The following is a 105,082-nucleotide window of genomic DNA, read 5'->3' on the forward strand; positions in this document are numbered from 1 at the left end:
TGTGCATTACTTTGCACTTGGCCACATTGAACCGCATAGTAGAAGGCTGCAGGAAAAGAGGGAGACCCAACATGAAATAGATTCAATCAAGGATGCGACAGGTCTCAGCTTGCAACATCTGAGCAAGACTGTTAATGATAGGATGTTTTGGAGGCCATTAATTTATAGGGTTGCCATAAGGTGGAAGAACATGCATGTGCATACATGTGCATACGCACACATACATATGCAGGACCACTGGTGGAATTGTAGTTGTAATTCTATTTTACATCAACGTGTCTGGGCTTTCTGTAATCCCACATAGGCTGCAGTCATACTACAGTCACCGCAGAGAGGGTGGCTGGGCAGCTTTGTTTTGTTTGTTTTTTAAAAAGTCTGATTTATGCATGCGCATAACCACTTACTCACTGTTGGACGAATATGCAGTTAAAATATGCAGCAGGGAAAAAATGGCAGCCAGGAAGTGGAAGTCAGACCTCCTAAAGGGTTCAAGTGCGCTATGGAGATCAGACATCAGAAGTGTGCAGAGAGACTGGCTTAAGCAAAAAACTGGACTATCTGGTGTTGGGAAAGTCAGGAGTGAGGCTGGATGGCTGATGAGAGGGGAATGGAGGACAGATGTGGATGTCTGGATGAGCACTTTAAATCCATTGGGGAAAAGCAACATCAGAGCAAAGTGTTTGTCTGACCACACCCATAGTGTTTGAGATAAATTTCAGGTGATAACAAGTTTTTGCATGTTTGTGTGACACAGCATAATGAATAGTTTAATATCTGAAAATAGGCACAACTGTTTTGCCCTGACACCAGCATTTCAGCGTGTTAAGCTGACCTTCCTAAATTATTCCAAAATGGCAACGCAAGTTTAGTGTCCATTTACTTAGTACAGTAATATTTTTAATCAGCAGTCACTAAAAAGAGAACAGGTTTTCTAAGCCAAAAGAGGACCTGCTCCCTTCTCCATCTCTTGACGGATTGTTTTTAGTAGCACATAACAATTAACAAATTAAGTGATAGTTATCATTCCTCAATGTTGTTAAACAACAAATTGAAGCTCAGTCCAGACAGAGGTGCTGCTGGTCAATGACAAGCCTGCTCAAGGATTGAGGAATCAACTTTTCCTGGAGGAAGTTTGCACTCCCCTGAAGGAACAGGTTTGTAGCTTGGTGCTGCGCTGGATCCTGGCCTTGGCTGAAGGCTCAGTACTCCTCCATGGCATGTAGCATCATTATCAGCTTCAGTTGGTACACCAGCTACAGACCTTCCTCAAAAAGCATGACCTGGCCATGGTGATGTATGCTATAATAACATTCAAGTTATATTACTGTTATGGACTCTATGTGAGACTGCCTTTGGACTCTGTCTAGAAATTTCCGTTGGCCCAAAATGCTGCAATCAGACTACCATCAGGGTCTGGATACAGGGATCTTATCATACCCAAGTGTTGTATTACCTGTCATGGCTGCCCATTTGATTCTGGTCACAGTTCAAAGTGTTGGTTCTTACATTTTATTGTGGTATTTTTTTCTTTTATTCACTTCCCTTAACATATGTAAATTCAGCAATTTAGAATAACAGAATCATAGAGTTGGAAGGGACCTCAAGGGTCATCTAGTCCAACCCCCTGCACAATGCAGGAAACTCACAAACACCTCCCCTAAATTCACAGGATCTTCATTGCTGTCAGATGGCCATCTAGCCTCTGTTTAAATATGTCGAAGGAAGGAGAGCCCACCACCTCCCAAGGAAGCCTGTTTCACTGAGGAATCACTCTAACGGTCAGGAAGTTCTTCCTAATGTTGACCCAGAAACTCTTTTGATTTAATTTCGATCCATTGGTTCTGGTCCTACCCTCTGGGGCCACAGAAAACAATTCCACACCATCCTCTACATGACAGCCCTTCAAGTACTTGAAGATGGTGATCATATCACCTCTCAGCTGCCTGCTCTCCAGGCTAAACATGCCCAGCTCCTTCAACCTTTCTTCATAGGACTTGGTCTCCAGACCCCTCACCATCTTCTTGCCCTCCTCTGGACCAGTTCCAGCTTGTCTATATCCTTCTTAAAATGTGGTGCCCAAAACTGAACACAATACTCTAGGTGAGGTCTTACCAGAGCAGAGTAAAGTGATACCATCACTTCACGTGATCTGGACACTATACTTCTGTTGATATAGCCCAAAATTGCATTTGCCTTTTTAGCCACCACATCACACTGCTGACTCATGTTCAGCATATGATCCACTAAGACCCCTAGATTTTTTTTTGCACATACTGCTAAGACAAGTCTCCCCCAACCTATAACCATGCATTGGATTTTTCCTACCTAAATGCAGCACTTTACATTTATCCCTGTTAAAATTCATTTTATTGGTTTTAGCCCAGTTTTCCAGCCTGTCAAGGTCATCCTGGATCCTGTTTCTGTCTTCTACTGTATTTGCAACCCCTCCCAATTTAGTATCATCGGCACATTTAATAAACATTACATTGCATGTCCATGATTACTGACTTCTACAAACTCTTTCTTCATTCTCTTGTACAACCTTCAATATACTCTAGATTAGGCATTTCCAAGTTCTCCATTTATTTTTATTTTTTTGCATTTATATCCCGCCCTCCCCGCCGAAGCAGGCTTATGATGCAACTTCCTGTCCATAGAACATCAACAGATCTGCTCTGCTTAATTTTACAAAGGATGGTTGTTACCCCAGATATTTGAAGCCAAGGAATCACCTCACTCTGTGTACATTTTTACCTGGGATTTTTGCGCTTCTTCTGCCACTTTCTTATTTAAAAAAGCTGCAGCTGAGTTGCTTTTAATTTTGCTTGTGATGTTTTATTATTTTGATGTTTTATTGTTATTTGATTGTGAGTGCTGTGGAGCCATGTTGAAGGGAGGGATTCCCAAATAAAAAAGAAAGAACAGGATATGGCTCAAAATGTACCTTACTAAGTAATTCAGGGAGTATGGGTTCACATCCCAATAGCCAAGCTGGATTGTCTCTTACCCAATCCTGACATTTTCCCACCTGTTCTGAGAATCTAGTGCCTGGGTGAATTGGCTGTTACATTGTGGAGGCTGGTATTATGGAGTAAAATTCCTGTTCCCATGACTTTGCACTGTGGTCTAATGGTAGTGATGCTACAGTGGACTCTTCAGACTCAAACTCAAGCAAGATGTGCTTTAGCTGAATGTGATAGAAACCATCTATATTCTAAATTTCAGGTGGTGACATTTCTTTGACCCCTTACTTGTATCAGTTGTATTAGTGGGCGTACGTATTTCAACTCTGACAACCTAAGTGCTTACAGTCTTTATACAGGCTAATTTTAATGAGAAATATCCCACAATTCAAAGGAGTTTGGGGTGGTAACAGGTAGTAATTTTAGTGACTGAGTTCTCCCAGGCAAACGTTTAAGGATAGAAGAACCTCCCTTATAAATACAGCTGAGATAAAAGTATAAAACCTCCCTTGCTTGTTCCATACTATTCATCCATCTGATCACATGCATTGTAAACACTCCCCTTCATCAACAAAAAAACATACACTGAAAAACAATAAGGATGTTTATCCAAAAGATTTACATTTCCAAGCAAAGCCAAAGCAGCTGACACGTGGGGAAAAATGTATTAATGACTGCCATTCTCACCAGACCCACCAAACTAAAATTATGTCTAAATATTAGCATGAACAGCCTAATCTCTCAGGATTCTAAGTTATTATGACAGCTTGTTATTGCTTATAAGGAAGTCACTGTGTTCATGATGCATGTGGACCTGACCTCAGAAATTACATACTAAATGCATTCTCTGGTATTAAGGGCACCATATGATATAATAAATGCTATTCAAATGTATTGTTTGCATGTTCTATGAACTTGGAGGTCAATGGAGCATGTAGGTCATGAAGTAACTATCAAAACATAACCTTTAGACCACAGCAATCTAAACAAGCGTCATTTGGATAGCAAGCCTGACAGTGCTAAACATGGATTTATTTGGCAATGAAAACATTTGTGAGCATATCTGAATTCAGGCAATGTGTTTAGTAGATTTTTCTAGTAAGCTGCATACAAAAAAAATGCATGTAGTCATTACATTTTCAGAGACTGCCTTTTAAATCATGCTGATAAACTGCTCAGAAATTTTAACTAGCTTATAGTTCCATATGTAAAGCTCTATAGGAAACCTGCATATACAACAGGAGGTTCAGGGCACGGAGCTCAATCACTGAAGTAAATGACAACCATGTATACATTCTTCAAAGACAAGGAATTGATCAGTATACGGTCTTAACATGACTCATGCTTCCCAGCAATCCCCACAAAAGAATGGTGTAAGGGAGAAACTTCCTGATTAGAGGAAACCAGCCATAAATGCCAAATGGACATTCTGGCCTCTGCTTACATCCTCCAGACAGGTGGTACAGATTCATTTCTTAACTTCTGTTTCGGGAAAACACACTGCTCACTTCTCTACAAGGGAAAGAAGGATGAGCAAGACATTCACAAATAATTCTTCCGAAATACTATCTTGAACACTATGTGAAAACTGCTCACAGCAACTTTTTTTTAGAAATACAGAGCATCAGCAGGATATGTTGTTAATTTGCAAGTTAGTTTTGCACAGAGTTAAGTTATACAAGTTTAATTATGTTTACAAAAATGCAAGGTGATCTATCAAAAAAGATGTATTCTTTGAATAAGCAGTACAGGTAGCAAAATGGTACACTGTGGGTTGCGCTGGCAAATATCATGTCAAAATATTTTGTAAAAGCTGTACAGCAACAGTATAAAAGCTTTATTTTTTCAGCTTCAGAAAAGAAATTTGGGTTAGTAATCAAACAAGCAAGTTATCATGATTGAGGGAGGCGGGAACAGAAGAAATTCGGGAGGACAGAAAAGATTCCGCAGGAGTTAGGCCTCAGAATTCTGTAAATGTTAGGCTGTTTGTCCAGCCACTTCCAAGTCTCTGGCAACCAACATCGCAGTCACTGGGTGCATTTTGGCTTGATGCTGCTGAAAAGCACTGACAGCTTGATCACGTGATTGGTTGAATTTATAGAGGTCCCTGCAACAAATTTCATAATGCAAAATTGATTAAAGTCTGTTAAAATGTTTTCTGTTTAGTGCTAAAAATTACATTGCCAAATTGTAATTTTTAGGACTGTGTGCATTCTGTGTGAAGGACCCGTAACTGGACTCAATTGCACCTGTGAAAGATATTCATATCTGAAGACAGCATAATATATTGTGTCCAATTGTTTCAAGATTTTGAAACATAAGAGGGAACACATAAGAGGGAACACATATAATAGCAAAATTAACAAAGAGAAAATATAGTGAGGTTAGTGGTCAGGTGGAATAAAAAAAAATCTAATTGGAAGCCCTTGTGACCCTAACCCTAGCAACACCATCAACCTGCTGACCACACAGTTCTAACCTAAAGGGAAAGGAAATGGTTATATAGCACCAGTTAAACACCCTCCCCTCCAAACTTAGAATGTCACACTTTACTTTAGATACTTTGGTATGTGGAAAAGGGGGTTATAATATCCTCATGAAAGAGAACTTCCATAGCTGCATCACAGCTACATAGAGCTAGCTAGAAAGACAATGACAGGAAAATATTGTAATCAAGCATATGGCATATTTGCAGATGATCTAGCTCAAAACCTGGCCACTGTGGTAGCTGCATTGCTATCATTCTGTCACCTTCAAGATGGGAAACTTCTATCTGTTTGTGACATATGGTTTGAAGTACCCACTCATTCCACTATGACAAAGCAAGTCTTACATGGTAAGTTTTGTCTATACATAAAAGCTTTGGCCCTGATGAATTTTTTTTGAGGACGGTAATTTGATTATTTTGCAAAACCCTGACAGGAAAGAGACACTGTGCCCATATTTATTGTGCTCATATTAAGAATCAAGCAGAGGGCATCCAGTAGTGAGCCATATTTTCCCACATTTTAGAACAGTCACTCATTTGGAAACTATATGCCTTCCTTACTTGAACAAGGGGCGAGTAAACTTCATTCTGCCTTGTTCTGTAGCCATCTTCAGAGCTAGAGGAATGGCATCTTCCCATTTGGCTTGGATGCAGAGGCGCAACCACCTGAAAAATAAGGTTAAAAAATTCAATAGTATAACTTCCAATGCTTGTTTCACTTATATAAACATTTCAGAATTATACACTGGATCTAAGGACTTCCTTCTGTTAAGTGAAGAGAAAGATTCCTCACTTGGCATAATGAGTTTCTGGATCCAACTCCCACATTTTTAGATTTTACTAACCTGAATCTAATTTCAGAGTTGTTCACTGCATTGAAGTTGTAAACTTCCTGCATTCGTCTTACATGGCTCACTGGAAGAGGGTTCTAAAAAAGAAAAGGGGATCCAGGGGATGGAGAAAGAAGAATCAAGAGAGTGACCAACTCTAAATGACTATGCTAGCTTTAGACATTTCACACGTAAAAGCTAAAAGTCACTATCACACCCACTCTACTGGGATTACTCGCTTTTGAAATGAGAGAGATGGAGGTTAGAAACAGCAAAACTACACTGGATCTTGACAAAATGCTGTGTCATGGAAACGGGCAGGAATAGCTGGTACTGACTAAAAAAAAACAACAGAAAATGCTTCTGCAGATTAAAAGAAGGGCTGGCTTGGTCTCTTGGTTAAACATACCTAATACGGACTCCAGAAACCCAGAATAAAACAGCCTGGCAGAAGGACAAATAACAAAAGAGTAACAGGATAATATAACATCTAATAGATTAGAAATTGTATAATTAATAGAAATCAATTTAATATGTCAGGGCCCAGGTGCAAGAAGCATCTGAGAATGGCACAAATGTCTAGCTAAATACAGAAATCTCCCCTATAATTTTTCACAGACTAGCCACAGTTCACCTACTCTCACATACGCTCAGCTGCCTGTCATTCAATCTCAATGGAGAACAACCCCCACCCCCCAGTCACTGGCTGAGCTGCCTGTCACTCACCCTCACTGGAGAGCAACCCCCACCCTCCAGCCACAGAATACACAAGGATTGAGCCACTGCTTTGCAGAGAAGAGAAAGAGGGAAGGAGGAGGGAAAGATCCAGAGAAAGCCCCCCTTCAATTGATTGAGGGCTCCTCCCTCTCCTCCTCTGGAAGACAAACAGCCAGAGACAGGGGAAAATGGCATCCCATGGCAGCAGACAAGATAGAGGGGGGCGAGATGGAAAGCAAGAGAGACAGAGAGAGTGCGTTGGTCTGAAAGCTATCACTACAGGCCTTTGAGGGTGAACTCAATGGGGCCAGTCCTAACTAGGGCTGCCAGTTCCAAGTTGGTGGGAAATTCCTGGAGATTTTGTGGTAGAGTTTGAGGAGGGCAGAGTTCGGGGTGGGGAGAGGCCTCAGCTGAATATAATGTCTTAGAATCCACCCTCCAAAGTAGTTATTTTCTCCAGGGGGAGAGAAGTCTGTTGTCTGGAATTCAGTTGTGATATCAGGAGAACTTCAGGTTCCACCTGGAGGTTGGCTACCCTAGGCCTAGCTGCTTGCTACTATACAGCAGCAGCCCCCCTATGACAGCCATTGTGATATAGAAGTTAGTGTTTCAGTGCAGGGTCTGACAGACCCAGGCTCTTGCTGCGGAAGCTGACCGGATGACAGCATAACCTACCTCTTAGGGTTGTAGATGGCGAAGATCATTTCCCCTGGAGAAAATGGCTGTTTTGAAGGTTGGACTGTGTCACTATACCCTGCTGAAGTTGCTTCCCTCCTGCTTTGGTCCACACTGTGATTTCAGACCAGTCACAGACCTTCAGCCTAACCTACCTCACAGAGTTGTTGTGCAGATCAAAAGATAAGAGAATTATGTAAATTGCTTTGGTCCGCACTGTGAAGAAAGATCGTACTTTTCCTTGGTAGAGACTGAAGGTAGGGAGGAGGAGATGGGAAACTGAAGTCAGATCAATTCCCCTATAGAAAATGGCTGCCTTGGGTGGGTGGGAAAACAGCAAGGGGGGGGCACCTGCCCAGAGCCTCTTTCTAGAGCCCGTTGTATTTTCCTCCACAATGGGCCTTATTCCTAGTGAAGATATAATTTAAAGATGGGATGTGTTGGTTGGGGTCCAAAAGATGCATAAAAACTATTTTTTTATATTCTCTATTATGATAAAACATATAGCTTTTATATAACAAATCGTTTTTATATATTTAAGGGATTTCAGAATTGAAATTTAATTTCAATTAAAGACGATATCTGAATACAAATAACCTTCTATGGTGCATGAAGGTAGCCAAGAATCCAAGCCCTGGCACGTAGGACAGCTAGCTATTGTTGGAAGTCAATTCTGAAAGCCTAGATATGGGAAACTGAGTTGAAGGATCTTCTTTGAAGAGTCTCCTTGCCTGTAACCTGCTCACCTTAGTAAGCAAAAAAATGACAAGCTCAAATAATTGCTCTCCTTCAATGATCTCTGTAAAAATCAATGGATTATATTGTATTATTTTAAGTTAGGCTGTGGTAAAAGTGTAAATATTTATTTTTTAATAAAAAGAGTAAAAGGAGGCTTGATTCTTTAGTAATATTTTTACTTTCACACTATACCTAAAACAAAACAAAAAACATCACTTGGGTGTACCTTTTTCCAGGAGATTAATAAACTGACCTAGGAAAGCTAGCTAGATATCCAGGGCTTCTTAAGTGCATGCCTATATCTGAATCAGTTATGGCAATATGAATATTACTATTGGAAATTTTCTTTTGCGTTTATAAGAAACATGTATCATACAAAATATACAATAACCACCTCCAACAGTAACTGCTTTCAACAATGTCCCAACAATATCAGTTTCTTCATGAAATGAATTCCACAATCCACAAAGGGATATTAGAAAATTTTCACAAACACCCTCCATGGTGTTAAGTGCATGCCTATATCTGAATCAGGGGAAGGCAATGGCAAACCACCCCGTAAAAGTCTGCTGTGAAAACATTGTGAAAGCAACGTTACCCCAGAGTCGGAAACAACTGGTGCTTGCACAGGGGACTACCTTTACCTTTATATCTGAATCAGGCCTCAACAGTCACCCAGAACAGCTAAAACTAGATTTTGTTAAACTGCATAAGCTATCAATGCAAGCGCGTAGGCCTGGATGACATAACTTCTTAAAATTATTTCTGAAGGCAGCAAGATGTCACACTATTTTCAGGACTAGGGAGAAACTTTAAGAACACTGCTACGATTGGAAATACATGGCCATCATCTAAACTTCATTCTACAAACAGAAGCAAAGGGAGGAAAAATGATGGCGGCCAGTATAGCTCTTCTGTTATAATTTAGAGTGATACAAGGCTTGCCAATCCCCAGGTCCCAGCGAGAGTTCTTCCACTTTCCCAGGCTCCTTCCCGCCCCCAGTCAGCTGGCCGGTGGGAGGGGGAAGCCCCTCCCCCAGAGGACCATGTGCCTTTCCACCTCCGGAGGCTTCAGTCTGCGATTGAAAGGCTTCCTCTTGGGATAGTGTGTCTGTGTTACTTGGAAGAAGTTGGCAGCAACTCGTGAGTAGAGAGGCCACTCCCTCGCTTTAGAGTCGCCAGAAACGGCGGGGGGGGGAGGGAAACGTCTGCTGAGCACTTCATTATTCCCTATGTGGAGATCATAAGGTATATGGGGAATTGATCTGGAGGTTTTGGGGGTTCTGGGGGAGCTGTTTGAGGTAGAGGCACCGAATTTTCAGTATAGTATCTAGTGCCTCTCCCCAAACTACCCCACAAGTTTCAAAATGATTGGACCAGGGGGTCCAATTCTATGAGCCCCAAAAGAAGGTGCCCCTATCCTTTATTATTTCCCATGGAAGGAAGACATTTAAAAAGGTGTGCTGTCCCTTTAAATGTGATGGCCAGAACTCCTTTAGAGTTCAATTATGCTTGTCACACCCTTGTTCCTGGCTCCACCCCCAAAGTCCCCAGATATTTCTTGAATTGGACTTGGCAACCCTATGATACAGTTATGCACACAATAAAAACAAAGAGATGCCAGGTAATTTACATTTTAATTGCTGGGCCAGCTGCTCTAATGTGTGGCAAGAAGTTGCATGAGTAATTTGAAAAATTACAGATACATGATTCCCACCCCCCACACTTACCTCCAGTAACAGCAGTGCAAGAAATTCAATAAACTGGTGGGAGGACATTTGTTTTATATCAGCTGAGCTGAAGGAGCTGAGGTCACTTTCATTGGCCTAGAACACACAACAGAGAAATAATCTGAAACACTGGTCTAAAAAATTCCAGACAGGATGCATAATATAGGTCTTGTTTCCAAACACTAGCAATTTCATACAAATTCAACGCACTAGAAAACTGCATTTAGAAATTAAGTTACAAAAACAGTAGGCGTGATCCATGGTGCCGTATGATCGAGATCCATGGTGCCATATGATCGAGTTTCCAGTTCTCTTCTGCAGCAGGAGGTGCATGTCCATGGGCATTGTGCAATACAGGGGGCAGTCCCCTTGCTCTAGAAAGACTTTGAACTAACAACAACAACTGCCGCCACCACCTATTATTATTATTCCACGCTCCCCAGAATGAGATCAGGGCAGATTACCGTCAGATTAAAACATCAGATAAATACAGTTAATTAAAATCACATTAAAACACCATAATTAAAATGTACATCTCTATGGTTTTTATCTGGTGCCACTGGGCCAGATAGATTTGTGCAGGTTTGGGCCTTAAATGGTGGTAGATTCAGCTACAGCAGGGGAGGCTGGATGGTTTTAGTGGATGCCTGTTGATGCCTGGAAGAACAGCTTTGTTTTCAGGTTCCTGTACCATTCTTTAAGTTAGTACCAAGATCAGAAATCTAGGCAGTGCTGATGCACCTGAGTAGGAATTCAGTTTGTTTTCCTACCCTTTATGCTCCTGATTCTTGGGTGCAGAACACAGAAGCTCCTGCTTAGTCAGAGCTGTGTGTTGATGAGCAAAGAATGCATCATTTTCATCACTCTATAAAAATAAGTACAAATCACCTTACTGTTTTGTTCTGTCGTTTCTACAAATATCAAGTAATAAAAGAGTGAAATACTTGGAAAATAATTATGGAACTCAAGGTGACTTACAATGTAAACAAAACAATAACATAGAAGTACATAAGAAAAAAAAATTAAAATAATTTAAGATAGCTGGTAAACAGAAAAAGTAAACAAATCAAATGCTGACCTAAACAAAACTGTCTTCAACTGTCTTCTAAAGATCAAATGGAGGGGGCCAGACACACCTCCCTGGGGAAGGTTGTTTCATAATTGTGGGGCTGCCATCAAAAAGGCCCTCACTCTGGTGCCCACCAGATGAACTTTTTTCATTAGAGGGACAATCAGGAGAGCTCCTCCCTGTGATCTTAATTACTGGGCAGGAACATATGAAAGAAGGTATCCTTTAGATACCTCAGTCCAAGCCATTGACATGAATAGGTTTACATTCTTGAGGTGAAATGTTATGCCTGGCTGAATTCATTGAGTAATAACTCACCTGTATCCATCGTTGGCTCAAGGCTACACAAGCATTTGATAGAGTCATATCGTACCTGATGAAGACAGAGAAATTTAGAAGTGTTTTCCTTGTAATGGTAGACATTTATACACAGAGCATACATCCTATTTCACACCACACCTATATTCTTAACAGAATATATGTAACTAGTCTTTCAGATTATTTGCTGATTTCTTACAGTGAAATTATTGTCTGCTGTGATTATTTCATTGCATGACAGAAAACTGATACAGAATTTTTAAAACCTTGTAACAAAAACATATGGAGCATGCAATACTAGAGTTCTGTGACTAGAATGCCAGATGTATGTCTGGCCCTGAAAAACCAGCCATGAAGAAGATATTGGATTTATATCCCGCCCTCCACTCCGAAGAGTCTCAGAGCGGCTCACAATCTCCTTTACCTTCCTCCCCCACAACAAACACCCTGTGAGGTGGGTGGGGCTGGAGAGGGCTCTCACAGCAGCTGCCCTTTCAAGGACAACCTCTGCCAGAGCTATGGCTGACCCAAGGCCATTCCAGCAGGTGCAAGTGGAGGAGTGGGGAATCAAACCCGGTTCTCCCAGATAAGAGTCCACACACTTAACCACTACACCAAACTGAAGAGGAGACATGGTAGATCAGAGCTGCAGCAAAAGGAAGAGAGGGCATGTAATTCCTCTCCTCCCCCACATACTGTTTCCCAATCAAGAATGGCCTCCCAAGCTGCATTAATCTGTTGTAGGAAGACAACAACAAACTGTAGTATCGCATTTGCAGCATTCCATTTGTTTGATTCTTAGAAACTAAAGTGTTTTGAGATTGTCTTGGAAATATGAAAAAACTGAAGGAAAAATATCCCAAGGGAAGATCACACACTTACTTTGGTTTTACTGGTGGCATGCCAGGGGTGTTCAGCCATGCATCCCAGTCCACTGTATCAAGAATGGCAACCTAGCAAAAATAAATATTGAAAGGAGATCATTCACACAGAACTTCAGGCCTATTGGAACATCATTGGTTCCAGCTCTGTTTGCATTATGGCCTGATTAGTTGTCTCCCACCTGAAATGGAGTAATTTTATTGTTTTGTTTATTTACTTCTAATTTTATTGCTTATTGTTATTGTTTAAGTCTGTTGTAATCCGCCCTGAGACAGCTTGCAGGATAGGGCAGACTAGAAATTAACATAAATAAATAAATCCCAAGGTTCTCTCCCACAGCATTACCAATTGAAAGAAATGTATAAAAAGGCCAGGAAACCTCCCACCATCCTGGAATAGCTTCTGTGAGTCCATATATACAGTAGTATGCTAGAAGGGCCACTGGTCTATCACTCACAGGCAGTGTTTCCTCTAAGCTGAGTTAGCTCACAGATTTTTAGCCTCCAGCTCACACATTCTTGTAAGGATGACCTGATTTATGCAGTAGCTCACAACTTTAATGCCAGTAGCTCACAAAGTAGAATTTTTGCTCACAAGACTCTGCAGCTTAGAGGGAACACTGCTCACAGAGCACTTCAACTTATTTTTCCCCCTTTAACAGTGTTTTATTTTCAACCAATTATAGCCACAGAATCTGAAGCTGCAAGAGTAGCACTCAACCTTGTCTGTGAAATAGGAGTACAGGAAATTCTTCCAGTCATCAGTCATTATACTCTTGTATGCAAACTGCTGGATGTAAGCCCTCAAGAAGCCAATGAAGATATCTAGGAGCAAATAAAGTGTTTCAGCTAACAGCACTAGAGTGCCGCCATGGGAAAAAGAAAAAAGAAAAGCACTTTTTAAAAGTTTGTTAATACCTGGTCCTCCAAGGAGTTGCTCAAGATGAAGCAGTAAAGCAGAACCTTTCTCATATGGAACAGAAGAATATGCAACATCAGGGTCTACTTCTTTCAGGTTTGGGATCAGATTAGTCAAAGGATTTGTTCCTCCAAGTGTATTTATCTAGAACATACACAGTTATGAAGACTGAATCATAAGGAAATAATCATTTTACAATGCTATATGCATGACATAAAGGACAAACCAAGCTTAATTCACCAACAGAGGTAAGTATATGTCATTACCCACCCCTCACCAACCACAACATTAGCTAGCTATTTCTTAACTACAATTTTCTTCATTTATCCATTTCACTTTTGCTCCTCTGTGACAGATGTTATTTTCCTCCTGAAATCTGCATTCAAATACAAAAAAAGATGGATTGTATTACAACATCCCCACTTTTTTTAGAAGTCAATATGAAGTCTCTATAACATTAAGTTATAGTTCAGTCAGAAAATAACTAGTTTCAGGTCTTCCTGAGTGTGCAGCAGACCACCACAAGACCACAAAACAAAAAGAGAAAAATACGCAACCAAAAAGATAGGATAAACAAAAAAGGGCTGGGGGCACAAATGAACAGAAAAAAGTAGTATGGTATAATACATCAATGAACAAATTCAGTTACATACACAAAACATATCACCAGTAATTTAATATGTAAACAAGTCAAAAACAGGGAAAAGTTTTGCTACTATTTTTTCTGCTCAGCATGAGGTACAGTCACCAAAAAGAGACACAGAGCATACACTTCTATAACTGACAGCCTGCTTAACTAACTCTAGCCGCTAATTCTCAACTCGGAGTTTTTAAAAAAAATGTTAGTAAGTGCCTGGAAGATGGCAAGTTTGCTCAAGAGTGTTTTTCCTCTTGAACAATCTTAGAGAACTTGGGCTGAATCCCCACTAAATTTTCAATCAGTGGAATGCAACTTTCCTACCCCTTGGACTGACCTCTGCAAAATACTGCTCCTTTTTGGACAGGGAACCCTGAAGAACAACTCAAGGGGGATCTGCAGCAGGAAGGGAGAATTGAAGGAAATTGCCCAGTTAATGTGGATCCAAGCTCTAAAAAGGGATATTGCGCTACACACCGCACATATACAGACATACACAGAGAGCTTTCTCATCTGTGTCTTAAGACCTCACCACTAAGAGAGTCTCAGAACAAGTTTTGCCCAAAAACAGCAGAAGTCATTATAAGCCTTTCTAGAACTGATGAAATGGTTTTACAATCTATGCTAAATTAGAAGTGTCAAATACAAAGCTATCCTGCAAAGATAATTCAAAGACTGAGTTGTTGAACACAAAACATTTTGAAAATATACAATGCAGGGGTGGCCAAACTGCAGCTTGGGAGCTGCATGTGGCTCTTTCACACATATTGTTTGGCTCTCGAAGCCTCCATTGTGCTGCCCACTGGCTTGGAGAATGCATTTAAAGTTAGTTGCTTTCTTTCCATCTCCCCCTCCCTTATCTATTTGCCTTCCTTTCTTCCAGTTCTCAAACATCTGATGTTTATTCTATGTGACTCTTACATGAAGCAAGCTTGACCACCCCTGATATAATACTTGTCTACTATATGTACCTGTTAATCATCAGAGATCTTCTCTTATATAGGTTGACTCAAAATGTTCTTTTTTCTGTTTGTATTATTTTTCTTCTTATATTATAACGTAAGAAATAAATAGTGGCTTATCTTCAAATTATTAGCTATGTACTACTACTTAAGAATTATATCTTGCTATATAAACTGAAGACAGTTTACAACCAGAACACATTTAACAGTGGTTATTTTAATGACTTGAAGTAACACCTGTTGCCAGGGCTTCAGCTTAATAGGGTGGTGGGGCTAGAGCCTTAGTTCTCCCTTTTCTTTATTAATACACATACCCTGTAAACATTTTAGGCAAAGTCAAATTACTCTTTGGATAAATAGAAGCACTTACAGTATTTTGTAATTCCCTCCAGCCTCCCAGAGACTGGAACTGCCTGAACTGTTCACCAAACAGCTGACCGCCAATCCGGCGCTCCAGATAAACAGTGTGTCCTTCATTTAGCCTGAAAAAGCAAGTAAATTGATCTGATAACTTGCCTTAGAGTCTCTGAAAGCAAGATTCCCCCCCCCCTTTCTTTAAAACATTTGGATTTCACCTACCAAAAATGCTCCCAGGTTTTGTTCGTTACCAAATTCCCTGTCCAGCTGTGAGAAATTTCATGAGCAATAACCTGAAAAGCACAAAAACATCAGGAGGTTATTTTGATCTCCCTTCATTCACAGCCACACATGGCAGTGGGAAGAAGGATGCCCACTGAGCAGCAGAAACCTCCCCAACTGCTTCAGCATTTGTGATGAGACATTCTGCAGTCCACAATTGCTCAATTCCAACACAAGAGGTAGGAACTTTTGTTAACTAAATTATTCCTTTAATATATATACCACTTTAGAAAACTGATCATTTGCCCCATTTAAGACTCTCTACAATTCCTTAAAGTATTTTAACCTTATTTGTCTAAGCTGCTTGCCAGCAGAATGTCTAAAATGAAATGTGTAAAAATATCTAGTTTTGTATTACTATACACCCTCTATTGTCTACAAAGTAATTTGCATATTATGTTATCTGATTAGAGCACAACTCAAACATTTTAAGCATAGGATTCTTTAAACACTAAGCACCTATGAAAAAGATAACCTCTCCTTTGCACAGCTGGTGCAGCATCAAGGGAGAAGAAACAGCATACCTGCTGCCAATTGAAATTTCCTTGACTGTGGTCAAATGGACAGTTTTTCTAACCACAATGGAGGAGAAGTGATTATTTCAAATAAGTTGCTTTATTTTAGCAAGATCTAATTACAAGTAAAGCAGGTTTAGTAAGAGCATCTTAAATAAAGAGCCAAACATTCAATTGGCAAATCACCAGCTAAGAATGCACAGCATTCCCTTTCTGAAGTTCTGAAAATTGCAGAGAACACCAATGGCCAGAGATCCTTGTAATGACAGGCACAGAAGACCAACTATGCCTGTCCTGAGGCCTTCTACAATACACAGAAAACTCAGGAGAGGGGCAAGGACATCTATATACTAATAGCCAGATCAACCAAATCTTTGGATACTTAAATCCAGTGACTGGAGCTGTGAACAGACCATATTTCTACAAACCTGAAAGGGCACCAGGTTTGCAGAAAAATGTGAACTCTAACAAAACAAAACAAAGGAAGATTTTTTAAAAACCCAAAATGATAAAAGGACTGCCTGTAGCTTTAAGCAAGAGATTCTCCTAGTGACTTTTGCTAGGCAACCATAGTATTCCAAACTAGTTTTCTGTAACAAGGCAGGGGACAGGGCTTGGCCCTTTCCAGGTCTACTGTGGCCTTTGAGGGAGGACTCATCAGGGTCATGCCTGACTAGGATTGCAAGCTCCAGACTGGAAAACTCATGAAGGTTTCATGGTGGAGTCTGAGGAGGGCAGGATTTGGGGAAGAGACTGCAACTGGATGTAATGCCTCAGAGTCCAATCTCCAAAGCAGCCATTTTCACCAGATCTCATCTGGAGTTTAGTTGTAATTCTAGGGGATCTCCAGGTCTCACGTGGAGTTTGGCACCCCTAAGCCTGGAAGCAACCTCTGGGTTGCTTGATACTATCCAATTTCCATGACTCAACTAGGCCTGACTACTGGCTACTGTTCAGAAGAAGGCTGGATTTTATCTCTCACTTTTACATACCTTAAGAAGTCTCAAAGCAGCTTACAATCACCCTCCCTTCTGCTCCCCACAACAGTCACCTTGTGAAGTAGGTGGGGCTGAGAGAGTTCTGAAAGAACTGTGCCTGGCCCAAGGTCATCCAGCTGGCTGCATGTGGAGGAGTCGGGAATCAAACCCAGTTCTCCCAATCAGAGTCCACCACTCTTAACCATTACACCATGCTGACTCTCAACAGCAGCCACTCTATGAAAGCCAATGTGGCATAGTGGTTAGAGCTTCTGAGTAGAGTGAGTGTGATCCAGGTTCAAATCTCCATCTTGCTGAGGAAGTTCACTGGGTGATTTTGTACCAGTCACATACTCTCAACCTGTCTTACATTACAAGGTTGTTGTGTGAATAAAAAGGAGTAGAAGAGAATAATATAAAGTGCTTTGGTCACCACTGTTGAGAAAGGTAGATATAAATGAAGTAAATGAATAATAAATATAGCTGAAGATGGGAGGTAGAAAAAAGGTAAGTTGGTGAATGGCTGAGAAGGAGACAATGAGGCAAGGAAAGGGGAGAGGATATGGGGGTAGCCAGGAGGAAGGAAAGAGGAAGTAGTGTGAGAAGGAGGATACTGGGAAAAGTGAGGGGCTATCCCACAAGTCCTTGAGGGTTCCCTCACATGCAAATGTGCAAAAATTGGACCAGTTTGTATAGAGGCTCCCCCCCAGGGGGGGGGAGCTTTTGAGGGTTTTTTTTTAAGTTTTCCAATATACAATACTGCATACTTCTATAAGCAAAAAACCCCTCCTGAAATCAGAGTTTCCAAACTTCAGTTAAAGCTTGACTTTTGTCAAGTACCAGTATAAAATATCAAACTTAAAACATCACCACCATGTGGGAAAGCTTATGACAGAGGGGCATATAAAGGTAGTTGGCTGCGGAGTGGGGAGGAGATAAGGTTGCCAACTCCAGGTTAAGAAATCCCTAGAGATCTGGTGGGAGGTGAAGCTCAGGGGGGACCTCAGAAGTGTATAATGGCATAGATTCCACCCTCTGGTGGCCATTTCCTCTATGGGAACTAGGGTTGCCAGCCTCCAGGTGGGGGCTGGAGATCACCAAGAATAACAAGTTCTTCAGATGACAGAGATAAGTTCCCCTGAAGAAAATGGCTGCTTTGGCAGGTGGAATCTGTGGCACTGTACCCTGCCGAGGCTGCTTCTGTCTCCAAACTTTGCATCCCAAAGCAAATCTCTAGGAATTCTCCAACCTGGAACTAGTAAGTCTGGGGAGGGCTGATCTCTGTAGATGGGGAGATCGCCAGGGCCCACCTGGAGGTTGGCAACCCCAAAAGAAGGGAAGGGAAGCTGCTATGGAGGCTTTCAGGGTAGGAAAAATTAAATGCCTCCATGCAAATCTTTGTGGGTTTCCACATGTTTTTCCTATAGTTCAATGCATATTTTAGAGAAGGAAATACGAGGCGAAGTCCTTCTCACCAGAGTCCTTTTCCCCCAACATCTGGTGCAAGATTACTTCTTCTTAGGAAAAGGGGAACCAGTAGAGCCTGGCTCAAAAAAGAAAAATCATGTATCTCTTTCCAAAGTCCTTGTGAGATTTAGGCTCATGGTAGCCAAACATAGCTGTTTATTAAGTCAAGCTTTAACCGAAGTTTGGAAACCCTGATTTCAAAAGTGCATTTTTTGCAGCTTTGGAAGCAATTCCTACAGACAATTTTGGAGTTAACTGCCCACAGACTTCCAGCGACCTTTGGTACAGCTGGCTTTAAAAATCAGATGAAGTAATATTTTTAAAAGACAGGAGGCACCCATAAAAGTTCTCTCTTCTGCCCAAACAGATTATTATTTTACAGTGATTTGCACTACTTGCAGATCTCTTAAATTCAAGAGGAAAACATAAAAGACTATCTACTGCAAGCCTTTTATAATTGAAGCCTGCTGTAAGTCTTGCCTTATGATTCAACTAGTTTTGCACACCCCCTAACTTTTCAGGCACTTGAATTTTGACTTCACACAGTATATACAGCATCTTCAGTTTCGCCAAATGAATATACCTTACACTTACACTTGATAGTGATCTGTCACCAGCCTACAAAAGATAAACAAGTTAGGAGTTATTAAAATGTTAATATCCCAACTTTCCCACTGTCAGCTGTGTCTCAAACTATTTACAAAAACCAGTGACAACACTATACACACATTTTGACTTGACCATGATGTCAGAACATTGATTCAGTACAGAACATTGATTCAGTTTAATTACCATAAAAGCCTCCTTAGACTAAAAAGCTTTACAGTTCCTATAGCACTGTGTCAAAAAGGGTGCCTATCTGATATCTTCTGGGAGGCTCTTTCCTTGTCAGGTGCTGCAGATGTGAAAGACTGCACTCAGGTTGTGACAAATAACGGTCCTCAGGGAAGAGACAATCAGAAGAAAAATCTTTTAAGATCTGGCACAGAAATTATACCAGGAGAAATGGCCCTTCAGGTATGTAATCTCAGTCCAGAAAGCACTTCATAGGTTACTTCCTAAATCCAAGCCAATGTCATGCACCATACAACAGAGAAGACCAATTACACAACTTTTTTAAAAATTTGGACAAAGGTAAGGTCAGCTTTAAGATCTTCACCAAACACAAGGCACTATATAAGCTCTAAGACTTAACTGGTTCAAGTAATAGCTAAAGAAAACTATGCTATGTAATCTACAAACATAACATTTACCAGTAATGTAGGAGTCACAAATGTAAGGCAGGGATTCTCCATACCGCCATATGGAAATGATGGTGGTAAAACTAGCAAGTCATAGTGACCCCACACATAGGGTCCTGCAAGGTCTTCTGCTATTTTCAACATAGCTTCAGTCTGAAATAATAATAATAAAAAAAACTGATTTCTAATGTTCAAGCTTGATATTACTATTCCAGGTATCAGAAACAAACAAAATCTAATTGCCAGGCATATAAATAGAATATCAGAACACCAATTATTCTTTTGTCTTATTCAGATCTTACAACCACCAGAAGGAGGGGGGAATGACAGCTGTAAACTGAATATTCTACAAAACAGAAGGACTCAGTGGCAGGTAGAGTATGGGTTCAATCCCCAGCGTCTCCAGTTAAAGGGATCAGGTAACAGATAAGGTGAAAGATCTCTGCATGAAACCAGAGATAGCTGCTGCCAGTTAAAGTGGATCCTACAGACTGTGACAGACCAATGATTTGACTCATTATAAGGCTGATTGGTATATTCATCCATAAAATCAACAAGTTTTCACCAACCTCTGCAAATTCATATGCCGATTTTTCTACCAACTCCTTTTCAGCCCATACCAAGGTTCTTGGGCCAATCTCTCTGAAGAATAAAGTTTAGTTAGGAAAACCAAGAATGCCATCTTTGATTTGGTAACTTTTTATCTCATGGACTGTTATGTCAAATAAAGTTATACATTTAAAAACACTACTATGCCACCTATCCACCCAATTCAGTGTCTGCAAGGTGGTGGCTATTTAAACACTTCAAACACTAAAAACATGTATACAATAATTGTGGAACATGAATCTCTTAATATTTTAATAGCTGGCATACAGGGTGGATGCAAAACCGCTACCAGGCCAGTCACAGCTGCTATGGTCAGGTGGTGGCATCATATTGTGATAGGGAACAAACCACACAAAGATACCAGCCTTCCCTTCTTGCAAGCAAGTTCTATCTACTAGTCTTAAATTGTGATTAGTCATTATGTGTGTACCAACAATATCTCTCAGAATCAAGAGTAGTACTCATAACGATTAATAATAATAAGTTTTTATTTATACCCCGCCCTCCCCGCCGAAGCAGGCTCAGGGCGGCTTACAAGGCATGATATAAAATATCATGGTATAACAATAAAACAAAATAATACAATCAATAAGCAGAACAATATAAATTATACAATATATAAGTTAACATTAAAATCATTAATCTAAAAACAGTATAAAGGTCAGTATATACAAGATGGCTTGATGATAATTCCAGGTTTATCTTAAAAGGCTAGTTGGAAGAGGGGGGTTTTGCAAGCCCTACGGAACTGGTTAAGCCCTGGTTTTGCAAGCCCTACGGAACTATTAACAGTGTCAATTTAAATACTTTCTGCAGCTCAACAACTGGACTACTGCTGCAAAAGCACCTTGTCCAAAATAAACTCAACAAGATGTACAAACTGTGTACAGCTTGCCCTTCTCCCAGTAGCTTGGCAACAATGTCTGGACAACAGCGAAGAAAAGAGAAGTGAAAGAGCCTATTGTCATCTTCTAAAAACTTGCTGACCAAACAGCTGGCATTCTGTATTTTGGGTAGTCAGAAGTTCAGTATAATAGGAGAAAAGCCATCTGTCTATCATGGGTTAATATATTATTAGGATTAGTCTATCAGCCAGTGCTGCACAGCAGATGAAGTGTTTGGTATGGCTGCAAGGCATCTTGGTTCAAATTCCTTCTCAGCCCTGAATCTCACTGGACAACTGTTTCCCAATTCATATAAGAAAGACACATGTTGCAACCCACTCTTGAGCCCATGGGAGAGAATAACAATCATATGAAATAATCCCTCTCCAGGATCTCAAAACCAAATATTTTCTAGATGCTACAAACTGTTAATTTATGAAGATACATCTAGTCACACTCACCTGCTTTCCAAAGCACCAACAACTAAAGCAATCAAATAACTAGGTATTGGAACCTAACCAAAAGAAGAGAAACAAACTTAATAAAAACAGAGTTGTATGTCATATTTCATACACTCAAATCAATTTGCTGACAGTCATTCAAGGACATCAGAAGTCTGTATTTTCTGAATTCTGTGGCAGACCTTAGTGTACGAAATGTGTGAACAATCATACCGGCTGACTAAAACGATATATCTTCCTAGTGCTATCTTCTGGATCAGGCTTTTCTCCATCTCTTTTAGCACTCATAAGAGCCACCAGCTCATTTGGAACGGATACCTAAACCAAAAACAATATATTACCACTACTGGAGTAAAAGTTGAAGTATTTAGCACCTCACATGAGATTATACCTTAGAATACCAATTCTACAGACACTTCACAGAAATCTTCCTCCTACCATTTTGTATTACTAGTAACTATAAGCTTAGGCAAAGCAGTTAGCTATACTACTTCAATACTTGTAGATCAGCAACATTACTTGATGCAAGGTTCCCCATCTCTCCCCTGATTCTCACCTTTTCTCTGGGCAGATATAATATAGGCCAATACTAAAAGGAATTTGTGAACAGAACTGCTAATAGGTGGCGTTCCACCCCCCCCCTCCCCAACTGACCTCTTGCAAGTGCTTTTTCTTTGAAATATTATGCCCCCTTTTTCTAATAATCTCAAGAATTCTGGAAACTAGCTATGCAAATGAGCTTAAGCAGAGAAACCATACTGTACATTAGCAACTTAAAATTAGTAAAACCAGAGCTTTCTCTAAGGCATGCCCTTCCCAAGGACATGAGGGTGGTTCCTATTTAAGTTATCTTAAGAACAGATGTAAGGCCTTGAGCAGAAATGTTACCATGCGGTATCCTATTACAGGGGGTAGTTTATTGAAACTGGCACTATCTATTGTAATTTGTTTTTAAATTGTCTGTTGCATTCTGATCAAATTTTAGTAAGGGGTCTTGAGTCACTGTTACTGGTAAGAAAAGCAGGATATAAACATTTCAATAAATAATCTTTTTAGTGTCATCATACATTATAATATATGGGTCAGGATTAATGTTTCCCATATTAAACACCAAGGATAGCATAACTGAAATATCTTTCAGGAGCAAATGCTCAAGACAAAATAGCTGAATTAACAGAAAAATGCTGTTATTTCATTAATACCACACATTTCCTAGTGAAACGTGGGGGTTTTGGCACAACACCTCATATTATGTATTATACAGGCCTCAGATTCAGATAGAGCTCACAGGAGCACAGCTCCTGAACCTTTCTGAGGGCTCCCCCTCTTCTTTCCCACCTACCTTATTCACTGAATAGTAGGTGCAGCTGCATAACAATCTCTGGATTAGGAGAACAGGCAGTCAGACAGCCACCAGGAGCTTTGCCACACCCCCAGCAGCCCTCATTAACCCCTGGAGAAGCCTGCACCACCTTTTCTCCACTTCTTATGTGATTTTGGGTGGCAGGTGCCTTGCTTGCCTTTTGACCCACACATAAATCTCTAGTCAGCCCAAACAGGCCTCGCTCACCCAGGACTCTCCTTTCTTGCACTGGGTTGCTTTTGGCTGGGGGGTTATGCTAATGAGTTATGCTAATAAGCTCCACTACCTATTTTTTTACAAAATGACCCCTGAATATATGAAGTATTATTAGGCAGTTATTTATCTGTATGAGGTCTAGAGCTATTGGTCTCTGCTGATGTGTGAATATGACCAGTTTAGAACCATAATTTGTATCCCCCAATCCTCTTCTTTTTTTTCTTCAACAACAATTTTTATTTTAATCAAACAATAAAAAATGAATTAACAATATATCTAAAGTAGGTACTTTCTCATACCAAAGTGTTAATAAATTAACTATATGACCATCATACTACATTAAATAAAAATTAACTTGTCCTGCTGCTTACACAAAATATTAAATTAAAATAAATGCTAATATAAATAGTATTTTTCTATTATATCAGAAATCTCACCTGGAGGCATTAGATATTCTAAAATAGGAAACCATATAGTTTCAAAAGTATTAACTTGAAGAGGATTCTGTATTGATTTTATATTGGATGTTATTTTGCTCATTAAATAAAGATTCCATAGTTTTTTATGCCATAGGTTTGATGATTGCTGTTGGCTTTTCCAAAGGAGAGCAATACTTGATTTTGCTGCATATAATAATTATTGTTTCATGAGTAAACTTAGATACTACATAATGAGGCCATATATTCAAAAACAATGTTTCTGGCTCCAATTCCAATAAAAATCCAGTAATTTTTTATTTTTTGGAGGATTATTTTCCAAAATTGTTTTATTGCTGGGCAATCCATCCAGCAATGTATATATGTGCCAATCTCTCCGCATTTCCTCCAACACTGTGATGAAAGCTTTTTTGTTATATAAGATAATTGCTGGGGAGTGGTGTACCAAAAAGTTATAACTTTTAGCATCTGCTGCTTAAATTCTAGTATGGGAATAGCTGTAGCATAACTATTCCAGATTTTATCCCAAATCCCAAATGTAAGATTAGAACTGCATATTGTTTGCCATCTTTGTTGATATTGCCATCTTTTAGTTTCTGTATTAAATAAAATGGCTTGATATATTTTGGAGAGTATTCCCTTAGAAACACCTGTTTCTGACAGTAAAATCTTTTCAAACAATGTTAATGGTTGTTTTACTATTTCTATTAGTTTAATAGACTCTTGGAGATGTTTAAGTTGGTAATATTCTAACCAATTAATTTGAAAAGATAACTTTGTTTCTAATGATGTTTTGTCTATAAATTTTCTGTTCTTACTTAGGGCATTAAGGGTGTCAACGCCATAAAGATGCCATTTTTGATACTGTTTATGAAATTTTGCAGTTAACTACCACATTTGTCCAATAAAAGAAGTGAATCTTGATGGGCTGGGAAGTAATTTGTATCTCATATTATCTCAGACATCAAGGATAGATTTTGAAAAAATATCCTTATTTGAATTGGTCTTTCAGAGGCTTTTTGCCATATCACGTCACGGATATGAAATGGCGTTGACAAAACTGAATAAATATATGACCAATCAGGAAGGTTGTCTCTTCTTAACATTATCACTATTTTATTCAATTGGGGAGCTTTATAATAATTAAACAAAGATGGGTATTGCATATCCCCTTTTGTAATTTTTCGACATAGTATATTAAATCATATTCTATGTCTTTTATTGGCCCACAAAAAATTATTTAAAATAGTTTGCCTAGATTGAAAATACTTTCTGGGAACTGACAGAAGTAGCGTTCTAAATAAAAATATAAATTTTGGTAATATGAATGATTTTATTAAATGGCATCTTTATATCAAGAAAATAAGGATTTGTCCCATTTCTGTAACTGGGGTTTTAACTCCTTCTGCCAAGTTAAACAATTTAAGTTAAACAAATTATTAGTATCTACTGAAATCCTAATTCATAAATAGGATATTTGGTTTAGAGACCATTGGTAATTTGAAAAACTTTTTATTTCTGCTTGTTGGTTTTGAGATAAATTTACTGGCATTATTTTTTATTTTGATTGGTTTACCACCAAGCCTGAAAGTTCTCTAAATTCTTGTAGGACCGAATGAAGTGATTGTAACGATTTTTTTTTTGGGGGGGGGGGGGAAGTAGCATCATATCATCTGCAAATAAGGTAAGTATGTATTCTGTTTTACCTACTAATATGCCTTTGATTAAATTTGAATTTGTGAAGCTAACGGTTTGATAAGACATTGCAAATAATAAGGGAGATAATGGGCACCCCTGTCTAGTACCTCTCTCTAATATTAGATTATTGGAAAGTTGAGTATTAATTTTTATTGCCGCAGATGGAGAATCATAAATAGCATTCACTGCTGTCATAAAGTTTTTCCCAAATTCCATTTTTGTTAAGAGTGTTTTAAGATAATCAATTTCTAGCAAGTCAAATGCTTTAGCTATGTCAAGTGATATTAAAACTGTTGATAATTTTTTTTGTTTGGATATATTAATAAGATTAAATACCTTATGCGTGTTATCCATAAGATCTCGTCCTTTGATAAACCCAACTTGATCAGGAAGCATATAATTCTGAATACTCTTACTTAATCTTCTTGCTAATGTTGTTGTAAAGATTTTAAATCCATAACAAAATAGGTCGATAAGATGATGGGAGTGTTATGTCTTTTTCCAGTTTTGGAATTACCATAACTACTGCTCGTTTCCAAGATGGTGGTGGGGTGCCTTCTAATAAAATATAGTTGCATACTTTCAATAATAAATCAATTAACTCAACAGCAAAAGATTTATAAAAACCTGCTGAGAACCCATCAGGTCCTGGAGTTTTATTGAGTTTAAGTGCATGGATTGTTTCTAGGAGTTCTTGTTTAGTGAATAATTTATCCATTTGATCTCTGTGATCTTGTGAAATAACTAGTGGTATATGCTTCTGAAAATATTTGTCAATAGCAATTTGAGATGGTTTAATAGAAGTATATAGTTCTTTATAATAATCATGAAAAACTTGACAAATATGTCCAGTTTTAGTTAATATTTTGCCAGATTTGTTTTTGATCATATTTATATGTCTATTTGAACGAAATTGTTTTGCTCTTTTTGCCAAATTCTTTAATAACTTTGGGGAGTTACGCCAATGTTTTTGTTTAAGGGTTAATAAATCTTATTGAATATTTTCACTATCTAATAACTCTAGTTCCCTTCTTTTAGCAAGTAATTACTTATAAATAGTTTTATTGCAGGTCTGCTTATGTTTTGATTCTAATAATTGAATACTTTCAAGTAAATCATTCCTTAACTTCTTTTTCTGTTTATTTATATAGGCGGAGTATGATATTATGTGGCCCCATAGGACCGGTTTTAAAGCATTCCAGATAAATATTGGAGAACTATCTTCTTGTGTATTTTCCTTAAAATAGTTTTGATATGTTCAATTAATTGTTCCTGAAATAACTGATTTGATAATAAATTCATATTAAATGACCACTGTTGTCTTACTTTTATTTTGTCTTCTAAATTTAAGCTTGTTTCAACCCATGCATAGTCACTCCATAACTTGTATCCTATTTGTGAGGACACCATTTCTTGTCCTAAGCCTACAGAAATAAGAACATAATCTATATGTGTGTGCACCAAATGACACATAGAAAAAAAGTAAAATCCTTCTCATTGGGATGAAGAAGCCTCCATGAGTCTATTAAGTTATATTTTTCAAACAGAGAGTTCAATTTGGTGTTATTATGTTTCGGCCTCCATTTTCCTCACAAATATGTTCTATCAAGGCTATAATTCGTAATTAAATTGAGGTTACCACCCCCCCCCCCCAGTCCTCTTCTAATGCAACCTCATACCCCACTGCCTGTCTGAAATCTCTGCATGTATTTCTACGGAGCTGGAGCCCTAGAGAAGTGGACTAGGAAGTTCAAACCCAAGGACTGACACTCGACAACATATTACTGTACAGGTTTCTGATAGTATTTCAAAAAGAACACAAACTTGGGTAAAACTGCTGACTATAGAAATATAGGTTTTTCCAAGCTACACCACATCAGAACTTCCATATTCTGCTGGACTGATGAAACTGCACACTTTGCAACTTTTTAGTTCCATTTCATCCTCCTTTTTATAGTATGTACCATGCTACATTTCAGTGTCAGAATGGGACTGGTCTGTTTTTCACACGGTACTGTAATTAGGATACTAATCTGGGGAGGATGACACCCTGCCTTGTAGAAGACATTATGGTTGATAGTCTCCCGGCCTCTTTCAGTATCCTTGTAGGATCCTTACTTCTATCAAGGCTATAATTAGTAATTAAATTGAGGTTTCCACCCCCCAGCCCTCTTCTAATGCAACCTCATACCCCACTGCCTGTCTGAAATCTCTGCATGTATTTCTACGGAGCTGGAGCCCTAGAGAAGTGGACTAGGAAGTTCAAACCCAAGGACTGACACTCGGCAACATATTACTGTAAAGGTTTCTGATAGTAAGTATTTAAAAAAAGAACACAAATTTGGGTAAAATTGCTGACTCTAGAAATACAGGTTTTTCCAAGCTACACCACATCAGAACTTCCATATTCTGGACTGATGAAACTGCACACTTTGCAACTCTTCAGTTCCACTTCATCCTCCTTTTTATAGTATGCACCACGCTACATTTCAGTGTCAGAATGGGACTCGTCTGTTTCTCACACGGTACTGTAATTAGGATACTAATCTGGGGAGGGTGGCACCCTGCCTTGTAGAAGACGTTATGGTTGATAATCTCCCAGCCTCTTTCAGTATCCTTGTAGGATCCTTACTGATATCTTTTTAAAATTGGTAAGGCCCAAGCAAGTGTGTAGAGATCACTGGAAGTACTACCATATTGAGATGGTTACATACTTACTGCACGTTGCAACACAAGCTGAATTATTTTCAATGGAACATACACTTTTCCCCCATCGTACATTTTGAACAGTTTCATAGCTCAAAGGACTTTTCCATTATGGGACCTGGGGTGCTTATTTTAGGCACAGAGAATCAAGTTTTTGTGTACTGGAAAACCAAGCATCTAGTCTACATAGTAATTCTCTTGTCAGGACAGCCCTGATAAAACTGGCCAGATTCATTATAAGTGACTGCCATCTTCTATCATACTGTCCTATTTAATCAAGCTACTTCAGACAGATATGGGGAATAAATCTGAGCCATTTTCAAAGTCCAGAACATTTTTCCTCCAGTTTCACAAGTGTGTTTAGCTAAGGGTAGAGATCTCCAGGCACACATGCTGAAGTCATTTGCTTGACTCAAAGAGCCAGGTTTCCACTCAAAGGGCAAGGCAAACTCCTGAGGGTCTAGCAATGTTAGTGGTGCTCAGCTTGCTCTCTGCAAGTCTGACCAAGTGCAGCCCTTGTCTCTTTTCCCCATCCCTTTTCATTTGTCAGCACACTACCATCTCCTTGGGCAGAGGCAGTTTTTTAAAAAGCACTAGTTAAAAAGATTGCCCACCCCTGCATTAAAGCATAGGAAGCCATCTAAAATACATTAAATTTCCCAAGTATAGCTACCAAACTTTTAGGTCAAACTACTGTGGTCTCTAAAAAGATCCCTTTTCTTTGCAAAATCAGAAATAAGACTGGTTCGAGCTATCACCATGCATCCTTAACCTTAGTGTAATATAGCAATACCCTGTGGATCTAGGAGAAGCAATGTCTACACACACACACTGAAACTATTTGGGGGGTTTTAAAGAGAAAGGCATCTTTCAGATACAAAAGGATAGGTGAACTGGAATTGTTTAGCAGATTACATTTGCAGTCAAGTTCAAAGACTGTAAAAGTGAAAAGCATCATTTGGTACCTTCTGGCAACATCAGGAGAAGACCTTGGCCTCTATGTCCTTTTTGGTGGCCAGTGTATGAAACAGATTGTTGGATTAGATGGACCACTGGGTTGACGAAATGGCCATCTCTTACCAGCTAAGTTCAACTAAATATGTTCCAACTGTGAGCGAGCACAAATACGCATGCTTGAACGTGCACTAGCAATATTTGCAAAGCTTTGAAAGAACCCACATATTGAGTTCTGTACATGAAAGATCCAACTGTACCAGGTTTTTGATTGTATCTACCTCTGCATAGTATGTTAATTTCACTGAAGGAGTATCTTGGCAGGGAAGAACAGCTCTACAGTGATGAGCCTGAGGGGGGAAATGCACAAAATCAGAGTTCGCTAAACTTAGAGAAAAATTTTGCAATAAACCACAAGAAGCAGTTCCTAGTACTGAAATAGATTAACCATCACCAGATGTAAAAAACTGCAGCTGTAACAGTTCAGAGATGCTTACAGGCCTAAGTATTTGTCCAATATAATCAGGTTCTCTCCTCTTCAGTAAGCTCTGCTGCCCAACTTGCAAGTTTAGAAGGCAATTTGAAATTCAGTAAGGTGAGAGGCTGTTCCACTACCATGCAAAACTAACAGGTCCTTCCTAAGGTAGCCTACAATCTCATTTTGTACACTCATTTTCTCCTGCATATGAAGAACAGGTTTTCATACTCTGCTTCTGTCTACCCTCTCAAAGTGGCTTACAATCACCTTCCCTTCCTCCCCCCACCCCCGACAACAGTCACCTTGTAAAGCAGATGGGGATATGAGAGTTCTGAGAGAAGTGACTGGCCCAAAGTCACCCACAGGCTTCATATGGGGGAGTGGGGAATCAAACCCAATTTGCCAGATTAGAGCAGCAAAGCACAAAACAGTGCTTTACATTTAAAAAAAAAACCCCATAGAAAATGCACCTTCCAGGGATCATTTTGACCAAGAGTGTCAAACATGCGGCTCGGGGGCCAAATCAGGCCCCCAGAGGGCTCCTATCAGGCCCCTGAGCAACTGGCTGCCATCTGCTTTCTTCTCCCTCTCTTGCTTCCTTCTGCATCACAGCTTGCTTTGCAAGGCTTGCTCAAATGCACAGCAGCTACAGAGCAAAACCTCTATTTTCTCCATTGGCTGAGGTTTCTTCCTTGGGGAGGAAGGGGATGAGGCAGAGCTTGTTTTTCCAGGCTCTTTCAATCACACAGCAGAGCTATTGAGCCAAGCCTCTCTTCCTTCTATTGGCTGTGGCTCCTCTACCTCCTTGTCCCCTAGGAAAGGAAGGAAAGAGCCAGAAATTTCTTTGCCCAGTTCCCTGGATCCTATGGAAGAAATACCAAGAAAGTACCTTTAAAACCAGCAAGTGCTAACATTTTAAGCATGTTTAAAGTTTTTTTAAAAAAAATTGTGTTTGTCTGTGTCCTTTATAAAGTTTGTCTCTCTGCTAACTAATCTTAAATAGGTACACACATGGCCCAGCCTAACAAGGTCTCATTTATGTCAGATCTGACCTTGAGTTTGACACCCCTGATTTAGACTGATGACAACCAGCAGCAGGGGAAGTACAACTCCAATTAATTTAGGAGATTCCTAGAGAACCCCTCCAAAAACCTTTCTGAGACAATGATCCTACCCTTCCACTGTTTGAAGCCTTTTGCTAGCCTAAGAAGCTTTCCTCCAACACAAGACATAGTTAAGTTGGAGGAAGACTCCAAACTCAGGATCCACTCCATTATTATATACCCTGAAAATCTTGTTGGTCTCTAAGGTGCTACTGGATCCAAATCTAGCTCTTCTCCTACAAACCAATGTGGCTATATCTCCATTACTATTGGAAGTCTCCTGAATGGTCTCTATTGGACAGACTATTTTAAACATTTAAAGTAACAGTAACACTAAATAAAGACAGATATTGTTAAAAAAATGCAAAAAGCACAACAAGGTGTGCAATAGAGGTGTGCAAAATAAATTGGTATTTTTCAGGTTCAGATATACTGAATCCCCAAATATTGGTATGTTCTAATCTTCCTGAATTCCAATACTGGTATGGTATTCAGATTCAGGATTTTTGGGAAATCCTGCATTTTTCCTGGCTCCAATATATCCTACAGGGACTTTTATAGTCAATGGTCCTCATAGGGTATAATGGGAAACTGATTTGGGGATATCCAGGGCTCTGGGGGGCTGTTTTTTGAAGTAGAGGCACCAAATTTGCTGCACAGCTGCTGGTCCCTCTCCTCAAAAAAACTCCCAAGTTTCAAAAAGATTGGACCAGGGGGTCCAATTCTGTGGGCCTCAAATTAGGTGCCCATCCTCCATTCGTTTCAGCGGAGTGAGGAAAGCATTTAAAGGGCTCACTTAAATGCCTTTTCCAAGAGGTAAGTGAACTTCAAAGGTGTTTAAAGGGCTCACATCACCTTTAAACACGTTCTCCAAGTGGTGAGTCCACCTGGAAAGCATTCAAAGGGACTGTGCTCTTCAAATGTCCTTCAACTATCTGGTGGTCCTGAAAAATGCTAAATATTTTCAGGATTTGGAGGGGCTTAGCCATTTCGGAATGCTGGAAAAATACCAAAATCTGTATCTGGCAGAAAGACTAGCCAAAAAATACAGATAAGGTATTTTCCAGCTATTTTTTCTGCTCAGATATAGCTAAATGCACACCTCTAGTAAATAAGATTAACTCTCATTTATTAAATGTTTAGTCTTATAGCAAAAAATGAATCTTGATCTGCAAGATCAGTAAGAGAGCTATCAAACACGTCTCCAACCCCATATGCAAGCCACATACAGATCTGGCACTGGTTTGTGGTTGAACTGAGCAGTTTCCCTCGGCCAGCAAGAGTGCCTTGGGTAAAAGGAAATGCTCTCCTTTAGAGTTTTCTCCCCATAAGGCCATAAGAAAAGGCAATGGCAGACTATACACTTCCCATAGCTACTTCCCTAGCCTTGGATTTAACTGTGACACACTCTCTGTAGTATCAAAATTACTAGCGATTATTAATAATCTTGATATAGTTTCAGTCCTATTAGCACATAATTTAGGTGACACATTACTTTACCTTTGGTAACAGAATTACAGAATCTATCACACCTAACACTCCAAGATGATAAAAAGGTTAGATGTATAATGTCATCTTTTATTTGTAATGTGGTTCACCTTAAGATATAAAAACCAAATAACCTCCTCTTCTCAAGCACCATGTCAACAACTCTTTCAAAACAGGAACAATGTATGTGATTTCAAGAAAGGACATGCCAAATTCAAGACTGAATTCCTCAGTTACCATTAACTGAGGCCTTTTAGGTCACAGCACCAGCTAACCCAACTGTGCAATATTACCATGTGTGACAAATAGCAGCAATATGCATGCTAAGGACCACTGAGTGACAGCTGATAGAACTCACTCATTGAAGGACTGCTTTGAACTGTTCAAGGAGAGTGGCAGTTAGGCAGTTGGAAAAATCAGTTATGGAGCTGAAGGGCTGAAGACTGACTGAAGAAGAGAGCAGAGGTCTTTTGGAGATGCTCTCAAGAGTGGTACAAAAGTCACAAGGCAGAGTCTAATGCAGAACACAAGTAGTGGGGTTTTAAATCTTAGAGACTCAAGTGAGACACTGCTCTTAAAAATGATCAACAGTCTCTGTATTTATCAATCAAATGAGCACATCTTGAGGGGGAAAACAGTCCCTTTATGAAGCGTAGTGTCCAACAGAGGGACAAGACTGAAAGGCTAGCAGATCAGGCTTTGGAAAAGGGATTTTGAGGCAATAATACAAGGTCTTAAAAAAGAGCCAAACACCCAGGTTACTAGTCTGAATGGGCAGATAGTAATGACCATGCTAAGAGAAGAAGGTCTAGTGCAGAGACCGTGATCTTTTACCCATTGGGACAAAGCACAGGGCACTCAAGTTTGTGTGAAATTGTGAAGTGAAAATGTTAACTAGAAATATAGTCCAGTCATCGAAAGCTAAACTGGAAAGATACTTGAAACTTTTAGGGCAAGAGAAGGAATTTTCAGTGAAGCATTGTATCATGCATGTGTGCATGTGTTGTGTGCAGTTTTAAATGTCTGTTTCCATCTGCTGAAGTCCAAACCCCTGCAGTACCTATTTACCCCCTTCCCTGCCAGTTTTAATAAAACAACTTTTGTTTAATCCTTCCCTTTGCCTACTGTGCCATTTTCTGAGAAGTGAATTTTAAAAACATAGTGATAGGGTGATCAATTTTAGTGGAGTGCTGATTATATCAGTCACTCCCATCTCATAATTGGTGGCAGTGGTTGGGATTCAAAATCCCCCCTTTGTCATACCATGCAACACATTCTAAGAGAAAAGGAGATTTTCAATCTGACAGGTTTTAGGATTTCTTCATGCCACACTGTACAATTCTGATACACATGCTTAAGACAGAGCCTGTTGCCAAATCTTGGCTCAAGAGACTGCAGGAAAAATTGTTTGGCCTAATGGAAGCAGAGGAGCATAATGATAAATTAACAACTCGCAGAACATGCAGTTCATAATAGAAAAGGACAACACAACCTGCTCACCTGACACTGGCTAAAGAGAAATGGATGTATTCTTCCAGATGTTTGCTCTGGAGCAAGCCACTGGAGTGCTGAGGACTTTGGAGAAGTTTCAAATGAGATATCTATGACCACATCTTGCCCCCTGCAAAAAATTGAATACTCCATTTTAATTGATGCTTTATTTTGGCACATGGATGTGTTTGAGAACAGGACTATGACAGGAAATATTTCCGCTTCAGTGAGTTAAAAACCATTGGTAAACAAAATCTTCATTTTTAAAAAAGGCAATCTTATAAATCAACAAAACACAAACAAAATTTTATCTACAATACCATAAACAGACAATATTATATAGATTTCATAATTTAAAGTGACACATTCAATAGCACTATTTTATACACCTCAACATTTCCATTTAATATATAATCCTCAAATAGAGGATGTATCAGATATTAAGCTAATAAGAATAGATTGACTTTATTTAGAGAATGTCGCTTTAAAGGCAAAAATAATAAGTGAATAATAAGGATTGTGCATGGCTCCCAGTTACCATAAATGATGCAGAGTTTAGAGAAGAAAATGAATAATAAGGATCATGTGCAGCACCCAGAAACTACACCTCATCTTAGTCAAAAGGCCGACCACGTGCAGCCCCCAGATACTACACTTGATCTTAGCCAAAAGGCTGAGAAGTGATACACATCAACATTTCCTCTTCAGCATTCTTCCAGTTTGAATGAGTATCAATATATAAGAAATATATAAGATCCATTTAGCACCCTAATGTCAATTTTAATGTAACTGTATACTGATTTAAGATGTTTTTATTGTTATATGATTTTATTTATTGTATTACATTTAGATGTTGTGAGCCGCCCTGAGCCTGCTTGTGCGGGGAGGGCGGAATACAAATAAAAAGTTATTATTATTATTTTTATTAAATGGCTGCAAAGTCTTAATAAAATGTTCCTGAATACTTCTCCTTTCATCCCACATCTGCTTGATTACCATTACCTTATTAATTCACATGGTGAACCAGGCTTTACAAACTCAAGCTACTGGGCTCAGCAGCATGTTATTTTGATATAAAGGGTCCAGGCAAATAGGTGTGAAAAACCTTAGCCTGAGACCCTGGAGAGCCGCTGCCAGTCTGAATAGGCAATACTGACTTTGATGGACCAAGGGTCTGATTCAGTATAAGGCAGCTTCATATGTTCATATGATTCAATGTTGTGCCAAAATCATTCAAGCATTAGCACCAAATTCATAACCAAATTCTTAATTCCTAGTTTCAGCTTCTGAGATCTGACAAGATCAAGCTATATCATACTGCCTTCCCTCCCACCTCAGTCTACAAATCCCTAAATGCCACTTTAAAAGAATTTTCTCCACACACTTTTTCCAGCAATCACTGCCTACCAAAAGGGAACAACCCTTTTATAATCTAAGCCATGCTTTTTAAAAATAAATATTGTATCTTGTAAAGCAGGGGTGGCCAATGGTAGCTCTCCAGATGTTTTTTGCCTACAACTCCCATCAGCCCCAGCCATTGGCCATGCTGGCTGGGCTGATGAGAGTTGTAGGCAAAAAACATCTGGAGAGCTACCGTTGGCCACCCCTGTTGTAAAGTGCAATAACTCTACAGGTCCCAATCATAAGAAGGTGAAAACTCCATTACGATTGCTTTTACTGGCATATTTTATTGACTTTCCTGATCTTGTTTATTTTTGGATTGTTTTAGTTATACTTGTATTGCTACAATATTTATTGCTGTTTGCATTGTTTGTTTTATTGTTTAGTCACGAGCTGCCTTGAGCAAGTCTAGAGAGTCAGCATATATTTTCTAAATAAACAGAATGGAATCTCCCTGGCTTCTGTCGAAAACAGCAACTAATAAGAATTAGAATGGATGGAACATTAAATGAATCAAAACAACCCCTTTGCTGTTAAGGCACTGTAGTTAATTTACATATAATCCATACACTTTCTCAGGGGAGCATCAACAACTTCAGTTACCTACAATATAACCATGGAGGCTATTTTTTTAAAAGTATTTAACAAAACTTGTTCAGGAAAGGTTTGCAACATAATGTTGGTTTTGAATTAGAGGCAACATTAGTCAGATGGGCTACTATCATTCAGTTACATCCCTTTTAAGTTGAAAATGTTTCTAATTAAATCTTCCTTTTCTTTTATGGTCAAGTAACAGAAGTAAACAGACTAAGTAGATCTGGCACTTCATAAAGAAAAGAGTCCACACACACACTCCTGCAAATTGAACTGTTACAACTTCTGAAGTTAGGCTTTTTGAATAGGCTGCTAGAAAAATGGACCTCCTATAAACCCTAGTTTTAATGCTGATTGGGTATTTAACTGTTTATGAATTATAATATTTGTAAACCACCTTGGTCCATCAAAAGGTTGGATAGAAACAATAACGAATACACAGCAAATTAAGAGAGCATCACATAACATCAGCTAACCAAAAATGACTCCAGAAGTCACATGTCAGGCCAAAGGTTCACTGAGGCTCAACAAAGTGTTAGCCTTTTTCCAGTATATCATTTCTTAGATACTAGATCACATAAGTGATACACCAAAGACTATACAAAATCTTTTGCCCCCGTTTTATGCTGATATTTTCAACACTGACATAATAGCATATGCTAAGACATTATAACAGAATAACTGTTAGGTCACCTTAGATTTTATATTTATATGCTAGCTCAGTAACTATTAATATTAGGCCATTAACAAGTGCTTTCAAAAATAAAGCAAGGTGAGCATATTAACAGACATACTTCCCCAGCTCAAAGGGCAGAGTGATTTCCATTGGTGTTCCTTTGAAGCTATGACGTTCCCCAAGAGCAAACAATGCCTCCTGTCCATTGACAAGTACTTTGTGTATTGTTAGATCCTTTGTGTCCAGAATCTGTAAATGAGTTCTAAATTAGCTATTTAGATAAAATGGTCCAAATATCTATTGACAGTGAATCAAACAGAAGCAAAAGAAACTTACAAGCATACAACTAGTCACAAGGGCTTAACAACAAGACACAATAATGCAAAAATATTGATAGTCTGATACAAAAATAAAAGCTTTATTTATTATTTAACCTTTTTGGCCACCCTTCCCTGCAAGCAGGGTTCAGGGTGGCTTACATCAAGGTAAAAATACAACAATCTAAATTAATTAAATTAAAGTTGAAACATAGCACAAAATCCCAGAATAAAAACAGTTCCACATGGTGAAGAATCTGGATTAGAACTGCAGCTCCACAACACATCTAGGAGACAGGGGGGAAACCCAGTGGTGCCAGACTATTTGCTATCCTGTTGCTGTCCTCAACTAAAGGCCTGGCGGAACATCTCTGCCTTACATGCCCTGTGGAACAGTAGTAAATCCTGCGGGGCACAGATATTCTCTGGCAGACAATTCCACCAGGTGGGAGCCAGGGCCAAGAAGGCCCTGGCCGAGGACAGCCAGATTGCTCTTGGGTCAGGGACCACCAGAAGATGTTTAGTGTCTAAGTGTAACATTCTATTGGGGGCATACTGAGAGAGGCAGTCCCAAAGGTATGCAGGTCCCTGACTGTGAATAGCCTTAAAGGTTAAATCAGCACCTTGAATTTGATCCAGTGCTCCACTGGAAGCCAGCACAGAACAGGTTGACTATCAGCCATTCAAGCGTTTCTTGTTAGGACACACATGGCCACATTCTGGATCAGTTGAGGCTTCTGGGTCAAACCCAAGGGAAGACCTACACAGAGTTAGTTACAGTAGTCTATCCTGGAGATGACGGTGGCTAGGTCAGAATGGGACAAGTAGGAAGCCCTCTGCCAGAAAGCCCTCTGCAAGTCACAACCTTTGTGACTTGGGCCTCAATTGACAAGGTGGCATCCAGAGTCATGTCCAGGCTCCTGACAGTAGGAGCAGGTGAAAGGCACAACCTATTAAGGGCCAGGAGTTGGCAAACCAACCATTGCCCACCAACTCCAGCCACAGAACCTCCGCCTTATTTGGGTCCAGGTATTCACAAGTTTATTCAATCACAAAGACATCATTGCACAAAGCCAGATAGTTTTCACCTTGAAGTAATTACAAATTGAAAGATCGTCTTTACAATATTATTGCACAAAATAGTTAATGGAACAAAGAGGATTTCACAGTCTTATTTAGCTCAATTATAAAATGTTCTTGCAGCCAAAATGTTTTGGAATAATCTACTCTAAATCAGAGGGGGGGGGGTTAAACATGAAGGCACCAATGAGAAAAACTTTCTGTAACTTAATCCCTGAGGGTCACCGAATATTTGAACAGGTGAACAACCCTTATGGAAGGCATCCCAGAAACCGACAAGAAACTGGTTCCAAGCCGGATTTCTGTAAAGAATGAAGCTTAGACTTAATCTTTGTCAAATAGTCCAGAACTAGGTTTAGGCAGAATTAGAATGGCAGAAATAGCTTCTACATTAGAGATTTTCTTACCATCAACCCCACAACAGTTTCAGCCGGACCAGTTTTACAAATTATATCCCCTGCATTCCATCCTTTTAACCCCGAGGTTTACAAGTACTCTTGGCGGGTGTGTCTCTATCAACTGCGAACACATTTCGTCATGCATCTGATGATGTGGACTCTTAGCCAAAAGAGCTGATGATATATACTCTAGCATCCTTTTTATTCTTTTTTTAAAATTCAGCGTTACCCACCCACCCGCTAAAACTGTTGTCTGGAGGCTTTTGCTCCCACAAATAGAGATACAGTATCAGTGAACTTCAAAGGTCAACCCTGAGGAACTTGAAAGGTAAGAAAGTGCATTTATAACCAGCAACACGATGAGCGCCTTCACCCTTCAGTAAAACAGCTCTTCGTCTACTTCGAAAAAGGAAAAGGGAGAAGGCATTCCTGTTAGCAAACAAGCCAAGCCAGAGCGGCACCCGGGGAAGAACCACGAGCATGACCGAGGCGAGGGCGAAAGGCTAGGCGTCCAAGGCGAGGTGAGGACAGCAGCCTGTGCGGGGCGCATCTTCTGCCTGCTCGCAGAGAGCCCCCGCCCCAGCTCCCCTCAGGCCGGCAGCCCCACCCTCGCACCCCTTTCGCATCCCTCTCCGCAAGGAGGGCCCGAAGCGCCCACCATGCCCTGCGCAAGCAAAGGGCGGCAGGCAGCTTTACCAAGCAACGCAGGTTGTCGCGTTCCGCCCGCACGGTGAGGGCCGCAGTCCCCCGCAGAGAGTGGCTCTCGAAGTCCACGCGGCAGCGCAGGTAAAGATGGTGCGTGCGGCAGGAGTCGGGAAAAGCGAACGAGCTGGGATCTGCTTCGGCCATAGTTTCGCTTCAGACTTGTACTCCTGAGCCAAGTCAGCGCGTAGTAATTAATAGTCGCCGGCCAGCCGGCCGCCCCATATCGGGGTGCTGCTCTAGGAGCGCCTCTGGGATTGGTAGTTCTTGCAAAGGAGATAACCTGCCGCGTTGTGAAAATTGGACTACTACTTCCATGATGCACTACGAGAAAGGCTTCTTTGGGGATTGGTCAAATAACATATTAACTGATAAGCCATGACCAATGGTTGAAGGAAAGATTAAAAGCCATAAAAGAAAACTTCACTTACAAGTAAGTCCTCGTTAGTATAGTGGTGAGTATCCCCGCCTGTCACGCGGGAGACCGGGGTTCGATTCCCCGACGGGGAGAAACTATAAGTTTTTTCTTCAAGCTCCCTGATCTATGTATCTATATTTAAAATAACTAACATTTTTTTTTAAAAAGGAATCACCCTAGCCTTTGAGTCACTGCCACCCATTAACAGAATCACCATTTCAGGTTTACACTTACAGTGTGCACAGTAGATAGATCCAAGTGGGCAGCCGTGTTGGTCTGAAGCAGTAGAACAAAGCAGGAGTCAAGTGCCACCTTTAAGACCAACCAATTTTTATTCAGGACGTAAGCTTTCGTGTGCTTAAGAGAGCACATGAAAGCTTACGTTCTGAATAAAAATTGGTTAGTCTTAAAGGTGCAACTTGACTCCTGCAGTGTTCACAGTAATAAGGCCGACAGGCAAATGAATGAACATGCACCTGTCAAGTCACTATTACCCTCAGTCTTTGGAAGGTTCTTGTCAAAGGTTACCTTAAGCGTTAAAATGTCCTGGTTATCCTGATTTAAGTGCCATATTTCATTTTCTTGTTCAGGAGTTTGACCTTTTCCTTTAAAACTAATCCAAACGTTAATGCTACTTCGAGGTTGCATAAAATTAAATTGAGATTACTGATCTCCCAAATTAAAGCTATATTTCAGATTTAGATTCAGATCTGGTTCTCAGTAGAGAACTCTGAGAGCAAAAAAAGGGTGAACGCCTGTCAGTTTTTGGGAAACTTACCCTGATTCTGGTTCTCACCAACCTCATACAAATGAATGGTTGTCTGCTTTTGTGGGGTTGATTAAAGATAGTTTAGGGGGCCAAAATCTAGAGCCTTTCTCTCCCACATCTTCGAATTTTTGGTGTATAGATGTTTATGCATAGTATAACTTGTTTAGTGTAGCTACTGCTGCACAAATAGGTCTTTGAATCACAGCCTTATTGTTTCATTTGTGTCATGTCAGCAGTGTCTTCTTTTCAATGGAAATAATTTTAATCCTCCTATTGAAATCAACCGAAGGAGCAGACACCTACTTCTATCCTGAAGTCTGCAGGCGATAAGGTTGCCAGCTTTGGATTGGTAAATACTAGATATTTGGGGTGGGGAGGGCCAGGTTTGGGAAGGGGAACGACCTCTGAAGGGCACAATTCCCTCCAAAGCAGCCATTTCCTCCAAGGAAACTGATCTTGGTAATTTGGAGATCAATTGTGATAGTGAGAGCTCTCCAGGTATCACCTGGAGGATGGCAACCCTAGCAGAGGCTGATTCCACATGCGCACTCTTAAGTCATTCAAAGGTATGCTTGTTTAAGTTAGTGACGGCCATAAAGTAAGATGTAGCCTTTGATTTGCCATCGCAAAGTCTTCAAAAGCAAAGTAAACTTCTTATGGAAAGCATTCCACCCTTTAGCAGTTGCTTACTTTTTGCTTTCTCAAGAATTAATTATTCAACTGTGGTGTTGAAATCTCTGTGATTAGTCTGCTTATCTTAAAACCAGTTGTTTTAGTTCTTTGGCTCTGAAGTGCAGTTCTTAAAGATTATCCTAACTTATCCCTCCTTCACATTAAAATTTATTGTGAACTTATCACATGAAATGAAAGCACATCACGTCACAGATGTAGCATTTCTCTTTAATTTTAAATTTTATGACACACTCTTCAAATTATCCGGAGTACTGTAGCTTCAAGATTTGAATTAGACCCAAAGAATGCTTATGACTTTGGTTCCCTTGTCGCTTTTTAGAATGAGAGCCAGATATTTCCTCTCAGGGAGAATAGCTGCACAAAGCGCTGCAAGCAGAGCTCTACTTAAGAAATGGCACTTTCCACTCCCACTGCTTTTACATCTCACTGCCAACTCCAACCCTTTGGGCTAAGGGGAACCCAATGGGCATGAGGTGAGGTTGTGGGAGGGGGGAATCTATGAATATTGCCCCCTTCTCAGTTGGAGTAAGGGACTAAGTCAATTTGTAGGCTTAAATTAAATTAAATTGTTCCCCCAAGCTTTCAAAATTGTGTCCACATTTAATTAACAATTTGATCTTCCTCCTTCCTCACTCCTGTTCCTTGAAAATTTCAGTAAAATATTTTATTTACCTTACAGCAAATGCATGTATTGTTCTAGCAAAATCCACTTTTCTTGGATTTCATGTTTTTGCTCAATGTCTCTAAATCTCAGCTCTGTAATTGAGGTAATATTTATTCATCCACTGATGCACTTCAACCCCCTGGTGGTCAGTAAGGGCTATTGCAGGGAAGCATAGTGGAAAGGCTGCCTGGGGGCTGCTCTGACCATCATGAAAAGCTTATATTTTCTGAAAAAGCGAGCTGTGACTCACAAAAGCTGGTGCTGAAAAAATATTGTTAGGGACTTTTGTTTTGCAGTCCTGAAGACACTTTTGTTCAGGCTAGCATGATCTTGTCAGATCTCAGAAAGTAAGCAGAGTTGGCCTGGGTTAGTATTTGACTGGGAAACCACCAAGGGAGTGCAGGGTTGCTGTAGGTAGGCCAGGGTTTCCCAAATTTTTCTTTCCCGTGGCCTGGCTATTTTTACATGTTTCCTTCATGGCCCACTAAAATTTGGGGGTGGAGCCAGGAGACTTTGGGGATGGAGCTGGGAGACAGGAATCATGCCATTTCCTGTGGTATCACTTCCAGGTCAAGGGCCAAGTGATGTCACTTCTGGGGCACACTGAACCAAAACTCCACCTTTTCCCAGGGCACTCCCCCAAACCTGCCTCTTCTTCTGAAGTAACTTTGTTTTCAGAAGAATCTCTCTGAAACGCTGAGGCAAAATGGGGGTGGAAAGTGGGCGGTCTACAACTTTTTCATACATTCCCAGGGTCCTCTCTTTCCACCCCCACACCTGCATGCACCTATCTGTTTGTGTGTTCTTCTCCAGTTTGTAAGCACTCCTAATGCCCATGTTCAGTTGCCTGCACCACCTACACACCCCTTCCTCAACAGCACTGGCCAGTGTATGCAGTTGGGAGTGCGGTTGCCATTGCCATCAGGAATGCCAGCACGGTGTACCACCCACACTGGGCCCTGGCAGCTGCTCTACCTCAAAATATACTGACACATTTAGTAAGCCCTTCCTTCAGCTGCTGCTACTGGAACCGAGCCTCAAGTAGGGTGGCCATAATGTCTGAAGGCCAGCCAGGGACACCTTTGGGGGGGGGAAGGTAGGGGTGTGCGTGCACGGAGCGCGTGCGCCGCCAGAAACAGGAAGTGATGTCACTTCCAGTGACGTCATGCCACCGCCGGAAACAGGAAGTGACATCACTTCCTGTGACATCATTTCCCCCCAGCGCCACCTGCCGGAAACAGGAAGTGACGTCATGCCACCGCCGGAAACAGGAAGTGACATCACTTCCTGTGACATCATCCCCCCGCGCCACCTGCCGGAAACAGGAAGTGACATCACTTCCTGTGACATCATTTCCCCCGCGCCACCTGCCGGAAGCAGGAAGTGACATCACTTCCTGTGACATCATTTCCCCCAAATGACATCATTTCCCCCAAATGCCACTGCCGGAAACAGGAAATGACTTCACAGCACTTCCTGTGACGTCCCCAAAAATCCCCCAAATATCACCGCCGGAAACACCAAGATTATTTATAGAGAGGGGAAGGGGGAAATAAAGTTAAATAAAACTCTTTTTTTACTTTTTTCAAAGTGAGAAGACTAGAGAGAATGGGTTCCACGCTGAGAAGCCAGTCAGATTCCAGTGAGATTCCAGTGAGACTGTGCTGCATAATGCAGCCTATTTATTTTGTCCTGTTGGCTCTGTTGGCTCTATCTGCGCCACCTTCATCACTTTCGGGGTGTGGATCCCCCAGTGGGGTGGTCTCCCGACTCCCTCCACCGGCTGTTTCTGATAGCCCTGCGCCCCCTCTTTCATTTGATATGTGTCCCGTGCAGATGCCACCCTCCTGCCGGGAGATGCCGCAAAATGAGCCCCCTTGAGGTTTATGGCGGCAGGGCTCGGGGGAAGCGAGCTAGACTGCTGTTCTTTTGAGGGGTTATAGAGTGTTTCGAGCCCGTCCCTGTGGCATCGGTCCCGTCGTTGTGGGACCCAGGGGGCCGGCGCAGCGGCACGCCGAAGCAGCCTGTCACTAATAACACAGGTCGAGATGCAGGACAGGAACCCGGAAGTGACCGACAGGCACGGGACACATATCAAATGAAAGAGGGGGCGCAGGGCTATCAGAAACAGCCGGCGGAGGGAGTCGGGATACCACCCCACTGGGGGATCCACACCCCGAAAGTGATGAAGGTGGTGCAGATAGAGCCAACAGAGCAAACAGGACAAAATAAATAGGCTGCATTATGCAGCACAGTTGAGAAAGTGCCTTATCCCATATACTGATGAAGTAAATACAGGATCTGAGAACAAAATTGCACCAGAAGACACAAACACAAAGCTCCCTTACACTGAATCAGTGCTTGGGTCCACGAAAGTCAGTATTGTCTAGTCCAGTCACAAACACAAAGCTCCCTTACACTGAATCAGTGCTTGGGTCCACGAAAGTCGGTATTGTCTAGTCCAGTCACAAACACAAAGCTCCCTTACACTGAATCAGTGCTTGGGTCCACCAAAGTCAGTATTGTCTACTCCAGGGGTGGCCAGAGGGAGGGAGGGAGGGAGGGAGGGAGGGAAGGAAGGAAGGAAGGAAGGAAGGGAGGGAGGGAGGGGGGAGGGAGGGAGGGAAGGAAGGGAGGGAAGGAAGAAAGGAAGGAAGGAGGGAGGGAGGAAGGAGGGAGGGAAGGGAGGAGGGAGGGAGGGAAGGAGGGAAGGAAGAAAGGAAGGAAGGAGGGAGGGAAGGAAGGAGGGAAGGAAGAAAGGGAGGAGGGAGGGAGTGAAGGAGGGAAGGAAGAAAGGAAGGGAGGAGGGAGGGAAGGAAGGGAGGAGGGAGGGAAGGAAGGAAGGAGGGAAGGAAGAAAGGAAGGAAGGAGGGAGGGAAGGAAGAAAGGAAGGAGGGAAGGAAGGAAGGGAGGGAGGAGGGCGGGAGGGAAAGAGGGAAGGAAGGAAGGAAGGAGGGAAAGAGGGAGGAAGGAAGAAAGGAAGGAAGGAGGGAGGAAGGAGGGAGGGAGGGAAGGGAGGAGGGAGGGAAGGAAGGAAGGAGGGAGGGAAGGAGGGAGGGAGGAAGGAGGGAAGGGAGGGAGGGAGGGAAGGAGGGAGGGAAGGAAGGAGGGAGGAGGGAAGGAAGGGAGGAAGGAAGGAAGGAAGGAAGGAAGGCCGCCCCCTCCCGCCAGCCGCCCCCCCCGCTTTCGGCTCCCTCCCTCCCTGCTTACCTTCATCCCGGCGGCTGGTGCTGCGGTGGCTGTGGAGGCCGGGGAGGAAAGGAATGAATGAAGGAAGGAAGGCCGCCCCCTCCCGCCAGCCGCCCCCCCGCTTTCGGCCCCCTCCCTCCCTGCTTACCTTCATCCTGGCGGCTGGGGCTGGCGGCGGCTGTGGAGGCCGGGGAGGGCCTCCGCTGGTCTCTGGAGGGCCTCCAGGGACCAGCGCGGGCCTCTCCGCGGCCTCCGCTGGTCAGCGCTGGTCGCTGGAGGCCCTCCAGAGTCTCTGGAGGGCCTCCAGGGACCAGCGCGGGCCTCTCTGCGGCCTCCGCTGGTCGGCGCTGGTCGCTGGAGACCCTCCAGAGTCTCTGGAGGGCCTCCAGGGACCAGCGCGGGCCTTTCCGCGGCCTCCGCTGGTCGGCGCTGGTCGCTGGAGGCCCTCCAGAGTCTCTGGAGGGCCTCCAGCGACCAGCGCCGGCCTCTCCGCCGCCTCCCCGGCCTCCGCCACCGCCGCCGGGCCCGCGCGCGGGCGGGGGAGGCGGCGAGTGAGGAAGGGAGCGTCCCTCACTCGCCGCCTTCCCCGCCGGCGCGCGCGGCCCCGGTATAGCCAGCCCGGGAGGCGGGAATAGGGGGCCAGAATCGGGACATTCCCGGGTGCCCGGGACGGTCTGGCCACCCTAGGCCCTCAAGCTACAACCAAGCTTGCTTGGTTTCAAGAAAATCTTTTGACAGCTATTTTTCAAACTTTTCTTTGGCTGAAACACTGGGAAATTGCTGTGAAAGGTAGCAGAGAATTGTACTGTAATTAATGAATTTCAAGTTATATGAAGTTCACACAAGCTTTTCTGCAGTTATCCCAAAAAGGATATTTATGAGAGGCTTGCAGCTTTTTACTGGCTGTGTTTCCCATGCCTTTAAAAGCAACCTGTTGTGCAGATACTTAGCCAGTGAACTACTTCATCCTTTTTAATATCTACAGGAGGAGTTTAATTTTGGTGTCAGACAGCTGTTAAAAGCAGGACCAGTAAAATGGTGCCAAGATCATAGTACCATCTCTTCCAGTGCTGTTGAGATATATCACAGTAATCTCCAATAATTTCTTTCTGCCCCACACCTCTCACTCTCACTCACTCACACAGAAATCTCATAAAAAGGCCAACTGACCACAACTGGGGATGCCAACTTTTCATTGGCAGAGCTCCTACATCTGCAACAACAGTTTGATGAACAGAAAAGTTTCATCCAGTAAAAATGGAAGGAAGGAAAGAAAGAGAAAGGGAAAGAATGAAACAGAAGGAAAGGAAAGGAAAAGAAAAGAAAAAAGAAAAGACATGGAAAGAAAGAACATAAGAGAAGCCATGTTGGATCAGGCCAGTGGACCATCCAGTCCAAAGTTCTCTCATACAATGCCCCAAAAGCACCAGAATGTCCACCAGTGGGGCCAGGTTACTAGAAGCCCTCCCACTGTTGCTTCCCCTCCCCAGCACCAAGAATTCAGACAGAGCATCACTTGCAGGGAAAGTAAGAAGGGGGAACAAAGGAAAAAAAAGCCTTACTCACCATTTGATGACCCCAGCCAGCAACAATTCTGCCCAGCGATCGTTTGGTAAAAAAAAAAAGCTACTGGAATGCCCACTCCCCACCCCTCCCGGCTGAAAAAAAAAATCCCCCCCTTCTTTGCTGCCCAGGCCTCCTGGGGAAATCTCCCCAAAAGAACATACTGCAAGGCACATGAAAGCTCATTCCTTGAAGAATGCTTCATGGGTCTAAAGTGCCAGTGGACTCCAGCTTTTCTCTCAAACACTGGGAGGGGGGAGAAGGAAGGAGAGGCAACCCAGCTCCTCTCTGCACAACACAGAGACGGGGGAAGGAAGCCAAATGGAGCTCAGACTTTGCAGCCTGTGTCAGTCTTCAAGGCTAACTTTTTTCTACACAACAGAGAGACGGGGAAAGGAAGGAAGCAGAGCAGAGGTCATGCTTTGCTGGGGGCGGGGCTAGCTTTGGCTTTTCTTGTGACCCGGTAGTGAGGCTTCCATGGCCCAGTACCGGGTCACAACCCTGCAAATGGGAAGCACTGAGGTAGGCAATAGCAAACCACCTTTGAACATCTCCTGCCTTGAAAGCCCTATGGAATTGCCATAAGTCGGCTATGACTTGACAGCAAGAAAGGATACTTTCCTGGTATTAACATGGAACTTTCTTTTAAGTAGACCTGCTTATGATTACTCCCTAATAAACCATAAGGAAGGCCAAGCGTAGAATAATAGATGCTTTCGAGTTGTGGTGCTGGAGAAGACTCTTGAAAGTCCCTTGGACTGCAAGAAGATCAAATCAGTCAGTCCTGAGGGAAATCAACCCTGACTGTTCCCTGAAAGGTCAGATGCTGAAGCTGAAGCTCAAATACTATGGCCACCAAATGAGAGGGGAGCACTCACTGGAGAAGACTCTGATGCTGGGAAAGACAGAAGGCAAAAGAAGAAGGGGACAGCAAAAGATGAGATGGCTGGACAGCATTACTGATGTAACTAACATGAATTTGAGCGGACTTTGGAGGATGGTGGAAGACAGGAGGGCCTGGCGTGACTTGGTCCATGGGGTCTCAAAGAGTCAGACTCAACTGTGCAACTGAACAACAACAACAACAGTAGCAGAGAGCAAAAGCCTTCTAGGCTCCTACAGGCCCTTGACTCTGAAGCATCTGCTCAATCTTGGGGATGCTACACCATTGCTAGCTGTACTCTCCAATAGCAACTGGCACCATCAGAACTGACTGGCACCATCCAAATACTGTGTGATATGTGGGTGTAGCCTGCATAGGCCATTGCTACATGATGAGGTCTTCAGACTGTTAGCTTACTGCTGCTACCTTACAGCTGCTAAAATAAATCACCTTGTGAAATACAAGTTAACTCCTCCTGTCAATGTGCCGTTGAAGAATATGAGAAATGTGACAATTGTGTTTAATCAAACTGGCAACAATAAAGTTAAAAATATGTTGGGGAATAACTCACTATGCTTATTTGTTTCTGAAAGGGAAGATATAAGGGGGAAAAATCCAGTGTAATGTACTGCATGTTTACAATATTGATAAAAATGAACAAACATGGAGGGCAAAAGAGGGTCACAAGACAATTATTAATAATCCTCATTTTCATCAGTATTTCATATATAGCTATGTGCAACATATTACAACTCAGTGGTCAACAAGATTCTTTTTCAATGTTTTTATTCTCTTTAAATAAAAACACACATTATATGGTTTCGTCATAAGAAAATGCATTTTAAATAACCTTTTGGAGAAATGACAGACATGAATGCTTTCATTTTCCTCCAGTGAGCTTCAAAACTCATAAAATCATACAGCGAGAAGTTAATGGCAGGAAATCAAACAAAAATGGAGGTCTTTATTTCTAGAAATATTAAAGGCAGAGTCTTCCGACCATGGAAAACAAGGATTCCCTTCTCTCACAACACACACAAATAAGGAATTTCTCCATTGCTATAGACTTAGAGCCCACTATGTGAGTGTGCTAGGCTCAAGACTAAATACCTTCTTATGGTGGAAGCAGCAGGCAATAAGAACTCAATCAGGGTAACTTGGAAAGTATGGTAATTATTGTTACTTAGGCTAGGATTTTGAAACCATCTGGTGAAACTATTAGAACTCAACTGTTAACATTAATAATATATTAAGCTGTTAGTATCCCTGGAAAGATCATTAGTATACATTTTTTTCCAGTCAGATTCATATCAAGTCCATCCATTTGTATCTAAAATGAGTACCTTGTGGGTTACTGCACAGCCTGTAGAACTGCTTGCCATATTTTATGTTTAACTGCATCAACTGAAAAGCAACAAAATAAAAGTCTATATCTTCAAGAGTAGAAGGTAATATTACGGATTGATAGTGATATTATTTCAGCAAGTGGAATTACGATTCATGCAATCCTGCATTACTAGGGGACCAATCCTAAACAGGTATCCTCAGTTTGGGATTGGCAACCCTACCTCCAAAAAAACCATTTTTATCTAGGTAGTCTGCGTGTAGTCTGCAGATCAGCTTTAATCCTGGGAGTTCTCCAGGCCCTACCTTAGGGCTTCAAGCACAGAGGTATACTAGGATGATCAATCAAAAGACTCCCCCCCCCCCCAAAAAAAAGCATAGCCTCCAAGGTCATAAAAGGTAGACAACAGTAAGGTCTAAATTATATGTTACATTTAACACATTACCCCCACAGAGATTTGCAGCAGGAAACCTGTGGGGACTCAGTTCTAAAGCACTGTAGGGTCCTGATTTGGGCTACAACACAGGGGTAGAGGGGGCATCTGCCTCCCTTCAAGCCATTTTCCTGACCTGCAACAGTGCCGGGGTGTTATCTGCTCCCTCTGCAGCTGCACTTGCAAGCATTTAGTGGATATGCAGCCCCTGACAGGACAAATAAAACCTCCTGGGGCCAAATTGGGTCAGGAAAATGGGTTGTGAGGAGATGCTGGAACCCATCCTTCCTCCATGCCACAGTCCTGATCTGAATAAAAATGGGAGAAAAAATTAGCCTGTGAACCCCCTGAAAGTGGCACCAAAACTCTGGAACTCTCTCCTTAGGGAGATTTGTCTGTAGGTGTCAAGCCCTGCCTGCCCTCCAGGGGGGTGGGCTGATAACTGCCATGGTGCCTTAATTCTGAAAGGGCTCCCTCAGGGCCTCAGAAAGAGAGAGGAGGGGGGTTCTATTTCACCCTGCTCCTCTTCTTTTCAGCCATCTGGTCTCCTCTATGACTTGGACTCAGTGGCACTCTTCCTCCCAGGTCTGTCAGCAAGAGCCTCATTTTATTTCCTCCCTCCATTTGTCAACCCTAGGGTTGCCAATCCCCAGGTGGAGTGCAGAAGAACCACAGGTTCCGTGATATACCAGCCTCCAAAATAAACAAAAACTGAACAAACTCAATGATTATGATCAATTTTTTCAGAAAAATTCAAAAACACACCCTTTACAAATAAACAAAAAAGACAACAATAGATAGGACAAAGACCCATATACAAATCTCAAAGTTACTCCAAAGGACTGTCCAATCTATCCTTAAGAGAAACACTGAATCAAAGTCCTCCAAAGGTGCAGCAAAGCACTGATATTCTTGAAGTGCAGCTATACACAGTGAACCTTACTGCGATGAGTTAGCACTAAGTTGTCCCCGTTTCACTTATATAATAATAATAACTTTTTATTTGTATCCCGCCCTCCCCGCAAGCAGGCTCAGGGCGGCTCACAACATGTGAATACAGTGTACAATAAAACCACATATAATAATTTCAATTATAAATTCCAGTTATAAATTCATATACAATTTCAGTTATAAAATATCCTTAAAATCATTAAAATTACATTAGAGTTAAGATTGTGGTGCTATAGTTAAGATCTTTCATAAAATCCAGTGACTGAAACATAAACATATCCAGCAGGACTGTCCAATCTATCCTTAAGAGAAACACTTATGCTTCTTCCAGCTTAATATTAAAATTTCAGAACATGGCAAGAAAGCCTCAAGGCACCTAACATTCTTTGGTGCAACAGCTACAAACTTGCCAATTTGTAATTCCAGATCTCCAGCTACCACCTGGAGGTTGACAGCCCTAAAAACATAACAGCCCTGCTGTATCAGGCCAATGGCCCATTCAGCCCAGCATTCTGTCTCACACAGCAGCCAACCAGTTCTTCTGGACAACCAACATCAGGGCATAGAGGCCAAGGCCTTCCCCTGATGTTGCCTCCTAGCTTTGGGATTCAGAGGCTTAGTGCTTCTGAACGTGGAAGTTCCCCTCAGTCGTCATAGAATCATAGAGTTGGAAGGTACCTCCACGGTCATCTAGTCCCACTCCCTGTACAATGCAGAAAATCACTAATACCTCCCCCTCACACACCCAATGATTCCCTGTTCCATGCCTAGAAGATGGAAAAAACCTCCAGGATCCCTGGCCAAAGTGGCCTGGAGAAAAAACGCTGCCTGACCCCAAAGTGGCAATCAGCATTTCCTTGGGCATGTAAGAAAGTGCCATGAGAACTAAGCACTGATGCAGCCCTTCCTCTCATGATCTGCTTAAGTTCACATAATCAGCATTGCTATCAGATGGCCACCTAGCCTCTGTTTTAAAACCTCCAAAGAAGAAGAGCCCACCTCCTGAGGAAGCCTGTTCCACTGAGGAACTGCTCTAACTGCCAGAAAGTTCTTCCTAATGTTTAGCTGGAAACTCCTTTGATTTAATTTTAACCTGTTGGTTCTGGTCTGACCTTCTGGGGCAACAGAAAGCAACTCTGCACCATCCTCTTTTGACAGCCCTTCAAATACTTGAAAATGGTGATCATATCACCTCTCAATCATCTCTTCTCCAGACTAAACATACCCAGCTCCATCAACCTTTCCTCACAGGGTTTGGTCTCCAGACCCCTAACCATCAATGTTCCCTCTAAGCTGTGGAGTCTTGTGAGCAAAAATTCTACTTTGTGAGCTACTGGCATTAAAGTTGTGAGCTACTGCATAAATTAGTTTGCTCTAGGGCCATTTTTCCTGAGCTGAGACAAAAATGTGTGAGCTGGAGGCTAAAATATTGTGAGTTAGCTCACACTAACTCAGCTTAGAGGGAACACTGCTCACCATCCTCATTGCCCTCCTCTGGATACATTTCCGTTTTTCTATTTGGTGCCCAAAACTGAACACAGTACTCCAGGTGAGGTCTAACCACAGCAGAGCAAAGCAACAGCATCACTTCACAAGATCTGGACGCTATATTTCTGTTGATACAGCCAGAAATCGCATTTGCCTTTTTAGCTACCACATCATACTGCTGAATCATGTTCAACGTACGGTCCATTAAGACCTCTAGAACATTTTCTCACATACTGCTGCCAAAACATTGATACTACAGCTAGTAGCCATTGATAGACTTATCCTCCATGAATCTATCTAATTTTCTTTGAAAGCTGTTTATTCTTGTGTCCATCATTACATTCTCTGGCAGCAAATTCCACATTTTAAGCACTCTCGTGTAAAGTAGTATTTCATTTGTCCATCCTGAACCTACTGCCTATCAGTTTCAATGGATGCCCTCAAGTCTAAGTATTGGGGGGGGGGGGGGGGGAGAAATTTCTCTTTGTCAACTCTCTCCACCCCATGCAGAATTTTATAAACCTCTATCATGTCCCCCCCCCTCTGTTGTGTCTTTTTAAAACTTAAAAGTCCTAGACTCTTCAGCCTTTTCTCATAGGGAAAGGGCTCCAACCATCTAATCATCTTGGTTGCTCTCCTCTGCACTTTTTCCAGCTCTATACTTTCCCTCCATTTGTCTGTCCCCTTCTGTTGCTATCTTCCACCAGTGGGTGAAGGCTTATTTGGTTTTATTTGGCATTTCATCAGTGATCTTTCCTTCCTGACCAATGTTTTAACTATTTTTATGTCTTCATATGTCTTTTTGTTCTGTTTTTCATTGTTTTATTGATATGTGGTTTTTGCGTGTGTGGGGGTTTCAAAAGGCTTTAAATGTGATTTTATTGTGTATGTTTTAATTAGTTGGTTGTCTTAGTGGCCCTGGTGAGGTCAAGGAGGCAGGGTATATATTTTGTAAGTAAGTAAATAAATAACGTTTACAGAATCCTGGAAGGGCAGGATTTTCAGTTTCATTTTTTTTGTAGGCCTAGCCTGTATAACAATAATATACAATCACATTAAATTGGATAAAATCCAACTGCTGTGGCTGTCTTCGGAGGCCTCAGTGCAATCCTAATTCAGCCATGGAATTCTATGTTGACTATGCCCACATGTGAGCTATATATGGAAGCAGCCAACCAAAACAGTCAGTGCCAGCACAACTCCCTGATATCACTCTGTTTCCACCCACACATGTAAATAATGAAGAAAGAAAATAAGGAAAAGCACCCTCTACCCTAGGGAGGCCAGTGGTAGTTTCACTAACTACCACTCACTCCTAGGAACTCCGCAGATCAGAGGCTGACTTTCCTTCTGCCAACACATTCTTTTGACAGCATAGCACAGGACAGCATGGACAGTTGAGTCACTCACACTATCCACTTGACAGAAGAAACTCCCGCAGAAATCCCACAGCATCTCTCAGACAAAGGTTCCGGTCATGGAGAAAGAATCATGTCCCAATAAGTAGTTTTCTGCAAAGTTAAAGGTAGACATTAGGGGTGTGCATTCAGTTTGGTCGAACCGAATAAACCTTCGAATACCCCCTGATTCGGAAGTATACGGCTCCCTGTATACTTCCGAATCAAAATTCGGAAGTATATGGAAGTCCATAGAAAAGACAGGAAAGGAGCTTCTGCAGCCTCAGGGGAGCTGCTTTCCTTCTTTCCTGCCGTTGGAAGCCTTTCCCGCCTCCCCCATAGCCTCCCTGGGATCAGGGAAGGAGGGGGAGAGGAGCCCCAGCACACAATCAAAAGCATGCATTTGCAGGGCTTTGCAGGGCTGTTGTGTAGCTGATGGCTGGGCTAATCCCCCAGCCATCAGCAACATTGTTGTTCTTTTGTTTACTTGGGTATCCAAGTAAACAATGTTCTCTGGCCAATCACAGAGCAGTGGTATTTTTTGAAACTGCTCTGTGTAGGGCCAGAGAACCTTTTTAAGGAGTCTGCCTGGCTGGACTCCATTCCATTGCTGCTGTGTTGGTGTTGGTGTGTGAGAGAGATTGTGCTGTGCTGGCCCTTGGCCTCAGCTGATGCTGCTCTCTCTCAGCCTTGCCTGACCTGCCTGGAGAAGAGAAGACATCTAAGATAAGACAGTCTTGGGGTTCTTGTTTTTATTTTAGTTAGGATAAAAGTAAAAGGACTTTTTAAGACTCAGAGTCCCTTTATTTATCCAGATTTGGGTGGGTGGGTACTGGGTAGCTTATTTGAGGTTAGGGTTAGGGGGTTCTGCTGGGAGTGGGGGGGGTTGCCAGTTTGCCTATATCTTACTTTAGTGAGAGGACTTTTAAAAGTGTAGTGTCCTTTTACTTTTCCTGATTTGGGTAGCTTGGATTTCTTGGGGTTAGGGTGAAGGTTTTTTTGGGGGGAGGGGTTGGTAAAGTTCCTGTATTGTTAAAAGTCAAGTTTTTTACTGTTTTAAAGGATTCGGTGTTTGATTTGTTGCTGCTGTGTTGTGCTGCTGTTGTTCCTTTTTTCTTCTGGTTCTGGTTCTTGGGGAGGGGCTGTTTGACCTAATTTTCATTGTTAAAAAGGTTACTTTTTAACACTTGAGTTTTTTGGCCTTTTCTCAGTGATTTGTTTGGATCTGTTGTTGGTTTTGCATCCTGTCCTGTTGTCCCTTTTCCTGGTTCTGATTTTTGTGTGTGTCTGTGTGTGGGGGGGTTGTTGACTGATTTAGCCTGATGTTTTTTATTGTTAAAAAGGTCACTTTTTAACAGTTTAGTTTCTTGGCCTTTTCTCAGTGATTTGTTTGGATCTGTTGTTGTTTTTGCATCCTGTCCTGTTGTCGCTTTTCCTGGTTCTGGTTTTGGGGAGGGGGTGTTGACTGATTTGGCCTGAGGTTCTTTATTGTTAAAACATCAGTTTTTTAATACTTGAGTTTCTTGGCCTTTTCTTAGTGATATGTTTGGATCTGTTGTTGTTGGTTCTGCATCCTGTCCTGTTGTCCCTTTTCCTGGTTCTGGTTGGGGGGGGGGGTTAAAAGTTAAGTTTCTTTCTGTCATGTTTTGGTTTTTTCAAATTACCCCTGGTTGGTGTGAGGGGGTTGGTGTGTGCGCTGTGTGGGGTGGGTCACTTTCATGTTGTTATTTTTGGAGTCTGATGGTGCTTTCGGTTTGGCTAGGGCCACTAAATAGGCTGCCCCACTAATAAGGGTGTTTTTAGGGATTGTGTTTTTTGAAATTTAAAAAAAAATTAATCCAGTTTAGGGATTATCTTCTTTCAAAATTCAACTAGGCCAGATAGGGGCAATTAAAAAAGATTTTAGGTTTTTCACAAAAGGCAGCGTGACTACTAGGCCACATCAGGCTCCCTTTTAAAGAGACTAGGGTTGCAGTGCATCTTGCTTTCAGCCACTAAAAGCTGGTGCATCCTTAGATTTCCATAGGGTAAATCACAGCTTCTCTGTAGTTATAGGGGACACCTGATTTCTACTTTGCAAGGAAATCCGGTTTGTCCCAGGATCTAGTTAGGAGACGTTTAACTATGAGGATATAACAAAAATTGCCTTCATTTCAAGGTAGCCTTTAAAAAACTGTAGCTAGGTAGAGGCAGGATCACCAAGTCTTCTAAACTTTACCAGACTACTACTACCCCAACCCAAAGAAGGACAGGTTAGGTACCAAAAAAACAAACAAGTTTTGGTGCGAGGGTTTTTAAAAAGAAGTCAGGGCACCTGTTGGTTCAGGGTACAGTGTAGTGAGTTAGGTTTGAAAAAAACCCCACTCTCAGTTCAGGTTGCGTGAGACTGGCCAAGGGTGACATGATTGACAGGCAGCAGAAGAGGGGCCCTGGGGGGCAAGGCCAAGGAGAAGACTAGAGGGGTGGAGGGGAGGGGGAGGACCCTGTTGCCCAAGCCATGCACCCCTGGAATGTGATATTGCAATATAGCCCTAGAATATTAATATGACACAGCAATGCCCATTTGAATTGGAATGGTCTTTCTTGTGCATAAGGGAGAAACATCCAGTTCCATCTAGGCCCCAAGCAGGCTGGAATGATGTCAAGTCTGGTTCACAGACTGGACAGACATAGTGGCCAATACTGAACGGCTAAGAAGCATCCATCTTTCTGCTCCTGGGAATGAAGAATTCCAGGCCCAGAGAGGGACACATAGTGGGCAGAGCTGTAAAAGTTCCTTCATTTCTTTTGGCAACCTTTTAAGTCTTGTTATCAAAACATACAAAAATAAGGGTTACCAGGGCTCCTGCAATACAAAGAAATGGCTTGTATATATCTGTTCTGTTATTCTTCAGGGCAAGACAGCAGAAACACAGAGGCTAAAGGTTAAGTGGCCATCTTATTGTGATTGTGTGGTATACCTGTAAACTGGTCTAACATTTCTGCCAGGGAACAAAGTTTCTTTTTTTCTTTAATTATTGCTAAGGCTATCAAAGTCAACCAATCTCCTGAACACTTGATGGAGGCCTATCCATGTTTGACACTAAGGGAGAAATCTATTACTTTTGTGGAGCTTCAAACGAATCAGTTTGGAAAAACAGGGCCATAAAAAGTCATTTGGCCAGTGTAATTAAAATTCATCCATTGGGGTATGGATTTATGACACAATGATCTCTGATTGGATATTCCACATATGACACTCTGATTTTCTATTGGTGTGACACTCTGCTTCCTCACTGGGTAATTGAATTGCTTGGCGTGATGTAATTTACCCTAGAAAACAGGCCACCTGTCAGGATTAGAGAAGTTAAGAGAAAAGGGGGGGAAGGGAATTAAGAACATAAGAGAAGCCATGTTGGATCAGGCCAACGGCCCATCCAGTCCAACACTCTGTGTCACACAGTGGCAAAAAATTTTATATATACACACACACTGTGGCTAATAGCCACTGATGGACCTGTGCTCCATATTTTATCTAAACCCCTCTTGAAGGTGGCTATACTTGTGGCCGCCACCACCTCCTGTGGCAGTGAATTCCACATGTTAATCACCCTTTGGGTGAAGAAGTACTTCCTTTTATCTGTTTTAACCTGTCTGCTGAGCAATTTCATCGAATGCCCACGAGTTCTTGTATTGTGAGAAAGGGAGAAAAGTACTTCTTTCTCTACTTTCTCCATCCCATGCATTATCTTGTAAACCTCTATCATGTCACCCCGCAGTCGACGTTTCTCCAAGCTAAAGAGTCCCAAGCGTTTCAACCTTTCTTCATAGGGAAAGTGCTCCAGCCCTTTAATCATTCTAGTTGCCCTTTTCTGGACTTTCTCCAATGCTATAATATCCTTTCTCCAATGCTATAATATCCTTTTTGAGAACTGCACACAGTACTGCACCATCGATTTATACAGGGGCATTATGATACTGGCTGATTTGTTTTCAATTCCCTTCCTAATAATTCCCAGCATGGCGTTGGCCTTTTTTATTGCAAACGCACACAGTCTTGACAGTGTCTTCCTCCATCCTCTCCTCCCTCCATTCCTTCCTACCCTCATCCCCCTTCTCCTCAAGAGAAATCTCCCTCCAGAGGCCTTGTGTTTCCTCTGACTGAGCCTACCCTGCAAGATCTAGGTATTGTATCACCTCCCCCATCCATACTTATTCAGCTAACCACTGTATTCCTCTTGTATACTTGAAATTGTTTGATTGGGATGTAACTATTTGAAACCTATACCTATAATAAAATCCATTATTAACCAAAGGATTTTCAGTGGTCTATCTCCGTAAACATTGACAGAGATCCTTGCTCACCTCACCTCTCGTAGACTCACCATTTTGAGCTAAGAAATATTAATATTCCCCAATAAAAAAGTTAGTTGAGGTGTAACAGAGTGGCTCCCCGAACGTAGACTTTGAGAGTGAATGAAGTGAGCACCTACTTGTGCCTGCATCCTCTCTTGGTCCGCACTTGGAATGTGGTTGTAAAACACTCTCCCACTAAACAGACTAGAGTCCAAAGACAGCCCAAAAACTCACTCACAAATTGATTGGCAGTGCACCCCCCCACCTCTCATCCATCCCCAAACCAAAAGTAAATGCTGATTTAAAATCTGCAAAGCAATCCAAATTTCCCCATCCACACATGCCTAATAATACTGAAAGGCCCATTGCAGCCCTCAACTGTAACCAACAGCATCCACAGGCCGAGCCAGGATAACCCAATTTTTTCTTTCAGGGGCAGGAGGAAGAAAGAGGGATGTGCCAGTGATGATGACAGGCAGCCAGCAGGTCCCTCTAATGAGACTGTGATAGCTGGTGTGTTGCTGCTGAGCTGAGAGAGAAGGAATGGTTCCCTTCCTCTCACACAATCTGAGGCCCTCCCAGTGATCTTCCTCATTTGGGGTGCAACTCTGGCTCACCTCCTCATGGTGCACCCTGGGTAATGCAAAAGAGCCTGGACCAACCAACCATCCATCATTCAAGATAAGTCTAAATGCTTCTTGCTTTGTGGCAGATACAGAATGATGTGAAGCTAGGTGTGGGTCACCGCTTCTCTTGTTTGAGAGTTGAGTTGTTTGGGGCAGGGCTGGAGAGCTGGCATCTGTAGTTTGCATGTTCTGTGGCAGGGAAGCTGGCATCTGGGTGAGAGACCCAGAATCAGCATGCTTGTTGTGCTTGGCTAGCTCTCCCCACGTTGTTTGCTGGGTTTGCTGCAGCCAGTCCTTGAGCAGATTGTGTTTTGTGTGGCAGTGATGTTGGCAACTGGGTTTATATTGGTTCCAGGCCAGCAGGGTTCATAGAGTAGATAGATGAATGTAGTGCATTTGGGTCCTATAGAGATTCTCTGGTGTGAAGTTAGGTTTGACTTTGGGTGCCCCAGGAATTGGACCCCCTGGTCCAATTTTTTTTGGACTTGTGGGTTTTGTGTGGGACAGTGCCCTGAAGCTGTACAGCATTTGGGGGGGGGGGCTCTCCTCAAAACCCCCTGCTCCTCAGAGCCACTTTTCCCATGATAATTACAGTGGGGGAAGTAGCTCTCGGTTTTTTTCTCACCATTGGGAACAATGTTCCTTTTGGGGTGCCCAAAGATGGGTGCAGTCTTTTGGGGCCAGGGGGGAGTCCCCTGAAGCTGCCCTGCAGTTTTGGGGCCTCTCCCTCAAACCCCCTTCTGGCCAGAGCCACTTTCCCCACAGCAATTATAGTGGAGGAAGTGGCTAATTGGGCTTTCCCCAGCATTGGTGGCAATGGACCCTTTGGGGAGCCCAAAAACAGGGACCCCCTGGCCCAATCTTTTTGGGACTTGGGGGTTTTGTAGGGGAGAGTCCCCTGCGAGTTCCCTGAAGTTTTGGGGGCTCTCCCTCAAACCCCCTGTCCCCCCAGTAGCCTCTGATTATGCCCTATGTTGCCATTGATTTCAATGGCCCATAAGGTATAATGGTGGGATAGGGGCACCCTCTTTGGGTGCCCCTGGAATGGGAACCCCTGGCCCAATCTTTTTGGGACTTGGGTGGTTTGTAGGGGAGAGTCCCCTGCAGGTCCCCTGCAAATTTGGGGGCTCTCCCTCAAACCCCCTCCCCTCCAGGTGGCTTCCAATATACCCTATTTTGCCATTGATTTCAATGGCCCATAGGGTATAATGGGGCCGTGTATTCAGAAATAGCTGTATATCTCCTGTATATATGGCTATTCCGAGTAATGGTATTTGGAAATATACAGTATTCCGAATATTTTGTCTCCGTATATTTCTGAATCCAATTAATTCCATTTTTTTTTTGCACACCGCTAGTAGACATCTCACCTGGATAGCCCAAGCTGGTCAATTCTCATCAGATTTCAGAAGTTAAACAGGGTCATTGCTGGCTAGTATTTGGATGGGAGACGTACAATGAACACTAGGGTCATGATGGGGTGACTGGCAATGGTGTGCACTGCAGACTGATAAGAGAGAAGGATCAGGGTAGACACAATACCTTCCCTCTCACTTCCTGAGGCCTTTCTTCGGAAAATGTTGTATAATGTTTCTCTGTATTTTGCCTTTGATTTTGCAAGAAACCCCCCTACTAGACTTCTGTGTATTACTTGTCTGCACACACACACACACACACACACTCACACACAGAAAAACTGCTGGGATTTTCTGTTTGACATTGGTTCTGTTGGGGTTGCACTATCATATTGGCAATGGGTTCTGCTGGGCTTCTCTGTTACATGTTGGATCTGTTGGATTTCCAAGAGTACCCCTGGATTGTTTTTGTTGTGCTGAGATTCTCTGGTTTGTCATTTGTTCTATTGGGCTTGTCACACTGGCTTGGGGTTCTGCATGAATTCCTGGGTTCTGCTTTGTTTCTTTTGGGCTTTGTGTTGGTTCTTGGCATGGGAGGCATTGACCAGTGGTTGCTGCAGGCTTGCCTCTTTGCTATAACCCCGAGGGAAAATACTGTTTTTCCTCCCATTGGAAACAATGGAGAATGGGTGGGAATTCTTTCTTTGGGGGCCCATAAAACTGGACCCCTGATCTTTGGAAGTTCTTCTGAGGACAGGTCCCCTCAGACACCTGAATAACTCCTCCATAAAGTATAATGGACTGAGAAAAAGTCAGATTCCTGGAGGGGAAAACTGAATCCAAATACCTTACATGTATTGGAATTCAGGCATATTGGAAATACCAATATTGTTTCAGTTCCAATATGCTCAAATCTAAAGAGCATCAATTTGGTGTGGGGTGTGTGGATTTGCAAATCCCTACCTTAGAGGTTTGCACTCCTTGAGAGTAATCTTTTAAGGGAAATAGTGTCATCACTAGGCTAATATTTCCTCATCCCTTGTAGGGAGTTCCACTAAACCTCTGTGGTTATTGTTGGGGCTATTCCACAGGGCCCTGATCTGCAAGGCCAAAAGAAAAAAGAAAGAAGGAATGTTTCACAAGCAGTAGCAATGACTGGAATAACTAGTACTTATTTTGAAATGTGGTTATATTCCCTGTTTCTCCCACATGTGTATAGAGTTACACTGGTGTCACACTGCACATATATTGCAGTGATATTATGTTGGCATATCTCCAGGGAGGGATCTTTTCTGCATTGTGTACAGGTTCACTGTAGGAGATATTCTGTGCCATCCTGAGAGTTAAGCCCCACTGAACAGACTTGAGTAGGATTCTGAGCAGACCTGCCAAGGCCAGCACTTTCTCTTGCTGATAGATGAGGAATTATTGAGCCAGTACAGAGTAGGTTTAGATGTGTGGGGTTTAGTTGTAGTTTTAAACAATTTACACTTAACATTAAGATTACAGTGTTAATGACTTTAATAGCAGTTCTTTTCACTGCCTCTCTCCCAGAGATAATTTTTTCCAAGCACCACTCAGGAAATACTTGCAGCTGACCCAGAGGGCTGGGAACTATTTTGGCAAAATATGCTTACTCATTACAGACATTTCCACACCCACATGCAAACCAAGATAGCAAACAATCTCTCTCTCTCATATGGGACATGAAGCAGTTTCTCTTTTGCAGTCCCAGCTCCTAGAGGAGGGGAGAGGGCAGCGAAAGCGAGGATCCCTTTATAATAAATCACCAATAACACAAGCACACATAGTGTTTTGGAATAAAACATGGAATAAAATGGCCACAACTTTTATTGATTACAACTGTAAGAATCTTTGGCACAGCATGGGTTCACAATGTCCTGTGGTGGCTGAACTGGACATACTTGTGGCCGGAGACGAAGAAGGCACGCAGCCCAGAGAGGCAGAAGCGCCCGCCGCCATGGCAACCCCGAGTGGGATGATGGGCCACATCGCAGAGTTCAACCCTGCCAAACCCGAAAGGTGGGAGACCTATGCAGAGCGTGTCGACTGCTACTTACGGGCGAACATGATTACGGATGACAGCTAGAAGAGAGACATGCTCCTGAGTGTCTGCGGGGATGCCATATTCGAGATTGTCAAAGGTTTCTCAGCCCCTGCGAAGGTCACCACAAAAACATACGAGGAGGTAGTCAAATTCCTGACTGGGCATTTCTTGCCCCAGCCATCCATCATCACCCGCCGATTCCTGTTCCACAAGAGAGATCAAGGGGCGGGAGAGATGGCCACTGTCTACCTGGCCGCTTTTCGCCAAATCGTGGGAAACTGCAGCTTCGACAAGCTGGAGGAAGCCCTGAGGGATCAATTTTTCTGGGGTCTCCAGGACAAAAGGCTACAGCAAAAGCTTTTCGCAAAGGATGAGCTGACCCTCTAACTCGCCTTCAATGAAGCCACCGCGTTCAAGAGAGCTGCCAAGGCTCACTCCAGCCCTTGAGTGGAAGCCGTCCACCATGAGGAGATGACGTCGGGCGACCCCAAGGAGGAAAAGGCACACCACCTCCGCTGCCAACCAGAAAACAGGCCGAAATCTTCCACCTGGCCGCGAGCTACAGAGAGGCCCGCCAGCACAAAGTGCGCCAGCTGTGGAGACCCACATGAGCGATGGGACTACCCCTATCGCAATGTTGATTGTAGGAACTGCAGAAAAGTGGGCCACATTGCACGCGCTTGCAGGGCCAAGATCAACCGCAGGCGCCAGTCCACTCACCACGACTCGACCGATGCTCACATGACCACATCAACCAGCATCCAGGTAATGAATTTCCCCCTAGCCACCCCTGATAAGGTCGTGTCAGTCCAAATCGAGGGTGCTCCCTGCCTAATGGAGCTGGACTTGGGATCCTCCATCTCCATAAATCTCGGAGGAGTCCCTCAGAAAAGGCTGGCCCCGGTTGCAGCCTGCTGATTTCATACTGCGAGACTTCCAGAAAAAACCCGTACGGATTTTGGGATGCGCCACTGTGAGAGTAGAATTCAAGAACTTTAAGGGTGCACTGGACATACTCGTGGTCAAGTGCCAGCTCACCACATTACTGGGGCTGGCCTGGTTTAGACCTCTGGGCATACAAATAGTTGGGGTGCAGCAGATACAAATGCACAATTTTGAAAATGTGTGCCGGGAATTCCCAGAGGTATTTGATTGGACCCTGGGATGCTACAAGGGGCCTCCCATCACCTTACAGCTCGACCCCCACGTGAGACCAATAAAGCTGAAGGTCAGGCAAGTTCCATTCGCTCTTAAACCAAAAATCGAAGCAGAGCTGGACCGCCTCGTGGCCCAGGGAGTGCTAGAGCCGGTATCCTACGCTGCGTGGGAGACCGCCATAGTCACTCCAGTGAAGCCAAATGGGGATGTACGCATATGTGCAGACTATAAATGCACAATAAATAAAGCGCTCCAGGACAACCCATACCCCGTCCCAGTGGTCAGCCACGTCCTCGCATCCTTAGCTGGCTCTAAGGTTTTTGGGAAGCTGGACCTGGCCCAAGCATACCAGCAGCTCCCAGTGGACACCGAAACAGCTGAGGCTCAAAGAATAGTGACGCACAAGGGAGCTTTCAGGGTGCAGCAATTACAATTTGGGATTAGTGTGCCTCCAAGAATCTTTCAGAGCATAATGGACTCTCTCCTCAAAGGGATTCCTGGAGTACAACCCTTTTTTGATGACGTTTTAATCGCCGCCCCGGATGCTGAGGAGTTCAGCTGCCGTCTGCGAGAGGTACTCCGCCGCTTCCAGATGGCAGGACTTAAGGTGAAGCGGGAGAAGTGGTCTCTCGGGGTGCCAAGGGTGGAGTTCTAGGGGTTTGCAGTGGACGCGGCAGGAATACACCCGATGGCCAACAAGACCATGGCGATAGTTCACGCCCCGGCCCCCATGTGCAAGGCGGAGTTACAGAGTTTCTTGAGGCTCTTGAACTTTTATCATTCCTTCTTGCCCCACAAAGTTGCCCTCGCAGAAGCCCTACATAGGCTCCTCGATAAACATGCCCCATGGGTCTGGGGAAAAAAGCAGGCCGCTGCTTTTCAGGTGGTCAAGGACATCCTGGTTTGCAATGCTGTGCTGCACCATTTTGATGAGTCCCTTCCAGTGATTCTGGCCTGTGACGCTTCCCCGTACGGGGTGGGCACCGTCCTGGGGCACCAACTTCCGGACAGGAGGGAAGTCCCCATGGCCTATTACTCTAGGACCCTGATCCCCACAGAGCGAAACTATGCCCAAATAGACAAGGAGGCGTTGGCAATCGTGGCAGGCGTGTACAAATTCAACGATTACCTGCATGGCAGGCATTTCACGATTGCCACAGACCACAAGCTGCTGCTGGGCCTCCTCGCCCTGGACCACCAGACACCGCAAATCCTGTTACAGTGCATCCTGAGGTGAAACCAGTTCCTCAACTCGTACGCGTATAAGCCAGTACACTGCCCCGGCAAAGCAATGGGACACGCAGACGACCTCAGACGCCTTCCGCTGCCCTCGATGGACCCTGACCCGGCCCCTACCCACCATGTGATGCTACTGGAGACTCTACCGGAGAGGCCCCTCCACACCACTGAGGTAGCTCAGGCCATGAGCAGAGACCACATCCTCGCACGTGTTTTGGACTGGGTGGGAAGGGGGTGGCCCACGGGCAAACTAGACGCTGATTTCAGGGCATTTGCATCCTGCCGGAGGAGCCCAGCAGCGGCTGGAGTGACCTCTCCCCAGTGGGGGTGCAAGAAGAGGTCCCGGAGCAGCTGCAGGACAGCACTCTTCTGGCTTTGCCCCACAACGAGGAACCAGCGGCCCCTGCAGCCACAGCAGCCGCTTCAGTTCCCCAGATAAAACCAAGGAGGTCAAGCAGGGAACGAAGGGCACTGGCTTACTTGAAAGACTATGTTTCTTGACTACGGGGTTGTGTTGTGCAATTCAGTCCCTGAATGAACAACACAGCGTGCATGCATGCGCGCAGAGGTCACCAGTGGGAGACCGCAGGTCACCGGACGTAAGGACGAAAATACACTCCGCCTATGAAGATCTGTGGTGGGAAGTTTAACTGGCCAGGATTGGACCTGGCCAGGTAAGAGGGTTGTTCCAGGAGATGTATATAATTGGGAACCCAGCTCCACCATGTTCCCTTTGTGATGTACTCGCCAATAAAGCATGTTGCCTTCTACAAGTCTAGTAACTCAGTACATTACACATCAACTGACCCTCATGCCAGTCAATGTACCTTGTCCCACCTGCTGGGGTGGGGAGAACCATGGGATGTCAGGGTGCCAGTTTCCTCAAGGACAGTTGCCACAAAGTGGTCTCCCCTGCCACCTGAGCATGAGGGTAACCTGCTGGCAGACCTCCAAGCTGGGCATGCCCTTTGAAAGCCCTCACTCCAATATCCCTTAATGAACACATTTGTTATGAGGGCCGGATCTGACATAAATGAGACCTCATTGGGCCGGACCATGTCAGGTTGGGCCGAGCCATGTCGGGCCAGACCATGTGTGTGCCTATTTAAGATTAGGTAGCAGAGATATAAATTTTATAAAGAACACAAACACAAATATATATTTTTTTAAAAAACTTAAAACATGCTTAAAATGTTAGCATTCATTGGTCTTAAGGATGCTTTTTTTGTATTTCTCCCATGGGTTCCAGGGAACTGGGCAAAGGAAGCTCACGCTCTTTCCTCCCTTCCCCAGGGGACTGGGGGGGGAGCCTCAGCCAACAGAGGAAGAAATGCTTAGCTCAGTAGCTCTGCTGTGCAATCGAGAGAGCTTGGCAAAGCAAGCTATTCCTCCACCCTTTCTCCCCAAGGGAAGAGCCTCAGCCAATGAAGAAAACAGAGGTTTTGCTCTGTAGCTCCTGTGCAATTGAGCAAGCCTTGCAAAGCAAGCTGTTATGCAGACGGAATCAAGAGAGAGGGAGAACGAAGCAGATGACAGCCAGTTGCTCAGGGGTCTGACAGAAGCCCTCCGAGGGCCTGATTCAGCCCCCAAACTGCATGTTTGATACCCCTGCCTTAAGGAGATCCTCATATTCCAGGAAAACAGCACACAGGCTGATTTTCCTAAATGGATCCAGCCCCATGCCACAAGAGCCAGTCATTTCCCCCTGCATAGCTCCCGCTCATGTAGCTACAGCTGTGGCCAGGTTTACAGGCCATATCTAATCCCATGTAGCCTTGTCTCAATTCCCCATTGAGACAAAGGAACACAATCAGGCTGGAACTAGGGTTGCCAAGTCCAATTCAAGAAATATCTGGGGACTTTGGGGGTGGAGCCAGGAGACTTTGGGGTAGAGCCAGGAGACATTGGGGGCGGAGCCAGGAACAAGGGTGTGACAAGCATAATTGAATTCCAAGGGAGTTCTGGCCATCACATTTAAAGGGACAGCACACTTTTAAAAATGTCTTCCTTCCATAGGAAATAATGAAGGATAGGGGCACCTTCTTTTGGGGCTCATAGAATTGAACCCCCTGGTCCAATCGTTTTGAAACTTGGGGGGTACTTTGGGGAGAGGCACTAGATACTATACTGAAAATTTGGTGCCTCTACCTCAAAAAACAGCTCCCCCAGAGCCCCCGAAACCTCCAGATCAATTCCCCATTATACCCTATGAGAATCGATCTCCACATAGCGAATAATAAAGTGCTCAGCCTGTTGGTGATCTGCTGTGGCACATCCACCCTCTTGGTGCAGTTGGCTCAATAAGAACATAAGAGAAGCCATGTTGGATCAGGCCAACAGCCCATCCAGTCCAACACTCTGTGTCACACAGTGGCAAAAAATTTTATATATACACATGCACTGTGGCTAATAGCCACTGATGGACCTGTGCTCCATATTTTTATCTAAACTTCTCTTGAAGGTGGCTATACTTGTGGCCACCACCACCTCCTGTGGCAGTGAATTCCACATGTTAATCACCCTTTGGGTGAAGTACTTCCTTTTATCCGTTTTAACCTGTCTGCTCAGCAATTTCATCGAATGCCCATAAGTTCTTATATTGTGAGAAAGGGAGAAAAGTACTTCTTTCTCTACTTTCTCCATCCCATGCATTATCTTGTAAACCTCTATCATGTCACCCCACAGTCGACGTTTCTCCAAGCTAAAGAGTCCCAAGCGTTTCAACCTTTCTTCATAGGGAAAGTGCTCCAGCCCTTTAATCATTCTAGTTGCCCTTTTCTGGACTTTCTCCAATGCTATAATATCCTTTTTGAGGTGCGGCGACCAGAACTGCACACAGTACTCCAAATGAGACCGCACCATCGATTTATACAGGGGCATTATGATACTGGCTGATTTGTTTTCAATTCCCTTCCTAATAATTCCCAGCATGGCGTTGGCCTTTTTTATTGCAAACGCACACTGTCTTGACATTTTCAGTGAATTATCTACCACGACCCCAAGATCTCTCTCTTGGTCAGTCTCTGCCAGTTCACACCCCATCAACTTGTATTTGTAGCTGGGATTCTTGGCCCCAATGTGCATTCCTTTGCACTTGGCCACATTGAACCGCATCTGCCATGTTGACGCCCACTCACCCAGCCTCAACAGGTCCCTTTGGAGTTCCTCACAATCCTCTCTGGTTCTCACCACTCTGAACAATTTAGTGTCATCCGCAAACTTGGCTACTTCACTGCTCACTCCCAACTCTAAATCATTTATGAACAAGTTAAAGAGCATGGGACCCAGTAGTCCTGCGGCACCCCACTGCTTACCGTCCTCCACTGCGAAGACTGCCCATTTATACTCACTCTCTGCTTCCTATTACTCAGCCAGTTTTTGATCCACAAGAGAACCTGTCCTTTTACTCCATGACTCTCAAGCTTTCTAAAGAGCCTTTGATGAGGAACTTTATCAAAAGCTTTCTGGAAGTCAAGGTAAACAACATCTATTGGGTCTCCTTTGTCCACATGCCAGGAGTGCCACTCCAGCCAGTCCAATCTGAGGAAGGTCATGGTAGGGAGCTCTACCCATAATAACCTCAGTCTCAGTCTGGTGTGCCAAGTCCATGGCAGTGTGGTCTTCCAAGTCATTCTCACCCAGGTGTATCACCAAAGCATCTAGGGGCAGGGCCACTCCCTGCAGGCAACAGTGCATCCCATCACATTCCCCTTAAGCTGACCAAAGTGATTTGCAGCACCTGCTCCAGGCTGAGATTCCTGTCCCATCTTGACCAAGCTGTGTAAATTTCTGCCCAGTGCACAATGCCTGCAGATCCATACTACTTTGCGCTGCCTCCCTGGAACAGAATAAGGCACTATTAACAATCATCCTTCAGGTGAAGTCTGATGTCAATCTTGTACACCTCATAGCACATAGCCTGGATGCATGTTGGACATAGACTTAAGCTGGGAGCTGTAGTTGTTGCCCCAACTCTTAAGGAGGCAGGCTCAGAGCCACCCTTTTTCACCCCTGTGATCCTTCCTCTTCTCCCACCCCAGGTCCACTTCAGGCCCCATCATAGGCTGGCCTAGGAGGGGAAGGGCCAGGTTTTCCTGTAATATTCAAGGGAACTGCACTGCTGTTTTTAAAAAAAATTATTTGGAATGGTAAAGTCTCCTGGCTCGACCCCAAAAGTCCTCAGATATTTCCTGAGCTGAACCTGGCAACCCTAATCTGGAGGTAGAGCCTGGGGAGGACCCATACTTTGTTGGAGTACAATACCATAGAGCCCACCCTCTAAAGACTCCATATTCTCCACTTTCTCTGTAGTCTACAGATGAGCTGAAATTCCAGGGATCCCCAGGTCCCACATGGAGGCTGTGATCCGTACTAAATTAATTGAAATCAGTGGATTTAGAAGGGTATAACTGTGAAGGATTGTATTCAATCCTTTATCTCTGAGAAGAAAGAATCCTAAGGCTCCTGTCTAGCCAAATTGTAACTTGCTTCCTAGTGGGGTTTTTTTTTTTTTGGCCATATATATTCATTCTCTATTAAGTCTTACTACACAGACGTATCAAAAACATAAGACATAGTACAGATTATATTTACTTTAAACTGCTTTTCTAGAGCACATTAATTATCATGAACGTTGGTGCTGTTGAAAGAACCTGAATGGAGTAACTTACTTAAGTGCTACTATAATACAATGTGCATACTTTCCAACATCTGAAATATGGTTCAGGAAGTAAGCTGACGGGCAGGCAGACATTTAATTGCTACAGTGGAGCTGTTGTGCCAGACAGACATCATACCGCCTTCCTGTCAGAATGTACCTCGAAGGAAAGCTAAAGTAACAACTCTGATGGTGTGTGTGTGTGTGGAAATACAACTCCATTTAGACAAAGTTGCATATGTATTCCAGAAACGTTCTACAAGCCAGAAAAGGTGAAATCCATTTAATTAGATTTAATGTATTTGCTTTATGATATTTCATTAAAGAAATCAGTTGTTTTTTTGAAGCAGGTAGCACTGTATTGTAGAAGTAATACACTGAAAACACTCAAGAATATTCATTCACCCAATAAGATGTCTTGTATGGCTAAGCATTCTAACACCTCTTTTTAGAGAAAATAAATTGACTCCAGGAGTGAAACAGCTCATTGACCTATTAAATGTCAGCACTGAGTGATGTTTTAAAAGATGTGTTTTAAAATATTCATTTTAAAAAATGACATACATTTTGGAATATTCACATCTTAACTTTAAAACTAATTTTTAAATGACTGCCTTTTTTGTCATTTTAATCTCCAAGAGCATCCTCTAGAGTAGAATATCATCTACATACCAAGTTCTCTGTGCAAGTGTCACGACTCGAGCCTCGGGTAGGAGACAGCTGCTGGCGTCCCGGCAGTCAGCCAGAACTCTTGCAGCCGGCTGAGGTTTTCAGGGAGCAGCACAGGCATTATCTTAAACAGTCTAATTAGTCAAAACCATAAATCAGTCCGAGCCAAGGGATGAGACAGAGAGCGTAAACGCAGGAATGCCGGGGGTCGGGTAGCCAGAGAGAGCAAAGCCGAATGAAGTCAAATTACCAAAGCAAGTCCACAGAGCAAAGTCACAGTCCAGAGTTCCGAGGTCCAAGGTTCAAGCCGGGTCAGAAATATGCGGGTTCTCACAGGAGTCAAGAGGGTGCAGAGCGTGGTCACGTCCCAGGAGGATCGTTCGTTGCCAGCACAGTTTGCCAAAGGGCCAGGATTGCAGATATACTGTGCTGGCTTGTTAACCCATTAGTATGCCGGGCTTAGATCTCTTCTCCCCCGCATGCGTGCTTCACTCCTTCTGTTTCTAATCTCCTGCCGTCTCCTTTCACGGAGCCGGCTAACAGGTGGTGGAGATTCAGGAGGGGATGAGCTGGGGCCCGGCGTGGCCTGATCAGTTCCAGGTGGCTCCTGCTGCCGGCTTGCCTCCTCAGGACTTACGTCCAGGGCTGTTAAAGGCGCCTGCTCTGAGCTAGCAGGTGCTGGGTCAGGGGCAGGCATGACAGCAAGCACCAGTTGTTTCCGACTCTAGGGTGACGTTGCTTTCACAACGTTTTCACGGCAAACTTTTTACGGGGTGGTTTGCCATTGCCTTCCCCAGTCATCTAACACTTTCCCCCCCAGCAAGCTGGATACTCATTTTACCGACCTCGAAAGGATGGAAGGCTGAGTCAACCTCCAGCTGGCTACCTGAAAACCCAGCTTCCGCCGGGGATCGAACTTAGGTCATGAGCAGAGCTTAGGATGGCAGTACTGCAGCTTTAACACTCTGTGCCACGGGGCTCTTATTTATTTATTTAGATTTATATCCCGCCCTACCCCACCGAAGCAGGCTCAGGACGGCTTACATACCAAGTACACATACCAAGTACACATAAATAAAAGGAGGCAAGTTTTTGGTGGCTACCTCATAGCATTGAAATGCTCTTTCCCTTATCCGAAGTCTACTTGGTTAATCTTTTCCTGTAAAAAAGCACACTTTCAGTTTTTGTAACTTGCAGGTGCTGACAAGATGGTTGGTGTGGCCTGCCACCTGTATGCTCACTGAACCCTAGGCTTTTTTGGCTTCTAACCTGCCTTTGGAAGTTAGGAGGGTTTCTGATGGCAACCAAGCCTTTTCTATTGTTGTAATCTGCCTTTGAGACTCCGTTTTGAGGTATGTTAATCTGTCACCATCTTTGTCATGTTTGAGTGCTGGACTAAATATTTACTTGAGTTTTTGGTATCAAATAATTGGGGGAGCATTTTGATGCTGTCGCTCTTATTTCTTTTTCTGTCTTTTTGCTATTGATGTAATTGGTTTTAATATATATGCTTAATGTGTTGCCAGCCATCTTGAGTGCTCCCATTGCAGTAATTGGTTTTAATATATATGCTTAATGTGTTGCCAGCCATCTTGAGTGCTCCCATTGCGGTAGAAAGGTGACATCTATAATTTGAAAACAAATGAACATAAATAAAGGGAGAAAAAAGAAAGCCATACTTAGTATATGGCAAGGAGAGGGAGAGGTTTTGGATGAAATGGAATATCCCACACAAACACTTGCTGCAGACTCATAACACATTGGTGAAACAGATCCCTTGATTCCCCACAGCTCACCCTCTTTCCAGATGATCTTCCATATGACTCAGTCTTTGCCTATACCTTTCAATCACCCTTGGCCAGGCCCTTAGCTATGGTGGGTAAGTAAGCAATAGCAAACCATATGGCACTATACTTGCGATTTATAATGTAACATAACAATACAATTAAAGGGAAACGTCCATGTTTTGCTAGAAGAAATACATTCCGATTTGCTTTATACAAAATGTGTTTCTTCTAACAAAACATGGACGTTTCTCTTTAATTGTATAGTTATGTTACCTTACAAATCGCAAGTATAGTGCCACATGGTTTGCTATTGCTTTCTTGTCATTGTTAAACTGTGGTTCTTTATTGTTGTAATCCATAGCTATGGTGGGGCATCTCAGGGCCACACCCCCTCACTTTTGACCATGCCCCACAAGTTTTGATTACTAAAAATCCTTTAAAAATATTTAGTTTTATTTTACTTCGACTGCATGCATGACTGCACTACACTGAGCCCAGCCCATGATTACCTGGCTGGTTCTGACTCACTGTGGCTGCCAACAGGTCCTGACTCGCTGCACCGTGGCCTGCCTGCCTGCCTATGATTAGCTGGCAGGTGGGAATGTGCCACTACTGCTTTTCCTGCTGCTGCTGGCTTGGCTCACCTGGATTCAGCTGGCTGGCTGACTAGCAGGCAGGAGCATGCTGGCCTGGCTCAGCTGCCAGGAATGGGACACACTTGGCCAAGAGCATGGAGAGGAGGGGGACTGAGCCAGAGATGACCATGATGTCAAGTCAGGTCAGGGGCCCAGTGACAGCAGTGACAGGAACCTCACTGAGAATGGGCCTGCAGCCATCCCAGGAACATCACTGAGCACCCCCTTGCTCTGCTGAGGATGCCTGCTCTCTGCCCTTGGAGGAGAGAAGACTGGCTCAGGTGGATGGTGGGGCCTTGGGGCAGGCAGGCAAAGCAATGCCAGATGAGAGGCTTGGTGGCTGGCAGTCCCTTTCTGGGAGTTTCCCAAACCTCATGTGGGGTGGGGAAAGAAAGAAGAGTCTTCTGCAAGAAGCTCAAAGGCCAGCAGAAGCCAATGTGAACTGGAGCCCTCTTCTTCAGGTGCTCATGGATTGGAGGCTTTCCACAGGATCTCCTGTCTGCTGTAGGGTTGGCAATCCCCAGGTGGGAGCAGGGGATCCCCCGGTTTGGAGGCCCTCCCCCCGCTTCAGGGTCATCAGAAAGCGGGGGGGGGGGGGAATGTCTGCTGGGAACTCTGTTATTCCCTATGGAAATTTATTCCCATAGAAAATCATGGAGAATTGATCCACAGGTATCTGGGGCTCTGGAGGGGCTGTTTTTTGGGATAGATGCACCAAATTTTCAGTATAGCATCCAGTGCCTCTCCCCAAAATACCCCCCAAGTTTCAAAAAGATTGGAGGTCCAATTCTATGAACCCCCAAAGAAGGTGCCTCTATCCTTCATTATTTCCTATGGAAGGAAGGAATTGAAAAGGTGTGCCGTCCCTTTAAATGTGATGGACAGAACTCCCTTTGGAGTTCAATTATGCTTGTCACAGCCTTGATCTTAGCTCCACCCCTAATGTCTCCTGGTTCCACCCCCAAAGTCCCCAGGTATTTCTTAAATTGGACTTGGCAATCCTAGTCTGCTGCCAAGTGCATGGGCTCTAGTCCACTGAAGCTTCCACAGGGATAGCGAAAGGCGTGTCTCTATGGTGCTTAGGGTTGCCAATCCCCAGGTGGGGGCAGGGGAGGAGAGGGGAGGGAAATGTCTGCTGGGAATTCTATTATTCCCTATAGAGATTTATTCCCATAGAAAATCATGGAGCATTGATCCAAAGGTATCTGGGGCTCTGGGGGAGCTGTTTTGGGGGGTAGAGGCACCAAATTTTCAGTATAGCATCCAGCATCGCTCCCCAAAATACCCCCCAAGTTTCAAAAAGATTGGACCACGGGGTCCAATTCTACGAGCCCCAAAAGAAGGTGCCCCTATCCTTCATTATTTCCTATGGAAGGAAGGAATTGAAAAGGTGTGCCGTCCCTTTAAATGTGATGGCCAGAACTCCCTTTGGAGTTCAATTATGCTTGTCACGGCCTTGATCTTGGCTCCACCCCTAATGTCTCCTGGCTCCACCCCCAAAGTCTCCTGACTCCACCCCCAAAGTCTCCAGATATTTCTTGAATTGGACTTGGCAACCCTAATGGTGCTGAAAGGCCTTTGGGTGTGAGAGACTCTGATAGCAATTAATTTGGGGTTATTTCTGGTCAGACTCATTGGGGGTAGGGTTGCCAAGTCCCCCCGCAGCCTCTGGTGGTACCATAGAGTTTTCCTTCCAAATTGCTAGAGCATCCAGGAAAATCATAGTTTTCCCGGAAGCTCCTAGAGCAGCTGGAGCACAACATCACTGGTGCAATGACATCACTTACAACTGCCGTCATCGCACTGGTGATGTCAGGAGAGGATTCCCCCTGCTGGCCCACTGTAGGCCAGCAGGTTGGGGACCTCCAAAGTGGGAGAATCCCAGCCCCGCCCAGGAGCTTGGCAGCCCTAATTGGGGGGTTGTTAGACCCGTTGGACAGGGAAGAGCTTAAAATAAAATTCAGATGGTGGATCATGACAGAAAGAGAGGCTGACCTCCTGATTAGATCACAACAAATTAGATTAGAAATGAACCTAATTAGGCTTCCTTGCCCCAGCGCCCTATCCCTGCTCCACCAACCAGAAATTTCTGGCTACAGGCCTCTTGAGGTGATGAAGTATTAGCAGTTAGACCTCTCATTTGGCTAAGGGGTAGTTTATAGGTAGAAAATTATAAACGCTCTTCCTATCATATCATTTTGAACATCATAAATGCAATAGACTGCCTGACCTAAAATGACCCAAAATGGATGCCAGCCAGAGACAAGTCTGGACATATAGGAAGCATAGGAAACAGTGGATAGCCAGCTAATGACCTCCTCCCCACCCTAGAGAGACCCATAATTTAGACCATGGGTCTCCGAAGAAAACTATCTCTTCACTTTGGATTAACTTTACCTACAACCAGCCTCACTTCCCCTCACCCATTTGCCCTAATTAAGGAACAGTAAATACTATTCACAAAGCCTGGTAGCTTTTCCCATCTGGTACTTACAGGGTCATCAAGCACCATTAACACCTATAGTTCACCCCAGATAAACCCATTAGGTTTCTCCCAAAACATTGTCCAACTTCGAAAAACCATCAGATTATTGTTTGGGGGCTTGCCCTAGGGAACATTTTGCCCTATGTCTAGAGTCCCTGGATACCAGTGCAGAGTGAATGTTCTTGGTGCCATACCTCACACCCCCAAACCCATTTGGGTCCTCACTTCTTTGCTCTGCGAAATGCTGTTCATTTCAGTGCTGCTTCTGCAGACCTTGCTCGTTAAGACTGGTAACTATAGTCTTTCCAAAAATTACTTTCTCCCATTTCCTCCTTGATTTCCTCTTAGCTAGCTTGTGTGTTTTCTGTGTGTTTGGGTGTGTGTTTGCCTTTTTATTCCTATTTCAGTAAAACCCTTTCCAGTTGAACATCTGACTGGTTTATGTTTAGAGTTCTCTAAGGAAAAGATCCTCATATACATATGTGGAGAATCCCAGTTACTCCCTCTTGCTCTGTCTATTTAAGCTAATTTCACCCAATTAAGTAGGAGACTAGCTCTTTGGGTAACAGAGGGTGTTATAATATGTGTACCCACATTTTTAAATAACAGAGTGATATAAATAGCAACAACAGAGTCTCAGAGTATGCTTTAGAGACAATGTGAAACTTCTGGTTTGCTGACATGTACAAAATAATTTTAAATGTGCACCTTATTCTATCAATGCCATTCGTCTGACTTTTAAGATACGTTGCCCCATACCCTCAGGATAGGGTAGATTAAAACTGGGGAAATGATATCTAAAGGAGTCATAAGGCCTTGCAGAGGGATTCAACAAATGTATCTTCAACAAAAGCTGGTTGCCCTGTAAAGCAGCATAATGGATCTTATCCAAACAATAGAATCATGCTTATACCAACAGATTACATTTAATATATTGCACTTCAAATCAAATTGTATCAGCCCCTATAAGTAGATACTGTTACACAAAAGACTGTTCTGATCTGAATGGACCCTGTGTTGGCAGATAATACACACTGGGAACCAGAGAAAGTGCTACTGAATGTATGTATGTATGTATGTATGTATGTATGTGTATGTGTGTGTGTGTGTGTGTGTGTGTATATATATATATATATATATATATATATATATATATATATATATATATAGGTATATGTTAGATTATCATCATTAGTACTTCTATATTTTCAGCATGTGAGAACGGAACTATGAATAAAAGATTCCCATTGTTTACATTTTCTTTTGTGCATTTCTGTTTGGAACTTCACGTACATGCTTGTTTAGCTCAGCTATGTATGCATATGGACAGGGAAGGCACCCCTCCCTAAGGAAGCTATGACAGAAGGTCTGTGCAAATGTGCTTCCTCTTCCTTTTACTCCCCAACATTAAGGTCAGAGAATCTGGAAAATTCTCTTCCACCCTGTGATTTGATCTGATGGCTGCAATAGTGCCACTGTTCCTGTAGCCCCCTCCACTCCACTTCCCTTCTCCACCCTTTCCTTTCCTTGCCTAGTTATTAACTCATTAAAGTCTGCAGAATGGCTTATCATTTCACAGGGATGGAATAAAAGGCAAAAAAATGGGGTAAGGGAAGCCACATTGCAACAGTTACCATGAGTCCAAATGACACTTGGGGGAAAAAAGATTCCGTCATCCTAGATTAAAGGATAAGGTCACATCTGTGATCTATATGCTACATTTTCTCCTTTTCTATTTTGTATGCACAGTCACAGAGACATGTTGAAAGCATTTAGCTTATGCTTTGGTGACTAAAGGGAACCTCCACATTCAGAGGCAGTAAACCTCACAGAGACATGTTGAAAGCATTTAATTTATGCTGTGGTGACTAAAGGGAACCTCTACATTCAGAGGCAGTAAACCTCTGAATACCAGGGCTAGGAGGCAACATCAAGGGAAGGCCTTGACCTCTATGCCCTGTTGTTGTACTTCCAGTGGAACTGGCTCGTCACTTATGAGACAGGATGTTGAACTAGAATGGACCACTGGTCTGATCCAGCAGGGCCTCCTATGTTTTAATTCTTTCACACATTTGAGGGATAGATTGGAAATTGAAGTGAGATGTAAGGGCTGTCTCTTAACAAAATTAGGTACTCCTGAGTCACCTCTCTCTCATGTATACAAATATTACCTTTGGCAGTGAAGTTTTCAGCTCCTAAAAAAACACACAGTGATCTGTAAAAGGCCAAGATAATCAGCAGGGGGCATTGATTTATAACCTGTTCTTCAGCCAAGATTGGCTCCAAAAGTGGATTACAATCCACTTACAAGATGAAGAGCCAAGAGGAAAGGCAGGTTATAAATATTTTAATAAACAAATAAGTGACACTAACATGTTCTCTCTCTTTCTTATGCTATATAAATTATTAGTAATTCAGGGCTTTTTTGTAGCAGGAACTCATTTGCATATTAGGCCACATATCCCTGATGTAGCCAATCCTCCAAGAGCTTACAGGGCTCTTAGTACAGGGCCTACAGTAAACTCCAGGAGGATTGGCTACATCAGGGGTGTGTGGCCGAATATGCAAAGGAGTTCCTGCTGCAAAAAAGCCTTGGGTAATGTCATGGTAAACCCTGGCATTTCTGAACTGTTCAGTACACAAGAATAAGGCCAACCTCTCCACAAAGGTAGTTAGTGTACTGCAAAGACTCACAGTTTGACTGGAGCCAATTTCTAAAGATGAATTTAGCACAAGTTAATAACGTACAGATCTGAAAAACTGGGATTCCAAAACCAAGGGGTGGGGATGGAATCACTGGCTCTATCCCATATATGTTGTATTTCACCCAATAAAATATAATTGAGAATACATAGAGCCTATGGAAAATCTTTAGGAAGAAGTTGTGGGTCCAAACGATTTCCTTAAAGCATGGGTTCATAGGTGGTAGAATAATGTTAACAACTGTTTTCCTTCTGCACCATACTTACTTCCATGGTTTGACTTGTGTGGAAGACCAGAAGATGAACCTGACAGCTACTCACATCTATTGCCACCATTGGAAACTATTACAAGCAAATCAGTTGTGCCTCCTTGACTGCCATCTTTTGCAACTGAGGATCCAAAAGAGCCATATTGGTCTATCTTACTATTCATTCCAAAGAAAGGACCACGTGCAGTTGGGCTTTTGTTGCTGCTGTTTGGCTCTAAATGAGCAGAGACTCTGAGTGCCAACTACAGGAAGCAGATGGTTATTTCTTGGTCCAAAGGCTCTGGGAACCACTGTAGTACCTGATGAGTACAAGCAGGGACTGCAGTCAAAATGGACAAAGACAGGAGAGGGAGCTCTTACCACATTTGTTAGGAGAGAGGTTGTGTGATGGTGTCCTGCTTACATGATAGCCACAGTTAAGATAGAATAGCAGCAGTTCTTCCATCTTGTCACTAGAGCCAAGAGAACTCTACTTTGCCTCTCAAAACTGCCTCCATACTTTCTCTCTAATGAGCAGGCGATAACAAATGAAGGTATATGACAGTAAAATTAAGGCTGTTTTGAGATGCCTTTTAGAAGAGAGGTCCATTTTTGTCTGCTCTTTCTCCTGCAATAGTCCCTTCTACTGATTTTCATCCTCTTCATTCCCCTTCCAATTTCAAAATCTATGCCTTACTACCGTTATGCATTGCCCATGTCTTACCCTGTTTCACTGGCTGTCAAGAAGATGTGTCACCTCACCACACGTCTGAATACTGGTGAATGAGGAGGACAGCTGAGACCTGGTTTAAGGGCTGATAGCCGAAGAACCCTCAGCAGCACAGAAACCAGGAGCTGCTGCAGAAGTAGCGGTGGAAGGAGAGACAGCAGCAGCTCACATTACAATTGATACGTGAAAGACCAGGCACACAGCCGCAAGAGGGTTCCACATGGCAGGTTTTATCTGGTGTAAGCAAAGAGTTCAGTCATTTTCTCAGCTTCCTCGTTTAGAAAGATACTTGGAGATACATGAGGTTAGGCTTCAAGCTCTTACTTCTATTTTTCTCCTGGCAGAAAGGTGAATTTTCCTTCATTGTCAGCTTTTCTCTTAGTGGGAGAGAGAATATAAAATCTTAAACTGTTCATGTTCCCCTCAATTCTCTTTCCCACATTGGTGCTTTTATTCAGCAAGCTATTGGTGGTGAGTTGCCTTCTTTTAATGTGCAATTGGGTGTTCTCTTTTTGCTGCCCTGGGGTGTCATCCTTTTTGCCTGACAAAAAGCCAGCCTTTGGGACATTATTCCTGCCCTGGGACCTGAACACTTTGTAGGAGATGCTCCAGTTTGCCTCTACCAAGTGAGCTGCATCCTGCAGGGGTGTCAAACATGCAGCCTGCAGGATGGATCAGGCCCCCAGAGGGCTCCTATCAGGCCCATGAACAACTTACTGTCATCTGCTTCCTTCTCCCTCTTTTGCTTCCTTCTTCATCACAACTTGTTTTGCCAGGCTTGCTCAATCACACAAAAGCTACAAAAGCTGTCTATTTTCTCCATTGGTTGAAACTCCACTCTTGGGAAGGAAGAGCTTGTTTTGCCAGGTTCTCTCAGTTGCACAGCAGAGCTATTAAGCCAAGTCTCTCTTCCTTCTATTGGCTGAGGCTCCTCTCCCTCCTCATTCCCTGGGGAAGGAAGGAAAGATGGAGAGCTTACTTTGCCCAGTTCCTTCAACTGCATGGGAGAAATACAAAGCACCTTTAAGGCCAACAAAGTTTTATTTGAGGTATGAGCTTTTTGCCTTGTTACAGAGAGAGAGAGAGAGAGAGAGAGAGAGAGAGAAAGTTAGTTTTATTGACTCATTATGACAGGGCTTTCTTGCGTGCAGCTGGGTTTGCCTCCCCCTTTTCACTGTATTCATGCCTTCATGATCCAGTTTTTCTTAGTAAGAAAGCAATGTGAACTATTTAGATGAGGAATAACAACAAGCCAGTGAGGTGGATTAGGCCGAGAGTGTGCGTCCAGACCAAGTTCACCCTGCACGTTACCTTTGTAGACTGGGGATTTTGAACCTAGGCTTCCCAGATAAGTAGGCTGATATATATTTCTGTCTCTGTATTCTTGCACTACCTTGTAGGAGTTGCAATTATTTCTCTGGGGAAGCTTTGTAGACAAAAACATAGCCCGCAGTCTGTGTCATTGGTGCCGTCACATGTTCTTGACCAGCAAATGAAGCAACTTATATACAAAATCTCACAATGCCCAGACATTTCCTATTTTCCTCTTGGTCTTAGGCTCAAATCACTGACCATGAGATTTCTGTAATGAATGTCAATAAATCAAAAGTAGGTTTGCAACTTACAGAGATACACCTGAACAACATCTGAACAGCATACTCAAAATTATTACTGTAACAGCATAGACATTGTCTCCAGATTTTGATGCAATAATTTAGAGTAAGATGTGTTAGTTATCACAGACTGCTAAATAAACAAAATATTGCAAGAGTGCTAATCTTTTAACTATGTTTTATTTTAAGGTTTATTTTAAGTCTTTAATTGTATTTGTCTGTGTCCTCTATAAAGTTTATATCTCTGCTACTTGGCAACACATTTTATGACACACATGGCCCACCCAATAATGTCTCATTTATGTCATATCTGGCCCTCATAATAAATGAGTTTGACACCCCTGTGCTATATGGTTGGAATGACCATACTTCCTTCCCTTTGTGTCTGCACCAGAGGGAAACATGTTCGAAGTAGGGTTTTCGCAGGCCATCAGCAGGGGTAAGGTTACTAGACCCAGGCTGGGAAACTTCTGGAGATTTGGGGGTGGAGCCTGGGGAAGACAATGACTTCAATGAGGTACAATGCCAGAGTCCACCCTCCAAAGAATCCATGTGATCCAGGAAAACCGATCCCTTTAGTTTAGAGATGAGCAGTAATTCCAGGGGATCCCATGTTCCACCTGGGAGCTAGCATCCCTAGTTTGAAGAGGGAATTTGAACTCCCTTCCTCAGAGATATCAGGAGGGCTCCTGATGGGCTTAACTTGCTCCTCCATACAGTGGAAAGCACTGTGTTGCCTTTATTTCTTCCTTTTTTTTTAAGGGTAAGGTGACATCAGGTGTTGGCACTGGTGCTCATTGGTTGGTTGCTTCTATGCATGACTAACACAGGCCATTGTTGGTAAGCTGCTCTGTGACTGGTGCCTGTCAACAGTGTTGCTATGGCCTCTAGCACAATTGAGAGTGTCTAGCATCAATTTTCCTGAAGCATTGGTGTGGTGGTTGCATATGTACTTTCAGTCTGCCGTTATTAAGTTTAAATAGACTCCTGTGATACTAGCCTTCCTCTACTTCCCCAATATTGTTCTAACTGCAGGCCCGTAGCTACAGGGGGGCCTGGGGGTACAGGCCCCTTCAATCAAATCCCCTTTCCATATTTATGGCCCCTCCAATTTGTCCCCCATCACTCACTGCCACTCACCACTGCTACTCTGAAAAGCAGCATTGCTACTGTAGCGAATTGCTACCAGCAATGCTGCTGGCCTCCATCTCTGCCTTTGCTCCAAACAAGCAGCACCTGCCCCCACCCCACCACTGCTCCAATCAAGCAACAACACTGCCTCCACCTTATTCCACTGCCAAGGTTGGCAGTGGCCAGGAGTCCCGCTGGCAGCAGTGAGGATAGCAAAAGCACCGAGGGGCAGGCACTCGTCCTCTTTCCCTCTCCACTCTGGTGCTTCCTTCTCTTGCTCCATCCTGAGTCAGAACGTCACGTGTATGAATAAGAGCAGGAAGCTGGAGGGGCTAGGGGCTGCCCCCTTTTCTCTTCGCTCCCCCCATCTCTGAGATGAGGAAGTGATGTCCAATGCCGTAGCTTGCCTGCCGCTTTCTCCTCTCCCGCTTCCCCAGACCTGCAGTTGCAGAGATGGGGAAAACAGTGGGGGTCAGTCAGCCTTCTTTGGGGAGGGGCCTCTTGCAGCCAGCTGCTATGCAAGGTTTTTACTTATCTTGCAGCCAGCTGCTCAAGGTTTTATTTTTAAAAAACATTGTGGCATATTTTGTGATGTCATTCTGGGCCCCATGGTCCCTCCACTTACAATTTTATGCCCTGGGTCCCCTCACCTAAAATTTTCTAGGGCCTGTCTAATTGACTAAAGTTGCAGTCCTTGGAAGTCCTACTGAACCTGTGGACTTCCATCTAAACATGCATATAATCGAGCTATATGAATAATTCAGATCTAGTTGCAGGACCTGATAGTATTTTTGTTGTTACTTTTTCAGACTATGAATTCACTTTAGAAGGGAAAAAAGGCTCGTTCCACCAGAAGCTGTCTAGACTGAAAACGGTTTGTGTTCTAACACTGTTCGTGGTCTGTAATTTTAAAAGAAATTTTTAAAAATCCTGCAAGTTGGTCTCCTTTGTCTGCCTAGGGTTTCACTGCACTGTGTTTCCAGGCAGCGGATGCTGCACCAGAGTGTCTGACCCACAGAGTAAGTGCTTTCTAACATTAGCACTGAGCTATGCAAGCAACATGAAGATGCCTATGTAATTATACCCTTCCATACAGTACCATTTATTCCAGGAACAAAGTGTCAAGGAACTCGGTTAGAGAAAGCTAGACATGATTGTGTTCTGGAACAAATGTTTTAGAAATGGTCCCATGAGCATTTATAAAAATATGCAGGTCCTGTAATTCTCTGTTGCATGCAAAGTCTTAAACTGTGTTCATGTTACAGTCGGTGATGCTTAGCTCTAAAATGTGTGCAAACAGTATCAATGTTTCCTATTTCCTGGCCTGACAGCTAAAGGTTTGTTGAGCATGTTGCATTTGGTTGAATTTTCATGAGTTTTTGGCTGCTAGTTTTTAAACGTGCATTCTTCTGAGAGGATTTGGGGGGAAATGGAGAAAAACACAGTATATGGGATATCAATTTCTAGAGGCCTGTAAAAGGCTCTGCCCCTGAGCCAGTGTCTGTCCTAATGTATACAAAAGGAAAAAACTATGAGTTCTCTTTGGAGTTACTACATTAAGCTCTAGATTGGAGGCTTAGTCTGAAATAGTTTTCAGTTGTGAATTGCAGGTGTCAGATTCCATGTGAATGTAGAATATAAAGTTCAGCATAGTTGATATGAGGTACAATATATTCCTTATGGGTGAATTTGAAATCTGACTGTATATGTTATTTAAGTTGGTAGCTGTGTTGGTCTGAAGCCACAGGACAAAGTTTGAATCCTGTGGCACCTTTAAGACCAATGTTTTATTCTGGGTATAAGCTTTTGTGAGCATGAAAGCTTATACCCAGAATGAAACTTTGTTGGTCTTAAAGGTGCCACTGGACTCAAATTTTGTTCTAGAGCCAGGCAGTGGGAGTAAGAATTCTTCACAGGATCCTGACCCAAGCACAGTGCAGCAAGACAACTGAGACTGATTATTTCCCAGCCTATTTAGGCCTGAGTTCGATCCCGGAGGAAGCTGGGTTCAGGGAGCTGGCTGAAGGTTGACTCAGCCTTCCATCCTTCTGAGGTCGGCAAAATGAGTACCCAGCTTGTTGGGGGTAAATGTAGATGACTGGGGAAGGCAATGACAAACCACCCTGTAAAAAGTCTGCCATGAAAACATCGTGATGCAACGTCACCCCAGAGTTGGAAACAACTGGTGCTTGCACAGGGGACTACCTTTATCTATTTAAATTTAGGCTGAGGCTTGGGAAGACTGCTATGACAGAGGTGACTGTTCTACTAAGCACTCCCCTGGAACGATCACCCTGTTGTTGCTTCAAGTGTCAAAATTTACCTTTTTAGAAAATGGCATGGTAGGCACAGGTAGTGATTTAAAACAAGTTTGGTTTATTTAAACAGACTGGCAGGGAAGGGATGGGATGGGATATTTACATAGGTTTTGGGGATTTAGGAGATGTAGGCAGACAAAAACCCGAAAAATCCCTGTGTGAATGGTGATGTCAGGGGAGTGGCCTAATATGCAAATGAGTTCCTGCTGGGGTTTTTTTCTACACAAGAAGCCCTGTTTCTGGGTAACTTTCCCACTATCTAATCACCCAGTCTTGAGTGCTTTGCCCCTTGGGATATGACTAAGGTCTCTACACTAGACCTCTTTATCTGGCAAGACTGTCATTATCTTTCCTTAAAGATAAATAACCTGCGCCTTTGACACCTTTTGAGGGCCTTTCACTGCCACCTCAAAATCTTTTGCCAAAGCCTGATCTACCAGACTTCCAGTCGTTTCCCCCTTTGGACACTAAGCTTTATACAGGAAACTGCTTTCCTTCTCAAGATGTGATTCTGTGTTTTACAAATACAGAGACTGTTCTTAATGTCTGGGAACAGCCTTCCACCAGAGTTTCCACTATTCAAAGCCACCCCACACAGGCACTGAATCAGACTCTGCTTTGTGTCTCTTGTCACACATTAGAGAACATAACAAAGACCACTACTCTCTTTTCCAGTAACTCTTCAACTCCTTCACCTCTGTAACTGCTTTCTCCAACTGTCCAATTGTCACCCTCTTTTGACTATTAGAAGCAGTTCACCAATCAGAGTGAATTCCATTAGCTGCCACTCACATGCACTGCCTCTCAGCATGCATATGCCTGCTGTCTGTCACAACTGCCTTGCTGGATTTGCCAATCTATTTTATGCAAACCCAGGGCTTTTTTAGAGCAGGACTGCACAGAAAGGCAGTTATGACTGGCTTAGTGTCAAAGTGTGGCCTAATATGCAAATTAGTTCCTGCTGGGCTTTTTCTACAAAAAAGGCCCTGTGCAAACCTGAACTCTAACTGATGCTCTCAAGCCTCATCACCTAGACCTTAGGCTTGCCTGCAGAGTGCAGGACAATTCCAAAACTGTCTCCAGGCACTTGTTTGTGGTTTCCACAGTCTTCCTGGGATTCACTGGAAGTGCAGGACATAATCCATATCTTGAGCCCAGCCCGTATCGCCAGTTGTGCTCTTCCAATGGCTTCATGGAGGTATTAAACAACATAGGGAAGAAGATTGATCAGGCAGAAGCCAAGCAGATGTCCCCAGCATCACCCTTTGAAACCTGCCTTCCAGGTAGGACTAAAATAATCACAGGATGGTGCTTCCCAGTCCTAACCCTGAAATTTGGTCCAGAAAGGTACCATGATCAATGGTACTGAAAACCACTAGGGGAGGGGTGTCGAACTCACTTGTTACGAGGGCCGGATCTGACATGAATGAGACCTTGTTGGGCTGAGCCATGTCGGGTTGGGCCGAGCCATGTTGGGCCGGGCCACATGTGTACCTATTTAAGATTAGGTAGCAGAGATAAATTTTATAAAGAACACAGACAAACACAAATATATATATATATTTTAAAACTTAAAACATGCTTTAAACATTAGCACTCATTGGTCTTAAAGATGCTTTCTTTGTATTTCTACCATGGGATCCAAGGAACTGGGCAAAGGAAGCTCTGGCTCTTTCCTTCTTTCCCCAAGGCACTAGGAGGGGGAGGAGCTTCAGCTAATAGAAGGAAGAGCGGCTTGGCTCAGTAGCTCTGCTGTGCAATTGAGAAAGCCTGGCAAAGCAAGCTATTCCTCCACCCTTCCTTCCCAAGGGAGGAGCCTCAGCCAATGGAGAAAATAGAGGTTTTGCTCTGTAGCTCCTGTGCAATTGAGCAAGCCTGGCAAAACAAGCTGCTATTCGGAAGAAAGCAAGATATAGGGAGGAGGAAGCAGATGACAACCAGTTGCTCGAGGGCTTGATAGGAGCCCCCCAGGGGCCAGATTTGGCCTCTGAACTGCATGTTTGACACCCCTGCACTGAGGGGTCCACACAAGAATCAGCAGGGTCATACTCCCTGCATCTGTCTCCCAGTGCAGGTCATTCACCAGGGTGACCATGGCTGTTTTGGCCTTGAAACCAGACTGGGATGGAGCCAAACAATCTGCTTCATCCAGGAGTTGTCCAGCCACTTCTTGTTCAAACTCCTCCTTCAAAAATGATACATTTGAGATTTGAGGATAGTTATATAATAGCTAATGCCTGAATTTATGAAAGACATATTAGTACTTTATTGCAGTGCAGTCCTATACAGGATTAGACTGTTTAAGTTGGTGTGTTTAGAAAAGTATCCTTCAGTTTAGGATTCTACCATTAGTGTTGTTTCTCTGTCATCTTTTGCCTAGCTTCCTCCTTGTCCTTCAAAGTAAAAAGGGCACAATTTCCAAATGATTCCTTAAGCTTTAGTTGACTGTTATTTGGTTACATATGTTAGCTGGGAATTAACTAATTCTGTAGAACTTGCATAAAAGCAAACAACAAGAAATGTGATACGGTTCCTTTACACCAGAGTCCAAAAAGAAACAGATGTGAGTGTCACAGAAAGGTAAATTTTAAACAAAAGCAAGCCTTGAAATGGAAGAGTCTTGGATCAGAGACCATCAAGAAAACAGTATGCTGAAAGTACAAGCTCCAACAGAATTAGCGATAGTCAGGATGGGATGCTGGGCAGGTTACACACATTTTGCAGCTTGGTGTCTGGCTCCAATGTTGATTAATGTATCAATGTAAATCTTTTAGCTAGCAATATGTATTCTTTGGTTAAATCCTGGTGATCCTGGCCATGGATGCTCAATTATTCACTGGCTAGTTTGCATCAGAACAGCTCAAATGTAAAAAAAAAAAAATTGTTGCATACACGATTGAAAGAGAGCAATCCTAAACATGTCTACTCAGAATTAAGTCCAATTTTGTTATAGGAGGCTTACTCAGAAGAAAGTGTCCTTAGGACTGCCCTGTTAATGCTGCTTTTTTGCACTTGTTTCCCCATGACCACCTGGTGCCACCTCAAAATGAAAAGGGATATTATTAGAAGACAAAAAAATTACAGTGATTTAGTTGAAACTTACTACTTTGGTGGCTCTGTGTGACATGACACCTTTATTTGGTTTCTATCTATATCCACAGAGCTGACTGGATTCAGATTAGTTCATGCATGCCTGTTCTTTCACAGCCCCATAGGAACTGTAGTTTTCCCCATGCATCAGGAAAAAAAATGTAAAAAGCATACATAACTAAAAGACATGTATCTTGGCAGTACCTATGATGACACAAAAACATTTACTCTGTGTGGTCCACCTTTCTCACTGAGCATCCAGTGTCAGTCATTTACAGTGCAATCCTGAGCTGTGTCTGTGCTACCAGTAGGCTCCCTAAGGGCCAAGCTGCGGCAGAGGAGGGAGAAGTTGTAGCTGGCACTTACAAGGTAATCTCCATGCTGATTCCACTGCAGTGTGACCTCGCAGTGTACTAGGGTTGCCAATCCCCAGGTGGGGGCAGGGGATTCCCTGGTTTGGAGGCCCTCTCCCCGCTTCAGGGTCGTCAGAAAGTGGGGGGAGGGGAGGGAAATGTCTGCTGGGAACTCTATTATTCTCTAGGGAGATTTATTCCCATAGAAAATAATGGAGAATTGATCCGCGGGTATCTGGGGCTCTGGGGGGGGGCTGTTTCTTGAGGTAGAGAACCAAATCTTCAGTATAGCATCTAGTGCCTCTCCCCAAAATACTCCCCAAGTTTCAAAAAGATTGGACCAGGGGGTCCAATTCTATGAGCCCCAAAAGAAGGTGCCCCTATCCTTCATTATTTCCTATGGAAGGGAGGCATTGAAAAGGTGTGCCATCCCTTTTAATGTGATGGCCAGAACTCCCTTTGGAGTTCAATTATGCTTGTCACTGCCTTAATCTTGGCTCCACCCCTAATGTCTCCTGGCTCCACCCCCAAAGTCCCCAGATATTTCTTAAATTGGACTTGGCAACCCTACAGTGTACTGTCGATGTGGGGGCAGCACGAGTGGAGGGGCACTTTGGGTCAACAGGAGTGGCCAGTCCCAGGACGGATGCTGTTGCACAGAACAGGTAGGGCAGGGAAGGAAAGCTTAAGAGAACTCCATTCTCCTCTCCCAGCCTGCCTCTTGACAGAGACCCGTGCTGATGACAGGCATGAGGTTGCCATCATTTGTTCTCCCTGCATGCTAGCATGTTCCATGAACATGCCCTCTCAAAATACTTTGGGTCTGCCCACTGCAGTGGTTCCACCTACCAGTGACTTAGGGAACCCCTGTGACTTCTCACAAGAACCCCATGAGATTGGTCAGGCTGGGCGTATTCATGTGGCATCTGACCCAGTTTCCATGATACAAGTGGAGAATGGAACTACCAGGTCCACCCTTATGCTCTATAAGCTGGCTTGTTCCCCCTCACAAAAGCCTGTGAGGTGGGCAAGCCCTCCCTCTTAGACATTTCCTTGGTAAGCCCATGGGGGAGTGGCAAATGGGATGGAGAGGGAGTCACAGAAACCAAGCAACAGAGACAAAGTTGGGGCACAACACAGACTTTATAGCACTGGAATCCATAGCAAGGGTTGACAACTCCGTCCACTTCCACTCTGGGGACTGAGGATGCCTGGCATGGCATGCACCTGTGTGGGATGACGTCACGGGGGGACTTGGAAAGGCTTGCTGGGCATAAAGCTCTGCTTCAAGAGGAGGCTGGAACAGCTGACTGAGTAAAGTGTAAGGGGGGGCAGGACTTGCCACACCCAGAAGCCTCTCTGTTGAATCTTCACTTGCAAGACAGTAAAACAGAGCCATGGCAACCAGGCACAAGTGCTATGCCAGCCTCAGCCATCGATGTCTTGTCCTGCCAGGCTCTGCACCACAACCCCCCCCCCCTTTGAAGCACATGATGGAACCAGCCAACTCACACTCATCTGACCTGTGTTGAAGTGTTCCCAAATTGGTTGCCATGCATCTGCCGCAGCAGCTGCAGCTGAAGGCTGTGAATTGACAAGGGAATTGTTGATCTGGTTCACCACAAGCCAGACCCCACCTGCCCGCAGACACACCTTGTGCCCTGCCAGGCGTGAGAACCAGGCAAATAACAGATTATCTCATGGAAAACTTTCCAGGGAAGTTTTCTTGTGGCTTGTCAGGGGTCATGGTGTCTTGCATGGCCATGGATTTGTTCTGCCCCATTCCTCAGCTCAAAGATGGGCTTCAGTGCAGGTGATGCTGTCACAGCACCCAGCCTCAAGCAAGGAGAGAGGGAGACTGGGTTTGGGATGCTTTCCTGTGCTTACCTGTCAGGGCATGGGTGCCCATATGGGCTGAGACTCTGAAGGTTGAATACCGTTAGGGTTCTGAAATGGGAGAGGTATGCTACAGAGAATAGACTTCGCTCTTCTTCTTGGTCATCAGTGCAAAGTGATCATCCTGTAGTCAGGGGCATAGACTTTTCAATTTCCCCGGGGGGGGGGGGGGGCTGGGGCCCAGCCAGAAGCATTTGATCCGGTGACGTCATAGGGAGGAACCAGTGACATCACAGGGAGGGGCCTCCATTATCACTACCTATGAATTTATAGAGAAGCTCCCTCCCTGTAAATTTAGGAAGCACCCCCCCACCAATGCCCATGGACTGGGTCAAACCCAGGAAAAGGTGGGAGTTTGCCAGTGGTTATAGTGGTATCTCAGAGGTCTCTTGCTGTGTCCTGTTTTTGAAATTCACTTTTAGAATAGTCACTTTAAGATCTGCAAATATACGTATCATGTGCATAGGACAAACCAATGGTCACAAATTTGACAGTAAAAGGCAATACAGAAAAGCTTTAGGGGAACATTTTATAAGTTTCCCTGGACATTCACTTACAGGTGTCTTGTTTCTGCCTCATTAATAATGTACGATTGTACTGAAATTGACAAAAGTATGGTATCACAGATACCTTTGTTTGATAAATTCATGGGTCTCTGACCCAGGGCAGAATAGTTTCTGGGTGCTCAATTTCTGAGCAATGTACAAAGTTCAGAATTAGTTAATACTATGGCAAAATAACAAAATAGGAGTCAATTTCACCTTTAAGACCAACTTAGTTTTATTTAAGTTGGTCTTAAAGGTGCAATTAACTCCTATTTTGTTCTACTACTTCAGACCAACACGGCTGCCTATTTGGATCTATCTGCTATAGCAATATGTATGCAACATAGCAGTACAGAAGACATGCAAGTTAGGGCTTCAGAGTGGAATCTGCCAGACCCAGGTTCTTGCTGTGGAAGCTGACTGGGTGATTTTGGATGAGGCATAGATTTCCAGCCTAACCTGCCTCTCAGGGTTGTTGTTCAGATCACATGGGGGGAGAGGAGAATGATGCAAATTGCTTTGGCTTCCCCACTGTAGAAACTGCAGGGAGGGGGAAGGCAATGGATAGCTGAAGTCAGAGGGGCAGATAAAGGAAAGGAGACAGGGTTGCCAACTCCAGGTTAGGGGTGGGGCCTGGAGAGGGTGGGGTTTGAGAAGGGATAGGACCTCAGACAGGTACAATGCCATTTCCCTCTAGGGAGGCACTAGAGATTACTCAGATTTACAACTGCTTTCCAGACAGCTCCCCTTGAGGGTGGGGGCCGGGGGTCAATGCCTTCACTTGGGTGAGTGGGAAGTCAGCAAGGGTGGCAGGCACTCGCCCAGAGCCTCCTTCTACAGCCCGTTGTATTTTTCTTCACAACAGGCCTTACTCCTAGTACAGATAATAAAGCAGTCAACAAATGTGAGAACTGAGCCCAGTAGCACCTTTAACTATTCAAAGTCCTAAAAGATGATGCTGTTAAAGTGATGCACACATTATGTCAACAAATTTGAAAACACAACAGTGGCCACAGGATTGGAAAAGATCAGTTTATATTCCAATCCCAAAGAAGGGTAATGCCAAAGAATGTTCAAACTATCACACCATTGAACTCATTTCACATGCCAGCAAGGTCATGTTTGTCACGGGCTGGGGCCAGGCCAGGCGAAGTCCAGGGGCAGTCCAAGGTCTGTAGCTGGGTAGCAAGGAGGGTCCAAAGCGCCAAAACCGAATCACAGTCCAGGTATCGTAGGTCAGAGGTTCAGAAGCCGAAGTCAGGGGGTCCAGAAGTCAATGCCAGAGTCAGGGGGTCCAGAAGCCGAAGTCAGAAGCCGAAGTGGATGCTAGAATGTCAGGTAAGTGACTAGTTGCTTCCACAAAGCCTTCTCTCAAAGCCCACAGCTATATAGCCCTCTGCTGTCTGTTGACCATTTGGGCTAATTGCTGATTCAGAGGGCAGCCAGGATCCTGCTGAGACTCAAGCACCCTCACTCCTAGAAGGGCCAGAATCCTTTCAAAACTCAGGGCTCAGGGAGCGTCTTGCTCGTGAGCGTGCCGCCCTCCTCCGATCCCTGAGGTCCTGACGAAGGTGGTCACGCACACGAGCCACCCGAGAGGGCGAGGCAGGGGGGCTTGGATCTTCTCCAGCAGGAGGCAGGGGCACTGGTGCAGGTGGCAGGGGCACAGTTTCTTCTGCAGGCTCGGCTTCTTCTGCAGGGCCCCCAGCACCCATGACACTGTTAAAGATCCTACAAGCTAGGCTTCAGCAGTATGTAGATTGGGAACTACCAGAAGTTCAAGCTGGGTTTCGGAGAGGTAGAGGAACTAGAGATCAAATTGCCAACATTTGCTGGATTATGGAGAAAGCACGGGAGTATCAGAAAAACGTCTATTTCTGCTTCATTGACTATGCTAAAGCCTTTGATTGTGTGGATCACAACAAACTGTGGCAAGTCCTTAAACAGGTGCGAGTACCAGCCCACCTCACATGTCTCCTGAGAAACCTGTATAAGGGTCAAGAAGCAACTGTCAGAACGGGATATGGAACAACCAATTGGTTTAGAATAGGAAAAGGAGTTCGACAAGGAAGTATATTGTCACCCTGATTATTTAATTTATATGCAGAGTACATCATGTGGAATGCTGGCCTGGAAGAAGCACAATCCAGAATTAAGATTGCCGGGAAAAACATCAACAACTTCAGATATACAGATGACACTACTCTAATGGCAGAAAGTGAGGAGGACCTAAAGAACCTCTTGTTTTTTTTGTATAAACAATTTTTTATTAGCAACATATGGTAGCAGAACTATATCTACAACTTATAAAAGCTTAAAATAAAAAAGAAACCTTTTTACCCCATATCTTACTTTTCCCTCCCCCCTCCCCCCGTTACTTGACCCCCGCCAGTGTTATTTACTTAAAGAAAGCAAATATTAAAGGTACCCTTAACTATTAAAAAAAACCAAACCCCCCCCCCCCAAAAGTTATATTCTTATTTTAAAAACCTTAATCATTATCAAAGATTGTCCAATGTCCTTTTATTTTCCACTCTTTTTCTACGTATCTTCTGAATTTCTTCCACTCCAACTTAAAAAGTTCCAAATCATAGTCTCTTAGTTTTCTTGTTAATTTGTCCATTTCACTCCATGACATAACTTTTGTAATCCAATCCCATTTCTCTGGTATTTTTTCTTGCTTCCACAGCTGCGCATACAATGTCCTAGCAGCTGAGAGCAAGTACCATATTAAAGTTCTATCTTCTTTTGGAAATTTTTCCATTTGTAATCCCAGCAGAAAAGTCTCTGCCACTTTATTGAATTCATATCCCAAAATCTTAGAAATCTCTTGCTGAATCATGTGCCAAAACATTTTAGCCCTTTCACAAGTTCACCACATATGGTAGAAAGAACCTTCGTGCTTTTTACATTTCCAACACCTATCTGGCATCTTATTGTTCATCTTTGCTAATTTTTTTGGAGTCATATACCATCCATACATCATCTTAAAACAGTTTTCTTTAATACTATGACATGTTGCGAGTTTCATAGAATTCTTCCACAGATATTCCCAAGATTCCATCTTTATTTCTTTGTTTACATTAATTGCCCATTTTATCATTTGAGATTTCACTACTTCATCTTCTGTAGACCATTGTAAAAGTAATTTGTATACTTTTGAAATTAATTTCTCACTATCTCCAAGCAGAACTCTTTCCATTTCTGTTTGCTCCTTCCTTATTCCTTCGGTTTTAATATCATTCTCCACCAAACTTTTTATTTGTTGCATTTGAAACCAATCATATTTGTAACTCAGTTCTTCTGCAGTTTTCAGTTCTATTTTTCCACTTTGTATTTTTAGTAACTGGTTGTATGATAGCCGTTTTTCTTTGGCTGTTTTAGCCGTTATCTTTATCACTTCAGCTGGCACTATCCACAAAGGTCTCCTCTCATCACCATATTTCTTATACTTTATCCATACATTTAGTAGATTACTTCTTATATAATGGTGAGAGAAAAGGCCATCCATCTTCTTTTTTCCATAATATAAGTATGCATGCCAGCCGAATTTTTTTCCATGGCCTTCCAGCACTAAAAGTTTTTTATTTAACAACGTTATCCATTCTTTCATCCATACTAAACAAACTGCTTCATGATACAATTTCAAATCTGGTAATTGGAATCCACCTCTCTCTTTTGCATCTGTCAAGATTTTCATTTTAATCCTTAGTTTCTTCCCGGCCCACACAAATTCTGAAATTTTCCTTTGCCATTTATCAAACTGTTTAGCATCTTTCACAATAGGAATAGTTTGAAACAGATACATTATCCTTGGTAGAATATTCATTTTTATTGCAGCTATTCTGCCCAACAATGACAAATTGAGCTTGTTCCACTTTAACATATCTTCCTCTATTCTATGCCATAGCTTCTCATAATTATTCTTGAACAAATCAATATTTTTCATTGTTATTTCTACCCCTAGGTATTTTACCTTAGAGGTAACTTCACAGCCCGTTAGTCTTTGTAATTCTTGTTGTCTATTTACCTGCATATTCTTGCACAAAATTTTTGATTTTTCTTTATTTATATAAAGTCCTGCCAACTCCCCAAACTCTTGTATTCTCATTAATAACAAAGGTGTAACTTGTATGGGATTTTCATTTATAAACATTATATCATCAGCAAATGCTCTGTACTTATAGGTATATCCTTTTATTTGTAACCCTTCTAAATCTTTTTCTTCTTGAATCTGCATCAATAAAATTTCAAGAGTCATTATGAACAACAATGGTGAAAGCGGGCAGCCTTGTCTAGTACCTTTGCTGATTTTCATTTCATCTGTAAGATCTGCATTAACACACAACCTTGCCATTTGTTCAGAATATATTGCTTTTATCATTCTTATAAAACTTTCTCCAAGCTCCATCTTTTCCATCACTGCAAACATAAAGTCCCAGTTTAAATTATCAAATGCTTTCTCGGCATCCGCAAAAAATAATGCTAGTTCTTTTTCTGGATGTCTCTCATAATATTCTACAATATTTACAACAGTTCTAATATTGTCTCTTATTTGTCTTTGGGGAAGAAAACCAGCTTGATCTTCCTTTATAAAATTTATCAAATGTTGTTTAAGTCGTTCTGCCAGAATTCTTGTAAATATTTTGTAATTATTATTCAAAAGCGAAATTGGTCTGTAATTTTTCACATTTGTGGCATCTCTATCTCTAAAGAACCTCTTGTTGAGGGTGAAAGAGGAGAGCACAAAAGTAGGCTTGAAACTCAACATCAAAAAACCTAAGATCATGGCATCTGGCCCCATCACACCTTGGCAAATAGAAGGGGAAGGCATGGAAGTAGTGACAGACTTCACATTTCCGGGATCCAAGATCACTGTAGATGGTGACTATAGCCATGAAATTAAAAGACGTTTGCTCTTTGGGAGGACAGCTATGGTGAACCTGGGCAGTATAATAAAAAGTAGAGACATCATCCTGCCAACAAAAGTCCGTATAGTCAAAGCGATGGTATTCCCAGTAGTAATGTATGGCTGTGAGAGCTGGACCATAAGGAAGGCCAAGCGTAGAAGAATAGATGCTTTTGAGATATGGTGCTGGAGAAGACTCTTGTGAATGCCTTGGACTGCAAGAAGATCAAATCAGTCAGTCCTAAGGGAAATCAACTCAGACTGTTCCCTGGAAGGTCAGATGCTGAAGCTCAAATACTTTGGCCACCAAATGAGAAGGGAGCACTCACTGGAGAAGATCCTGATGCTAGGAAAAACAGAAGGCAAAAGAAGAAGATGGCAAATATGAGATGTTACTGATGTAACAAACATGAATTTAAGCGGACTTTGGAGAATGGTGGAAAACAGGAGGACCTGGCGTGACTTGGTCCATGGGGTTGCAAGGAGTCGGACTCGACTGTGTGACTGAACAACAAAAGCACCTTTAACACCAACAAAGTGCTGTCTATAGCCCCTTCACTGTGCCTTCTTACCTTTTGATATTGTTTCAGACACTAGAGTTTCTGGGGTTACACACAGGCCCGTAGCCACGGTGGGGCCCAGGGGGGTCACAGCACCTCCACCCAACCCCCACTTCCACCTGTGTGGCCCCTCCTTTCCCCACTGCTGTCCCTGCGGCCCTATTTTTGCTGCCGTCGCCAGTCTCCCCGGGCTCTTCCCAGCCCATTCCTGCCTCCCAAACTCTCCCCACAGCCCCGTTTTTGCCGCCACCGCTCTCCCTGGGCTCTTCCCTGCCTCCCAAGCTCTCCCCGCAGCCCCGTTTTCATCACTGCCGCTTTCCCTGGGCTCTTCTTCCCACGAGCGTGAGGAATAGAGAGCTGGGGCCCAGAGGCTGGCTGCTGGAAGAAGCAGTCAAGACTCCATGCCCCCCCCCCAAAAAAAAGATTTCTGGCTACGGGGCTGGTTACACACAGACACAAATATTTCTCTGACATGAGGCATGAATTTTTTTTGCTAGGGGGTTGGATGGGGTATAAATTGAGATGAGGAGGAAGAGGATGAAGAAGATGAGGAGGAAGAAGACCATAGATTTATAACCCGCCCTTCTCTCTGAATCAGAGTCTCAGAGTGGCTTACAATCTCCTTTATCTTCTTCCCCCACAACAGACACCCTGTGAGGTGGGTGGGGCTGAGAGAGCTCTCCCTGAAGCTGCCTTTTCAAGGACAACTCCTGTACTTATGCACCTTGACTCTAAATTCTGTTTCACCTGTATCTGATGAAGTGTGCTTGTACACAAAAGCGTATACCTAGGCTAGAATGAAACTTTGTTGGTCTTAAAGGTGTTACTGGTAAAACTTTATTGCTTCAGAACAACACAGCTACCCACCTGGATCTAAATAAAACAGTGTGCATGCACATGAAAGCTTATACCTAGAATTAAACTTGGTTGATCTTAAAGGTGCCGTGGCCCCCACCCCAACTTTGTTCTGCTGCTTCTGACCGACATGGCTACCCCACCTGATGTGTTCTGGATATCAAAACCTTAGTAATTAATTTAGAGAGTCCAATGGCACAGCAAACAAATTTGCAGATCAGAATTACTTTTCAAGCGTTCTCCTTCAACCCCCTAGGCCAGCCAGATCTGTTCCTCCCCCATGGATCTAGCAGCAAAAGACCTTTCCTTTCCCCAATCCCCACCCCTTCCCTTATTTTTCCTGTCTCCAGAGATAGTCGGGGGGGGGGGGGATGTTTATCTATTCTATTCCTGCTCTGCTAGCTCATTAGCATTTGTAAGACGGTATCAGAAATCACACCACATCATTGATGTTTTCAGCCAAGAGGAAAAAACATCAAAGGAGTTTGTCACTATTTGGTTGCTTGGTTGCCGAGCCCTGAAGTCCTGTACTGATTGTTGGCAGGTGCTGAGCCCTGGGTAGGAAACTCCAAGGGGGTGTTCAAGCCCTCCAGCCCCCATGTAGTTTACGCCTATGCCTGTAGTGCTAAGTGTCCTCTCTGTGTGTATCCCACCACCAAAATGCCTTGCCCCTCTAAGTCCACACAACAGGGAGCTCTGAGACAGAGTCTTGTGTCGCAAGCCCTGCCTACTGAGTTGTATGATGTCCTGGTGAAAGTTTATGTAGGATGAGGGGAGCTGTGATTGGAGAGGGGGCTTGGCCACCTCAAGGAGGAGGGGGATTGGCCAAAGCTGAAGTCGGTATTCTGAGCTCCTCCAAGGCTAATGAGTGGAGATACAGCATTGGGGAAGACTTTATTTTTGCAATCCATAGGAACCTATAGACCATGCCATGTTTTTTGTTGGCATAAATTTCTGTCTCTGGCAGGGGGCACTCCCAGGCTGAAAGGGCTCAAGGAGCTGTCTAACTCTGGCCATGCCCACAACACCACTCATAACCATGTTGGTGCTGGAGTCTACACCTCAGTTGCGCCGATGGCTGACTACCACACCCCACTATTGGTGTCTGCAAGTGACAGGACACCTCAATGGGCCTGCACTGACAGAAGTGCTGGTTGCACCAACATAATTGAGACTTATACCAATGCCGGGGTAAGTTTGCTCCCACAGCACTTTCATGCACACACACACCCCTCAGGATTGCTATGCCCATGAATGAACCCAATTTAGCAGATGCAAAGGATGGTTCTGCTGCAAATGATTCAGTGCTCAACAACCATTTAACTTTAATGACCTGGCCATGACCCCAGGAGATATTTACCTTCTTCTCTGGTGATCAAGGAGATTTTGTTCACCAGATGTGCAAGTGCCAAAGTGGATGGAAGGACCAATATAAAAATTACAAATATTTACATGGGAATTACCTTGTTATGATCTTGTAGCATGGATGCTACTGCACAGTCACAAAACATCTTGGCAGTACATTCAAAGATAACATCAAACAAAAACAGTAAAGCAATCTAGCAAAGAGGACCTGATTCACTTACAAATGAGGAACTCAATCAAGGTAAGTTTGGCTGGCGATTGTGTTTGCACTGAAAGCATCCCTGATCCTGACAAAGAAGCCACTTACTAATGAGGGCTTCCGGTTTTGGATTCATGGAGGATTGACGTGCTTCTCAGTGAGGAACAGACCAGACCCTTTGTTCTGGGCAGAGAAGGTGTTTTAATGCCTGCTGTCCACATCTTCTAGACAAGAAGGTGGCCAAGACATGCTTATAAAATTCTGAGGAGATTTACTTTGGCTAACGAGGAATCCCACAGGGGTTTCTTTTTGGCTTTGAAGAGTCTCCGGAGAAGAATCACATTCCGTCTACAGAGGATATCTGGAGTCGTTAAATCGACTTAAATTCATCATGAGCCAAAGCTTCTTTGGGACTAATTAATATCTAATGGAATTTGACTGGTGCTTTTTTGAAGGATCACGTCTTAAAAAGGTAAAGATCTTTATCTATTGCTCCGGGACTAAACTAAGATTTATTTGGAAGAAAAATAAAGATCTGGACTAAACTAAGATTTATTTGGAAGAAAAATAAAGATCTGGATACTAATACTTGACCAAGTGACATATGAGCAAATTATGATCATGGGAGACTTTAATGGAACAGTTAAGAATATTTTGGACAGATCTGGAAAAAAAAATAAAGGGAAATTGCCAAAATCTTTTTTTGAACTAGTTAAACAGAAAACTCTGTGGATATTTGGAGAGAAATGAACCCTACAGTGCGAGACTATACATTCTTTTCAGCAAGACATAACTCTTTCTCAAGGACTGATATGTTATGGATTACTAAAAATTTGGGGTTGATAACAAAAAAAATAGAGATTCTTCCTAAAATAAGTGCAGATCACAACCCAATAATGTGGTTTGCGAAGGACACTAAAAAGACTTTGAGATGACAAATAAATGAAGTCTTACTGCAGAAAAAGAGTAGAGGCTCTGGAGAAGGAGACCAAAGCTTTTGTCCAAGTAAATGAAAATAATGATGTCCAATACTAAACGGTGTGGGATGCATACAAAGCAGTAATGAGAGGAATTTTAATCACACTGAATAATGACAAAAAAGCTAAAGAAAAACAAATGATGGATTTACAAAAAGAAATTGGAAAGAGAGAGAGGGAACTCAAAAAAAGGCCATGAAAAAAGAAAATCTCAAAGGAAATTACAATTCTACAAGAACAACTAAGACATTTATTAAATAAAGAAGTAGAATGGAATTTAAAAAGGCTTCAACAAAATTTTTTTGAAAGCGCTAACAAACCGGGAAAATACTTGGCCTGGCAAATGAAACGAAAAAGGGAAAATAAAACTATCAATAAAATGATTTCGGGAGATAAAGAAATTGTGGATCAGGAAGGAATTAAAAGAGAATTTTATAAATATTATGCAAAATTGTTTAAAAGCCACATGGTGGATAAAGGAAAAATAGAGACATTTTTACAGAAAATAAATGTAAAACCTTTAACTGAAAACATGATGAAAATGTTAAATGACCCGATTGAAAAAGAAGAAATAGAGGCGGCAATTAATTCAATGAAATTGGGGAAAGCTCCTGGTCCAGATGGATTTACAGCAAAGTATTATAAAGTTTTGAAGGAGACTCTACTTCCAAAGCTTCTGAAATTGAGGAACATTATAAGAGTTGAAGGGAAGCTACCTAATACCTGGAAAGAAGCAGTAATCTCATTAATTCCAAAAGTAGACAGAGAAGCTTTTGACAATGTACATTGGGAATTTATGTTTGCAGTAACGGAGAAATTGAGATTGGGTGAAGACTTTGAGCGAATGGTAAAAGCGATATATACTGACCAACAAGCAAGAATTTGTATTAATGCAGATTTGACAGAGAAAATGGTAATCAGTAAAGGAACAAGACAAGGATGCTCTCTATCCCCATTGATATTTATAATGACTTTAGAGATATTGCTTATGCAAGTCCAAGAAGATAAGGAGATAGAGGGTCTGAAATTGAAAGGTTGTTCTTACAATTACAGAACTTTTGCAGATGATGTTATGTTTATAAACGAAAACCTGACTCAAGTTACACCATTGCTGCTTAAAAAATTAAAAAATATGAACTGGCAGGCTTTTATGTGAACAAAGAAAAGTCAAAAATTTTGTATAAAAATATGTCAAAGAATAAACAGGCAGAATTACAAAATTTAACAAGTTGTGAAGTGGTTTCTAAAGTAAAATATCTTGGAATAGAAATCACAACAAAAATATTGATTTATACAAGATTAATTATGAAAAGCTGTGGCGGAAAATTGATGGAGATTTATTAAAATGGAATAGGTTGAACCTGTCTATACTGGGTAGAATATCGGCAATTAAGATGAATCATGTTCTTGTTCCAGACAATTCCAATAGTGAAAGAAGACAAACAATTTAATAAATGGCAGAGGAAACTTTCAGAATTCATATGGGCTGGCAAGAAACCAAGAATTAAAATGAAGATCTTGATGGATGCAAAAGAAAGGGGAGGTTTTCAAGTGCCGGATTTAAAATTATATCATGATGCGGTGTGGATAAAGGACTGGATAATGTTATTAAATTATATCCTGTTTGGTGTGGGTAAAGGACTGGATAATGTTATTAAATAAAAAATTATTAACATTAGAAGGCCATGGAAATACTTTTGGTTGGCATGCATACTTATGCTATGGGAAAAGTAAGATGGATGGTTTTTTCTCACATTGTTATATAAGAGGTAATTTGTTAAAGACATGGTGGGATAAAAGTCTAATGTAAATAAAATAAATAAATAAATAAAATGGTTGAAATACAAGAAATATGGTGATGAGAGGAAACCGCTTTGGATTGTGCCGACGGAAGTAATAAAGTTATATTCTGATATTGAGGAAGGAAAATGGATAACATACAAACAATTGCTAAAAATACAAGGCGGCAAGGTGGAATTAAAATCAGTGGAAGAACTGGATTATAAGTATAATTGGTTTCAACTGCAACAAATTAAAAGTCTGCTGAACAGGATATTAGGAATGAAGGAATAAGACAAGATCAAACTGAACTGGAAAGAATGCTGTTTGGTGATAATGAAAAAAATAATTTCAAAGGTATATTAATTATTATTGAAATGGTCTACAGAGGATGAAGTGATTAAATCTCAAATGATAAAGTGGGCAGTTAACATAAATAAAGATATTCAGATGGAACAATGGGAATATTTATGGAAGAACTCTATGAAAATATCGACATGTAACAATATTAAAGAAAACTGTTTTAAAATGTTATACAGATGGTATATGACTCCTAAGAAACTTTCAAAAATAAACAACCAGATATCTGATCGATGCTGGAAATGTAAAAAACATGAAGGATCTTTCTATCACATGTGGTGGACTTGTGAAAAGGCTATACAATTTTGGCAAATGATTCAGCAAGGAATTTGAAAGATTTTGGGCTATAATATAAAGAAAGCACCTGAAATCTTTTTGTTGGGATTACAAATGGAAAGTTTTCTGAAACAAGACAGAACATTGCTTTGGTACATGCTTTCGGCTGCACGGACATTATATGCGCAGTTGTGGAAGCAAAATAAATTACCAGAAAAATGGGACTAGATTATGAAAGTTATGCATTGGAGCGAAATGGACAAACTTACTAGAACTTTAAAAGAACTTGATATAGATAAGTATAACGGAATGGGGGAAATTTCAAAAGTACGGTATTTTGAAAAACAGTGGAAGGTGAAAGGACATTTGGTGATTTTTAATAATGGTTAACTTTTTTTCTTTCTTTTTTTTAGTGTAAAATGTCAACTACAGATAAAGAATAATTATGGAAATATACAGTGTTTTTTGCATATGAGGATTGGGATTAATAGATAACAATTAAGTTGGATAACACCAAAAATTAAGTATAGTAATATTATAATACTATTAATTAAGATAGAAAATAATAGTAATAAGTAATTTTATTCTTATTTGTATTTTATTATAGTTATAAGTTTTTAGAAGGTTCTTAATAGGTTAATATTACCTTTTATTCTTTTTGTATTTTAAATTGAATGCACCGAGGAAGTCATAAAAAGGGGGGAGGGAGATGGGAAATGTGATTCAATATGTTTGATGTTTATTTTTGGATGATTATTGATTAATGTTGCTGAATAATAAGAATTGTTTTACTCAAAAATAAGCCACTTACTAATGAATACCAAACATCTGGAGACTGTAAAAATCCAATACAAAGAACAAAAGAAAATAGGGTTCCCTCAGAAAACACATGCTGTAAAAATAAACAGACTGCATTTTAAATTAATTATGAGATTGCCTTTTAGTCATAAAGATATTTTGTTTAAAATGGAATGCTACGTAGCTATGCCAGTTAGCTGATGATACCGCTGGGATGCAAGAAGGGATGCAAGAAGTTTCTTACTGGTATCTTCTCTCTTTAGGAGCTCATAGCAGAAGATGGGAGATACTTCAGCTGCTTTCTCAGCTTCTCACTGTAGTAGCCTGCACTTGCTTACTTTCACCTATCTCCTGGCCTCCTCAATGTGAGAGTGTTTCCTTGTCTTTGAATTAATATTTGTAGGATATATTTGTTGTGATGGACATTTAGCCCCCATTTTTATAGTTGCCAGCTATGGGTTGGGAACCACCTGCAGATTTGGAAGGGTGGAGCCTGAGGAGGACGGTATTTGGGAAAGGGAGAGACTTCAGTGGGATAAAATGCCATACAGTCCGCGTTAAATAGTGAGTTCAGCCGTGGGTAAAATACAACTCTATTTGTTTTTAATCAGACTGAGGAACACACAGACAAACAGTAAATATATATACTCAGGCAGCATCAAACCACACCCCTAAAGTCGGCGGGAAACCACCCTATTGGTGTCTCCAGGATCCTATTATTTGCATACTGGAGATACATGCCTGAAGCTTTGATCGGCCTATTTTCAGAGAACGGCCAATCAGAGCGTAGGCATTAGTATCCTGGAGGGCAGAAGTATGCTTCATTCCAGAACTATGAACAATACATAACAGTCCACCCTCCAAAAGAGCCATTTTCTCCAGGTAAACTAATTCCTGTTGCTTGGAGATCCAGCTGTCACCTGGAGGTTGGCAGCCTTATTGGCATTAGGCTCTACCCCTTGACCTCTGACCAGTCTACCTGTTCTACTGAATTCAGAAAGGTCTGGCAAGTTTTCATCTATAAGTCCTGGAGGCTGGGGCAAACATGAAAGTTGGCCAGGGGAAAAGATATGAGAAGATCCCACAAGATCGAATTTTAGCAATGAAGTACACAAATAGGCTAGCTCAGCTGCAGAAAGATGTCCAGCACAATGAAGAAATTCAGAAACGATCCAACCAAGCACTACCAGGCAGCTTTGCAACTATTATTTTATTGGTTCAATCCAATCGATTCCTTTTGCCTTTTAAGTACATGCATTGAACTCTATACCTTCTCTTAAGTCAGGCATTAAAAACTAAACTTGCAGTTCCTTTAGAACAAGGGTGGAAGAGCTTTTCTCTTATTCTTGGCTATCCCAGAGAGAATGTGGACCTGAGTAAGAAGCAGGCTTCATTCACATGTATGTCTTGTGTATACATATTTCTTGCGCACACACAGTAAAGTTTTTCTGGTTGTTGTTTTGCATTATGATGGCGGAGAAAATAGCACCATGTACTTGCAGACTTATGAAAGAATCATGCACATTAACTGGAATTAGATATACTGCCACATAACTGAGTGGTAGTGTGCAAACTGTCATATTGTGATGAATCACTCAGGCTTATGTGAATTGATTATGTAAATGGTCTTCAGTGAGGCCTTTATATATCTGTAATGGGATTCAGGAATAGAATTGCAGAATGACGGTTAGTCCAGTTGGCCAGTGACAAATCTTCATTGGATTTCATTAATTGCTCTGGTGTCAGACAGGTAACCCTCCCCCCTTCTCCCAAACCCCTTTTCCTGTTAATTCAATTGAAACAATGAGGAGAAAAAGCTTACCCACCCTCTTCTTGTGTGCCCAGGACTTGCACTTTTGATAAGACCTTGAAAGGCAAGTCACTTGAAGATAGTTTTTCAGCAAATCTTTACAATGAAATTTGCATACAGAAGAGGAACGATGTGTGATTGCAAATTCATTTAGCTTTCCCTATTTTTAAATACAGAAAATAGATAGATGCAAAATAATAAACTAACATTTTTATTAGGAACATTGCATTCTTAACATTTCTGCAAGGAAAAGGATATCCGTGCAGGAAGGAGAAAGGTGGAGTACTGCCTATGTAGCATTTCTTGTTCAGCATTGTACAATCCTTTGCAGGGACACAGGAAGAGGATACGGAAGCTTCAACAGGAAGAATGAGAAAAGTTCAAACATCAACAGTGGCCAAAAATTATGAACAGTGCATCAGATTTCCTCTCACTTCTTGCTTATAAGCTACTACAATAAAAATAATATGTGAAAGTGGGTTTGCTATATGTGCCAAAGCAGAGATCAAAAGAAATACAAAATATACTGTGTACAGTATTATAAAGTTAAAGCACTAATTGTTTTTCTTTACATTAATGCTTTAAAAATCCAAGTAAATTTAAAACAGCATGCAGCATGTAAGACAGGCTTCTTAAATTCTACCTACCCAAGACTATTCACAATATCTAACAGCACAATACTATGTGTTTACTAAGAAATAATATTCCCTGATAAATGCAAACTAAGTAGCCTACCTAAACTGACATGAAAACAAGACTTCTAAAGAAAGCTCATTTTCTTTCTTAGCTTGATCCCACCCCCCTCAATTACTATGGGATTAGTATTTGGGGAGGAGGGTAGAAATTAAGCTGGACTAGAAAGCAAAGGAAGATGCACATTAACTTTCTTAACAGCTGACAAAGTTATAAAGCTGATCTAGCAGGAAAAAAAAAATTCCTGGAGCAATACTACAGGATTTGTGAGCCAAACTCAACTCACCATCCAGGTGTAGTCGTTTTGCAAAATATATGTATGTATGTATAATATAGTGGGTTCAACGCAATGAAGAAGCGAGGTGGCAGTGATCATAGCTCTTTATTATATGCAGCATAGTATAGGGCTGCATTCTAAGACTGGAAAACTGGGCCAGCGGGGCCAACTATAGGGTTCCCACGCAAGCACGTTATTGGATCATTCAAACCAGCAAGGGGGCCGTGAATGAAGCAGGGCAGCAGGAATCTGGATCCTACTGCCCATTGTTCCTGAGTGCCCAAGCTCAGTGCTTATGGCTCCAATGAGCCAAGCAGGAACACCCATTGTAGTCTTCACTTAAGTCCTCATACACAACATCCCTCCCCCCTGCCCCATTCACAAGCCTCAGCAAACATAGTCTCTCAGATAGGCAGGCTTGTGGTGCTCCTGTGAAGACTGCCTGAGTGCCAGAGGGAGGGGAGGAGTTGTCACTGCTTCTGGCACAAAAAGTGGAGGTGCCAGCGATGCGGGAATTTCAGCCAGTGATTCAGATTCCTCAGAAGCCCTTGGCTTGGCTCGGAGGGCGGGAGCCAGGGCTTCTGGTTTGGCCAGCTAGGTCGGTGGAGGATTCGGAGTGGCTGGCTGGTCGTCGGGGCTGTCATCCTCAATCTTGACCTCCAGTGCCACCTGAGACTGTAACTGGTCTATATGCCGCCTAAGGATGGACTCCCTTCCATGGTTACCTCATACATAACCAACCCTAAGACCCGGACTACTCTTGCTGGAATCCAGCTTGGGCTGCCCCCAAAGTTCTTGGCAAATACCCAGTCCCCCATATCGAACCCCCAGAGCACCCTGAACACCTCTGGCACCTCCTGTAAGTCTAGGGCTCAGTTCAGGTGCAACCAGTCCAGAAGGATGGACAACCCCCGGCCCATTAAGAGCTCTGCCGGGCTGCAGCCGGTGGTAGTACAGGGGGTAGTATGCTGGACTAGTAGGCACTCGGCAAGTAGGCACTCCCACTTCCCATGGATGATGCGGTGGAGCAATTCCTTAGTCGTCTGTACCATCCTTTTGGCTTGACCATTAGTGGCCAGGTGGAAAGGCGCTGACCTAATATGCCTAATCAAGTTTCGGGCACAGAAGTCCTGAAACTCACCTGACGTGAGTGCCATCCCATTGTTGGAGATGAGGGTGTCCAGCAGGCTGTGTGATGCAAAGACCCAGTGAAGGGCCCCTATGGCAGCCCGGGAGGAGGTAGATGCCACGGGGACTACCTCGAGCTATTTAGAGTAGGAATTCACAATGAGAAAGTCTGCCCCTGGAAGGGCCCCGCAAAATCCAAATGCAGGTGGGACCAGGGGTTATGCGTGAACTCCCACTGTTGAACTGGAGCACAAGGTAGTGCTGGTTGGGTCTCCTGACAGGGTTGGCATTGGGCAACCCAGGACTTAATTGCTTCATCAATCCTGGGCCACCCGACGTAGCTGCAGGCGAGCACCTTCATGTGCACAACCCCCGGGTGGTTTTCATGCTGCGTTGTGAGGACTCGCTGCTGCAGAGCTGGGGGCACCACCACCCTGCTTCCCCACAACAAATACCCCTTGTGCACCGGGAGTTTGTCCCTGCAGGATGCGTATGCTATAAAAACTGGGCCCACCTGGCTGGTAGGCCATCTCCTCCACACCCAGTTCAAAACTCAGGAGAGGGTCTTGTCCTTGGCAGAGAAACGGCCAATGTCCTTTGCGTGTACAGGGTGGTCCAGGAAGGACTCAATAAGCAGAATCTGGTGTGCTGGAGCAGAATCCAGGTCCCCTGACAGCAATGGCAGGCAGCTCAGGGCATCAGCGTGGGCCATCACCTTCCTTGGGCAGTACTGGAAGGGGTATTGGTACCCTGCAAGGAAGATGGACCACTGCAAGACCTGTGGCGACAGCATCTGGGGTGTTTGGCAGTCAGGGGCAAAGAGGCCAAGTAGGGGTTTATG

The 105,082-nt window shown here is 42.9% G+C and overlaps 1 protein-coding gene, 1 non-coding gene and 1 pseudogene across 2 annotated transcripts; 1 reads left to right on the forward strand and 2 right to left on the reverse strand.

The window, feature by feature from the left end:
* Positions 1-3,554: 3,554 nt before the first annotated feature.
* Positions 3,555-39,112, reverse strand: LTA4H (leukotriene A4 hydrolase). The gene is made up of 19 exons (XM_060245216.1): positions 38,817-39,112; positions 36,444-36,574; positions 33,664-33,784; positions 29,376-29,444; positions 21,934-22,038; positions 21,721-21,773; positions 20,336-20,408; positions 19,779-19,919; positions 19,120-19,143; positions 15,507-15,577; positions 15,298-15,409; positions 13,328-13,472; positions 13,131-13,234; positions 12,411-12,481; positions 11,529-11,583; positions 10,142-10,237; positions 6,297-6,379; positions 6,013-6,117; positions 3,555-5,070 (listed from the first exon to the last, which is right to left on the reverse strand). Exons 1-19 carry the CDS (start codon positions 38,967-38,969, stop codon positions 4,941-4,943), a joined length of 1,842 nt encoding a protein of 613 aa, XP_060101199.1. The 5' UTR covers positions 38,970-39,112; the 3' UTR covers positions 3,555-4,940.
* On the reverse strand, positions 34,196-34,339 carry LOC132576715 (U2 spliceosomal RNA; annotated as a pseudogene).
* A 148-nt stretch (positions 39,113-39,260) lies between the features above and the next one.
* Positions 39,261-39,332, forward strand: TRNAD-GUC (transfer RNA aspartic acid (anticodon GUC)). Its single transcript has one exon. It is a non-coding gene; the product is annotated as a tRNA-Asp (tRNA).
* Positions 39,333-105,082: the final 65,750 nt, after the last annotated feature.

This window comes from Heteronotia binoei, chromosome 8 (genome assembly GCF_032191835.1).
Source record: "Heteronotia binoei isolate CCM8104 ecotype False Entrance Well chromosome 8, APGP_CSIRO_Hbin_v1, whole genome shotgun sequence".
Lineage (NCBI taxonomy): Eukaryota > Metazoa > Chordata > Lepidosauria > Squamata > Gekkonidae > Heteronotia > Heteronotia binoei.

Coding starts and splice junctions, on each gene's coding strand:
- LTA4H (XM_060245216.1), bottom strand. CDS start 38,969: ATGGCCGAAGCAGATCCCAGCTCGTTCGCTTTTCCCGACTCCTGCCGC. Junction 29,445..33,663: donor TTCTCTTTAGCCAGTGTCAG/GTGAGCAGGTTG, acceptor TTCCCCCCTCAG/GCTCATCACTGTAGAGCTGT. Junction 19,144..19,778: donor TTGTGACTCCTACATTACTG/GTAAATGTTATG, acceptor TATCTTTTGTAG/GCTGGTGACAGATCACTATC.